General features: G+C 40.4%; 1 protein-coding gene and 1 pseudogene across 2 annotated transcripts; one reads left to right on the top strand and one right to left on the bottom strand.

The window, feature by feature from the left end:
- Nucleotides 1–1,118: 1,118 nt before the first annotated feature.
- Nucleotides 1,119–6,750, bottom strand: LOC118523876 (profilin-1 pseudogene; annotated as a pseudogene).
- Nucleotides 6,751–24,173: 17,423 nt separating this feature from the next.
- On the top strand, nucleotides 24,174–118,038 carry PDCD6IP (programmed cell death 6 interacting protein). Of its 2 annotated transcripts, none has more exons than XM_036073688.2 (18): nucleotides 24,174–24,522; nucleotides 41,803–41,857; nucleotides 43,499–43,568; nucleotides 47,198–47,325; nucleotides 50,638–50,791; nucleotides 52,411–52,511; nucleotides 54,762–54,893; nucleotides 63,374–63,596; nucleotides 64,607–64,730; nucleotides 66,827–67,004; nucleotides 81,683–81,794; nucleotides 83,273–83,442; nucleotides 92,586–92,834; nucleotides 93,195–93,329; nucleotides 95,172–95,266; nucleotides 104,724–104,847; nucleotides 113,331–113,521; nucleotides 114,442–118,038. In XM_036073688.2, the coding sequence occupies exons 1-18, from the start codon at nucleotides 24,314–24,316 to the stop codon at nucleotides 114,614–114,616; spliced, it is 2,625 nt and encodes an 874-aa protein (XP_035929581.1). In that variant the 5' UTR covers nucleotides 24,174–24,313; the 3' UTR covers nucleotides 114,617–118,038. The 2 variants fall into 2 exon arrangements, with proteins under 2 accessions (XP_035929581.1, XP_035929582.1); XM_036073689.2 differs by having other exon boundaries at nucleotides 24,175–24,522; nucleotides 54,777–54,893.
- The last annotated feature ends 26,141 nt before the right edge of the window (nucleotides 118,039–144,179 follow it).

Here is a 144,179-nt window from a genome sequence, read left to right as displayed (position 1 = left end):
GAAGGGGTGCCTACTGTCCATGCGGGAGCTGCGCAGCTCAGAGGAGACAGGCAACTGAAGAGGCCCCTAAATGGAGAGCTCTCAGCAATGAAGAACTTTGCCAGCCTGCGGCTGAGGCCACTGGCTGGGGTATCCTCCAGTGGGAGACATCTGGGAGCTATTATGGCTGGAGGGGTCTGGGGTCTTATCAGGCAGCTAGCCCAGATGGACACTGATTTTTGCCACCTTAGCCTGTGCCTCAGAAATATCCTCCGGCTGTCCAGAGGAAGGCATGCTCAGTGCATAGTGTGACTGCCGAGCTGTGCAGTTCAGAATTCTTGGGGCCCTGGCCACAGTGTCTGGAGAGCATGGATCCCCTGGACAACTGTTGGGGCTACCGGGTGTCTGCCTACTTCAAAGCCTTAACCTACACAAACACGCATCCATGTTTCTTCTAGAAGGTGAAGCTGGCGGACTATGGACTGTGTTACCCAGAAGGGGCCTGTTGGGCTGCATGGGCATTGTCCAATAACAGACACCTGGGAGCCTTGAGGTGGTAAGCGCAGGACCCCATCAGGCAGTTGGTCGAAATAGGGGCTGAGTGGCTTCAGTTTAATGGTGTCACCTCGCAAAGAGCTTTACTTGTTGCTTTGTATGCCCTGCAGCTTAGGCAGGGTGTGCTGGAAGGTTCCTGCCTCTCATGCCTGGACGGCCCCCGCTGCAGTGGCCATGTGCAAGCCGAGTAGCTGTAGGGAGGTCATCGGCGAGGCTTGTGGGGGTCCCTGCCCCTGCCTGCTCCCATGCCTAGCCTAAACAAGCGCACACATTTCCCCCTGAACGCAGGGCTTGAGGCAAATGGACATTTTTGCCAGGTTGGGAGTTGGGAGACTGGCCCATGGCTGGGATGTCATCCAGTAAGAGACACCTGTTTGCCTTGATGGCTGGAGAAGCTGGAGATTCTCCCAGGCAGCTTGTCCACTTGGTATGAGGATTGGCAGTCGCTGTTTAAAATGTCATCCTCAGAAAGGTTTTTTTTTGTGGGAGGTCTCCAACCTTCTTGAAGGTTATTCGGGTGGTTTGGGGTTGCGCCGATACTCCACTGGCCCGGAGGGCTCTCCTGCCCGGCTGCACCCCGCTGGCTAGGCGATGTGCGCACTGTCCACGGATGAGCTGCTCATGTCAGTGGGTCCATGGATCTGAAGCAGGACAGCTGTAGGAGAGGCTGTGTCTGAATGGTGGTTACTGTGAGGATGTGGCATCCTCCTGATTCCAAGCCACAACCCACACTAAGGAGCATATTCTCCCTGAAGGCAGCGGTGTAGGAATTTGGACTGTCCAGCTGGGCGGGTGCCCTTTGGGATGGTTGGGCTCCACTCCAAAAAGAGAAACCTGGGAGGCTTGATTGCTGGAGAAGTCTGGGACCCCATCAGGCAGTCCATCCTGTTGGTTTCCATTTTCAGTGTGGCTCAGAAACGGTTTCCTGGTGGGGGCTCCCTCCACCCTGAGGCCATTCGGGTGCCCTGCTGGGCTGACGGGGTGCATATTGCACGTACGTCAGCTGGGCAGGGGAGTGTCCAGGGACCTGGTACAAGGCCAAGTCTGAGAGTCTGGTTCACAGGATTGGGTAGGTGGGGTGCATGGCATCTGCCTATTTCTAAGCACTCATCTACACGAATGTGCATATTCTCCCTGAAGGCAGAGATGGAGGAATCTGGAAGCTTGCAAGGGCTGATTTGTGCTTGCTGACTGGTTTCCTCTATGAGAGACACCTGGGAGCTTTGATTGCTGCAGAAGCCCGGGACTGCGGCACACAGTAAGTACACATGGGGACTGGCCGCCACCCATTTCAGTGGCTGCCTCAAAAGGAATTTCAGGGGTGGGCCCCTTCCACGCTTGAAGCAATGCAGGTGATTAAGGATGGGCCCCAGCTCCATGGGCAGTTGACAGGCTGTGTCCTGCTCATGTGTGAGCCTCACAGGTCAGGGTAGCCTGGGACAGGGGGCCACATTGGGCAAGGTTGGGTCACAGTAACAGACTCTTGGGGGTACCTGGCGTCTGCCTAAACCCAGCCCTAGAGTGTACAAATGCACATGTTCCCCCTGACATCTGCTTGGTTTTGGGGGGCAAACAATGCTCAGACTGATTATGTCTTTGCCAACATCATCTTTAATGCTGGTTCCCTGTGCAGATTTCTCCAGCCCACAGCATACAGGATCAGGTTTTTAAATTGACCATTACAGAAATAACACAGTTCCATATTAGATCAATCCCATTAATCACACTATTGTCCAGGCAATGGGACAGAGAAGGAATAAAGTTCAAATTAATTTGAAGTGTATTTTTATAAGAGTTGGTAATTGGAGAGACACCTGAGCCAACCAAGATATCACCTCCAGCTGCCAGAGCAGGGGTAAAAGTTCAGGAATGCTAGAGCACATTTCCAGGGAAGGAGGATGCTGGTGTTGATGGGCGAGATGTACTTTGCTGAGGGGCCTTTGCATGGTTTTTACCACTGCCTGGAAAAGTGTCTCCTTTGCTGGGGCAGGAGCTAATTGCTCCAAGGTCTTTGGAAAGATACTTTAGATGAGCCAAGTGGAGCCTCGCCAGTCAGAGCACTCTCAGATAGTCCTTACAGCTCCTAGGATTCATGTTCTAAATGTCCCCTTGTCTGTCTAGTGGCATCTTCCTATGTTTCCACTGATGAACCCCCATGGGGTCCCTCTGCCGCAGAGCTCCTACTGAGTTCTTATGGGTGAGAGACGACATCCTGACGTGACTCACTTCTTTCTTACACCAAAACTTTACTATTAAAAACAACTTTTTTGGGGCCTCTGGGTGGCTCAGTTGGTTGAGCGTCTGCCTTCAACTCGGGTCATGATCCCAATGCCCTGGAATCCAGCCCTGCATCAGGCTCCCTGCTCAGCGGGGCGCCTCCTTCTCCCTCTCCCTCTGCAGCTCCCCCAGCTTGTGCTCTCTCTCTCTCTCACTCTCCCACTCTCTCTCAAATAAATAAATAAAATCCTAAAAAAAACCCAACTTTTTTGTCTTTGCCATAAATGAGTGGATTTAAATTCATATCAGACCACAACAATCCATCCTGTGGTTTCAAGTCACTCACACACTAATGAATGCTAGGGCCTAATGCCCTAACAAATCCAAGCTCACAAAAATATCAGTCCACTCTCTGATTCTACATCACTTGCAATCTTAATCATACACAATTATATTTTGTTCATACTTCTCCTTTGACGCACATTCTTTTACATCATACATTAATCACCAGTATGAGCAACCATATTCCTAATATTATCAACGTAAGCATGAAAAAGGACTCTTCAACATGGGACCATATCCAATCACCAACTGACCAAAAGTTAAGTGCCTTAAACCACCCTGTGCCACTTCCTTGACAATTACATTTCCAAGTAGAGCTCCCAGGATACAAGCTTACACAGCACTATCAAGCATGCATTCCTTTGCCAAAACATCAGAATCCAAGGTTATCATTATTTTAGGGAACGCATGTGTTTTTTTTCTCTTTTCAATTCCTGCAAAGTTATTTTGACTTTATCAGTCTCATCTTTGAAAGTTCTTTTACTTGTTTTCAGGTTTCTAATGTATAATTTACATTTATTAGATTAACTTTCAAAAGTCCAATGTGAAATATTTCTTTGATTATTTGCATAATTCCTTTATCTTCTTTAACCCCAAGCGGCATTTTTTTCCTCCTAATGTCACACTCATTGCCTGTTTTAGTTTTATTTATTTATTTATTTTAAAGATTTTATTTATTTGACAGAGAGAGACACAGCGAGAGAGGGAACACAAGCAGGGGGAGTGGGAGAGGGAGAAGTAGGCTTCCCGCCGAGCAGGGAGCCCAATGAGGGGCTCGATCCCAGGACTCTGGGATCATGACCTGAGCTGAAGGCAGACGCCTAACGACTGAGCCACCCAGGTACGCCCTGTTTTAGTTTTATGTGTTCTATCATGTTGAGTTCCTTGGTTTTTGCTTGACTACAATAGGTTAGTGCGAGGTTGGTGGATGGTGTACTCTTCTGGACCAGTTTCCCATATTATGTATAACTGGTTGAGGAAACATCAAGGCCATGGTCAGAGGTAGTTATACAAGAGGTGTAGCCACAGGGGTAGCAGTAATAAAGGTATTTTGGTTCCCTTCTGCCAACATATCCATAGGAACATGTTTTCCTTCTGTCATGAGATGCCTGTAGGCTCCACTCTCTTTTTTGACATTGGGGAACCACAGAAGTATGGAAACCCAATGTCATATTTCCTCCTTTGGTGCCAGTAATCTAATTCCATAGCTGACCAAGGAATCACAGCCATTAGGATGTGTGGTATCTACTTTACTTCCGGCTGTGTCACCTTAGATAGGTGACCAGGATTGTCCTGAGAATACAGCTGTTCTAAGGCAATCCACATATCAACCAATCTGAACTGAGTCTATGGTTTGAGAAACATCTTTCTTGTGATTTTTTAGTATTAGCATTTTTCTCTTGCTTTATATCGAATTTCCATTGCTCTGTTACTTCTTTTTTTTTTTTTTTTAAGATTTTATTTATTTGACAGAGACACAGTGAGAGAGGGAACACAAGCAGAGGGAGTGGGAGAGGAGAAGCAGGCCTCCCGCGGAGCAGGGAGCCCGATGTGGGGCTCGATCCCAGGACTTTGGGATCATGACCTGAGCCTAAGGCAGACGCCCAACGACTGAGCCACCCAGGCGCCCCGTTTGCTCTGTTACTTCTGTGTGAAAATTATGGTTTGTAATATATTGCCTTTTTTTTTTTTTTAAGACAGGGAGAGAGAGAGGGAGAGGGAGAATCATAAGCAGGCTCCATACCCAGAAGCAGAGCTTGATGTGGGACTGAATCGCACCACCCTGAGATCATGACCCTGAGATCATGAACTGAGCCAAAATCAAGAGTCCAGCGCTTAACTGACTGAGCCACCCAGATGTCGCATGTTGTTTCCTTTTTTAGTGATGAGCTATTTCTACTTCCAGACTTTGAGGGGATACAAAGAAGGGCTTTCAATAATGACAACAAAATAATTATAGCAGTAGCTAGCATTGAGTACTTACTGTGTGCCAAGGAACCTGTCAAGTATTTAACATATTTTATTTAATTTCCACAGTAACCCTTTGGGGTAGGTAGTTTTACTTACCTTTAGATGTGAAGAGTGATACTTGGAGATGTTGAATAAATGGCCCAAAGTCACGCAGATAACACATGTTGAAGTTAGAATTCAAAATTTGTTAGTCAGGTTTTATACTGCATGTTTGAGTTCCCCCACAAGTTCATTTGTTGGAACCAAATTCCCAGTGTGATGGTATTTGGAGGTGGGGCCTTTGGGAAGTAATTAGAGCATGATGGGTTTAGTGCCCTTAAAGAAGAGACAGGAGAGAACTGCTTCTCTGCTTTCTACCATGTGAGGATACGGGAAGGCCATCTGCAAACTAGGAAGAGGGCCCTTACCTCACCAAGTACCAAATCAGCCCACACTTCCATGTTGGACTTTCCAGCCCTCAGAACTGTGAGGAATAAATGTTTGTTGTTTAAGCCACCCAGTTTGTGGTATTTTTGTCATAGAAGTTGGAGTAGACTAAGACATTGGGATTCTAGACATTCTTATCCACTGGATAATACCTCAAGTAAAGAAAATCAACTTAAAACAGTGTGTGTGGTAAAATTCAATTTTTGTTGTTGTTGTTGTTGTTGGCAGAATCTTTTCAAAACAAAACGGGCGACTGGGTGGCTCAGTCGGGTAAGTGTCTGCCTTCAGCTCAGGTCATGATTTCAGGGTTCTGGGATCGAGGATCAGTGGGGAGTCTGCCTCTTCCTGCTTAGTGGGGAGTCTGCCTCTCCCTCTCCCTCTGCCTCTGCCCGCCACTCATGCTCGCTTGCTCTCTCTCTCTCTCAAATAAATAAACAAATCTTAAAAAAAAAAAAAAAACCCAAAATAAAAACTTTTGCAACCACACACAGGAGGGGTATGGGTAGGGGGAAGTGTCTGTCCATCCAGCCCCAGCCCCCAGTCCATATGGTTTTGGCAGCAACAACGGGTGTGGGGTAATAGCCCCCAAAATAAAAATGGTGTGTGTATGGGAAGGGTGCAAAAGCAGTGGGATGTGGTGGGGGGAAAGGGGCAGCCCAGGTCAGTAACTGGGAATGCTGCAGGTGGGAGGCCATTTCATAACATTTCTTACTGATCTCCCCACCGTGGACACCTTCTTTGCCCATCAAAAGGACTAGCGTCTTGGCAGTCATGGTGACAGTAATGTTGAAAGTGGGGGCTCCGCTGGTGCTCTTGGTACGAAGATCCAGGGTAAATGCCCGGTCCTGCAGCAGCGAGTCCCGCTTAACAGAACATTTCCGGCTCCCAAGTGTCAGCCCATTCACGAAAAACTTGACGGGTCTTTGCCAACCTGGACACCAACCTCAGCCGGCGTTATGTTGACGAAGGTTTTCCCGGGAAGGCGGTCAAGACTGAGGGCGAGTCCTTAGAGGGCACCGTGGCCTCGTCCTGACAGGTCCCGCCCGCCAGGAGGTGGTGGATGAGGGCGTTCCCCCCCGGGGGTGGCGACGGGCTGGGCTGGGGGCCTCCGGCCCGCGGGCGAGCGGCCGCGAGAGGCGGAGAACTCCGGGCCGGGTGGACCTCCGGACCGGCCCTGCTAGCTGTGCAGCAGCCCTCCCACCGCCACCGGAATCCCGTTTCTGTATGTCCTAAGCTGCTCAGCAAGGTAGAATTTTGCATTTTTGTTAGTACAGACACTACCATTAAAAAAAAATTTTTTTTTTAAAGATTTTATTTACTTATATGTCAGAGAGAGAGAGAGAGAGAGCGAGCACAAGCAGGGGTTGCTACAGGCAGAGGGAGAAGCAGGCTCCCCGCCGAGCAAGGAGCCTGATGCTAACTCGATCCCAGAGTCCTGGGATCATGACCCAAGCCGAAGGCAGACGCTCAGCCAACTGAGCCACCTAGGCTCCCAGACTACCATTTAAAACTGACAGCTGTTGGGGCGCCGGGGTGGTTCGGTCGGTTAGGCCTCTGCCTTCAGCTCAAGTCATGATCCCAGGGTCCTGGGATCAAGCCCCAGGTCGGACTCCTTCCTCTGCCTCTCCTCTGGCTTGTGCTCTCTCTTCTTTCACTCTCTCAAATAAATAAATAAAATCTTAAAAAAAAATAAGAAAATTGACAGTTGTGGGCCACCTGTTTGGCTCAATAGGAAGAGCATGCAACTCCTGATCTCTGGGTCCTGAGTTCAATCCTTTCTACACTAGCTATAGAGATGACTAGCTAACTAACAGTTGTGTCTCTGTTAGTCGAGCTCCCCCGCTAATCCTTTGTTCTGGAAGAGGGATTCCTTTTAATTAGGTAGGAGTAAGGTAAGCAGGGGAAGGGTGTAACGGGGCACTTTGTTAGGTTCTTTGGGAGAAAGTCAGCAATTTTCCAAAGACTAAGGAGACTTCTGGGAGGTCTCCTGGGAAGAAGGAAGTTCTGAGAAGGAAGTTATTGAGACCCTGGCCACTTTCTTCAGGAGGGTTAGTGTTACTACAGCACCTTTGATGCCCTCAAGTGGCCCCGACCTGAGAGTCGGCAGCAAGACACAAGGGCGTACTGGGGAGAAATTCACCGTAAAGGAGAGGGGAGCTTGGACCTAACATTGCTGGCGGGGAGGACAGGCTTCCAGCTCAGTCTTTATAAATTTCCCCCTTGTGTGTCCTAGGAGAAAGAGCCCTTGGTATTTGTAACGTTGGAACTGCAGACTGTCAAGAGTACTTGTTTCAATAATAGCTCCATTTTGTGAGCGTTGGTGACATAGCCGATTTTCCGTGTTTCAACAGTGACACCTTGTGGGACAGAGGTAGAAGACACTGGGGTCTGTGAGAACTAGAGCAGTTTTCTTTCATTATTTTGTACAAATAAATATACAAATAAATTTGTAATATATTTAAATTGTGCAATGTGATATTTTGATATACATTGTGAAAGAATTCCCACCTCCCATCACTTTTGTGTGCGTGAGAACACTTAAGTTCTCTCTTAGCCAATTTCAATGACTATAGTCACCAGGCTATCATTTAGATCCTCCTATGTTTTTCATCTTATAACTGAAAGTTTGTACCCTTTAACCAACCTGCCCTTATCCCTCCTCCCCAGCCTCTGGCAACCACTATCCTACTATGTTTCTAATGAGTTTGACTTTTTTTGTTGTTGTTTTTTTGTTTTTTTTCCCCTCTGAATCTCCATATAAATGATACAATGCAGTATTTGTCCTCCTCTGTCTGGCTTATTTCACTTAGCATAATGCCCTCCATGTTCATTCATGTTGTTGCAAATGACAGGGTTACCTTCTTTTTATGGCTGAACTTATATATACATAAAATCATATTTTCTGTCAGCAGATACTTAGGTTGTTTCCATACCATGGCTATTGTGAATAGTGCTACAATGAACAGTGGGGTACAGCTTTCTCTTTGGGATAATTATTTTGTTACTTTGGATATATAACCAGAAGTAGGATTGCTGGATCATATGGTAGTTCTATGTTTAATTTCTTGACAAAACTTCATTCTGTTTTCCAGAGTGGCTGTACCAGTTTACATTCCCACCAAATGTACAAGGGTTCCCTTTTCTCCACTTCCTTGCTAGCATTTAATATTTGTCTTTTGATAATAGCTGTTCTAACAGGTGTGAGGTGATAGCTCATTGTAGTTTTGATTTGCATTTCCCTGATGATTAGTGAGCATCTTTTCTTTATAAAGATTTTATTTCTTAGAGAGAGAGAGAGAGAGAGAGCTCGCACAAGCAGGGGGAGTGGCAGAGGGAGAGGGAGAAGCAGGCTCCCCGAAGAGCAGGGGGAGCCTGATGCGGGACTCCATCCCAGGACCCTGTGATCATGACCTGAGCCAAAGGCAGTCGCTTAACCAACTGAGCACCACCTAGTGAGCATCTTTTCATGTACCTGTTGGCCATTTGTATGTCTTCTTTGGAAAAATGTCTATTCAGGTCCTTTGCCTGTTTTTTTTTTTTTTTAATTGGGTTATTTGTTTTGTTTGTTATTGCTTTGAGTTGATGAGTTCCTTATATATTTTGGATATTAACCCCTTATTGGACATATGGTTTGTATTTTCTCTCATTCCATAGGTTGTCTTTTTGCTGTGTTGATGGGTTTTTCTGTTTTGTTTTTTTGCTGTGCTTTTTAGTTTGATGTAGTCCCACTTCTATATTTTTACTTTTGTTGCTTTTGCTCTTGGTGTCAAGTCCAAAAAACCATTGCCAAGACTAATGTCAAGGAGCTTATCTCCTATGTTTTCTTCTAAGAGTTTTTCTTAAATTCAAGTCTTTAATCCATTTTGAGTTGATGTTTGGGTATAGTGTAAGATAGGGGTCCAGTTTTATTCTTTTGCAGGTGGATAGATACACAATTGTTCCAACACCATTTACTGAAGGGACTATCCTTTCCCCATTGTATATTCTTGGCTCCTTCATAAAAAATTAATTGACCAAATATACATGGATTTATTTCTGAGCTCTCTATTCTATTCCATTGATCTATGTATGTTTTTATGCCAATACCACACTGGTTTGATTATTATAGCTTTGTAATATAGCTTGAAAGCAGAAAGAGTGATGCCTCCAGCTTTGTTCTTTCTCCAGATTTTTTTTTTTTTTTTTTTTTGCTATTTGGGGTCTTTTGTAATTTCATATGAATTTTAGGATTGTTTTTCTATTTCCGTAAAAAATGCCATTGGAATTTTGATAGGGATTGCATTCAATCTATGGATGGCTCTGCATAGTATGGACATTTTAACAATACAACTCTTCCAATCCAAGAACACAGGCTAGCTTTACATTCTTGTGTATCTTCTTCAGTTTCTTTCATCAGGGTTTCTAGTTTTGAGTGTATAGATCTTTCCTCTCTTTGGTTAAATTTATTCCTAAGTATTTTATTTTATTTTTTTAAAGATTTTATTTATTTATTTGACAGAGAGAGAGAAAGAGAGAGAGAGTGCACAAGCAGGGGGGAGCAGCAGAGGGAGAGGGAGAAGCAGATTCCCTGCTGAGCAGGGAGACCGACGCGGGGCTTGATCCCAGGACCCTGAGATCATGACCTGAGCCGAAGGCAGAGGCTTAACCTACTGAGCCATCCAGGCACCTCCAACCTGGTGCTTTTAAACTCCATAAATCAAATTTAAAAGCAAAAAACAAACTGGGGAATAAGGTTATTATCCTTATAACTGAAGGTATTCGGGAGGTAGGAGGACCTTGACATTTACCAGACAGAGGAACTGGTCTTAGACCCCTTAGTTGTACTCTGTACCCTGCTCTCACATGTGTATTCCTCTTTGGTGCTCTCATTTCCGTGTGAACACTTGTCATGTTGCTGCTGGTCACCACCTAGAACTTCTGGACATAGTCACCATGATAGGAGGTAGCTGCTTCTTCCTGGGTCAGTAGAGGGTTCCTTCATTCTCCATTTAGTAAGAATTGGGGCAACAACAATAAAAGTGACTATGCTTTTTTCCTTAGTTTAATGGAAAAGTCCTTATGAAATTCAACCCTCACTGTTATACTCCACTTCCTAATTTTTCTCCCCTATTCTTTTCTTTTTTAAAGATTTTATTCATTTATTTGACAGAGAGAGACACAGTGAGAGAGGGAACACAAGCAGGGAGAGTGGGAGAGGGAGAAGCAGGCTTCCCGCAGGGCAGGGAGCCCGATGCGGGGCTCGATGTAGGGCTCGATGTGGGGCTCGATGCAGGGCTCGATGCGGGGCTTGATCCCAGGACCCTGGGACCATGACCTGAGCCGAAGGCAGACGCTTAACGACTGAGCCACCCAGGTGCCCCCTTTTCTCCCCTATTCTTAAGCACCAATCTCTTTAAACAATGGTTCTTTCTCACCTCTCAAAGAAAGTCTTCATTCATTCTTTGGAACAACCCACCCCTTCCAACAGATTGGACTACACTCACAGCAGTATAGTCCTCAAAATTTGGAGCCTGTTCTGAACAGGACATTTCTCCAGAGTGACTCTCACCCTTGATACTATTGACATTGTGGGCTGGATGAGTTTTTGTTGTGGGGCAGTGCATTGTGCATTGTAGGTAGCGTCACTGGCTTCTAACCACTAGATGCCAGGGACATCCCTCCCCCATCATCCTTTGCCCCCTCAAATTGTGAAAAGCAAAAATGTCCCCAGACATTTCTAAATGTCCCCCTCTGGGGGACAGAATTACCTCTCACTGAGAACCACTAGACCAATACCCTGGGGGAAGAGTGTGGTGAGTAAGAGCAGTAAAGTCCCCTCATAGTCCAAGTTTGGGTGGGGAACTTTGACTATCCAGGCCACAGAGAGCAGGTAGATGAGTCACTTTGTTCTGTTAAAGGTGCTGCAGGTTACTGTTGAATCATCAACTCCCAAAGACAAATACTAATGTTCATAGAGTGCAGCCTAACAACAAAGTAAAATATACCTTCTCATCTGCCTTATAATTTGCACGGCCACATCTCTCATAATGAGGTTAGTATTATACATTATTACTTTTAATCTACCTACCTTGCTTCCACATGTATCTTCTTTGGATCATCCCTGAGCAGTGTTTCTTTTAATTCCTTTAGCTACTCATAGACTTGGCCCAAAGATTTGAAATTATTACTTGGAAATTTAATCTTGTAGCTTTTTTGTGATGGCAGTTGTGTTATTTGGTACATGGTACATACATATTTGGTACATGGATTTTAGGTTGTCTGATACAATTATTAAAAACTTTTACTTGTAGTCTTTAGTTACAATTTTTTTTTTTCTGGAAAATTTTATCCTTTAGGATTATGAAGTGTCCTTAATCATATTTAAGTCTTTTTGGCTTGAATTGTCTGATGTCAAGATAACAACCTTTGCATTCTTTTTTTTTTTTTTTTAAGATTTTATTTATTTATTTGACAGAGAGAGAATAAGCACAAGCAGGGGGAGTTGCAGAGGGAGAGGGAGAAGTAGACTCCCCAGTGAGCAGGGAGCCCAACCTGGGGCTCAATCCCAGGACCCTGGGACCATGACCTGAGTTGAAGGCAGACGCTTAACCAGTTGAGCCACCCAGGACCTCAGGATCATGACCTGAGCTGAAGCAGATGCTTAACCAACTGAGCCACCCAGGTGCCCCAACCTTTGCTTTCTTACTGTTTCCATTTGTCTGGTGTATATTTGTCTGTTCCTTTCTATTTACCCTTTCTGAACCACTTACTTTAGGTGTAACGCCTGTATGCACCACAATGGCCATGTGTCAGTTAATGTTTACATAATGAACCATATCGAAACTTAGGGTTTTAGAACAAGAGTCATTTATTTATGATAAATGATTCTGTTCGTTGGCTGGCATACACATGTTGTCTGGGCTGGCTCAGCCAATCTCTGATGGGCTTGCTCATGTGTATGATATCAGCTGGGGTCTGGCTGGTGGCTGGTAAGATAGCCTCACTCACATGTCTGATGATTAGCAGATTGTTGGCTAGGGCTGGGAGAATGATGGGGCCATGTGTCTTTCATAATTCAGCAAGCTAGACTGCACACACACAGGTCACAGGGTTTCAAGTACAGCAAGAGGGGACCAGCCCTGATGAGTGAAGTGTTCACTTGCATCACAATTGCTAATGCCCACTGGCCAAAGCAATTCAAATCAACAACCCAGACTTAAGAGGTGGAGAAAAAGACTCCACCTCTTAATGGAAAGATCTATAATGTCACACTGCAAAGTCAGAGATGAAGGGAGGGGGAGAATTTGTGGCCAATTTTATAATCTATCACATTTGGGTTTTCCTTTGTGAGTCAATTAAAAGTCTTCTCCCTTCAGTGGTTGATTTAAACCCAGTTACATTTATTATATGACTGTTATGTTTGATCTCAATTTCGTCATACCTTTCTGTGCTTTATTTGTTGTTATCATTATTTTTACTGTTTTTCCCCACATGGCCTACTTGCTCTTTTTAATTTTCTTTTGGTGTTTGTGGAGAGTTTATATATATATTTTAATGTTTACCTTTATAGTAATGCTTTTTCTTAATTATTTGGTCTCCCTTTTCCTTACTTCCTTCTGCTATTTATCAGCTTTAACTGACATTTGATGGTATCACTTAAACATCTTTTGATTCTCATCACCATTCACCAAATTACTTATTCTACTTTTCCTTTCTGATGTTTGCAATGTACCCTGAAATATATCCCAGAAGTAAGATAGATTAATGGATAGATGGATAGAGGGATGATTAGATGTGTTTAGATAAAGATAGACACGTGATAATAAAATGTTAATGTTAGAACCTAGGTGGTGGATATGTCGGTGTTCGCTTTAAAATTCTATACTGTGTTTGAAATTTTATTTTATTTTTTTTAAAGATTTTATTTATTTGAGAGAGAGAGACACAGCGAGAGAGGGAACACAAGCAGGGGGAGTGGGGGAAGGAGAAGCAGGCTTCCCGCTGAGCAGGGAGCCCGATGCAGGGCTCAATCCCAGGACCCTGGGATCATGACCGGAGCCAAAGGCAGACGTTAAATGACTGAGCCACCCAGGCACCCCTGAAATTTTATTTTTTTTCACTTCTTAAAAAAAGATTTATTTAAGGGTGCCTGGGTGGCTCAGTTGTTAAGCGGCTGCCTTCAGTTCAGGTCATAATCACGGGGTTTCTGGATTGAGCCTCATGTCGGGCTCCCTGCTCAGTGAGGAGTTTGCTTCTCCTCCCTCTGCCTTTCCCCCTGGCTCATGCTCTACTTTTCTCTCTCTGTCAAATAAATAAAATCTTAAAAAAAAAAAAAGATTATTTATTTGAGAGAGAAAGCGCAAACAGGCAGGGGGAGGGGCAGAGGGAGAGGGAGAGAAGCAGATTCCCTGCTGAGCCCCATGCAGGGCTCAATCCCAGGGTCCTGAAATCATGACCTGAGCTAAACCAAGAGTCTGATGCTCAACAGACTGAGTCAACCAGGCGCCCCTGAAATTTTAAATTCAAATGTTGGGGGTAAAAGAACATAGGAGGGGCGCCTGGGTGACTCAGTCAGTTAAGCGTCTGCCTTGGGCCAAGGTCATGATCCCCAGGTTCTCGGATCAGGGCTCATATTGGGAGCCTGCTTCTCCCTCGCCCTCTGCTGCTCCCCCTACTTGTGCTGTCTCTCAAAGAAATAAATGAAATCTTTAAAAAAAAAAAAAAAAAAGAATGTAGGAACCAGCCTGAAGGTGCTTCCATTGACAAAATAGAGTATCAAAATACATCATGATTGGAGTAGATTATGATCTACTGAATAAAAATCCACGAGTCCACGCTGATATAAATAAATATATAACTGAATGAATAAATAAATGGGAGAAAAAGGAAAACTCTTCCTTACAAAATAATGCCAACTAATATAGGAGGAATGGTGGATAAGAAATATCCATTTTGCAACCATCATAGCAATAATAGGTTCAGGCAAGAATCAAAGCATGAAAAAAAGAGTGGAAAATGTTTAATGAGAAGCAGTATATTTATACAGTCTCACAGGATATTATCACAAATTACTTGTTCATTACAAAGAGAAAATAGTAATTTTTCCAGGAAGAAAACTGGTGGACATGACCTTAAAAAATTAGTGTTTAGGGGCACCTGGCTGCCTCAGTCAGTAGGGCATGCGACTCTTGATCTTAGGGTCGTAAGTTTGAGCCCCATGTTGGGTATAGAGATTACTTAAAAATAAAATCTTAAAAAAATAGTGTTTATATGACTGTATATTTTGTTAATAGCATACTAGGCTATATACTAAGATTTATTTCTTTACTTGCTCAGTCTTTTTTCTTAGAGTATCACTGTCATTCTTTCCTTCTTCCTGAAACCTCCATCATATCAGGAAGTGTATCTAATCCCACCAATCTTTCTTTTTTTTTTTTCTCTTTGGGACCTTCCTTCTGGAGCCCTTCATCCTTTTGCTTTAATCTGGGCTGGCTACTTTTTAGGTCTGTTGCACAGCTGCTGTTTTAGGATTTCCCTTAACTGTTCTCCTAGACCTCTTCCTATGAACTATCTCCCAAACTATCCTCTGTGAGGGTAGAATCAGGACCTCTGTAAGTATACACAATAGATTGGTAGGTTAGTTACAGAATTCTCTTGATTTAAATTTTGGTTGGCATACAGTGGGAACTCAGAGATATTTGCTGAATAACTTAGTATGGTCATCCAAATGTTACTGATGCTTTGTACCATGAAGCTTATAGGGTTTGTTTTTTAGCACAAGGTCATAAATATTAAATAAGCAAAGATAAATGAAATTACACGTACTCTGTGTATATGCATAATTTTCTTACAGAGAAACTCAAGTGTGTTTAATATGAAGAGACACTAATAACACTTACTGACTGCTCCCTGAATCTGAAACAGAGCCAACAGAGCCTCAGGGAACAGACTAAAGACACATTCTTATATAGCTGTAAAAGCAAATTAATAACAAAAGTCACGGTGAGAGGGTGAGGGTGCTCCTCTTTCAACTTGAAATACTTAAACAAATATTGGATTTTACTGAAAATAAGTCTTTTTTTTTTTTTTTTTTTTTTAAGATTTTTTATTTATTTATCTGAGAGAGAGAATGGGAGACAGAGAGCATGAAAGGGGGAGGATCAGAGGGAGAAGCAGACTCCCCGCTGAGCAGGGAGTCCGATGCGGGACTCGATCCCGGGACTCCAGGATCATGACCTGAGCCGAAGGCAGTTGCTTAACCAACTGAGCCACCCAGGCGCCCCTGAAAATAAGTCTTGAAACATGCCCTCAATGTTGAGATGCTCACCAGATAATTTTCAGCTCTCCAGAAATATTTATTTCTATTCTATAAAGCATTTTTTTAATTTTTTTTTATTGTTATGTTAATCCCCATACATTACATATTCTATAAAGCATTTAAAAAATAATTCTGATACTTTATTCTTAGAAGTGACTCATTTAGGAGAGACTCTGGTGGCAAGGGGCAGTAGTTATTTCAATAGCTGTGAATGGTATTAGAGAACTGGCAACTGATGGAAATATGAGCAGTAGTATATAGGATGAGAGTGGGCTTACCTAGGGAGTAATTCTAGATAAAAGGCTTAATGGTTTCCCTATTTCTCTCTCTTTTTTTTTAAGATTTTATTTATTTATTTGACAGAGAGAGACACAGCGAAAGAGGGAACACAAGCAGAGGGAGTGGGAGTGGGAGAAGCAGGCTTCCCGCGGAGCAGGGAGCCAATGCGGGGCTCAATCCCAGGACCCTGGGATCATGACCTGAGCCGAAGGCAGATGCTTAACGACTGAGCCACTCAGGCGCCCCTCCCCATTTCTCTTTAAAAATTTTGGTGCTATAATAACGAGACAGAAGAAAGAGAAATTAGGGAGTCGATCCCATTTACAATTGCACCAAAACCCGTAAGATACCTAGGAATAAACCTAACGAAAGAGGCAAAGTATCTGTAGTCATAAAACTATAGAATACTCATGAAAGAAATTGCAGAAGACACAAATAAATGGAAAAAGATTCCATGCTCATGGACTGGAAGAATAAATATTGTTAAAATGTCCATGCTACCTACAGCAATCTACACATTCAATGCAATCCCTTTCAAAATACCATCAACTTTTCAAAGAGCTGGAACAAATAATCCTAAAATTTGTATGGAACCAGAAAAGACCCCGAATAGCCAAAGGAATGTTGAAAAAGAAAACCGGGCACCTGGGTGGCTCAGTGGTTAAGCGGCTGCCTTCGGCTCAGGTCATGATCCCAGAGTCCTGGGATCGAGTCCCACATCGGGCTCCCTGCTCAGCGGGAAGCCTGCTTCTCCCTCTCCCACTCCCCCTACTTGTGTTCCTGCTCTTGCTGTCTCTGTCTCTGTCAAATAAATAAATAAAATCTTTAAAAAAAAAAAAAAGAAAGAAAAAGAAAACCAAAACTGGTGGCATCACAATTCCGGACTTCAAGCTGTATTACAAAGCTGTAATCACCAAGATAGTATGGTACTGGCACAAAAACAGAAACATAGGCCAGTGGAACAGAATAGAGACTACAGAAATGGACCCTAAACTCTATGGTTAACTAATCTTTGCAGAGCAGGAACGGATATCCAATGGAAAAAAGACAGTCTCTTCAACAAATGGTGTTGGGAAAATTGGACAGCCACATGCAGAAGAATGAAACTGGACCATTCTCTTACACCATACACAAATACAGACTCAAAATGGATAAAAGACCTAAATGTGAGACAGGAGTCCATCAAAATCCTAGAGGAGAACACAGGCAGCAACTCCTGTGACCTTGGCCACAGCAACTTCTTCCTAGACACGTCTCTAGAGGCAAGGGAAACAAAGGCAAAAATGAACCTTTGGAACTTCATCAAGATAAAAAGCTTTTGCACAGCAAAGGAAACAGTCGACAAAACCAAAAGACAACCAACTGAATGGGATAAGGTATTTGCAAATGTCTGATCAGATAAAGGGTTAATATCCAAAATCTATAAAGAACTTATCAAATTCAGCACCCAAAGTATAATCCAATCAAGAAATGGGCAGAAGACACGAACAGACATTTCTGCAAGGAAGACATACAAATGGCCAACAGACATGAAAAAATGCTCCACATCACTGGGCATCAGGGAAATACAAATGAAAACCACAAAGAGATACCACTCACACCTGTCAAAATGGCTAAAATTAACAAGTCAGGAAACGACAGATGTTGGCGAGGATGTGGAGAATGGGGAACCCTCTTACACTGTTGGTAGAAATGCGAGCTGGTATAGCCACTCCAGAAAACAGTATGGAGGTTCCTCAAAAAGTTGAAAATAGAGCACTCTATGACCCAAAAATTGCACCACTGGGTATTTACCCCAAAGATACAAATGTAGTGATCCGAAGGGGGCAATTGCACCCCAATGTTTATAGCAGCAATGTCCACAATAGCCAAACTATGGAAGGAGCCAAGCTGTCCATCAACAGATGAATGGATAAAGAAGATGTGGTGTATATATATATATATAATGGAATATTAGCCATCAAAAAAAAAAGAGATCTTGGCATTTGCAATGACGTGGATGGAACTAGAGGGTATTATGCTAAGGGAAATAAGTCAATCAGAGAAAGGCAATTATCATATGATCTCACTCATATGTGGAATTTAAGAAACAAAACAGAAATCATAGGGCAAGGGAGGGAAAAATAAAACAACACAAAACCAGAGAGGGATACAAACCATAAGAGACTCTTTTTTTTTTTTTTAAAGATTTTATTTTTTTGACAGAGAGAGACACAGCAAGAGAGGGAACACAAGCACGGGGAGTGGGAGAGGGAGAAGCAGGCTTCCCACTGAGCAGGAAGCCCGATGTGGGGCTCGATCCCAGGACCCTGGGATCATGACCTGAGCCGAACGCAGACGCTTAATGACTGAGCCACCCAGGTGCCCCCATAAAAGACTCTTAATCATAGGAAACAAACTGAGGGTTGCTGGAGGGAAAGGAAAGGAGGATGGAGTAACTGGGTACTGGACATTAAGGAGGGCAAGTGATGTAATGAGCACTGGGTATTATATAAGACTGATGAATCACTGAACTCTATCTCTAAAACTAATAATATACTGTATGTTCATTGAATTTAAATAAAAAAATTTTGGTGCCATGTGGACAAAATTTACACACCCATATGTGAAAAATGACTTTCTTTTTTTGCATACATTTTTTACTTTTTTGGAAATTAAATATGTAAAAAGATTAAAGAGACAAATAGTTCTCTATTGCATGTTGCAAAAAACCCAGTGTCCCTGCCCCACACCATTCCCCGCTTTCCATTCCTTACACAGGATGTGTCTCCCCAGGAGACATGGGGGTACCATTCTTGCTGTTCTTGATTATATTGTCTCTTTGTTTCTACTCATCTCCTTCGCTTGAGGCCCTCCCCTGTACCCTATCTATCTACCCAACACTATAGAGTGTGGAGTAAGGAAGTGAGGACACCTCATTTACCTTCTGCCCTTCACACTCTCTCAGACCCTTCCTTCTCAGCACCCAAAGGCCTTTCTATTTCTTATATTGCAGGAACTTTCCTTCCATCAAACCCTTGTCCTATTTACTCTCTCATTCATTTAAAAAACTCTGTATTGTGGTCTTCTGGGCTTGGATTTTATAAGCCTCTTTCCTCAACAAAGCTTGACTCCAGGGGCGCCTGGGTGGCTCAGTCGGTTAAGTGTCCCACTCTTGATTTCAGCTCAGGTCAGGTTCCTGGGATTGAGCCCATCAGGGAGTCTCCTCTCCCTCTCCCTCTGCCCCTCCCCCTGCTCACTCTCTTTGTCTCTCAAATAAATAAATAAATAAATCTTAAAAAACAAGAACAACAGCAGCAACAACAACAACAACAAAGCTTGACTCCTCCAAAAATCACAAGTGCTTACTTTCAGGCTGTTGTCTCAATATGGACTTCAAAAACTCTGTTTTGAAACTTACCCATTTTCAGCGGGGTTCTATCCGTCCAAAGAGGCATTTATTTCCATTGATTCAATCAGTGGGGGTAATGATGGGCCTACCATAACTACGGATTATCAGGGAGGAAAATCTACTGATTTAATATCTCCCCAAACATTACACTGAGATTACTATACTCTAAGAATGTATTTTATGGAGTTTGATTACACAGATAGAAAATCAATGTTACCACTAAGTCAGTCTGGAAGCAGTGAAACTCATCCTTGGAATGCATCACTGGTGCGCCTTATTATCCAGCCCACCCCTTCTTCCTGGGCACGAAGATCACCCTTCCCAGTCCTACTGTAGGGGCCAAGTGAGAGGTTCTAGCCAGTGGAATGCAAGTGGAAGTGAAGGCTGAGGCAGTGAATAGCTGCTGCATGATGCCATAGATTTCCTGTTCCCCTTTGAAAGTGGCATCTCATGTTGAGATAATTAGCTGCCTGTCTTATATAAGACTTTGTGTGCATAAGGGACAAATGTTTACTATGTTAAGATACTGAGATTTTGAAATTGTTTATTATCAGAACACAAAGCTAGCTTATCCTAATATGCCATCCTTCTTTGGCCACTGACCTATTGCCTAGTTATTATTACTATTTTTTAAAAGATTTTATTTATTTATTTATTTGACAGAAGAGAGACACAGTGAGAGAGGGAACACAAGCAGGGGGAATGAGAGAGGGAGAAGCAGGCTTCCTGCTGAGCAGGGAGCCCGATGCGGGGCTCGACCCCAGAACCCTGGGATCATGACCTGAGCCGAAGGTGATGCCTAACGACTGAGCCACCCAGGCGCCGCCAGTACTGCCTAATTAATGATTAGTGCCTAATTAACTATACTGGCTTATTGCCAAATTAATGAGGGTATCTGTTATTGAGAAAGGTGTGTTACTTTGACAGTAGAAATCTAAAATTTTTTTTTACAAGCAATGAAACCCATTTACTCATTTAAAAATATTTACTGAGTGCCTATCATGCTGGATATAACAGTATTTAAAAAAACACAATTTTGCCCTTATAGAGCTTATATTCTAGTGCGGAAGTCAGACAAAAATTCAATCAACAACCACAAAAATCCTTGCTAGTTAGGATAAGTGTTTGGAAGGCAATAAACAATGGCTGAGTTAGACATTAACAAGGGGGGAATCTAAATGGTATGATGGGGAGGAAACATTTCAACTTATATATGAAGAAAGTGAGGGGGGAAGTATTCTAAGTCACATGTGGAAAGAAAGATCTTAGTGAATTCGAGAAACTGAAATAAGACCAATGTGACTTAGAGAACAAGTGGCAGACTATGAAGTCGAAGAGATATGCAGGAACAGATCATGCTATGGTAAGGGGTTTGGATTTTATTTTAAGTTCCATCAGACAGGATCACCTTAATCTTCCCTTGACCAATGCCATACAGTTAGCCACATCTATGTTCATTCCCCATCTGCTTCAACAAATGATTTATTCTACATCTTTTTGACAGTTAATTCCTCCCTTCTACCGTCCCAGTTATGGTTACCCTTTCCTCTCCTCTTTTTATGTGCTTTGCTCCTCAGGATCTTCTGAATCTTCATTCTCTCTCCAGTACACCAGTTCTGTCAACCAACCTAGAAGATACTCCATCATCTTCTGCCTTAAAAATACACCTAATCTGATCCTATCTTTTTTTTTTTTTTAAAGATTTTATTTACTTATCTGAGAGAGAGAATGGGAGACAGAGAGCATGAGAGGGGAAGGGTCAGAGGGAGAAGCAGACCCCCCGCTGAGCAGGGAGCCCGATGTGGGACTCGATTCCGGGACTCCAGAATCATGACCTGAGCCGAAGGCAGTTGCTTAACCAACTGAGCCACCCAGGAGCCCCTAATCTGATCCTATCTTATCTAATTGATAGCTTCTGATCTATTTCTATTTCTTTGTGTTCCTTTATAGTCTCAGGTTTAAAAATAATTTGCACGCTCACTGCTGATTCCCAAACAAGACCTCTCTCTGAAGCTCTAATCCCATAAACCCAATTGTCAATTTATTGACTTCACTTGAATAGCTGGATACAAACACTCCCCACCCCCTGCCCGCATCAGTGGATGATACATCAGTTTTCTTCGTATCAGTAAGTGATTCTACTGGCCATTCAGAAGTTCAGGCACCCAAACCAGTAGCCTCCTTGATCACTCCCTTCTCTTCACCTTCCTATCCTGATTATCAGTAAATTCTTCAATTTGTAACTCAAAAACACATCAACTTAGCTCACTCCTGCTAATGTTAGCTTTCATGATTTCTTGCCTGGATTTCTGACATGATCTCATGACTTGCCTCCTTACTTCCACCTTGCCTTTCTTTAATGCATTCTCTACATAGCAGCTAAGTGGCTATTTTATTTTAACCTAGAATCTTTTATTAAAAAATTAAAATTTGGTAAAATAAACTTTTATAACAAAAGTAGTATATGCGCTGTAAAAAAATTACACAGAAAAGATAGGCAAAACCCATAAATACAGAGAACTGATGGTTGTCAGGGGAGGGGTGTGGGGGATGGGCAAAATCGGGGAAGGGGAGTGGGAGACAGGCTTCCAGTTATGGAATGAGTAAGTCACGGGGATAAAAGGTACAACCTAGGGGATAGTGTCAATGGTATTGTAACAGCACTGTGTGGTGACAGATGGTAGCTACACTTGTGGTGAGCATAGCATAATTTTTTTTTTTTTAAAGATTTTATTTATTTGACAGAGAGAGACACAGCGAGAGAGGGAACACAAGCAGGGGGAGTGGGAGAGGGAGAAGCAGGCTTCCCGCAGAGCAGGGAGCCCAATGCGGGACTCGATCCCAGGACCTTGGGATCATGACCTGAGCCGAAGGCAGATGCTTAACGACTGAGCCACCCAGGCGCCCCAAGCATAGCATAATTTGCAGACTTGTCAAATCATTATATTGTACACCTGCACCTAATGTAATATTGTGTTTAAGCTATACTTCAATAAAAAATTAATTAAAAAAACTAAGCAAAATTCAACGATTATTAAAAAAAAGGTAGGCAAAAATAAAGAAAAAAAATATATTTCCACTTCCAAAGATTACAACTGCTAACACCCTTATGGTATAATCCTAGATTTTTTTTTTTGTAGTACACAAATACACATATTTTGCATCTGTAACCAAAGTGAGATACTGTAACATATATACTGTGCTGTGACTTGCTCTTTTCAGTTAATAATCTCCATTTTTCAATGGCAATACATTTTTATCTTACACTCAATCTATATTGAAATTTCTTTAACTGTCCTGAAAATGCATTTTATAAGGTGGTCTGTTCATACCAGGATTCAATCCACTCTTGGTATACCTTAAAGTTCTTTTCATACTAGCAGTGGCTTTTTTCATAACAATGCATTGTTGAAGAGATGGGGCCAGTTATTCTGCAGAATGTTCTACCTCCTGGATGTTTGGTTGCTTCCTATGGATCATTTAATTGGCTCCTTTATCCCCTGTATTTCTTCTTCTTTTTTTTAAACATTTTATTTATTTATTTGACAGAGAGTGGGAGAGCGAGCGAGAGAGTGAGAGAGAGGGAGAGTACAAGCAGGTAGAGCAGCAGGGAGAGGGAGAAGCAGGTTCCCTGTGGAGCAGGGAGCCCGAGTTGGGGCTTCATTCCAGGACCCTGGGATCATGACCAGAGCCGAAGGCAGATGCTTAAGTGACTAAGCCACCTGTATTCTAATAAATTGTGTTGGATGCAAAGGTTTGATAGACTCAAGTTAAACATTTTTGCTTGGGATACATAATAGATGATATTGTATACTTCATACTACATCCCATCAAGAGATACAATATCAGATTGATGCGCAGGGTGGCCTTTTAAAAATGTAAATTCTATCATGTCAATATTGCTTAAATCCCATTTATCGCTTCCTTTGCATTTATTCTATAATACAAATTCTCTAACTTGGTCTATAAGGTTCTTAATGATTAATGCCTGCTTACTCCTCCAACTTTATTTCATTTCATTCCCCGTGTGGTTTTTAAGTTCTTGCCATGGTTTGCTTCAACTCCCAGAACAAGGGAAGTGCTTGCCTCCTAGGGCCTTTGCACTTGCACTCCCTCGGTCTGGGAAGCCCTCCCTTGCCACTCTTCTTCTAACGTCAAGTACTTCTCAAACTGCAGGTCATTTTAAGTTAACCTTCTCAGAGACGCCTTCTCTATTTACCTTGTTTAAATCAGGTTCTTCCATGGGACCCTAATATCCTACATTCCAAGCACCCTGTTGTTTGCATGCTTTGTCCACCTTAACATCTGTGTCCTTACCTGACTGTAAGCTGCACAATGGCAGGGACTTTGCCTACAAGACTCACTGTAGACTCAGTCCTCGTATATAGCAATCCGTTGAATGAACTACCATAGGTCACAATAACCCTGAGGCTGCAAGGTCTTGGGACAGGTCGCGGAAAACTCTCCTAGATGGCAGTAACAGTACTTCACCAGTTGTTCGGACGGAGGAATAGTTACTTTTAGTGAGAGCGCTCGGTCCACCCACTACGGCAGTGAGCAGGAAAGGGAGAATTCCACTTGCGAAAAAAGCCAACTCCTTACCACGCAGCCCAAGCGGATCTGGGCCCAGGCGAGCTGCACTGGCGCCGCCGCCCCCCACCCCCGCCGACTGCCTCACGTGACTTCAGGCGGCGCGCCGAGTGCGCCTGCGCGGGAGCTCCCGGAAGTGGCCGGATCCAAAGCACCGGCGGACGGCTCGTCGGTCCGCCGGTCCGCCAGCCGGGTAATCCGCGCGCTTCGACTCTCGTCGCCGTCCCGCGGTCTGTTTGGCCCGAACGGCGGCCGAGGTCCTCGCCATGGCGACGTTTATCTCGGTACAGCTGAAAAAGACCTCGGAGGTGGACCTGGCCAAGCCGCTGGTGAAGTTCATCCAGCAGACGTACCCGAGCGGCGGGGAGGAGCAGGCCCAGTACTGCCGCGCGGCGGAGGAGCTCAGCAAGCTGCGCCGCGCCGCCCTCGGCCGCCCGCTGGACAAGCACGAGGGCGCTCTCGAGACGCTCCTGAGGTGGGCCCGGGGGCGACCGATGGGGAGGTGGTCTGCGGCCTGCCGCCCCCGCTTCTTCCTCCGCCTTTCCTGCGTCCCTCCCTCGCACCCACGGCCGGAGCCGGGCCACCCCGCCCTGGCTTGGCCGGGCGCGTAGGTGTGGTCTGCATTCCTTCCTGGTGAGCAGGAGCGGCCCCGCAGGCCACCACTCACCCTGCCCACTCGTCCTGCCGGCCCGCCCCAGCCCTTGGTCCGCTGGGACTCAGTCCCTCGTATACCTGCGAGGAGCGGTCTTGCCACATTTTCCCAGAAGTAATTTTCTTCACTTTTTTGGGGTCTCTGAGACTCCACCCTTCCCCCATTTTTGCATCACCGCAAAACTTTCTTGGCCAGGTTTAGATTTCATAATGGTAGTTGCTTGAGGGAAGTGAGAGAATTGGGCCACTGGAACAAACGTCACTTGAAATTGTCACTTGAAATGAGCTATCTTCTTAAGTTCATCATAATCAAATGACGGAGAATTCCAAAGGTTCGGAGATTATTTGAAATTAAGCTTCAGTGACAGAACGTTCAAGATAGGTTACTTAAAATCAGTTTGTTCACAAGCAGGTATGCACATAAGGGAGTGAATTTGTTATCTTGCAAATGCTTAATGAGCTCATGCTGTATTTAATGAGGGTTCCGTTTGTGGTACTTTTCGGATAGGATGACAACATTTTTATAGTACTTTATCGTTAAAAATTTTCTTTTGCCTACTTGGTACCTATGAGGAACGTAACTCTCCTTGTTTCAGAGAAGCCTAGATTAAACTAGTTTGTTCTGGTGTCCGAAAAGTCTAGGAATATTGCTTCTTTAGCTTTAAACATCACTGGAGATCATCTTGTGTTGGTGATGATTCCCTTAATTTAGGTGAGCTTTGTTCCTGTATTGGGAGACATGGTCCCCCGCAGCTCTACTGTGATTACAGTGGTCCGTAATACTCAGGATCTTAAATGAGAGAGTGCTTTTCTCCTTATCTCTGGTGAAAGTCCTTGGGAGGTCTCTGATTGGGTTGGCTTGTGCCCATTTATGATAGTGGGAAATAGGGGAAATAGGCTAATTTAATTGTCCTTGTCTGAGTCATTCTGGTTTAACTTTTCCATCCCACATGGATTGGGGAAGGGCTGGTTCCCCAAAAGGAGTATACTGAATAGATTGCTCAGAGAGATTATGACCCTTTGGTGTCATTTTTAAAGATATGACTATTGGGTTGCAAAGATCATTAGTTTGATAACTTAGTATGAGCATTTTGTTAAGGTAACCTAGGAATTCTTAGTCATTTTTTAGAACTAACATACTTTAAAAAAAACTCCAAAGTGATTTTTATGTAGACAGGAATAGTATTCAGTGAGGATTTTCCATTAGTAATATTAGGAAAGCATGGATGTGGTGTAACGAACACTATGGTAACAGTCTTGTTAAGTAGGTTAAATTTGGTCCCAACCCTTAAGGAGCTTGGAGTGTTCAGAGACAATTGGTGCATAGTTTTAAGACTAACAGAAAAGAGGGAATAGTGGATGGTGGTTGTGATAGGGTTCTGCTGTGAACTTTTAAAACTTCATTCATTTGTTCAATCCTTTATTCTTTTCTCAGGCATCAATGTGAGAACTATTCCTAGGTACTAGGGCTGTCCCGGACATAGTCTCTTTGAAAGTAACCATGTTTCATCAGTCACTTCTATATTATCGTCTTTTAGTCCATTCATTGAACAGCTATATATATTTTTTTCACTTCTTGCCCTTCTAGTGTGTTAGGATAAGCTAACAGGTATACTATAGTCTATTAAATTTTAACATGGAGGTGTATATAAAAGTTCCTTGGGTATGTAAAAATCAAACAGTTGTGAGACGTTCATTCAATCAAGCAAGCAGAATATCTTCCTTAATTTTTTAAAAATTTTATTATTTTTTAAAAGTAGGCTCCACACCCAATGTGGGGCTCGAACTCATGACCCTGAGATCAGAGTTGCATGCTTTACCAGCTGAGCCAGCCAGGTGTCCCTGGAATATCTGCTTTAATAATCATGTTTGGGTAATTGTGTAAACTGAACATTAATTTACATGTTTTTACTGTAGGGAACTTTTGTTTTTTTAAAAAGGGTTTATTTATTTATTAGAGCACACGCAAGTGTGAGCTGGGGGAAGGGGAGAGGGAGTGGGAGAGAATGTCTAGCAGACTCTCCCGCTGAGCCAGCTGAGCTCGGAGGCAGATGCAGGGCTCATCCCATGACCCTGAGATCGTGATCTGAAATCAAGAGTTGGACGCTTAGCTGACTGAACCACCCAGGTGCTCCTAACTTAATGAACTTTTTTTTTTTTTTAAAGATTTTGCCCATTTATTTGAAAAAGAGAAAGGGAGAGAGAGAGCACAAGCAGGGGGGAGCGGCAGGGAGAGGGAGAAGCAGGCTCCCCGCTGAGCAGAGAGCTCTACTCGGGGCTTGATCCCAGGACTCCGGGATCATGACCTGAGCCGAAGGTGGATGCCCACCTGACTGAGCCACCCAGGTGCCCCACTTAATGAACTTTTAAATAAAAATTTTGAATCAGAAGGTTGGAGCTAACTTCTAAAGAATGGAAGCTTGGTAAGTACTAGTACACAGCACCATGTAGAGGTCCAGCGATGGACTTGCTTTTGTATCATTACTAACTCATAGAGCTCTATTAAAATTTCCTAAAATATACATTTATGAGTATCATTGAGAATGAACATCATCCATTACAAAGTGGCTTTAACTAAAAATTGATGAGAAGAGCTTTGGTAAACTTTAGGGTGATCAGAGAGGAACCATGCTTTTTGGGAAGGAAACTTCAGATATCAGTGTCTGTGTCTTTTGTGGCAATTAGGTTTTTTTAGAGAGGAAGCTTCCAGTCTCCTTCCATGAAAAAGCCTGGTTGTCAGCTTTTTGAAATTTGATCAAGGGGAATAGAGGTTGGGGATTTCAGCCATCATACATGCAGTCTTTTATATTATCTGGTTTAGTGTGACACCTGTATTAGGGTTGGATTTAGCTGCATGTACGAGATCTTAAATTATCAGTGAGTTATATTATGATTGTATTCCTATGTAAAAAGTTGGTGGATAGGTAGTTCTGGTCGTCTGGGGCTGGTATAGTGGGTCTGTGAAGTTCATCAGGCTCGGGTGTCTTCCAGCTATCTGCTCTGTGAAACCTAGAGTCGTCATTCTCAAGGCCCAGATAGTAGTCATACCTAGGTTTCAGATAATAGGAAAGAAGAAGGGAGAAAGGAGGCAGAGGGCTCAGTTTCCAGAATATTTCCTGGAAACTGCCCCACAACACCCTGCTCATATGTTATTGGCTCTTAACATATATCCACATCTCCTAGAAGGGTGGGATAGAAAACGGAATTTTTATTAAGGGCAGCCATATACCCACCTGAAATCTGGGGTTCCATTAGTAAGGAAGAAGGAGAGAGAATGATGCAGGCAATTAGCACTCCCAGCCATAGCCTCTCAGTCCGCATCTTCCTCCCCACTTAGTTGTGCTTGATCCCCACCTTAGCTGTGCTTGATATCCCTAACATTTTTCTCAGAGTAGAGGAGGTGGGAGCCTGAAGGTTTCTTCCAAAGATTTTCAACCATACCTTCTCTTCCCGGACACACACTAAATTCCTTTCTTGAGTGGTACCTTATGTTTCTTAATTCAGATCCTTTCTGGCTTCTCTGGGATGATTTGGCTTACATTTTGTTAGTTCCTCCCCTTTAGGCCGTCAGATTTTCAGCTTTCTCTCTCTGCTTCATTCATCCACTTCTCATCTTTTAGAAAATTTCTGAAACCTCTTGTATGCTATTGTGTTGTTTCCCATTGTTTTTCTCCTTGTGCATTTTCATCTTTTAAATTTGTATTCCTTTTTTTTAGTGGAATTTTGGGAGGAAACAGAAGGATGTTTGTTTAGATCTCTGGTTAACTGGAAGAGAGTTACTTGTATTTTTGGCTCTTCATAGTGGTTTTATCAATTTATATTCCCATCAACAGGTATATGTGAGTTTTTTATTCCTCCACATCCTTGCGGATACTTGCTAGTTAATTTAAATTACTGCTTTTTGCGAAATGATGGATGAGCGATGGTATCTTGTTTTCAGCTGCATTGTCCGGATTTCTCTGAGGTAGAGCATCTTATATTTATTTACTGGTCACTTAGTTTCTTTTTCTGTGAATGGCCTGTTCTTTTTCTTTGCCCATTTTCTGGGTTGCTTGTTTTTTTTTTTTCTTACTGATTTTTAGCAGTTTTTTAAAATATTTTCTGGTTATTTATCCTTTTTCCCATTATGTATATTGGAAATATTCACACCTGTGTATTGTTTCTTAATTGTGTTTATGATACCATTTGTCATACAGAAGTCCTTCCAAAATATTTTATTTTCATAATTGGTAATTGTAATTTTTTCTTATTCCTTTTTTTTTTTTTTTAAGATTTTATTTATTTATTTGACAGAGAGAGACACAGTGAAAGAGGGAACACAAGCAGGGGGAGTGGGAGAGGGGGAAGCAGGCTCGATGTGGGGCTCGATGTGGGGCTCGATCCCAGGACCCTGGGATCGTGACCTGAGCCGAAGGCAGACGCTTCACGACTGAGCCACCCAGGCTCCCCAATTTTTTCTTATTCCTAATGTGCATCTGTTACATGTGATTTTCTCCCTCGATCAGATCTGCTAAGGTTTTGGAGCTACCTTTTTTTTTAAAGCAAGTCAAGGGGCGCCTGGGTGGCTCAGTCGGTTAAGTGTCTGACTTCGGCTCAGGTTATGATCTCAGGGTCCTGCGATGGAGCCCAGAGTTGGGCTCCCTGCTCAGCCTGGAGTCTACTTATCCCTCTTGCCACCACCCCCGCCATGCGTGCGCGCGCTCTCTCTCTCTCTCTCAAATAAATAAATAAAAATCTTAAGTGTATGTTTTTTGGCTTGTTTTCTGCCTTTGCCATTCACTTTTCCTTTTCCTCTTTTTGTATTGAATGATTAGCTTTCCCCCTCTTTTGTTTTTCTAATACATTTATTTTAGGACTGTATGCTTTTTCTCAGTCTGCTTTTGGCTACATCCATTGGTTTTGATATTAGTATTTTCATTGACATTTATTTTTTTAATAGTTTGTAATTTTAGTTTTGTATTAACTTGAGTCATTTATATAGGTCTTGTAAAAATTCTAAATTTGTTATTCTCTTGTGAGTTAATGTTTAGTTTGTTGTGTTATGGTAGTATCGTTTTCATTTGTAAAATGTATAGTTGATGGAACTAGTCTTGTAATTTCTGAATTCTTTTTTCAAACACCAGTGTTTTATAGATCAGGAAAGAAAATACTGCTGTTCCATTTTACTTCACAACTGTTGTTTACGTTCTGATTGTTAATTTGGAGGTGAAGATATTAAGATAATTTTAGCTAATGACATTATTACATATTTGTTACTCAAACCGTGTGGAGGAAATAAAGATATGTAATAGTTGGCCCTTGGTCTCAAAAAGTATCTGTACTTGGCTCAGTAATTTTATTCTGCATAGATAAATAAACATAATTTCTTTCTTTTTAAGATTTTATTTTTTGAGAGAGAGCATGCACACGTGTGTACTTGTGCACAGATGAAGGGAAGGGAGAGAATCTCAAAACAGACTCTGCGCTGAGTGTGGAGCCCCACTTGGGGCTCCGTCCAATGACCCTGAGATCATGACCTGAGCTGAAACCAAGAGTCTGAAGCTTAACCAACTGAGCCAGCCAGGCTCCCTTGAATAGACATAATTTAAAGGAAGATTTCAAATCTGATTTTTCTGTGTTCTATTTCTAATAAAAAAGCTTGTTAGGACTGTTTTCATTCTGTGTAACCTTAAAGGAGAATCTTTGCCCACAGGAGGTTTAAGGCCATACAGTAGACTTTGTGGCAGAATTAGACTAAGATCTTGACCTCTTGACTCCCTGACTAGTTACTTTTTACTATACTCTGCTGCAGAATGCTTCATTAATGATTCTTCATGTGATAAATTGGGTGAAGAAAGAAGTGTGAAAATAAGGTTGCAGAAGGCTCTATTAACTCTGACCAATAAATGGTCCAGCTCTTTCGATTCTCTTGTTTCTCTCTGGTTGGTGGTCAGGAGTTGCACAGCCCTAAGTAGTGACTGCAGCTATATAGGTTATGTGAATTTGCATTACAGTGTCGCTTTGGCTAGTGTGGATTGGTGGTTCTCAATCTCCACATATTCCCCCTAAACTTTAAAACTAGAATTTCTTTCTCTCTCTCTTTTTAAAAGATTTCTTTATTTATTTTAGGGAGAGGGGGAGAGAGAGAGAGAAAGAACAGGTGCATGCACATTAGTCAAGAAAGGGGCAGAGGGAGAGACTTCAAGCAGTCTCTCTGCAGGGAGCCTAATATGGGGCTTGATCCCATCACCCATGAGATCACAACCTGAGCCTAAACCAAGAGTTGAATGCTCAGCTAACTGAGCCATCTAGGTGCCCCTGAAACTAGAACTTCTTTTTTTTCCTTTAAACTTTTGAAAAAAGCTTTATCTTTTTTTTTCAAGATTCCATTTATTTATTTGTCAGAGAGAGAGCAAGCGCACAAGCAGGGGGAGCGGCAGGCAGAGGGAGAAGCAGACTCGCCGCCAAGCAAGGAGCCCGATTCAGAACACGATCCCAGGGCCTCAGGATCATGACCTGAGCCGAAGGCAGATGCTTAACCGACTGAGCTACTCAGGTGTCCCTAAAACTAGAATTTCTGATGGGAGTTTATCCTATACCTGTCTTTTGTATATTCAAAGAAATGAATTCATTTCCTAGGGTTCCTTCCCCCCCCCCACCGTGAACTTTTAAGAATTGAGCTGTTGGATATTTGCTCTAAGGTGACTGAGTTTTATAAAATTACTGGAGAACATATAAAGGCACTTCTGAATAGTTGCAAATAATAATCTGTAGCTACCATTTATGTTACGTGTACTATATATCGACACTATTTTAAGTATTTAGTATGTATTGTATCATCTTTTTCCTCATGCTTAAATGAGACATCACCTCACATTAGGAAGGGTTTGGAGAGGTTATTTATAACTTGCACTCAGTCACACAGCTTTGAGTTGGTGGAGTTGGGATTCAAACTAAGGGTTGTCTGACTTGCAAGCCTGAGCTATTGCCCACTGTGACATTGTACCTCTTAAGCATGATTAGGGTTTTATAATTGACTAAAAAATTACTTATTTCTAAAATATTAAAGGTACATACAGATTCTTTGTAGTAGTATTTCCCATAATCATAATGCATTTTTTTTTTTTTTTTTTTTTGGCCAACTCTGGTATAGGACACTGGCTTTCTTTCTTCCTACTTGTGGAAAACTTGCAGTGTAGGTCTACTTTGTTAGAGGTATAGCCTAAGCTGGAATCTGCTCATCTAGTAAATCATATTTAAATGATAGGTGGGTAGATTCTCTTGTTTCTGCTCTTGTTTCCTCTCTAGGAATTTTGAGACCTGAGATTTAGGCTGAATTACAAGGGATGGTATGATGGAAATATATCGAAGGAGTAATTCATTGTACTTGGTTCTGTAGGAACAGCATTTTAACTGCAGTTAGCAATGGCTGCTTTCCTTGAAAAGCATTAGTTGGTCTCTCTTGAGTTTACTCCATGTGAATCAGATGTTGTTGATTTCCAATGACTGCCCTCCCATAGTACTTATTTTAAATTACATAACCTGTCCTGAGACAGCTATTTTTGGGGATTCCATCATATAGCTTCTAGTCATTTAAATATAGGCTATAAATGCACTGTTTCCCCACACAATTTAAGTTTTGAGAGTTGACCCCAAAAACTTTGAATAGAGTAGGTATAAAAAATTTAGGACATTCTGTTTAGCCTTTTTTTTTTTCCTGATCCGTTTGCAGAGGAAGTAGCTTTATCTCCTACTACTTCCTTTCCTGCTTGCTTTAGAGCAGAAGTCAGCAGACTAAGGCCTGCCCAGCTGCCTATTTTTGTGTTGTCCATAGCCACCGTCTAGTGGATTAGGGCTGTGAGCCTTGGAGACCTCGCTGGAGTGTTCCCCTCTGCCCCATCATCCCCTTTATTCCCAGCGCCTGCCTCCCTGGCCATTGGCTGCACCTCGCTGCTGCCCAGGGTTTGCTCTGGTGCCACCTACACTTTGCAGTGAATGTAGAATCTCAGACTGGGGATTGGTGACTCAGCAAATTGCCTCGTCTCTAGCAGCTGAGCCAGCTGCCCAAGTTGAGATGGCTGGGCTCTCTGGGAGAAGAGAAGGGCGTGCTGGAATTTGGGTGTCACTGGGGCAGAGAGTGAAGCTGATTGTGTTGAGTACAATCTACCCTCCCTCCCCCCATGGCGCCCTCTCCACCAGACTGGATACTGGATACTCTTCCTTTGGAAATGGCTCCAGCTAATGACCTTGTACCTAGTGTGCTCACCATCTGAGAGGGCCTGACTTAGGTAAAAAGGATATAGGTTAGGCAGGACTTTTCTTTCTTGTTATATAAGGACCTACATTTTATCCTTGATTTTGCCTTTTGCTTGGCAAAGCCTACAATAGCCCTTCTCAGAAAAAGTTTGTAAATCCCCACTCCATAGCCATATGAGCCTTCTTGCTGGCCATGAACACCCTCAGGCACACTGTTGCCTTCTGTTGCCTCAGGCCCTTGGTACTTGCTATTCTGTCGTTATGGGCATGTTCTTTAGTAGCTCCTGTTCATTATCAAAACAGAGAATCTTGGGTTTTACTTTTCAGAGATAAGAAAAAAAGTTACTTTTTTTAAAAAAGATTATATTTATTTGACAGAGTGAGAGAGGGAACACATGCAGGGGGAGTGGGAGAGGGAGGAGCAGGCTTCCTGCTGAGCAGGGAGCCCAATGCGGGGCTCCCTGGATCATGACCTGAGCTGAAGGTAGACGCTTAATGACTGAGCCACCCAGGCGCCCCCAAAAAAAGTTACTTTTAAAAAACTTTATTTGGGGCGCCTGGGTGGCTCAGTCGTTGGGCGTCTGCCTTGGGCTCGGGTCGTGGTCCCAGGGTCCTGGGATCGAGCCCCGCATCAGGCTCCCTGCTCTGCGGGGGGCCTGCTTCTCTCTGTCCTACTCCCCCTGCTTGTGTTCCCTCTCTTGCTGTGTCTCTCTCTGTCAAATAAAGAAATAAAATCTTTTAAAAAAAAAAAAAACCTTTGCATTTTACTGATTGATTTGTTTGAGGTAGCAGTAAAATAGCAAACAGACCGAGTCTCTGCTCTCAGGGAGCTTAGAATCCTTTCAGAGAAAAGACGTTAAACATAATTCCACACTGTGCTAAGTTCTATGAAGGAAGAGTTCAGAGATCTAAGAGATTGTAAAGGGAGAGGGGAACTAATTTAAAACAAGAGTTAGACTGCCTGTATCACTTCTTTTTTTTTTTTCTATATATTTTTAAAGATTTTATCGTATTTATTTTTTAAGATTTGTTTGAGAGTGAGAGGGTGTGCGTGCACATGAGTGGGGGGAGGGGCAGTGGGAGAGAATCTTTTAAGCAGGCTCCATGATGAGCAGGAAGCCCAATGCAGGGCTTGGTCCCATGACCCATGAGATCATGACCCATGAGATCATGACCTGACTGAAACCAAGAGTTGGAGGCTTAACCGACTGAGCCACCCAAGCACCCCTGCTCCACTTCTGCCACCCATGTGGAACGACGTGGTCCATGCTACCGTCATCTCTTGACTGGATTACAGTAATAGCTTCCTGACTGGTTCCTCTTCTGCTTTTGCACAAATGCAAGTCCGTTTTCCACTCAGCAGCCATGGATGGTGACTCTGTGAAAATAGGTTAGCTCATGTTACTCCTTTGTCCAAACTCTCTGATGGGTCCCCTTCCTACTCTATATAGTAGAAGCCAAAAGTCTTACAGTTGTACTCAGGGCATCATTACTACTTTGATTTCACCTCCTTCTGTTTTGTCCTGTGCTTGTTCTGTGACCTTATTGGCCTCCTTGCCATGTCAGGATATTTTAGGCATACTCTTGTCCCAGCTTCTTGGCACTTGATCTTCCCTTGACTGGTAATGCTTTTATCTCACTTATCTGCTTGCCTCAGCACATCACCTCCTTCATGCCTTCTCTATTATTCATGATGTTTTAAATTATTAAATTTTTTATTTCTATATATAGTCAAGTGGCCACATGTAGTGATTTAAGACTACAGTCTTCTCACATCACCCTGTATAACACCTTGTCTTTCTTCTTTTTCTCCATAGCACTTACTATCTATTATACTATATTTTTCCTTTTTTTTTTTTAGATTTTATTTGTTAGAGAGAGAGCACGAGCAGGGGAAGGGGCAGAAGGAGAGGGAGAAGCAGACTCCCCACTGAGCAGGGAACGCGACGACATGGGGCTTGGTCTCAGGACCCTGGAATCATGACCTGAGCTGTAGGCAGATGCTTAACGGACTGAGCCACCCAGGCACCACCCTTATGCTATATTTTTCTTAGCTATCTTGTCTCCCCCTCTAAAAGTAAGCTTTACAAGGGCTCAAAATTTTAAATGTTTATTTACTGCTGAATTTCTATGTCTTAGAACTGTGTTTGGTGCATAGTAAATTCTTAGTATATATTTGTTGAATGGATGAGTGAATGAATGAATGAGGGAAGACTTTTTCAAAGATTTATTCATTCATTTGAGAGAGAGCGTGCCTGAGCTGGGTGGGGGAGGGGCAGAGGGAAAGAATCTCAAGCGGACTCCCTGCTCAGTGGGGAGCCCTAAGTGTACCTTGATCTCATGACCCTGAGATCATGACCTGAGCTGAAATCAAGAGTTGGACGCTTAACCAACTGAGCCACCGAGTCGCTCCGAGGGAAGACTTTTTTGATGACGTATCAGCCTGGATAAGGAAAGTGGAGAATTGTGATGGGAAAAGTTTCCAGAGAAAAAAAATTTCCAGGGGGAAAAATACGTGAAGTCCCTAAGCCAGGGGAGAGCATAGACTAATGACTAAAATGTGTAGTGAATATTCTCAGATGAGGCTGGAGAGTTAAATGATGGCTAGATAATGCCAGAACTTGTCAAAAATTTTGTATGTAATTTTAAGTATAATAGGAATCCATTAAAGGGTTTAAGCGTTTAATACTTCAGAGTTCTTTTTTTTTTTTTAAAGATTTTATTTATTTATCTGACAGAGGGAGAGACACAGCTAGAGAGGGAACACAAGCAGGGGGAGTGGGAGAGGGAGAAGCAGGTTTCCCGCAGAGCAGGGATCCCGATGTGGGGCTCTATCCCAGGACCCTGGGATCATGACCTGAGCCGAAGGCAGATGCTTAATGACTGAGCCACCCAGGCGCCCCCTCAGAGTTCATTTTTTAAGTACAAGAATACTCTCCTACATAACCACAGTACAACTTTCAAAATCAGGACATTAACATTGAATATTATCATTTAATCCATAAAACACATTCAAATTTTGCCGATTCTCCCAATAATGTTGTTAGGCACTGAGTAATGTACAGATTTGGGATCTAGTCCATGATCCTGCGTTGCATTCAGTTGGCTCTTTAGTGTCCTTTAGTCTGGAACAGTTCTTCCATTTCTCCTTGTTTTTCACAACCTTGACGTTTTTAAAGGGTACAGGCTAGTTTCTTTGTAGACTGTCCCTCAGTTAGGGTTTGTCTTATATTTTCTTGTGATTTATGCATTTTTGGGCAGTACTACCACCGAAGTACAGCTGTTTTGTGTGTGTGTGTGTGTGAGCGTGAGCGTGAGCGCATGTCAGGAAGAACTTGAAGTTGATTTGTCCTATGCCGTTAACGTGTAACCTTTATCACGTGGTCAAGGTGATGTCTGCCAGTTTTCTTGACCTTACAGTTAATAAGTACATTGAACTAAATAATTAGGAAGTACTTTGTAGGGAGATACTTTGAGTCTTTGTAATATTCTGTTTCCATCAAACTTCTTTGCTTTAGCATCCATTGATGTATCTTACCTGAAATAGATACTATATTCAGAAAGGTGCCAAATGCTGATTTTTCTAACTCTGTTTTATATTCTAGTGTTATTAGTTGGCATTGTACAGTAGGGTAGTCTTTCCCTGTTCACCCATTTATTTATTTATTTAGTTATTTATTATTTTTTTAAAGATTTTTATTTATTTATTGAAAGAGAATGATAGAGAGCATGAGAGGGAGGAGGGTCAGAGGGAGAAGCAGACTCCCTGCTGAGCAGGGAACCCGATGCGGGACTCGATCCCGGGACTCCAGGATCATGACCTTAGCCAAAGGCAGCCGCCCAACCAACTGAGCCACCCAGGCGCCCCCACCCATTTATTTTATGTGCTTCAGATTGGGGTTCTTATTTTCCTCAATGGGTTATAATTTATTATTTTATTTAAATTTTTTTGGACTTGGCTAGCAGGAGCCCCTTAAAGCTAGTTCTTGTGTCTTTGACAAGTTCTTATTTTTTGAGTACTTCCTTAACTATCTGACATAGCAAGATGTTTTAGGCTTAAATTTTGAATTTTCTTGGTCTCAGCCAGAGCGTTATTCATCTGGGCTCTAGGTGTGCTTATTGCTACCGAGGTATTATTGCTTCTAGGCCCTCTCAGTATATACAGTTAGGAAATACACTCACACACATTTATATCTGTTTTTGTGTTTCTCCACTATATTAAAAAATAAGTTCACACTGATACCTCCAATTCCAGGCAGAAGCCACAGAATTTATTCTAGCCATCTTTCTTCCCGTATTTGTAACTCCTTTCTCTGATAGTTAGAAACTTAGCCTACATTCTCTTCAGTGTATTTCACTTAATTGTTTAATTCTTTCTGTTTATAACCAAACTCATGGCCACCTCAGCCAAAAACTTTGTCTCAGATGTGTTGCCCCTCCCCCTGAAAAATTTGCCTTAGAAACAGTTACTGGAATGATAGCCCTGAGGAGGGTTGGGGTGGAGGGAGGAGATAATAGGGGAAGGAGGGAAGATTACAGGCCAGTTAGAAGGCTTGGCCTTGGATACTCCCAACCCTCCTTGCTAGCTCAAAGGTCAGCCTGATGAGGGAGAAGACTGCTTCATGTTTGATGATTGTTCTGGCTGCTGTGTGGAGAATAGATTGAAAAGAATGAGAAAGGGCACCTGGGTGGCTCAGTTGGTTAAGTGTCTGCCTTGGGCTCAGGTCATGATCCTGGGGTCCAGGGATCAAGCCCTGCATTGGGCTCCTTGCTCAGAGGGGAGTGTGCTTCTCTCTCTCCCTCTGCCCCACACCCAGCCCCCCCATATGCTTTCTCTCTCAAATAAATAAAATTAAAAAAAAAAAGAGGAAGGACTCAAGGAGACAGGGAGGTTGGCTAGCAGACTTTCTGATTAGTCCACTTTAAAGGGAGGGTAGAAGGTTTTTTTTTGGTTTTTAGGTTTTTTTTTTGGCTTAAAGATTTTATTTATTTGAGAGAGAGGGACAGAGTGAGTGTGAGCAGGGGAGGGGGAGGGGCAGAGGGAGAGGGAGAAGCAGAGTCCCTGCTCAGCAGGGAACTCACTGTGGGGCTCCCCCAGGACCCTGAGATCATGACCTGAGCTGAAGGCAGACACTTAACCGACTGAGCCACCCAGGCACCCCGTTAATTAATTCCAGTATAGTTAACATACAGTGTTGTGTTAGTTTCAAGTATACAATATAGTGATTCGACATTTCTGTACATTACTCAGTGCTCATCAAGATAAGTGTACTCTTAATGGGGAAAAACTGAGAGCTTCTCCCCCAAGGTCAGGAACATGGCAAGGATGGCCACTCTCACCACTTTTATTCAACATAGTACCGGAAGTCCTAGCCACAGTAGCCTACAACAAAAAGATATAAAAGGCATCCAAATCAGTAAGGAGGAAGTAAAACTTTTAACTATTTGCAGGTGACGTGATACCATATATAGAAAACCTGGAAGACTCCACCAAAAACCTGCTTATAACTGATAAACAAATTCAGTAAAATCACAGGATACAAAATCAATGTACAGAAATCTGTTGCATTTCTGTACGCCAATAATGAAGCAGAAGAAAGAGAAATTAAGAAAACAATCCTATTTACATTTGCACCAAAAATAATAAGATACCCAGGAATAAACCTAACCAAAAAGGTGCAAGACCTGTACTCTGAAAACTGATGAAAGAAATTGAAGACGACACAAAGAAATGGGAAAAAATTCCATGTTCATGGATTGGAAGAACAAATATTGTTAAAATGTCTATACTACCCAAAGCAATCTACACATTTATTGTAATTCCTACCAAAATACCAACAGCAGTTTTCACAGAACTGGAACAAACAATCCTAAAATTTGTATGGAACCACAAAAGACCGCAAATAGCCAAGGCGATTTTGAAAAAACAAAGCAAAGCTGGAGGCATCACAATTCTGGACTTAAAGTTATATTACAAAGCGGTAATGAAGCAGTATGGTACTGGCACAAAGTAGATACATAGATCAATAGAACAGAATAGAAAATTCAGAAATGAACCCACAATTATATAGTCAATCTTCGACAAGGCAGGAAAGAATATCAAATGGGAAAAAGTCTCTTCAACAGATGATGTTGGGAAAACTGGACCACTTTCTTACACCATACACAAAAATAAATTCAAAATGGATTTAAGGGGGGGGGTGCCTGGGTGGTGCAGTCGATTAAGCATCCGACTCTTGGTTTCAGCTTGGTGGTGATCTTGGGGGCTCTGCGCTCAGCTTGGAGTCTGCTTGGGATTGTCTCTTCCCCTGCCCCTCCCCTCCATGTTCTCTCTCTCTCTCTCTCTCGCACTCTCTAAAATGGGTAAATAAATCTTTAAAAAAATGGATTAAGGACCTAAATGTGGATGTGAAACCAAAAGATCCTAGAAGAGAGCTCAGGCAGTAACTTTTCTGACATTAGCCATAGCAACTTTTCTAGATGTCTCCTGGGGCAAGGGAAGCAAAAGCAAAAATAAATGATTGGGATTAATCAAACTAAAAAGGTTCTGCCCAGTGAAGGAAACCGTCAACAAAGCTAAACGATAATCGATGGATTGGGAGAAGATACTTGCAAATGACATATCCAATGAAGGGTTAGTATGCAAAATGTATAAAGAATTCTTAACACCCCAAAAACAATCCAGTTAAAAAATGGGCAGAAGATATGGTGGTCAACAGACACATGAAAAGATACTCAACATCACACATCAAGGAAATGCAAATCAAAACTATGAGTGGGGCCTGGGTGGCTCTGTTGGTTGAGCGTCCCACTCTTGATTTTGGCTCGGGTCATGATCTTGGCGTCCTGGGATCGAGCCCTGTGACTGGCTCCCTGCTCAGTGGGAAGTTTGCTTTTCTCCTCCCTCTGCCCCTCCCCTGCTTGTGTTTGGCACGTGTACGCACACTCTCTCTCAAATAATCTTTAGAAAGAAAAACTATGATGAGATACCACCTCACACCTGTTAGGATGGCTAAGATAAAAAACAAGAAACAACAAGTGTTGGTGAGGATGTGAAGAAAAAGGAACGCTTGTTTACTGTTGGTGCAAACTGGTGCAACCACTGTGGAAGACAGTATGGAGGTTCCTCAAAAAATTAAAAATAGGGGTGCTTGGGTGACTCGGTTAAGCGTCCCACTCTTGATTTTGGCTCAGGTCATGAGATCAAGCCCCTTGTTGGCTCTGCACTGGGCATGGAGCCTGCTTAAGATTCTCTCTCCTGGGGCACCTGGGTGGCTCAGTCTTTAAGCGTCTGCCTTCGGCTCAGGTCATGATCCTGGGGTCCTCGGATCGAGCCCTGCATCTGGCTCCCTGCTCCGTGGGAAGCCTGCCTCTCCCTCTCCCACTCCTCCTGCTTGTGTTCCCTCTCTTCGCTTTGTCTCTCTCTGTCAAATAAATAAATAAAATCTTAAAAAAAAAAAAAAGATTCTCTCTCCCTCTGCTTCTAACCCCCTCACTGAAAAGAAAAAAAAAAAAGACCTGTCTTAATGATGCAGTAATTCCACTACTGGTTATTTACCCAAAGAATATGAAAACACTAAAACGTTATTTACAGTAGCCAAATTATGGAAGCAGCCCAACTGTTCATCGATAGATGAATGGATAAAGAAGATATATATACACACACACACACACACACAATGGAATATTGTTCAGCCATAAAAAAGAATGAAATCTTGCCATTTGCAACAACATGGATGGATCTAGAGGGTATAATGGTAAGCAAAATAAGTCAGATAAACACAAATACCATATGATTTCACTCGTATGTGGAATTTGAGAATAAACGAAGAAAAAGAGACAAACCAAAAAGCAGACTTTTAACTGTAGAGAACAAACTGATGGTTACCAGAAGGTAGGTAGGTGGAGAAATGCGTGAAGTAGGTGAAGGGGATAGAGTATACTTACCTTTTTCTTTAAAGTTTTTAATTCCAGTTAACATACAGTGTTAGTTTCAGGTGTACAATACAGTGATTCAGCAATTCCATACATCACCCTGTGGTTATCACGACAAGTGCACTCCTTAATCCCCATCACCTTTGTCACCTGTCCCCCCCATCCTCCCCCAAGAAGGTGATCCAGTTTTATTCTTTTTGCATAGTTTGCAAAACTATCCAGTTTTCCTGACACCATTTGTTGAAGAAATTCTTTTTTTTTTTTTTTTAAGATTTTATTTATTTGAGATAACGAGAGAGAGCGAGCACAAGTAGGGGGAGGGGGAGCGGGAGAAGCAGGGAGCCTGATACATAATCAAAGCATATCTGAAAGTTAGTAAACCTGTTTTTAAACAGTTTAGGGGCACGTGGGTGGCTCGGTTGGGCATCCAACTGTTGATTTTGGCTCGGGTCATGATTTCAGGGTCACAGGATCAGGCCCTGCTTTGGGCTCTGGGCTCAGTGAGGAGTCTGCCTCCCCCTCCTCCCCCCCAGCTCACATGCACTCTCTGGAATAAATAAATCTTTAAAAAAATATCTTTTTACCAGATGTTAATTTGCCCAATGGGTATAAACAGTTACCTTAATAAGAAATAGTATTTTAAGAAATACATTGGTCCTGGCAGATGTTAGTTTGTTTTTAAACAATAATACTCGATAAGTATTTTTCTTTGGTGGTGAGTATGAGTCTTTTGTTCACAGTTTTTTTATTGCATGCATTTTAGATTCTGATTTATGCATTGAAAGGTTATGTTTATTAACTTTAAAATGAATTTGATTTGTGGGCCACTCAAAGTAAGTGTGAATAATTTTTGTGTACTCTTAAACCAGTTGTATATATATAAATGTGTATAATATTTAGCTCTGGTAATTATAAATTTTCTTCTGTTTTTTAGATATTATGATCAGATTTGTTCCATTGAACCCAAATTCCCATTCTCTGAAAATCAAGTAAGTCATTAATTTTAATTTGTTTTAAAGTTGTATAATAATGGTAAACTTTCCTCCCATACATGGTATCACTTTACTATTTTTATATTTTTATGAGACCTTTTGATACAAATTAGAAGCTTGTAAGCCCATCTGATAAAAATCAGATTGTCTTTTTGAAAAGCGTCTTGGAATTCTATTGCTGTCATTGTTAGTCACTTCTGGGTTTATGTAGAGCATTGGGCTGCATTTTTTTTCCCCTGCATTTTATGTCAGTATGATCTATTGACTGATTAACATAATCTATGATGTCCTTCTCTTTGGGTTTTACAGAATTAAGAAGGAAACTATAATTGAAGTATTAGTCTCAGTTTATGTGTGTTAAAATTTGACACAAATTATATTTGCATATGAAGTTGCAAGTGCTGATATGATTAGGTATTACACTATAAGAATGTCTGCTTTCTCTTAAAGGCTAGATATTGGAAATGCTGACGATTTCTTACAGTTTTGTTTGAGAGACTTGTTAAGATTTTAGTTTGTGTGACATTTCTGAGTTTTAAAATACGTCGTTTATGAAAAATACTTTAAACATTCTTGTACTAAAGTTTTACAGGTGATGTAATATGTTGAAATTTGCTTTAAAATACTCGAGGAAAAAAAAGTATATGTTTGGGGGTTAAGGGTGGGGGCAGGGAAAGTGGGGGTAGGTGAACCAAGAAGGACAAAAGGCTAAAGCTGGTGATGGCTATATGGGGTTCATTAAGTTATTCTCTCTAGTTTTGTGTCTATAGAAAATTTCTCTAATCCTGAGTTGCAAAATTTTTGTATGGGATTCCAATACATAATATAAAAGATGGTAAGTTTTTTTTAACCTTTATGTGTGGAATATTTTATTTTATTTTTTTTAAAGATTTTTATTTATTTATTTAACAGAGATAGAGAGCACAAGTAGGCAGAGCGGCAGACAGAGGTAGAGGGAGAGCCTGATGAGGGGCTCGATCCCAGGACGCTGGGATCATGACCTGAGCCGAAGGCAGCTGCTTAACCGACTGAGCCACCCAGGCGCCCCTATGTGTGGAATATTTTAGAAGCAGAGTGAGATGCAGTTTTTTTAATTAAGTGAACTTTTTATTTATGTATAGCATACATACAAAAGTGAATATATCTTGAATCTTTACAAAGTGAATATACATGTATGAGCACAACCCAAATCAAGAAATAACATTATTTCATCTCATTCCCCCAAAAGTAACCCTTCTCCTACTTTGTCATCATGGACTCGTTTTTGATCTTATCTTCTGGGAAACCTGTAGTACTTTATTGCCTTTGCCTCTCTTGGCTTATTTGACAATCATTTAAGTGCCTGTTCTGTTCAAGTTATTGTATGTTGTAAAGATGAGTAAGATAGTGTTTTCTGGAGAGGATAGTATATGTATAATTACTGAGGCAGAATGACCATTGGAAATATCTTAGTGCTAGTATTTTAAGAAATAAAATTTTATGGTCCAGGAAAAGGGAAAGGAGTTAGTTGGGTAGATAGGATAATGTTTTGACAAGCTTTGGTCCTTTTCCTCATTATGGATTTTTCTTCAAAAGAGACAATATTTAATAAGATCCAAGAAGGTAAGATAATTTTCTGTTTTCTCTCTTTCTATGAAGATCTGTTTGACATTTACCTGGAAGGATGCTTTTGATAAAGGTTCACTTTTTGGAGGATCTGTAAAACTGGGTATGTAATTATTTTTATAAAAATGGTAAGAAACTTAGTCTAAACACTTTGTATTATTTTAGGTTCTTAAAATTGCTCTCCTAACAACTCTTCATAAATAATAAAAATTTTTACATTTCATTTTCTTTTTAACTTCAGATTTTAATGTCATTTCCAAATATTTGTAGAGAGCCTACCTACGCCTTGCCAGGCACTGTCCTAGTTATAAAAATGAATAAGACAGTTATATTCAGTCTGGCTAGGAAGACAGCTGATCGTTCTAAAATATAGTGGGTAGTATATGGGTATATGAACAAAGTTGTGGGAGCATAGATGAAGAAGACATAAATTCTGCTTGTTGAAAGAAAGCAATGTTCACGTTAGGCTCTGAAGGATGAATTTGGTTTTCCCACCTAGAAAATCACGTTACAGGTAGAACATTATAACCAAAGGTCAGAAGAATGAAGGTTTTTTTGATCTACCAGCTTGGCAGGTTAACCTCTCTGTGCATTAATTTTCTCATCTTTGAAGTGGGGAATAAATAGTACTGCGAAATACTGTTTATCTCATTGGGTTCTTTTGTGGATTAAATGAGTGAATACATGCGAAGTCCTTAGAAGAGTATGCAATAAGTATTAGCTGAGATGAATAATAGTAACATGTTTTATTATAAATAATTACATGTAATGTATTATTTATAGAATGTATGCATTATAGAGTGTATATTATATATAATAACATACAGTATAAATTATATGTAATGCATATTAATACAATTATTGTTAAGTCTCGAAAGCATAGGTTGAATGGAGGATTATGGAGGGTGAAGACATTGGAAAGTAGATTATGAAGAGTTGGAAATATACTCTGTATTCTTCTCTCTTATATGTTAATAACTCAGGTTTATTGAGTATTTATTACACCTAGGCACTGTGGAAGGGGCTTCACACATATTATCTTACTGAATTCCCCAAAAGCCCAGTGAAGAAAGGCACTATTATTACCAGTTGAACACACTGGTTTAGAAAGATTAAGTGACTTTCTAAGGTCATAAAGCAAGGATTTAATGAAGTGGGATGTGATCCCTGAAAGCCTAACTCTAGAGATTAAAGGAGACAGACCAGTGAAGAGACTGGTGAGGGTGATGAGATTAGACAAGGGGTGGTATATGTGGGTCAGAGGAGAAGGAGTGGGTGTGAGTGACATTTCAGAGTGGAAACTAACTGGATCTGCTGACTCTCAGAAAAGAGTAGTAGTTGAGGGTTGACTCTCAGATTTATAACTTGGTTTGACTTGTTGGATATTTATTCCTTCCAATAGACAAGTTGAGTTTGACTTTCCTGTGTTATGTCTGGGGAGACATTTTTTTTTTGCATTTGGAAACTGGATTTAAAACTCAAAAGTGGTAGAGACATAGATTTGGGAACAATTATCATTAAATGATGATAAATCTATCTCCTCTGGTAGTCTGTAGATTGGGAAAAGTGTGAAAGCCAGAGGTAGGGAATATAACATTCCAGGGAAACAGGGGAAAAGGTTCCTGGGAATGAGAATGAGACAAAGCTTTCAGATCTCAGAGGAACCAGGGGAAAAAAGACACGGAATTGAGTGCCAGGAGGGTTTCAGAGATCACATAGTCCAGTGGTTCCTGAACCTGGCTGCACATTAGAATTACCTGGGGAAAATGTGAAAGGTACAGGTGTAAAGATACAGAATGTCAGATGTGATAGGACGAATTTTCAGGGTGGGCCACTGGAATTAGTATCTTTGAAAATACCTCCAGATGACTCTCATATTCATTCAGGTTGGAACATCATTGACAGAGTTACTGTGGCAGAGGTCAAGTCATGTAAAGTTGGAGAAGTCACTGGATTCAGCAATGAAAGAAGTTTCATTAGGGGCATGCTGAAGGAGCCAAATTGCATTGGGTTGAGGGGTGGACCAGAAGTGAGGAAATGGAAACAGCAAATATGGGTTGCTCATTTCAGAAAATTTGCAGTAAAGATTTAAGGACAAGGGAGCATTATGCAGAGAGGGAGACCAGGTCAAGAAAAAGGATTTTTAATGCCATTGATAGGTTGAGAATTAAGGAGCAGATGGCAGAACTAGGAGATATTAAGTGAGATAGATTAAGTGACAAACCAAGTTCCTGGAAGAAGTGGGAAGCAAAAAACTTAGCATAAATAAAGGAGGAGCTGGTTCACCAAGGCACTTCTAGTAGCAAATACTGGGAATTAAGTGTCCTTCAGTAACGTCTTATTTAAATAAAGCATGGGCTACCTACTCATTCGAATATTGTGTAATTTTAGGATTCTAAGAATGAGAGTGCAAATATATTTTTGTTCACATGTAATGCTTTGTTCTGTTTCTCAGTGCATGTAAAAGTTTTGTTTATACTATTATTTTAAGTGTGCAATAGCATTATGTCTAAAAAAACACTGTATATAACTTAATTTAAAACTTTGTTGCTAAAAAATGTTAACCATCATTTGAGCTTTCAGTGACTTGTAATCACTGATCACAGATCACCCTAGTAAATATAATAATAATCATGATGAAAAAATTTGAAATATTGTGAGAATTACCAAAATGTGACACAGAGCTACTAAATGAGCAAATGCTGTTGGAAAAATGGCACTGATGTACTTGCTTGATGCCACTAATTCTGAATTTGTAAAAGAAATGCAATTATCTGCAAAGCCCAATAAAGTGAAGCACGATAAAATGAGGTATGCCTGTAAGTTTGCTTTTTGTGATCAGCATACTTCACTTAGCATAATGTCCTGAAGGTTCATCCATTGTGTAGCACGTGACGGGATTTCCTTCATTTTTAAGGCTGAATGATACTCCATTATATGTATATACCACATTTTGTTTATCTTTTCATCCATCAGTGGACACTTAGGTTTCTTCTACCTTTTGGCTATGATCATGGGTGTATAAATATCTTTTTGTGACTGTTCTCAGTTCTTTGGGTATATACCCAGAAGTGGAATTTTTGGATCATATGGGAATTTTATTTCTAATTTTTTGAGGAACTGCCATACTGTTTTTCACAGCAGCTGCAATGTTTTACAGTCCCACCAACAGTTCCAGTTTTTCCACATGTCTGCCAACAATTGTTATTTTGTGTTGTTGCTGTTCTTGATGGTAGCTATCCGAGTGGATGTGAAGTGTGTAGTTTTTTGACCAGAGTTGTATTTTAACCACTTTATCTGCTAGTCTTCTGAGAGATGTATTAGCATAAGGAAGTGAGACTTGGAGGTGCTTGCATTGGGTTAGGTTTGTAGTAGTGAAGAACTGGCTTGAATGTGGTGAGAAGATACAATTTTGAGAGAGGTGATGAGAAAACGGAAATAATTTATTTGAATTTAAGTGAGAATTGACACGAGAATGACTTTTCATTTGGAACCTGACTAACAGCATTGTGGACATAAAGGGAAGGAAAGAATAATGATCTTTTGAATTTTAGATGATGGGAATATTGCTGTGGAAATAAATGCCTGGCAGGGCAGCATTAGAAATAATGGGCACTATTTTGGGTGAGAAAATAGGTTTGGAAACTTGTTTTTGTGAGAGCCAATCTCTGAAACGTTCATTTTCTTTAGAAAAATAAACTGATAAAATTTTTCCTTCTTAATTTTTTACAGCTCTTGCAAGCTTAGGATATGAAAAGAGCTGTGTGTTGTTCAATTGTGCAGCCTTAGCTAGCCAGATTGCAGCAGAACAGAACCTGGATAATGATGAAGGATTGAAAATCGCTGCTAAGCATTACCAGGTAACCACATAATGATCAACGCTCAGTTGGATTAAATTGAAAATAATTTGTATTTAGGTTTATAGATGTTTTTTTTATACACAGATGTTTTCTTGAAAAGTACTTTTTAATGAATTGATTAATACTTTTGAATTTTGATAAACTTCGTACCTGTAGACCAGCACTGTTTTTCCTCACCATTGTATACCCAGCACCTAGCACAGTGCCTGGCACATAATAAAGTCTCAATAAATGTTGGGAGAACAAATGATTGAATGTTTGAGGTGAAGTTCTTCGTAAATCACTTTTAAATAATTGACCTCATTTAAAAATTTTGTACAGTTGACCCTTGAACAGTGTGGGGGTTAGGGATGTTAACCCCCTGCGCAGTTGAAAATATACTGTAACTTTTGACTCCCCTAGAACTTAGCTACTTATAGCCTACTGTTGACCAGAAGCCTTACCCATAAAATAAATAACACATATTTTGTATGTTACATGTATTTTATATTGGACTCTTAAAGTAAGCTAGAGAAAAGAAATGGTATTAAGAAGTACGTAAGAGAAAATACATTTACAGTACCGTATTGTATTTATTGAAAAAAAATCCCGTGTAAGTGGATCTGCGTACTTCCAACCTCTGTTGTTCAAGGGTCAAATGTACATTATTTTAATATATTTTTTTCTTAGAGTGAGACACATCTAAAATTTCACCATTGTCACAAAAATTAAGACCTAAGAAAATTTTAACTCTGAATCTTGGAGAGGTCATATTTAAATGTGGTCAGATATGTAATGTTCTTAAGTTGGCTACATTTAGATTTTAGATATTATCATTTATTAATATGGCATATTTGTGGCAGTATATTATTTACTTTTTGTTTTAACTTAAAGAATAAACGATTGCTGCTAAGGTGATATATATATATTTTCATGTTTTATATTATGTTGTAATTTACAAAGTGTGCTCATGTACATGATTTTACTCTCATATAAGCCTGTAATGCATGTTACATAATGTCATTCTCATTTTATACACAAGGAGACTAAAAGGTCAGAGTGTTAATAACTGGTCCATTGGGGTTTCAGGTGTTCTGATTCCAAATTTTAATGGAATTCCAAATGGTGCTTCCAGTGTCTTCCTTGGTTCTGGAATTTGCTTGTCCTAGAGGTGGAGTCTGATTTTTTTCCCATTGTTTAAGTTTATGAGTGAGGTGAAGAATGCTCTTCTAAGAAAGTGAGGGGAAAATACATATTAAGCGAACAAGGTGCTCCAAATTGTGGCTTGCCATGCAGTTTTGAATGGGCATGGATGACAAACGTGATGTACATCCCTTTTCTTTTTGAGGCTATAGAGGGCCAATATTTTAAAATGTGAAAATGAAGTAAATTTATTTACTTTTATATTAACTGTAACTCATTCAATTGGCATGTGGTATCTTAGAGGGCATTCTTAGTTACTGAGAACATTCCATTTTGTGAGTCCCTTCTGCGATTCACAGCAGGTCACCTAGTGTGATGGAAAGGGAGGGGTGATAGGCTGTTTGCCACCAAGAGGTTGTGTGCCCTTGGCTATGTTCTTTAATAGCCTCTGTGGGCCTCCAGTTCCAAGATTTGTGAGAGAGACTGGATCCTTTGCTCTCCTAATCTGTGATTCTCTTAGTATGTTGAGCAAGGTCAGGTCATCACCTCTTGCAGCTGCTCTAATTTTACGATACTTCCTGATTGCAGAAAACATGATTTTCTTTTCTTTTTTTTTAAGATTTTATTTATTTGACAGAGACACAGCGAGAGAGGGAACACAAGCAGGGCGAGTGAGAGAGGGAGAAGCAGGCTTCCTGCGGAGCAGGGAGCCTGATGTGGGGCTTGATCCCAGGACCCTGGGATCATGACCTGAGCCGAAGGCAGACGCTTAACGACTGAGCCACCCAGGCGCCCCCCCCCCACTTTTTTAGAAGATTTTATTTATTTAGTGATTTTCACTTTCAATACAGTTAACCTTGAGTTATCTCTGCAGAGCATCTCTGTATAACCCACACCTTTTAATCCCAGACTGATGTCTTTCTTTTTCCCAGGATCATTTGTTTCATAAAAGCAGTTATTTTTTTAAATTAACATATAATGTATTATTTGTTTGAGGGGTACAGGTCTGTGATTCATCAGTCTTACACAATTCACAGCGCTCTCCATAGCACATACCCTCCCCAATGTCCATCACCCAGCCACCACATCCCTCCCACCCCCCACCACTCCAGCAACCTTCAGTTTGTTTCCTGAGATTAAGAGTCTCTTATGGTTTGTCTCCCTGTCTGGTTTCATCTTGTTTCATTTTTCCCTCCCTTCCCCTATGATCCTCTGTCTTGTTTCTCAAATTCCTCATATCAGTGAGATCATATGATACATGTCTGACTTCTCTGATTGACTTATTTTGCTTAGCATAATACCCTCTAGTTCCATCTATGTCACTGCAAATGGCAAGATTTCGTTTTTTTATGGCTGCATAATATTCCGTTGTATATATATATATACACCACATCTTCTTTATTAAAAGCAGTTATTTTTGTGTTAACTTCAGCAAAATATAATTGGGAGTAAAAAATTTGGTGGGGAACATTTCACCAGGGACTTTTGAAAGCCAAATAGAAATCATTAGCAGTGGATAGTAATGCTGTTCTTCAGAGGACTAGGTACCTGTACTATTTGAGGTTTTCCCTAAGTACAGCATGTTTAATTATTTGACAGATGAATTTGTTTGGGACCAAAGTAAAATCATTTTAGTACTAAATGCATTTTAATAATATTTTATCCCTGCCTTTATTCTTATGTTAGTCTTGAGGAAGTATATCTAAAAATAGTTTAACCAATTTGTTCTCTAAAGTTACTGTATTTTTGCTGTAGTGTACTTTTTTTTTTTTTTTAAGATTTTATTTATTTGACAGAGACACAGCGAGAGAGAGAACACAAGCAGGGGGAGTGGGAGAGGGAGAAGCAGGCTTCCCGCGGAGCAGGGAGCCCGATGCGGGGCTCCATCCCAGGACCCTGGGATCATGACCTGAGCTGAAGGCAGACGCTCAACGACTGAGCCACCCAGGCGCCCCTGCTGTAGTGTACTTTTAATCTTTATTAAATCTTCTGTTAACTGTATAGCATTTTAGAAAAATACCCTTATTGTCTGTAGGTCAGATGGTTTTAGAACTGTAACAGTACAAAAATTTAAAAATAGTAACTGTTCAACTAAATTAACATTTGAAATGATTTGTGTGTAACAGTAGAAAATTAAGTCTTGGCTGAGTTCTGTAGATTTTAAAGAAGTACTTTTTTTCCTCCCTCTAGTTTGCTAGTGGTGCCTTTTTACATATTAAAGAGACAGTTTTATCTGCCTTAAATCGAGAGCCTACTGTGGACATATCTCCAGATACTGTTGGGACCCTCAGTCTTATTATGTTGGCACAGGCCCAAGAAGTATTTTTTTTAAAAGCCACAAGAGGTAATTCTAATTTTTCCTCCATTTTGTTGCATGTAAAAAGAAGTAATAAGCTTTTAAATAGGAAGGTGATTAGAATATAATATATTCAATGTAGAGCTTTCCTCTTTGAACTTGACACATGGGTTACTGAAAATTTTCTGCTTTCCTTTTCTGAAATTAAGGTGGTACAAATAAACATTTATGAACGTAGACTGTGTTTGAAGCATTTTATGAAATAGCTATTGTCTTAAAACACTAAACTCTGGAATAGTATTTATGTAGGTTTGTAATGGGTCAAAAATTCATTCATTCACCATATGTTTATTGGGTACCTACTGTGTGCCAGTCACTGCTCTGGGCTCTAGATAGAGGTTGCAGACAAGCAAGATTCTTACTTTCAGCAAGCTTACATTTTTAGGGTGGGGAAGATGATAAGCAAGAAATTAAGTAGCCAAGGTGATTTTATTTTTTTATTTTTATTTATTTTTTTAACGATTTTATTTATTTGATAGCACAATTAGGCAGAGTGACAGGCAGAGGGAGAGGGAGAAGCAGGTTCTCCGCTGAGCAGGGAGCCCAATGCGGGGCTCGATCCCAGGACCCTGGGATCATGACCTGAGCCGAAGGCAGACACTTAACCGACTGAGCCACTCAGGCGCCCCGCCAAGGTGATTTTAAAGAGAGGTAATTGGTATAAAGAGAATAAGAGAGATTATGTGATAATGCCTGGTGGCCTGGCTCTGGGTAAGGATATAGGGGGAGTCATGCTAATTTTAGATTCATTAGTCAAGAAGAGTTTTCTTTGAAGAGATCTCCTCTAAACTAGATGTAATTAATAAGAAGGAGAATCTAGGCAGAGTCTCTGGCCCTGTGAATGAGGCAATAAAAACAATTCTTAGAAGGCATGTAAGTTGGTATGAGAGATTGGGATATGGTCTGAATATGAAAGTGCAGAGAAATTGAAAATAAGAGAGCATTCATCTTGTGGAAGCAAAATGAACTGGAATAGTTTTTTTTTTTCTTTTAAAATAACAGCTTATAATAAGATAGAATTCATATGTAATAAAATTTACCCTTTTGAAATTTACAATTCTTTGTTTTTTAGTATATTCAGAGTTTTGAAACCATCAGCACTATCCCTTATTTTATTTTATTTACTTATTTATTTTTTTAAAGATTTATTTGACAGAGAGAGACACGCGAGAGAGGGAACACAAGCAGGGGGAGTGGGAGAGGGAGAAGCAGGCTTCCTGCTGAGCAGGGAGCCCGATGTGGGGCTCGATCCCAGGACCCTGGGATCATGACCTGAGCTGAAGGCAGACGCTTAACGACTGAGCCACCCAGGCGCCCCCGCACTATCCCTTATTTTAGAACATTATCGTCACCCCAAAAACAAACTCCAAACCCCCTCACCATTCCCCTTTTTTCCCAGCCCCTGGCAACCACTAATCTATTTTCTGACTCTGGATTTGCCTATGAATTGGTTAAATTTTATGTGGAAGAATTGAATTCATCAATAAGGATTTTTTTTAGACAAATGTACAAACTTGTGATGTCAGTGTTTATACTAAGTTATCATGATATATTAGATTATTTTATATTTATTTTAATTATAGTGGTCGTTTAATATTTTATTCCAGATAAAATGAAAGATGCCATCATAGCTAAATTGGCTAATCAGGCTGCAGATTACTTTGGTGATGCTTTTAAACAGTGTCAGTACAAAGATACTCTTCCCAAGGTCAGTTATTGTTTTTGTAAACACTTGGTTATTTTGCATGTGGAAATACTTGGATGTTTTTGTGTATTAAGAAGGTGCGTTGAAAATTATGTTTCATAAAAAAACTTGAAATTTTAGGAGAGGCATTTGGAGAATATGTAGAAATTTTTTTATTTAAGATGCATGAAAAATTCTTTTATATTTAGGGGATGCCTTTGTCTCTACTCTTTACTAAATTTGTTTTCCCAAGCTAAAACTCTTTCTGGAAATTTTTGAACCTCTGTTTCCAGTAATTTTACCACATGAAGGCATTGTGTAGTTCTAATTCATTGGTGATTGGTACAAGCATGAATAGTTGAGCATGTTGATTAGTCACACTTTTAATTATTGTCCTGTTTTCTTAAAGATGAGTCTTAAAGCACAAAAACACATAAAGACAAAAGGAAAAGAAAACATTCATCTAATATTTTGATTAGAATTAAGTTTTGCCAACAGGGATAGAAAATTGGGCTGCTATTGTACAGCTAAGGAAAACAGCCATCTTAAACCACACATCACAGGAAGTATTATTTTAATGTAAACTTCTCCGAAGTGGCATTTGAAAAGACTAGTCAGTGATGATCATTTGTAAATGACAAAGCAGATGATTAGGCTAACAAGTAAACTCAGAATGGTAAAAAAAGGGAGTTTACAGATTGAGTGAAATGTTGTATGTTTCAACTACTCTTTCAGAAATGTTCAGGTAATTAGTTTTATCTGTATAATAGCATATGGTTTTTTTTACATGATCTTTTTGTAGGAGAATTTATTGACTTATAAGTCATTCCGGAATCTTTGTAAATTATGAAATTGCAGACAATTTTGTAGTGAAGTAAAAAAGCATGTAAATATGTCAACAGCACAAATTAGTCGGAGAATTAGGAATTCATGTGAAGGAATTCCTGGAGATTTAAAATACACCAAGAGATCAGTAGAAATTTGCCCAGGACTCTTGGATGTTAATGCTGTTACTCCTGAAAAGAGCCTTGGGATCGTCTCTCACCTTTTTTTCATCTAAAAGACCTCATGTTCAGCTGCACAGTGTACCGTTACATCCTGTTGGGCCATTAGTTCAGTCGTGTCACGGAGAGAAGAATGTCACCTTCAAAGACTTGGAAACTACCTCTGCAGCATTTCTGGTATTCCTTGAAAATCTCCTGTTTAAATACCAAGTTGCTCCAGCCTTACCTTGAGAACTGAACTGGCATGAGTACAGTTTGAGATTTAGATGTCTTTTTTGCCTTTTAATTAATAAAGCTCATAAGGTATTTTCATATTCTAGTTATAAAACTGGAATATCTGCAAGTAGTGATCCAGGAAGCTAGGAAATTATTCACTGGGAGACAGGAAGGCATATCAGGTAGTACTTGAGTTTTTGATTGTCTTATTTTTTTTGTCTAGACCGTGATTGCCTAGTAAATTTCTTGGATTTCATATGTCATGTACTTCCTAAAAATAGCGAGGTTGCAGGCTAGGATTTGACATTTTGGAAGACCATCTACTGATATAAGTGCTTCTCTGGTTCATGTGTTTGGATCTTTTAAAACTAATTTTGATGGAATTTTCTTCAAAACAAATTAGGGCAAAAATAACACTTTATCATGTTAAATATTAACTTAGTGCATTTGTCTGTTTGCTATGTGTTTTTGAGTATATGATCTGAATGTTAGTGTTTATACTAAATTTTTATATGGCTAGAAATCATCTTTATTAAAAAGTCTCTTAGGATTTAAATGTAAGTGGGAACTTAATTTACTGTCTTTTGTCTTTTAAACATGAGGAAACAGTCAGCTATAGAGCATTTTCATTAGTATATGTGAGTAATGGTGGTTTAGTTAACTCTTAAGGGCTGGGTAAGGACTCATAAGAAAGCTTCTAAAGCCCTGTGCCTGGTATTCCTCTGTGAATGTCTGTTTTCCTTCTCTTTCTAATACATGCTTTCCTTTCTTCTTTGTAAACAAAATGTTGACTTCATGGCTCAATTGAAGACAAATTTAAATTGGCTTCACTTAACAGTTCAAAAAAAACCCCTTAATTTTAAGTGGAAGAAAAAATTGAATTCATCGAATTCAGTTCCTGCAAAATCATGTGGTCTTCTCTGTTTACACCTAATGACTAACCTATCTCTAAACCATTAATGGGGTGATTCTAATTTCCGTCTCCTTTTCCTTTTTCTTCCTGCATCCCATGTTGTTTGTGGTGGTTTGTGTGGTTGGACTCTCCCCTGGTCAGTATTTTTATTTCCAGGAGGTGTTCCCTGTCTTGGCTGCAAAGCACTGTATCATGCAGGCCAATGCTGAGTACCACCAGTCTATCCTGGCAAAACAGCAGAAGAAATTTGGAGAAGAGATTGCAAGGTTACAGGTGAGTCTCTTGGAAATAAATATTTAAGTAACTTGGCTCTCTGTTTTTTTCCTTAGTGAGATTCCCAAGTTTGCTCATAAAAACCTTTCCCACTCATTGCCCCTATCAAGAGAAAAGTGATTCTTTTTATCTTTAGGGTTTACCTGCTGGGTGCTTTTTGAAGATTTTACTTATTCATTTGAGAGAGAGCATGAGTGGGGGAGAGGGGCAGAGGGAGGGGGAGAAACAGACTCCCCACCGAGCAGGGATCCAGAGATCATGACCTGAGCTGAAGGCAGACACTTAATGGATTGAGCCACCCAGGTGCCCCACCATGTTTTTTTTTCTTTTTTCTTTTTTAGACTTTATTTATTTATTTATTTATTTTAGAGAGGGGGAGAGTGTGAGGGGGAGGGAGGGGGAGGGAGAGAATCTCAAGCAGACTCCTCACTGATTGTGGAGCCCAATGCAGGACTCGATCCCACGACCCCAAGATCATGACTTGAGCCGAGACCAAGAGTTGGACACTCAACTGACTGAGCCACCCAGGCCCCCCATTCATGTTTGTTTTAATATAAAATAATCTAAATTACCATCCTTCAGAATGGTTGTGCAGTGCTTAACTTGTGGCCTGACCTTTGAATTGGGACATACAGTTCCACAGCTTGAGAAGGACAGTGGTAATACAGTTGACCCTTCAACAACACAGGTTTAAACTGTGTGGGTCCATTTAAACACAGATATTTTATAGTACTGTAAGTGTATTGTCTCTTCTCTGTGATTTTTTTTTTTTAAGATTTATTTATTTATTTTGGGGGGCAGAGGGAGAGACAGAGACAGAATCTCCAGCAGACTTCCCGCTGAGTGTGGAGCCCAGATGTGGGGCTCCATCTCCAACCCTGAGATCATGACCTTAGCCAAAGTCAAGAGTCAGAGGCTTAACTGACTGGGACACTCAGGGGCCCCTCTGTGATTTTGTTAGTAACGTTTTCTTTTCTCTAGCTTACTTTATTGTAAGAGTACAATATAAAATACATGTGACATACAAAATATGTGTTATTTATTTTATGGGTAAGGCTTCTGGTCAACCGTAGGCTATTAGTAGTTAAGCTCTTGGGGAGTCAAAAGTTATAGCGGATTTTTGACTGTGTTGCAGGGTATTTGCCACTGACCCCTGTGATGTACAGGGTCAACTGTATATATAAATAGATTTTGTATACAGCAGAGTATCTTCTGTGCAGTTGTCCATACTGTCAGCATTGGGGCTGTTAGAAACTTGTGACATCTGGGTCAGTTTCACAGCAGAGGCAAAATACAAACAACTCATATAAACAGGCAAGGGCTGTTTATATGAGTTGTTTGTATTTTGAGTATTGGTGAACAGAGGGTAGGAAGAAGACTGTTAGGGAACTTTAAATATGGACTGGATATTAGAAGATATTCTGCACATATCATTTGGGAAGTTCAGATTAGTCTTTTCATGGGGCAAGAAACCCAAGTCTTTTTTTTCTTTTTTAAAGATTTTATTTATTTATTTGAGAGAGAGAGAGTGCACTAGAGTGAGAGAGCAAGCATGAGTGTGGGTCAGAGGGAGAGGGAGAAGCAGGCTCCTTGCTGAGCAGGGCTCAGTCCCAGGACCCTGAGATTATGGCCTGAGCCAAAGGCAGACGCTTAACTGACAGAGCCACCCAGGTGCCCTGAAACCGAAGTAATAAAAAAGAAAATGTATGCTTATTCTTCACACGGACAAAGTCAGAGAGAGGTATACTTCCTAATAAAATACAGATATTCAAACATAATCTCATTTGTCCAGAGTTTACTTTGATTACAGTAACTTATATTTTTACATAAAAATGCTTTTTTTTAAAAAAAATATTTATTTATTTGACAGAGAGAGAGACAGCAAGAGAGGGAACACAAGCAGGGGGAGTGGGAGAGGGAGAAGCAGGCCTCCCGCGGAGCAGGGAGCCCGATGCGGGGCTCGATCCCAGGACCCCGGGATCATGTCCTGAGCCGAAGGCAGACGCTTAACGACTGAGCCACCCAGGCGCCCCACATAAAAATGCTTCTTGAAAAAGTGGTTTCTATGGGAAGGATTTTTTTCAGGCTAACATATTTAAAGTATTAGAAGTTTAGTTACATTATTTTCTGGGAATTCCAGGACTATTAGTTTCAAGTAAGGTCTTATTTAATGTCTATAAACCAGTCACATAAGAGTTCTTTTTGAAATTTTAATATTTAAAATCCCCTCTGGAAAAAGGAAACTGTTTCAAACTTGAACAGTGAGAGGTAAAGACTTTTTTCAGTTACAGACACATAAGAGTTTGTGACTTCAGTTTTAGCTTTAGTCATAGGTCAAAAGTTAACATGGAGTATGAACACTAATTCATATCTCAAAGGGCTGTTCCTCTTGCCGTGTGTGAGATTTTTTTTTTTTACTTGATTTGAGCTCAGAAATAGGTAAACAGAACAAATAGAAAAAGATGACCAATGAGTCATATTCTCTGAAGTCTATGGCTCAGAGTACCCCATGAACCTGATAGAGATCATTAGATGGTCACCCCATGAAACTAGCTTTTCAGTCATTGCTGTCAGCAATGGGGAAAAGAAACATTGGTCATGAGCAAACAAGAAACAAAATCAAAATCCACAGAGTCAGGAAAATCAAAACAATAGATAAAATAGCAGTGAAGGTAAGACTGTTGCTTGGGATTTACTTTTGGGGCAAGAGAAATTGTACCTGGGCTCATAGGGCTTATGAGCTGTCCTTCCTGGACGGTGCCCTTTATTTGGCTCCAGAAGGCTGTACACTTGATTATCTTGGTGGAATCTCTAGTGCAGAGAAAGTATAGTTTTCAAAAAGACATAAAAATAGTTACAAAAATGTGACTCTGTAGAATGAATGTGTATTAGATATACTTCATTAATGAGGGAGCTAGTAAAACTGATTCTGTGAAAGTATTGTTTGTTATTAGTTGTGATAGTAGTTTGTAGATATTAAGGAGATTGTTCTTACCAGATGTATGCTTATGTATTTATGGATGTACTTAGTTTCAAATGATCCTGCAAAAAAAAAAAAAGTACATGTAAGTGTATATATGGGAAAGAGTGATAAGAGCAAATATGGCAAATTGAGAACTCTTGTTGAACCTAAGTATGGGTCTATTGTTACTCTTTGTTCTGTTTTTTCAGTTTTTCTGTGGGCTTGAAATTTTTTGAAATAAAAATTGGGAAAATTAGGTACATATAAAGGTGTACACTTCACCCTTTCTGTTTCCCAACTGTCCTGTTCCCTCTGTCCTTTTCTCCCACTGCCCCAGTGGTTATTTTCCATTAGATTCTCATTTAATCCTTTCAGTATTTTTTGTCTTTGAAATACAAGCAAATACATATACATGCATACACAATACGCACAATGCATGTTCTTAACTCTCCCCATTCTTACATATGAGGTACTATGTGTCTTGCTTTAATCATGTAACAGCGTATCCTAAAGATCTCCCCATTTTATTTTATTTTATTTTATTTTATTTTATTTTATTATTTGTTTTTAAAGATTTTATTTATTTATTTGAGAGAGAGAGTGAGAGAAAGAGAGAGCACAAGAGGGGGGAGCGGGAGAGGGAGAAGCAGACTCCCTGCTGAGCAGGGAGCCTGATGCGGGACTTGATCCTGGGACTCCAGGATCATGACCTGAGCCGAAGGCAATCGCTTAACCAACGGAGCCACCCAGGCGCCCTCTCCCCATTTTAATATAGCAATAGAGTGCTCGCTTCGGCAGCATGCATGATAATAATATAGCAATAGAGACACCTTCCTTATTTTTCTTTAGAGCTGAGGTGTACTTCATTGTATAAACAGCAGTTTATTGCTGTCCCCTATTGCTGGATACTTGTGTATTTCCAAGATTTGCTGCAAGTAATACTGCAGTGAATAATTATGTACACATGGCATTTTGTTATTTCAGCAGGTGTCTTGGCTCTGGCTTCCATAATCATAGACTGAGGGTTTGAACAACAGAAATTTATTTTCTCATAGTTGTGGAGGCTGGAAGTCTGAGACCAGGGTGTCAGTGTGGTTAGGTTCTGGTGAGAGCTCTCTTCTTGGCTTGCAGACTGTTGGCCATCTTCTCTCTGTGTCCTTCCATCGAATGTGGGGGGGGGGGCAGAGCACGTTCTCTGGTTCATCCTCTGAAAGGGCACTAATCCCATCATGAGGGCTTTGCCCGCATGGCCTCATCTAAACATAATCTTCCAAAAGTCCCATCTCCAAGTACCATTACTTTGAGGGTTAGAGCGTCAGCATATGAATTTTGAGGGCAGGGTGAAGAGTTTAGTCCATAGCAACAGGTATACCTTAAATTTCTAGAAATAAAAGGATTGCTGATATAAAAGGATAATACATCTATAATTTGTTATATATTATACTTGGATCTTTGATCCACTTCGAATTTATCCTGATATGTGAAGTATAGATCTAGTTTTTCTTTTTCCAAATGACTTATCCCCAAACCATTTATTACAGTAACTTTCTTATTCCACTGATTTGAGATTCTGGCTTTATCACACACTAAATGTGTCATATATATTTGGGTCTGTTTCTAAACTTTTTATTCTGTTTCACTGGCTTATCTGTTCATGTTCCAGTTCCATACCATTTTAGTCATGGACTCTTTAGAGTGTTTTAATGCCTGATAGGTATCATCATCTCTCATTTTTAAATTTTCCTGATTGTTCTTTTTGTTTATGCTTCTATTTGAATTTTCTTTTATTTAAATATTTATTATGGAAAATTTGAAAAAAATATATAAAGTAATGAGTCATTAAATATCCATTGCCCAGCTCCAGTGATTATCAGTATTTTGCTATTTGTGTTTCATTTATTTCCCTTACCCTCTTATTTTTTTGGAGTATTTCACATATTTCATCCTTAAGTACTTTACTATGTATCTCTAATAGATAAGTCTTAAAAATCAAAACGAAACCCTAAAGCTACAATGTCATCCCACCCAGCAAAATTAATACTGATTAATAATTAATACTAGTAATGTAATATTTTTTTTTAAAGATTTTATTTATGTATTTGACAGAGAGAGACACAACGAGAGAGGGAACACAAGCAGGGGGAGTGGGAGAGGGAGAAGCAGGCTTCCCGCTGAGCAGGGAGCCAGATGCGGGGCTGGATCCCAGGACCCCTGGATCATGACCTGAGCCGAAGGCAGACTCTTAACGCCTGAGCCACCCAGGCGCCCCACTAGTAATGTGATATTATCCAAACCTAGTATAGTTTTCCCGGATTTTTTCTATACTGTTTTTTCACAGTTGGTCTGTGCAAATCTCATAGAAGGTCTTCACATTGCATTTGGTTGATGTGTCTTACAAATCTTTAATTTGTAAATGGCTTCCCTCTCTCTGACTGCCATATTGAATTTCCCTCACTTTCTTGTTTTGTATGTTTCTTAAACGATGTCTGTGATGTCTGTTATCCCTTTTTTGTTACTTGTGTAAATATTTCAGTTTTTTCAAAAATGATTTTGAGTTTTTCTTCATTTTCTTGCCTGAGTTCTGTTCTGTTCCTGTTCCACATTCTCTTGCTATCTGCTATTCACCCACTGTTGTCTCAGCCATCTGGTCCTCTGTTCATATTTTGTGTTCTTTTTTTTTTATTAAAGATTTTTATTTATTCATTTGAGACACAGAGATACAGAGAGAGAGAGCATGAGCAGGGGGAGAGGCAGAGGGAGAAGGAGAAGCAGGCTCCCCGCTGAGCCAGGAGCCCGATGTGGGGCTCGATCCCAGGACCCTGGGATCATGACCTGAGCCGAAGGCAGATGCTTAGCCATCTGAGCCACCCAGGTGCCCCATATTTTGTGTTCTTTTGATACTCTGATTATACTGTTAAGTTTTTTTAGTTTATTTTAGTTTTTTCAGCATGCTGTTTTCATCTGTTTTGTGACAACATTTCTTTGGTGAATGTTCATTACCTTTTGAAAAGTTAGTTATATGCTCATTTTCATCCTTTTCCTCTTGGTTTCTTTGTGTTGAGGCAGATGGGATGCCGTATCAGATACTTGTATTTGAATGAGATTGATTTTAATAGAAGAATAGCAAGAGGCTCCTGAGTGGGGGAATGGTGCCTGATAGTGTTCCAAGCCTCTTTGTGTAAGCGCGCCCTCCTTAGCTTCGCTTCTTTGGCTCTCAAAGCCTAGTCTGGTTGAGGAAGGACTCTTACCTCGGGATCTGTGTTTCGCTGAATTCCTCACAGCCTTTGCTTTGCAGGGTGGTGGCGTCTGCTTTGAGAGTTTATTTTGTTGGCCCTTTCTGAGTGCTCACCCCCTTTCTTCTTTCTCCCCGCTTTTCACTCCTCTTGTCTGCTCCTCCAGCCTCTCTGCCTTTGATTAATCTGCCTCTTGCTCTCAGCAGTTCCCTCTTGGGATGAGGCCCCTCAGCGCTTCGGGTTTTTCCTGTGACCCCCTGGTGGCTGACATGGGCCATTTGGCTTTACCTTTATCACCTGTTGGCACTTTACCTCATTCCATTTTCATCGTTTTCAGATTTGCTTAAAGTCGGTTCCACTCATTGGCGGGGGGGCCTTAGCAGTCCCTTTTTATTCCAGTGTGTTCATTCTGTCTTATGGCTCTAGTACTGACTTTGCTATTTGGCCACGTATTTACAAATAAAATGTGAAAAGTGATTTAAATTTGTACATTTCTGTCTCCTAGTTTACATTGAAGATGTAGCTTTTGTTTTGCTCTATTGATTTTGCATCTAAGCTTCCTCTGTCATTATTTACAATAGTTTAGTTGACTTTTTTTAGGTTTTCCTGGTATACAAATACATCACCTGTAAATGATCATTTTTTCTGTTTTCTAAATTTTATATGTCTGATTTCATTTTTTTATCTAGTTGTTTTGACATATTCTACGATTGTTGATACTGTTTTATTTTGACTCTAGGAATGTTTCTTATATTTTTCTGCTAAGTATGTTAGCTTTGGGGGTTAAAACTTTTATCATGTTAAGGAATTGGATATCTATATTGATTTTACTAAGATTTTCAAAAATATCAGTGGTGCATATTGAATATTATCAAATGCTTTTTCAGCATCTATGGAGATAATCTGATTTTTTAAAATTTAAATTTATTATTTGGAGAATTATATAAGTAGGTATTCTTGAACCATTCTTGTATTTCTATAATTTTGGTGTTTCATACTTGCTTTATCTCCTGTGGCTACTATATATACATGTTCTCTGTATGTCTGAGGATATTATATATTCTCTAATTGTGGAGTCCAAGGTTCTCAGTGTCTGGTAAATCAAACTCATTAATTGTGTTTTTCAAATCTTCTATAATCTTATAATTTTTTTTGTTTACTTGGTCTGTCATGTTGAGACAGGAGTGTTAAAATCTTCCACTCTAATGAGGGGTAGATTTATCAGTTTCTCATTATAATTGTTTATATACATAGAGACTTATTAAATGTAAAATATAAGAAGTTTTATGTCTTTCTGGCAAATTGGCAGATGGTAAGCATTGAGTACTGAATTTATCCCTAATGATGCTTTTGGCTTTATCGCCTATTTTATCTGATGTTACTAATGATGAAACCACCTAAGTAATGCAATTTGAACCCTAAATTTATGTGAGGCATATGCTCATCTTATGAATTATGAGGGTAGACCTTTTTAAAAAAAAAATTCCTATCGATGCTGAGATAACATGCTTCGTTGTGTGTGTGTGTGTGTGATTTATTTATTTGAGAGAGAGAGAGAGAAATAGTGCATGCACAAGCTGGGAGAGGGGCAGAAGGGGAGGGAGAGGAAGAGAGGGTGAGAAGCAGTTTTCCCTGCTGCGCGTGGAGCCTGATGCGGGGCTCAGTCCCACCACTGTGAGATCACCACCTGAGCTGAAAACAGGATTCGGATGCTTAACTTACTGGGCCACCCAGGCACCCCACTTTTATTTAAATTTTTTTATTTTTTTTAAAGATTTTATTTATTTATTTGACAGAGAGACAGACACACCAAGAGAGGGAGCACAGGCAGGGGGAGTGGGAGAAGCAGGCTTCCCATGGAGCAGGGAGCCCGATGTGGGGCTCGATCCCAGGACCCTGGGATCATGACCTGAGCCAAAGGCAGACGCTTAACGACTGAGCCACCCAGGTGCCCCCAGGCACTCCACTTTTAATGTGTTTTAATTGCTAGTCCTTTGAGTTACAGAAATATTTGACAGCCAGCCTCCCTCAGTGTCAGTTTATACTTACTGGCCCATGGATTTCTTTAACTTTCTTGGTAATTCACTTACGTGTTTAGAGGGATGCCTGCTAGGTTTATTCTTTATTTTTGATATTTTGGTATTCTGTGATGGGATAATTTCTAGGTTATTCTGTTGACCACAATCCTGGAAATGCAAGTCCTCAAAGATTGTTTTGAAAAACCAATGCTTAGGTCCTTGGTTGAGAAAAAGAAAAAAAAATTTTTTTTAACATTTTCTCTTTAGCATGCAGCAGAATTGATTAAAACAGTGGCATCTCGCTATGATGAATATGTCAATGTGAAAGATTTTTCTGACAAAATCGGCCGTGCCCTTACTGCAGCAAGGAAGGATAATGACTTCATTTATCATGATCGAGTTCCAGACCTTAAAGATCTAGACCCTATTGGCAAAGCCACACTTGTGAAATCTACCCCAGTCAGTGTACCCATCAGCCAGAAATTCACTGGTATGTCAAGTATTCAGATACACTTTAATCTTACTCATCTTTTCCCCAGTTTAATCTGTTTTTTTTTTTGTAGCTAAAATCGTATAACTGCTGTTGTATGCTTTAAATATGATTTGCATTCATGTTAATGAATATGAGAATAAATATGAAGTGTTTTATCTATAGTGAAATTTCAAGATGGAAAGTAAATGGTAATGAAGTATATGCATACAGCAGAGTCAGAGAATTTGAAACTATGAGTAATGATAGACTTTAAGCATTTGTCATTTTGTTCACATTTATATTATTTAAGATTCTGCCATTAAAAATGAACATTCATAAATATGACTTTAAACTTACGAAGTTACGGTATGAGATAAACGTTATCCTTGGATATTGTAGATATATTCAATGTATAGTAGTCTCTAGCTGAGATCCCAAGAATAATACTCTGATTTATTGGGAAAGGGTGATTATCTTACATATTTCTATTTAGCAAACAAGATGTATTTACCATGTGCCAGGGACTCTTTTAAGTACAGGCAGTAGCTCAGAATCCATATTCTTACAATAGTCCCATGAGATAGGTACTATTGTTATCCCCATTTGACTGATGAGGTTATTGATGCACAGAGTGCTTAAGTAATTTGCCCAATGTTGCAGAGCTAGAAAGTGGTGGAAGGAACTAGAAATCAAACCATGGCACTCTAGGCTTAATCAGTTTAATGAACAAATGAACAGTGTATTTTCTTATGCCTAAGTCTTCTTTACCAAAGATCTTTTTATGTTAATGACAAACACATCTTAAAAAGTTAAGAAAATTAAGTTCAAAGAAAAAGCTTTCATTGTCATTGTCCTTGAATATAGTGATGTAAAAATTCTCTTCATTATTGTACTTTTAATAGTGATTTGGTTTTGATTTTTAAATATTTGTAGACTTTTTATGTGAATATTGGAAAGGGAATATGAGCATTCACTCTACAGATGGAGTTTTGTCTTGAAATTTTGTCAATTTTCATTCTTCATTTTAGATTTGTTTGAGAACATGGTTCCTGTGTCAGTGCAGCAGTCATTGGCTGCCTATAATCAGAGGAAAGCCGACTTGGTTAACAGATCAATTGCTCAAATGAGAGAAGCCACCACTTTGGCAAATGGGTAGGTAGAGCTTAACTTTCATAAATGTATCTTTAAAGTTCTAATGTTTTCTGTTTGATTGTTCTATAACTAAATAGTTTATGAACACTTTAGTTTTCTGAGTCGGAGCTGAATGTCAAGAATATGTGAAATAGCAAATACACACACATATGTACTTCTTGTGGATATTATATTTATTAAGCCCTAGCAAATGTATTTGGGATAAGTTTGATTACTGAAACAAAGTGCGAATTTTTGACTACTAATTTGCATTTTTGGGGATATTTATTTGAGGGAAACGAGAAGTAGAAATGAACTTGTAAGGTAAGATACATGGTATATTCAGTATTCTGAACCAATTTTTGTTTCTGGTGGATTAAGGCTAAAAAAATAATTCGTTGGTTTTTAAAATATCTTAAGTATAATTTTCAATAAAATGCAACAGAATACACCTATTTTAAGTGTATAGTTCAGTTCTTTCTGATAAATGTTCATACCCATGTAACCACCACCACCATGATCAAGATAGAGAACATTTCCATCACCCTAAAAAATTGATTCCTCTTTCACTTTAGTCCTTCTTCCCCTGGCCCTTAGCCACTGTTGTCTGCTCCCTGCCACTCTAGGTTGGTTTTACTTTTTATACAGTTCAATATAAATGTAATTATTATAGCATGTGTATTACATTATATGTACATTACTGTATATAGTACATTGTAGTATTGCTACAGTATATATAGTACGCAGCACAGTACATACAGCACAGTATATAGTCAGAATGTGTTGGACTTCTTTCACTTAGCATGTTTTTGAGATTCATCTATGTTGTATCAGTTTGATCCTTTTTATTACTGAGCAGTATTTCATTTTATGGTTAAATAGCAGTTTGTTAGCCCACTGTTGGTGGACATTTCAGTTGCTCTGAGCATGATGCACAAATCCTTGTGTGGACATGTTTTATTTCTCTTGGGTAAATACCTAGGCTTAGAATTGCTGAGTTGTGTGTTTGGTGTATGCTTAACTTCATGCAGAATAGCCAGATTGTTTTCCAAAGTGGTTATTCCAGTTCATATTCCCACCCATGCTTTTTGGGGACTCTGTACCCTCAGCAGCACTTAGTATTGTCAGTCTTTTCGCTTTTATTCATTTTAGTGTGTGTGTAGCAGTATCACATTGTGGCTTAATTTACATTCCTGTGATTACTACTGGTGTTGAGTAACTAACTCTTCATGTGCTTATTAGCCATTTATATATCCTATGTGAAGTGTCCGTTGAAATTTTTTGCTCATTTTTTTAAATTGAGTTTTTCATGTTCTTTATGTATTTTAGAGCAAGTCCTTTGTTAGATATATGTCATTGAGATTTTTCTTTTTTTTTTTTTTTAAGATTTTATTTATTTATTGCTCAGCAGGGAGAGAGAAAGAGAGCAAGCAAGAGCGGGGGGGGGGGAGGGGTTGCAGAGGGAGAAGGGCAGAGGGAGAAGCAGGCTCCCTGCTGAGCAAGGAGCCTGATGCAAGACAGACACTTAACTGACTGAGCCACCCACAATTCACCCCTGAATTTTGACTTTTAATTACTTAGACTGAGAGAAGTTAAGTTTGAGCTGTGAGCGCAAGGTAGCTAGTATTTTTTAATGTATATTTCTTACTTTTTTTTTTTTTAAAGATTTTATTTATTCATTTGACAGAGAGAGACACAGTGAGAAAGGGAACACAAGCAGGGGGAGTGGGAGAGGGAGAAGCAGGCTTCCCGGCGAGCAGGGAGCCCGACATGGGGCTCAATCCCAGGACCCTGGGATCATGACCTGAGCGGAAGACAGACGCATAACGATTGAGCCACCCAGGCGCCTCACTTTTTTGGTTTTTAATTCTGAACTGTGAACTTAATTTTTTAATAGTTTTGTTTTAATTTTATCAATCACCGATTTTCTGGGGTTTTTTTTGTTGTTTTGTTTTGTTTCTTTTTTTTCCCCCTTTATCTTTGTTCTGTTTTTCCATTGATGAGGGTAATCACTTTTTTGGAGTGCTAACTCCATTGCTATTGATTAGGATATATAGGAGATTAATGTTTTAAAGATGACTTAGACCTCTAGATGACACAGTATCTCATTTTTTCAGGGTGTTAGCTTCCCTTAATCTTCCAGCAGCAATTGAAGATATATCTGGAGATACTGTACCTCAGTCTATATTGACTAAGTCCACGTCTGTGATTGAACAGGGAGGCATCCAGACTGTTGATCAGTTGATCAAAGAGCTACCTGAACTGCTACAGAGAAATAGAGAAATCCTAGATGAGGTATGTTTTAAGAGATTTGTTTTTTCAAGTAAAAACTGTTTTACCCCTTGGTGTCCAGCAGAGATTAGGACTGGATGCTTTCTTCTGTTGGGTTTTGTAGGGTAATACTCACCATCCTGATGAACTTAATGTGGCCCAGAGCTGCCTTTCAGCTTCAAGAGGAATTCTGATTGAATGAGAATAGGTTCATACATGTCTTAAGGGTATATAAATGCACATTAATGAAACTCATGTGACCATGATGTACTATTGATATACCATGAGAAATTACTATCATACAAACTGTTCAGAGCCTTCATAACTAATGATTTCTTTTCTATGAAAGATTAGATTTCTTGGTAAACGTGGAATCAGACTAAGGAAGTTAGGCCATCAAATATTTTGTAAGCCCACTGCTTCCATTTTCTAGTAGAGAGGGCATTTTATCAATAGGAATGGAACACTAAAGTTTTCTGGCTAAAGTCAACTGTTTGACAGTGTTATTTTTTATTGTGCCTTCACCTCTTTCCCCTCATTAATTCATTTCTTCCTGTAATGATAAATATATTCAAAATGGGTTATATTGACTTTTGCCAGTTTAGGAGTCATGTCTTTTAGGTAACTTCTGTTGTCAGTGCTTTAATCTATGATATTTTAATTTTTCAGTTAATTTTCAGGGGATATTATATTTACATCATTTCCAAGTACTTTGGGACAGGGGTAGAGTACTTAAGTACTCTATGCAGTCAGAAAGCTGAGTATAACTTTTGATTCCCCCAAACATAACTACTCATAGCCTACTGTTGACTTTGGAAGCCTCACTGGTAACATAAACAGTTGATTAACACATATTTTGTATGTTATATATATTATATACTGTATTCTTAGAGTAAAGTAAGCTAGGAGAAGGAAATGTTACTAAAATCAAAGAAAATCATAAAAATCATAGATTTATAATACTGTACTATAAAAAAATCCACTTGTAGGTGGACCTACAAAGTTCAGACCTGTATTATTCAAGGGTCATCTGTATTTAAGACAGTGTGAACCTTGGGGATGAGAATATTTACTTCCTGGGTTTTTTTTTTTAAAAAGGATCACCCTTTAAAAGGATCATTGCGATTATACTAAATGATACGGTGATGGTGGTGGTGGCATATTGGCTATTGAAAAAGGTCAGGAAACTTAAATGAAAACTTACTGCAGTATTGGCCTGGGGAATCTGATTCATGAGGGGTTCTACATTAAGTACACCATCAGTGTTACCAACCTCATCTATGTAGATGTCGTCAATAATCAGAAAATTGAAAGCAAATAGAATTGCTGTTATATATCAGTACCAAAGCCTTGCTGTGCTGAGCTTGCTAGACAAGCAGAATCTCAGACCCCATCTCAGACCTTCTGAATCAGGAGTTGCATTTAACAAGATCCCAGGGTGATTTGTGTGCCCATTAATATTTGACCGACACTGCTCTTAAGGTCATAGACTTTATTCAAGAGAATGCTTTATAGTCCTTTAAAATTTGTTGATTATTGGGTCAAGCAAGCTTGTTATCTGGTGTTGCACTTGAAAGGATGTTAGAATAGTAGATAGACAAAGGGAGAAAAAAGTGGAGAGTGTTGTTTAAGATCACATGTACATGAAAGCAGCAAGAAGTAATTGTCTTGATAGGGAGAAGACAAACCCTGGAAAATGCAGTATGTATAGCAAGTCAGATAGCAGTCTGGGGCATTTAGAAGTTACAATAATGAACCATTATTGAATATTGGAGTTATATTTGAACTTGATCCCCAGTTTTCTTAGCTGTGGCCCTGGGCAGATTACGTAACATCTTCATGTTTCAGTTTACTTATCGAAAAAAACGGGTAATAGTCTTTATCATATAAGATAGCTGTGAAGCGAGATCAGGCATGTGCCTGCTAGTAGTAGTTATTTAAATATTACTATATTTCCTTGATTTTAAGATGTAATTGATTAGAAGATGCATATTTGATTTTGAAACACGTTTTATGGAAAAAGAACATTGCCTACTGAAATACTATATATCAGTTGTGAGGAGCATCTTCATTAGAAATATTAATGTGTAAAAAGCTTATCTTATAATTAAAAATTGGCATTATTAGTGTGTATGGTATATGTCTGTTGTCTGCCTATCTTAATATGAGGTACTTTTGCTTATCTTCTTTGATGTTTCTAACAGCCTTTTGAAGTAGTCACTATTACTCTGTCAACTGTACTTGGAGAGTCTCATTTTAAGTAAGTTGTGAGTTGAGAGAAGTAAGGTTGTGAAGCTGGTCCTCTTTTTGAGTGTTCATTTCTCTCTGGTAGCTTTTAGAAATTAGGCTTGATTTTCAGAAATTTTGAAGTATCCACTAATTTATTTTTTAAATAATAAATTTATCTTTGCTAGGGACCTGTCAGGCCCTTTAACCTTTGATCCCTGCCCGTGGATTCTGTTTCTTTAGTTACTTCTTTTTCTCTGCCCTCTCCTAATGAATTTCTGTCAGATGGTTGGTGGTTCTTTTGATGATGATCAATTGTCATATCATTCAACATTTCTTCTGCCTTTTCTCTTTGTGCTCTCATTCTTTCGGGGAGACTGCCTCAGGCCGGCCTTCCAGCTCAGTAATTGGTTAGTTAGTGTGCTTTTCGTGCTTTTCAGCCACCCTATAGAGTTGTTTTGTTTTTTATTTTATTGATACCTCTTGTTTTCAACATACCTAATTGTTTTAAAAAATCCCCTGTATTTTTATTTTACAACTGCATGTCTATTTGTTTGTTTTTGAGGTAAAATTTGCATAACATAAAATTCATCATTTTAACCTCTTTACAGTATACACGACAGTGGCTCTTAGTATGTTTGCGGTGTTGTGCAATCACCAACACTGTCTAATTTCAGAGTCTTTCCATCACCCCCAAGGAAACTCCATTCTCATTAGCAGTCAGTCTTCATTCCCCCTTGACCCTGCTCAGCCACTACTCTGATTCTGTCTCTGTGGATTTGCTTATTTTGGACATTTCATATAAATGGAATCATAAACAGTATGTGCACTCTCACCTTCTGTCACTTAGAATAATGTCTCCAGGTTCCTCCATGTTGTAGCACCAGCACTTCATTTCTTCTTGCGGCTAACACTTCATTGTGTGGAGGTATCACATTTTGTTTATATATTCATCAGTAATAGATATTGGGATGTTTTGCTTTTTTTGGTTATTAATAATGCTATTTGTGAACAAGTTTTTTTTTTATTAAGCACCTGTTTTAAATTCTCTTGCGTATATACAGATGAGTGGAGTTTTTGAGTCATACAGGAATTTAATGTTCAACTATTTGAGGAACTACCAAACTGTTTTCCAGAGCAGTGGCACCATTTTACATTCTTAGCAGCAGTGTGTAAAGGTTCCAGTTTCTTTATATCCTTTCTGACCCTTAAATTGTTCTTTTTTTTTTTTTAATTTTATTTATTTGTCAGAGAAAGAGGGCACACAAGCAGCAGGCAGAGGGAGAGGGAAAAACAGGCTCCCCACTGAGCAGGGAGCCTGATGTGGGGCTCCCTCCCAGGACCCTGGGATCATGACCTGAGCTGAAGGCAGACACTTAACCGACTGAGCCACCCAGGCGCCCCTAATGGTTCTGTTTTTTAATTATAGCCATCCTTGTGGGTATGAAGTGGTATCTCATTGTGCTTTTGATGTAACCTTTATATATGGAAATTCCTAAATTTAATAGTTTGATAGTGATTGGACTGAAAGTTTAGACCAACCTGGGGAGTATTGCCAATCTTTACAATATTAAATCTTCCAATCCATGAATATGGACAGAATGTCTTTCCATTTAGTTAGGTCTTCTTTAATTCCTTTCATCAGTGTTTTGTAGCTTTTTTTTTTTTTAATTTTATTTTAAGTCACCATTACCTCATTAGTTTTTGATGTAGTGTTCCATGATTCATTGTTTGCATATAACACCCAGTGCTCCATACAATACGTGCCCTCCTTAATACCCATCACCGGGCTAACCCATCCTCCCACCCCCTCTCCCCTCTAAAACCCACAGTTTGTTTCTCAGAATCCATAGTCTCTCATGGTTCGTCTCTCCCTCCGATTTCCCCCCCTTCATTTTTCCCTTCCTACTTTTTTTTTTAAACATATAATGTATTATTTGTTTCAGAGGTACAGGTCTGTGATTCATCAGTCTTAACACAATTCACAGCGCTCACCATAGCACATACTCTCCCCAGTGTCCATCACCCAGCCACCCCATCCCTCCCACCCCCCACCACTCCAGCAACCCTCAGATTGTTTCCTGAGATTAAGAGTGTCTTATGGTTTGTCTCCCTCTCTGGTTTCATCTTGTTTCATTTTTTCCTCCCTTCCCCTATGATCCTCTGTCTTGTTTCTCAAATTCCTCATATCAGTGAGATCATATGATAATTGTTTTTCTCTGATTGACTTATTTTGCTTAGCATAATACCCTCTGGTTCCATCCATGTTGTTGCAAATGGCAAGATTTCTTTTTTTTTTTTATGGCTGCTTAATATTCCCTTGTATATATATACATCTTCTTTATCCATTCATCTGTTGATGGACTTCTTGGCTCTTTCCATAGTTTGGTTATTGTGGACATTGCTGCTATAAACATTGGGGTGCATGTACCCCTTCGGATCACTAAATTTGTATCTTTGTGGTAAATACCCAGTAGTGCAATTGCTGGGTCGTAGGGGAGCTCTATTTTCGAGTTTTTGAGGAACCTCCATACTGTTTTCCAGAGTGGCTGCACCAGCTTGCATTCCCACCAACAGTGTAGAAAGGTTCCCCTTTCTCTGCATCCTCACCAACATCTGTCGTTTCCTGACTTATTAATTTTAGCCATTCCGACTGGTGTGAGGTGGTATCTCACTGAGGTTTTGATTTGGATTTCCCTGATGCTGAGCGTTGTGGAGCACTTTTTCATGTGTCTGTTGGCCATTTGGATGTCTTTGCAAAAATGTCTGTTCATGTCTTCTGCCCGTTTCTTGACTGGATTATTTGTTCTTTGGGTGTTGAGTTTTATAAGTTCTTTTTAGATTTTGGATACTAGCCCTTTATCTGACATGTCATTTGCAAATATCTTCTCCCATTCTATCGGTTGTCTTTTGGTTTTGTTGACTGTTTCCTTTGCTGTGCAAAAGCTTTTTATCTTGGTGAAGTCCCAATAGTTCATTTTTGCCCTTGCTTCGCTTGCCTTTGGCAATGTGTCTAGGAAGAAGTTGCTGCGGCTGAGGTCGAAGAGGTTGCTGCCTGTGTTGTCTAGGATTTTGATGGATTCCTGTCTCACATTTAGGTCTTTCATCCATTTTGAGTCTATTTTTGTGTGTGGTGTAAGGAAATGGTCCAGTTTCATTCTTCTGCATGTGGCTGTCCAATTCTCCCAACACCATTTGTTGAAGAGACTGCCTTTTTTCCATTGGACATTCTTTCTTGCTTTGTTGAAGGTTAGTTGGCCATAGAGTTGAGGGTCCATGTCTGGGCTCTCTGTTCTGTTCCATTGATCTATGTGTCTGTTTTTGTGCCAGTACCATACTGTCTTGATGATGACAGCTTTGTAATAGAGCTGGAAGTCTGGAACTGTGATGCCATCAGCTTTGCTTTTCTTTTTCAACATTCCTCTGGCTATTCGGGGTCTTTTCTGGTTCCATACAAATTTTAAGATGATTTGTTCCATCTCTTTGAAAAAAGTGGATGGTATTTTGATAGGGATTGCATTAAATGTATAGATTGCTCTAGGTAGGATTGACATCTTCACAATATTTGTTCTTCCAATCCCTGAGCACGGAACGTTTTTCCATTTCTTTGTGTCTTCCTCAGTTTCTTTCATGAGTATTCTATAGTTTTCTGAGTACAGATCCTTTGCCTCTTTGGTTAGATTTATTCCTAGGTATCTTATGGTTTTGGGTGCAATTGTAAATGGGATCGACTCCTTAATTGCTCTTTCTTCTGTTTTGTTGTTGGTGTATAGAAATGCCACTGATTTCCGTGTATTGATTTTATATCCTGCCACTTGACTGAATTCCTGTATGAGTTCTAGCAGTTTTGGGGTGGAGTCTTTTGGGTTTTCCACATAAAGTATCGTATCATCTGCAAAGAGTGAGAGTTTGACTTCTTCTCTGCTGATTCGGATGCCTTTTATTTCTTCTTCTTGTCTGATTGCTGTGGCTAGGACTTCTAGTACTGTGTGGAATAGCAGTAGTGATAGTGGACATCCCTGCCATGTTCCTGACCTTAGGGGAAAAGCTCTCAGTTTTTACCCATTGAGAATGATACTCGCTGTGGGTTTTTCATAGATGGCTCTTATGATATTGAGGTATGTACCCTCTATCCCTACACTATGAAGAGTTTTAATCAAGAAAGGATGCTGTACTTTGTCAAATGCTTTTTCTGCGTCTATTGAGAGGATCATATGGTTCTTGTTCTTTCTTTTATTAATGTATTGTATCACATTGATTGATTTGCGGATGTTGAACCAGCCTTGCAGCCCAGGAATAAATCATGCACTTGGTCGTGATGAATAATACTTTTAATGTACTGTTGAATCCTATTGGCTAGTATTTTGGTGAGAATTTTTGCACCCATGTTCATCAGGGATATTGGTCTGTAGTTCTCCTTTTTGATGGGGTCTTTGGTTTTGGGATCAAGGTAATGCTGGCCTCATAAAATGAGTTTGGAAGTTTTCCTTCCATTTCTATTTTTTGGAACAGTTTCAGAAGCATAGGTATTAATTCTTCTTTAAATGTTTGGTAGAATTCCCCTGGGAAGCCATCTGGGCCTGGGCTCTTGTTTGTTGGGAGATTTTTGATGACTGCTTCCATTTCCTTACTGGTGATGGGTCTGTTCAGGTTTTCTATTTCTTCCTGGTTCAGTTTTGGTAGTTTATAGGTCTCTAGGAATGCATCCATTTCTTCCAGATTGTCTAATTTGTTGGCATATAGTTGCTCATGATATGTTCTTATAGTTGTTTATATTTCTTTGGTGTTGGTTGTGATCTCTCCTCTTTCATGCATGATTTTATTTATTTGGGTGGTTTCTCTTTTCTTTTTGCTAAGTCTGGCCAGGGGTTTATCAATCTTATAAATTCTTTCAAAGAACCAGCTTCTAGTTTCGTTGATCTGTTCTACTGTTCTTTTGGTATCTATTTCATTGATTTGTGCTCTGCTCTTTATTATTTCTCTTCTCCTGCTGGGCTTAGGCTTTATTTGCTGTTCTTTCTCCAGCTCCTTTAGGTGTAGAGTTAGGTTGTGTATTTGAAACCTTTCTTTTGTCTTGAGAAAGGCTTGTATTGCTATATACTTTCCTCTTAGGACCGCCTTTGCTGCATCCCAAAGATTTTGAACAGTTGTGTTTTCATTTTCATTGGTTTCCATGAATTTTTTTAATTCTTCTTTAATTTCCTGGTTGACCCATTCATTCTTTAGTAGGATGCTCTTCAGCCTCCACGTAATTCTTTCCAACTTTCCTCTTGTGATTGAGTTCTAGTTTCAAAGCATTGTGGTCCGAAAATATGCAGGGAATGATCCCAGTCTTTTGGTGCCGGTTGAGACCTGATTTGTGACCTAGAATGTGATCTATTCTGGACAATGTTCCATGGGCACTAGAGAAGAATGTGTATTCTGTTGTTTTGGGATGGAATGTTCTGAATATGTCTGTGAAGTCCCATCTGGTCCAGTGTGTCATTTAAAGCCTTTATTTCCTTGTTGATCTTTTGCTTAGATGATCTGTCCGTTTCCATGAAGGGGGTGTTAAAGTCCCCTACTATTATTGTGTTGTTGTCGATGTGTTTCTTTGATTTTGTTATTAATTGGCTTATATGACTGGCTGCTCCCATGTTAGGGGCATAGATATTTACAATTGTTAGACCTTCTTGTTGGATAGACCCTTTAAGTAGGATATAGTGCCCTTCCTCTTTTCTTATTACAGTCTTTGGTTTAAAGTCTAATTTGTCTGACATAAGGATTGCCACCCCAGCTTTCTTTTGGTGTCCATTAGCATGGTAAATGGTCTTCCACCCCCTCACTTTCAATCTGGGGGTGTCTTTGGGTCTAAAATGAGTCTCTTGCAGACAGCATATCATGGATCTTGTTTTTTTATCCAGTCGGATACCCCGTGTCTTTTGATTGGGGCATTTAGCCCATTACATTCAGGGTAACTATTGAAAGATAGGAATTTAGTGCCATTGTATTGCCTGTAAGGTGACTGTTACTGTATATTGTCTGTGTTCCTTTCTCGTCTATGTTACTTTTAGGCTCCCTCTCTATGCTTAGAGGACCCCTTTCAATATTTCTTGTAGGGCTGGTTTCGTGTTTGCAAATTCCTTTAGTTTCTGTTTGTCCTAGAAGCTTTTTAACTCTCCTTCTATTTTCAATGACAGCCTAGCTGGATATAGTATTCTTGGCTGCATATTTTTCTCATTTAGTGCTCTGAATATATCTTGCCAGTCCTTTCTGGCCTGCCAGGTCTCTCTGGATAGGTCTGCTGCCAATCTCATGTTTCTACTGTTGTAGGTTATAGACCTCTTGTCCCGAGCTGCTTTCAGGATTTTCTCTTTGTCTCTGAGACTTGTAAGTTTTACTATTAGAAGTCAGGGTGTTGACCTATTTTTATTGATTGCGAGGGGGGTATTCTCTGTGCCTCCTGGATTTTGATGCCTGTTTCCTTCCCCAGATTAGGGAAGTTCTCCTCTATAATTTGCTCCACTATACCTTGTGCACCGCTCTCTCTTTCTTCTTCTTCTGGGATCCCAGTTATTCTAATATTGTTTCGTCTTATGGTATCATTTACCTCTCGAATTCTGCCTTCGTGATCCAGTATTTGTTTATCTCTCTTTTCTCAGGTTCTTTATTCTCCATCATTTGGTCTTCTATATCACTGATTCTCTCTTCTGCCTCATTATTCTAGTAGTTAGAGCTTCCATTTTTGATTGCAGCTCAGTAGCCTTTTTGATTTCAACTTGGTTAGATTTTAGTTCTTTTATTTCTCCAGAAAGGGTTTCCCTAGTATCTTCCATGCTTTTTTCAAGTCCAGCTAGTATCTTTATAATCATCATTCTGAACTCTAGTTCCAGCATCTTACTAATGTCCGTATTGATAGGGTCCCTGACAGTTGGTACTGCCTCTTGTTCTTTTTTTTTTGAGGTGAGTTTTTCCATCTTGTCATTTTGTCCCAAGAGGAGAATAGATGAATGAGAACAAAATGCTAAGAGTGTAACAACGACCCCAGAAACATATGCACTAAACAAATCAGAAGAGACCCAAAACCGGGGGGTGGGGGGGAAGAAAGGGAAAGAAAGAAAGGAAAAAAAAAAAGAATATGATCAGGCTGGTGAATAGATCAGAGCCACCACACACTAGATATTGGGTGTATTTTGGTCTTTTAGAAGAAACTGCCTCCCAAAATTTCAGGAAAGAAAAACTTATATATGTACAAAAATAAGGGTAAATACGATGAAGGGATGGAATATGACTGTAGAGATGGAAATTATAAAAGATTTTATAAAAGGAATTGATAAGTTGGTTGAATAAAGAAAGAAGAAAAATTAAAAAAAAAACAAAAATAAAAAAGGGGAGAGAATGTGATCAGGCAGGAGACTAGAACATAGCCATACACTAGAGATTTAAGGTATATTTTGGTCTGTTAGGAGAAACTGTATCCCAAAATTTTAAAGAGAGAACAACTTATATATATACAGAAAATAAGGTTAACTACAGTGAAGGGATAGACTGACTCTAAAAATGAAAATATAAAAAAATTAAAAAGAAAGGAATTGATAAGATGTTGGTTAAAAATGGGAAAAAGAAAAATTAAAAAAAATAGAAAAAAAATTAAGAAAATTTAAAAAATTAACTTTGAAAGACTAAAGAATCATGGGGAAAAAAGCTATGAATTCTATGTGCTGTATTCCCCTAGTGCTGGCGTTCTCCCATTCTCACTGATCGGTAAACTTGGTCTTGGCTGGCTGTTCTAGCTGATCTGGGGGAGAGGCCTGTCACAGTGGTTCCCAAATGTCTTTGCTGGAGGTGGAATTGCCCTGCCCTTGCTGGGTCCGGGCTAAGTAATCTGCTCAGGTTTGCTCCCAGGAGCTTTTGTTCCCTGCAAGCTTTCCGTACAGCTTTGGAGGACGAGAGTGAAATAGCGGCCTCCCAATCTCCGCCCCGGAGGAGCCGAGAACTCGGGCCCCACTCCTCAGTGAGCCCCCAGAGAAGAGCAGTCAATCACTCCCGTCTCCCCAGTCTCCGGCTGCACTCTGTGCTCACCCGGCCTGTGACTGAGCATTTCGTCTCTGGCACACGACCCTGTGTGGAGTCTCCAACCCAGTAGAGTCCTGCGGTGCGCTCCCGCGCCGCTTCTCCTGGGGGAGGAAGGGGACTCTCCCCGGATCTGCCGCTTGTTGGGTCCCTGCTGGAGGAGCAGTGGCCCGACTGTGCCTCAGATCATGGTTTATGGCAACCCCGATCTGAGAGCCCACTCCTCGGTTCCGTCTCTGCAGCCGGCTTCCCCGCTCCGATCCCTGGGAGCTCTGCCGCACTCAGGCACCCCCGGTCTTTCTGTGACCCCGAGGGTCCTGAGACCACACTGTCCTAGCGAGGGTTCCACCCCTCGCTTGGCCACTGGAGCGACGTCACTCAGCGGAGCTGACTTCTAAAAGTTCCGATTTTGTGCTCCGCTGCTCTATTACTTGCCAGTAGCGGCTGACGGAGGCTCCCTCCCCAGCTGCCTGTCTTCCTGAATATCACCTCAGATTCACTTCTCTGCTCGTTCTACCTTCCAGAAAGTGGTCGCTTTTCTGTTCATAGAGTTGCTGCTCTTCTTTCGTTCGATTTCCTGTTGAGTTTGTAGGTGTTCAGAATGGTTTGATCCCTATAGCTGAATTCCTGGGACCAGACGAAATTTAGGTCTCCTACTCCTCTGCCGTTGTGCCCCTCCCAGTGTTTTTTAGCTTTTAATGTACAAGTCTTGCACCTCCTTGGTTAAATTTATTACTAAATATTTTATTCTTTTTGATGCTATTGTAGATGGAATTGTCTTAATTTCCTTTTTGCAGTGTTTGTTGCTAGAGTATAGAGTATAGATTTTGTATGTTGATTTTGTATTCTGTAACTTTACTAAATTTGTTTATTATCTCTAATGGTTATTTTGTGAATTCCTTAGGATTTTCTTTATATAAGGTCATGTAATCTGCAAGTGGAGATAGTTTTACTTCTTCCTTTTTGGACGCCTTTTTATTTTTCTAGCTTAATTGCCCTGGCCAGTACAGGGTTGAATAGAAGTGGTGAGAACAGATGTTCTTGTCTTATCCCTGATCTTAGGGGAAGGCTTCCTGACTTTAGCTGTGTGATGGTAGCTGTGGGTTTTTCATTGATGTCCTTTATGAGGTTGAGGAAGTTCTTTTCTATTCCTAGTTTGTTGAGTTTCTTTTTTTTTTAAATCATAAAAGGGCATTGGATTTTGTCAAATATTTTTTCTGCATCTTGACATGGTCTTATATTTTTTTCCTTCCTTTTGCTAATACAGAATAGTACATTAATTGGTTTTTTGATGTGAACCATCCTTGCATTCTTAGGATATTCTACTTGGTCATGATATATAATCCTTTTTTTTTTTTTAAGAGAGAGAGCACTTACGTGTGCAAGTGGGGTGGGGAGGGGCAGGAGGTAAGGGAGAGAGAGAGAATCTTAGGCAGGCTCCATGCCCAGTGCAGAGCCTGATGCTGGGCCTCGATCTCACGACCCTGAGATCATGACCTGAGCTGAAATCAAGAGTTGGACGCTTCACTGACTGAGCAACCCAGGTGCCCTGGTTTATAATCCTTTTCATTTGTTGCTAGATTTGTTTTGGTAGTAGTTTCTTGAGCATTTTGCACGTGTATTTATATATTTGGTCTGTAGTTTTCTTGTAATGTTTTTGACTTTCAACTTGTGTACCGTTATGGCTGTGTCTTTTGTAAATAGCATGTAGCAAAAGTTCTCTTCTTAATTTTGTTTGACATCCTTTATCTGTGTCTGTGGAGGGTTAAGTCCATTTATATTAACTGATTATTCATATTATTCATTTTCTACTATATTTTGTAATTTCCACTTGTCTCCTTTTCTTTCCTTATATTTCCTTCTCTTTTTTCTGCCCCACCCCCATCTCCACTTTTTCCTGGCTTTATTTAGTAGTTCCTCTCTTTCTTTCTTTCTTTTTTCTAAACTCGCATGGAAGTTGTTTACTCTTAATTTTCTTCTTTAATGTTTATTATGTTGTGTCTGGGTATGGATTTTCTTTCATTTAAATTGCTTGATACTGATACTTTATTGGAGCCAGTGATTTTGAGGAATTGTAATCTTTCATCCATCCTGGAAAATTCTTAGTTTTCATTTTCTGGAATATTTCTTTTTCCCTATTGTCATTAAGTAACTCTTCTGGGTTGCTGATTATATTTAAGTTGACTCTTCTTAACTTTCTTTCCTTTTTCTTTTTTCCTTTTTTTTAAAAAGATTTTATTTATTTGAGAGAGAGAGAGTGAGTGGGGAGGGGCAGAGGGAGAAACACACTCCCCTCTGAGCACAGAGTCCGAAACGGGGCTGGATCCCGGGACCCTGAGACCATGACCTGAGCTGAAATCAAGAGCTGGATTCTTAACCGACTGAGCCACCCAGGCGCCCCTAACTTTATTTTCCATGTCTCTTAAGCCTTCTTATTTTCTGTTGCTCTGTGCTTTATTGTGTGTAGTTTCTTCCGATCTATTTTCCAGTTCACTGATCCTTTCCTTAGCAGCTTTTAAGTAGTCATTAGCTTTCTAATTTTAGAAATTCTCATTTAGTCCTTTTTTCAGTTGTTCCTGTTCTCTTTCTCCTGTGTCATATTTCTTATTTTTCTCTTATTCTAAAAACATATTAAATATATTTTATATTCTTTATCTTAGAATTCCAGTATCTCTGGTCTTCATGGTTTGGTTCTGTGATTTGTTCCTTTTGCTGACTCTTGCTCATAATGGTTTGTTTCCTCTTGAGTTTGGTGGTTTTTTTGTATGTGTTTGTTCTTGTTTTTAAATTTTAAAACTTTTAATTTTGAATAATTTTAGACTTAACAAAAACGTTGCAGATTTGGTGCAAAGTTCTTTACCAAGATTTCCTTAAAGTTAAAATCTTATGTAGCCATGGTGCTTTTGTTAAAACTAAGAAATTAACATTGGTACAGTATTATATTACTCAGATTTCAGTGTCCTTCTATTTCAAGATCCAGTCCCAAATACCTCCATTGCATTTAATGATTCCATGATTTTTTTTTTTTATTATGAATTCACATTTCCTGGAACTTTATATTTGGGAATTCTTTGAGGTTTGGGCTTTAAAGTGAATTCTTCTAGTGAATTTTTATTTTTTATTTTATTTATTTTTTTGTAGTTAACCTTTTTGTCAGAAGTACATCTTAGGGCTTTGTGTCACACCGGTAGTATGATTTCCAGGCCTAAGTACAGGCTTTTGATTAGGAATCTTTTTTTTTTTTAAAGATTTTTTATTTATTTGACAGAGACACAGCGAGAGAGGGAACACGAGCAGGGGGTAGTGGGAGAGGGAGAAGCAGGCCTCCCGCGGAGCAGAGAGCCTGATGCGGGGCTCGATCCCAGGACCCTGGGATCATGACCCGAGCTGAAGGCAGCTGCTTAACGACTGAGCCACCCAGGCGCCCCTTGATTAGGAATCTTAGGTGATACTTCTTTTCTTTTCAAATTTAGAGCCAACACAAGTAAGTTTCCTTTGTCAGGCAGTCTTCCTTTTTAAAAATTCATCCAGTGAGTGTCACCCATTTGGAAGTATCCCAGTCTAAGGAGGGTAGTGCTTTTGATGTGACCTCTGCTCATAGCAGCCCCACCTGTGTTTCCTTGTGTCCTGCTCCTGATCCCTCACATCCACACTCTAAGCCAGTACTGAGCTGTATAGTTGGTGAACTATGGACAGTGGACCAATTCTGGCTTGTGACCTATTTCCATATGACTCGCTAGTTGAAGATGATTTTTATCTTTTTTTTAGAGGGTTGTAAAAAAAAAATGTGAGATGGTCCACAAAGGCCCAGAAAACCTAAAATATTTACTCTAGTGTTGACAGAAAAGTTTGCAGACCTCTGCTCTAAGATGCCAGGTACCAGTGCTCTAGCACTTGTTTCTACTGGTAGATTATTAGCACTTTCTTGTGTTTCTGGCCCCCTATTGTTCTGTCTTCCCAGATATACATTCCAAGGTCATTTTGTGTGTGTTACTATTTTGTTGTACTGAGATAGAAGTCTAAATCTTTGATTTTCATGTGGATAAATTAATGTCTTTCTCTTTGTTTTGTTTATGGCATCTAAGGTCTAAAGGCTTTCTATTTATTTTAATCTTAAAAAGAATCTTTCTTTACAGTAGTCTTGGTGTATGGATATACATAATCTCTTAGTTTTTCTTCCTTTTTAATTTACTGAGTAAGGTAATGGCTAACCTAGCCTTAAATTTTATAAGACTTTGTTAAATATGTTATAACTTGGATTTGTGCAAGAAAAATTGTTATACCATTTTATATTCCAGCCAGTAAAGTAGGGGTATTCCCATCCATTAATTCTCACCTGTATTGAGTCTGATCACTTAAAAAATGTTTTAATTTTTTTATACCAGAAATGATATTTCATTGTTACTTTGCTTCCTTTTTAAAAGTCATTAAGATTGTTGGATGAAGAAGAAGCAACTGACAATGATTTAAGAGCAAAATTCAAGGAACGCTGGCAAAGGACACCATCTAATGAACTCTATAAGCCTTTAAGAGCAGGTAAAAATGTGTATAAATGGCTTTCACTTGAATAAATTACCAATTTTTTTTTTAAGATTTTATTTTTAAGTAATCTTTATACTGAACTCACAATCCTGAGATCATGTTTCATGCTCCACTGACTGAGTCATCCAGGTGCCCATATAAATTCCCAATTTGGATCCACAATTTTGCTTGATTAAATTAGGGTCAGTTGTAAACTTGTTTTTACTGAAACTGCTATTGTGAAAACATAGGTGTTTTTCCTCAGTTCAGTGTAAGATAAAAAATAACAGAGGTAATTCATGTTCATTATAAGAAGTTCAAACTCTTAAAAACTCTAAAAAATTGTTTTTTTTAAAAAGATTTAGCTCATGGTAGGGGTGTGTATGCAGAGGGAGAGGGAGAGAATCTCAAGCAGACTCCTGATGAGCACAGAGCCTGACCTGGGGCTCAGTCTCATGACTGAGATCATGACCCGATCCGAAATCAAGAGTCGGACATCCAACTGGCTGAGCCACCCAAGTTGCCCCCAGAATTCTTAAAAATAATAAAGTAAAAATGAAAATGATTCTGTAACTCTCTTTTCCTAGTCCAAGTCTTTTTTTTTAGAGCATCTATATAACCACTGGATATCACGGGTTCCAGGAACTGCTATTAAGCTGTATGCATAAATAAATGAGATCAGTTTTTTTAAAGATTTTATTTATTAGAGAGAGAGGAAGTGAGAGAATGTGCAAGCTGGGGAAGGGTAGAGAGAATCTCAAGAAGATTCCCCACTGAACGTGGTGTGTGATATAGGGCTCGAGCTCACGACCTTGAGATCGTAACCTGAGCCGAAACCAAGAGTTGGACACTCAACTGACTGAGCCACTCAGGCACCCCTAAATGAGATCATATTATATATATATATATATATATATATGGTTTTATAATTTCATTTCACTTAGTAGTGGATGGTCAAAGGTGAGTGTTCCAGTTAAATTGAAGTCAGATTATTATTTTTTAAGACTTTAATTATTAAGATTTGTGTTTGCTAAGATAAGTGTGTTTATGGTAGCTAGACTATTTATTATTTATTTATTATTATATAATTAATACTATTGACATTTTTTCTAAAAATGTATCTGTTGTTCTTTGAAGTCAAATTGAAGCAGTGATCCTTTGAGAAGGGAATACTTTTTGAGTAAGTTGTAACAATTTTTGGAGTGAATGATTTCTTTCTATATTAGTGAATTGTAGGAAATGATTAGACTAATGTCAATTAGCTTTTATTTGGTGGATAGTAACCACAAATGTATTTTAAGGTATACCTGTGCTTTGCCAGAAACAAAAATGCCAAGAGTGACAGGAGCTCAATTTCTGTTATATAATGAATCAGGGCCCATAGAAGAGGGGAAAAAAGTAAAGTTGGAGAGCAGAACTAAAAGTATAACCAGCCTATAAATGTTACTGTGAAAGTCATTGCTGTACTCTGGTAATATTTTTTTCCCCCACAGAGGGAACCAACTTCAGAGCAGTTTTGGATAAAGCTGTGCAAGCAGATGGGCAAGTGAAAGAGCGTTATCAGTCTCACCGTGACACCATTGCACTTCTCTGTAAGCCGGAGCCTGAGCTGAATGCTGCAATCCCTTCTGCTAACCCAGCAAAGACCATGCAGGGTAGTGAGGTAAGCAGATGCATTTTGATGTGGGTTGATCTGCTTATGAAAACTATGTTCAAGCCATTATGAACACAATTAATTGCCAATTTCTTACTGCCATCTTTTCAAAAATGCAGACGTAAATTGAGGTTGTTACATTTGGAGTAGCATGATATATACACTGTGTAATAGGTAATTACATTAGTTAAAATATTACTATCTTGTAATAATAATTTCTATTTATTGAATGTTTCCTGAGCTTGGTACTATATTCTAGGTACTTTATAAGTTCAGTATTTAATTCAGGCTTTATAAAAGGGAGAGGCTTGGAAGCTTAGAAACTTCCCTGAAGTGGAAGGACTGGATTTGACCAGATGCTCTTCTGACCATAAATTCTTTGTTGTTTGTTACATCATTCTCTACCACCATCCACTGTATTCCACTGGAACTATCTCTAAAGGGAAAATCAACCAGCTGTGCATGTTAATAAGTGGGTAACGTCATTATAGCATTTCTATTTGTGATAGGAAGGGGAAAATCAATAGTGGGGCATGTGAGTCAGAAAGTCCAAAGGTGCAAATACGCTTTAGTGGCTGATCACTGTAGTAGATGTAATGGAATAAGAGATCCTGAATGAAGTGCATAGGAAAATAAGCCAAAGGGCAAGCTATGTTTGCTGAAAACTTCTTGAAAAAGGTGAATTTCCTGGGATAGTAGGTCTCAAAAGTTATCAGTGTTGTGTCTTGTCTTTCTACAGAAACATTTCATATATTTATTCAACCAAGACTTTGGATACCTACTCTGTAAGGCATTATGCTAGGTACTTTGAAAAATCAACAAATGAACCATACACAGCCTTTACCCTCAATTTATGGTCCAGTGTGGGAAGATTAGACCTATACAAGGAGACCTGTAATACAGGGTAGACAAGTGTTGTGACTATAGAAGTAGGCTGTGAGGATTTAGATGATGAAGCACTTAAATTCCAGTATTTTGGAGCTTCTCTCTTAAGAGGCTTCTTAAGAGATTGGCACAGGATGAGAACAGAGTAGACAGGCAAAGTGAACACATACAAAATCTGAGTAGGATCAAGTGAGCTACCAGAGGTTCAGTGGAAAAGAGCCCCCGCAGTGAAGACTGCATAGCTGAATGGGCACAGAATCCAGATCTCTAAAGGTAAGGGGAACCTGATGGAACAAAGAATATCAGTTAGATGCTTTAAAGAAATGGGGGGAAGGGAGAAGGAAGGTGATTAGATTAATTTGTGAGGAACAGAGACTGCAGACCCACAGAACAGCAACAGTCTGGCCCTAAAAAAATCCCTGCTTAGTATCCTCTTCTCTCTCTCATTTTTAAAAAAGTAGTCTTGGGGCGCCTGGGTGGCTCAGTCGTTAAGCATCTGCCTTCGGCTCAGGTCATGATCCCAGGGTCCTGGGATCGAGCCCTGCATCGGGCTCCCTGCTCTGCGGGAAGCCTGCTTCTCTCTCTCCCACTCCCCCTGCTTGTGTTCCCTCTCTCGCTGTGTCTCTCTCTGTCAAATAAATAAATAAAATCTTAAAAAAAAAAAAAAAAAGTAGTCTTGGGGCGCCTGGATGGCTCAGTCGTTGAGCATCTGCCTTCGGCTCAGGTCATGATCCCGGGGTCCTGGGATCGAGCCCCACATCGGGCTCCCTGCTTGGCGGGAAGCCTGCTTCTCCCTCTCCCACCTCCCCCTGCTTGTGTTCCCTCTCTCGCTGTCTCTCTCTGTGAAATAAATAAAATCTTTAAAAAAATAAAAAAATAAAAATAAAAAAGTAGTCTCAAAAAAAAAAAAGTAGTCTCTATACCCAACATGGGGCTTGAACTTACAACCCCTAGATCAAGAGTCACATGCTCTACTGATTAAGCTAGCCAGTCACCCCCTCTCCTTTTTCTTTTTGGCGTCTTGTACGTGACTCAGAACTTACATGGCTTTTGTCCTTTGATTCGCCTGCTTTCAGTAGAAAAGCAAAAATGGTTTCTGCTGAGCAAAATCAGAATTAGCATTCACTACTTTGTTACTTTATACAGTTGTAGTACAGCTGCTTTTGTTAATTCATAATGGTATTACATAGGGGAAGAAAACATTTATAGTCAATATGAAGTTATTTTACTGAAGCTAGATTTTCTAGATAGAAGCAACCAAAAAATTTTCAGTGCTCTATATATTCATTCATCATGTGTCTATCAAAAGACTAATTAATATCATATATTTATTAAAGCTGTTTCAGGTAATTGTCATAGTTGTTGATGACACATTTTAGCCAGAGTTTTTTTATGATAAAAGCATAGTCATTTGAATTCTGATTATTAAAGTGAATACAAAGTACATGTTTTATTAAGAAGTCCGATCTTAATGGTAGGGCTCTTTTTTTTTGAATTGTGAAGGGGCCTACTATTTATCTTTGGTCTCTTTGGGAATCTGTTTTTACATATTGAGATATTCTGAAAAATGTTGCAAGTATGGATAATTTGTATTTAAAGATCCTTTTTTAAATACTTAGGACCATTGCTTGTGATTGTACACCTCTGATCAGCAGGGTTATGGAATCTAGTCTACACTTGGCCAGACAAGCCTTGGCCCTAGTGTAGGGCTGAGTCTGCCCACAGGAAGGGGCATCTTTTTTTTTTTTTTTTTTGGTACAAAAGTGATACCCATTTATACTCATAGTATTGCATCTGTCTGGGGAGATGAAGGGGGAGGGGGTCCCTTTGGGAAAAAATCTCCATCTCCTCAGAGATAGTGCATAACATAGTACTGTCCAAAGCTGTGTGCCTTTTTAGGCCTTGCTTTTTTCTGGTTCACACAAAGTCATCTTCTAGACTAGTGGGTGATCTGCAAATGCGGCTTCTACTCTTTGTTTTTCATAACAGGAAGCGTCTAGACAGGAGTCAAGGTTGACTGGCATCTCTTCATTCATTTGTTCACCAAACATTTGTTGAAGGCCTACTGTATGCCAGGAACTATGGCACCATGGTCCCTAACAGAGAGGTGGAAAACTCTAGGTTAGCTTTAGTGTAGGGTAAGTGTGGTCAGGTTCCCACTCTTCTGTTGTTGAGATATTCTCATGTCTGCCTTTTCTGAAAATAAAATAGCAGGGACTGAAAAGTAAAGCTGAAAATCTCATTGAGAGTATTTGTTCTGTGCCTAATTGTGTTTGGTGCTGTTAGATGCTACAGAGAGCTTTATCATCTAAATGGGGCTGGCAAATGATGGCCTGTGGGCTAAATCCAGCCTGCCTCCTGTTTTTGTATGGCCTATGAGCCAAGAATGCCTTTTACATTTTTAAATGGTTGAAAAAAGTCAAAGTAATAATGTTTTATGACATGTGAACATTATATGAAATTCAGATTTTAGTATCCATAAATAAACTTCTGTTGGAGCATAGTTACACTCCTTTACATTTCGTCTATGGCTGCTTTCACACTAGAAAGGCAGAGTTGAATAGTTGCAACAGAGACTGGCTCACAAAGCCAAAAATATTTTCTGTCTGTTGTTTTTTCTTTCCCCTTCTGTTTGGTTCTTTACAGGAAAAGTTTGTAGCTCTTGGTCTTAAAGGTGAAGTACAGACAGCAGAGGTGATCTCATTCCTGCCTTTCTGTTTGACCTCATCTCCCTCCCTTCTGTCTTTTTTTACTGTGTTTCTGCCACACTAGCCCCCCTTTTTTTTTTTTTTCCTTTTCCCTTTGAACATGGGAAGCTTGTTCCTGCCTTAGGACTTTTAACATTTGCTTTCCTTCTGTTGGGGTCTTTCTTCCAAGGCTACTGCTTCTTTTTTCATTAAAGCCCCAGATGTCACCCTTTCCCTTTTTTTTGTCATTGGCTACTGTATTGCTCTGTTTTTTGTGTGTGTTTAATTTTCCCCTCCCTTCCCCTGTCCCCCACATGAAGGACTCTGCTTCTGTTAATAGTTGTATTTTGGAGCTAGAGCAGTACCCAGCATGTAAGGATTCAAAAAATGTTGATGGAATGATAACTACTGGCAGCCTAACTTAATAAAGGGATGCAGTTAATTGCAGTTGAAAGCTAATTGGAGCTGTTTTTATTTATTTTTATTTATTTATTTTTAAGATTTTATTAATTTATTTGACAGAGAGAGACACAGCGAGAGAAGGAACACAAGCAGGGGAAGTGGGAGAGGGAGAAGCAGGCTTCCCACTGAGCAGGGAGCCCGATGTGGGGCTCGATCCCAGAACCCTGGGATCATGACCTGAGCCGAAGGCAGACGCTTAACGACTGAGCCACCCAGGAGCCCCTTGGAGCTCTTTTTAAAACATAGAAACAAACACCACAGGATTCTAATTATTATTTAAAAAAAATTTTTTTTTTTAAGATTTTATTTATTTATTTGACAGAGAGAGACCAGCGAGAGAGGGAACACAAGCAGGGGGAGGGGGAGAGGGAGAAGCAGGCTCCCCACAGAGCAGGGAGCCCGATGCGGGGCTCGATCCCAGGACCCTGGGATCGTGACCTGAGCCGAAGGCAGATGCTTAACGACTGAGCCACCCAGGCGCCCTTATTTTTAAAATTTTTTAATTGAGGTATAATTGACATACAACATTTTATTAGTTTCAGGTGTGCAACATAATGATTCAGTATTTGTATATATTGTGAAATGATCACAATAAATCTAATTAATATCAGTTATCACATGTAGTTACAGAATTTGTTTTCTTGTGATGAGAACTTTTAAGATTTTACTCTTAGTGGGGCGCCTGGGTGGCTCAGTCGTTAAGCATCTGCCTTCAGCTCAGGTCATGATCCCAGAGTCCTGGGATCGAGCCCCACATCGGGCTCCCTGCTCCGTGGGAAGCCTGCTTCTCCCTCTCCCACTCCCCCTGCTTGGTTCCCTCTCTGGCTGTGTCTCTTTCTGTCAAATAAATAAATAATTAAAAAAAAAAAAAAAAAGATTTTACTCTTAGCGACTTTCAAATATGCAATGTATTATTATTATTATTTTTTAGAGGATTTCATTTATTTGAGAGAGAGAGAGGGAGCACAAGCGGGGGCAGGGGGAGAGGGAGAGGGAGAAGCAGACTCCCTGTTGGGCAGGGAGCCTGACATGGGGCTTGATCCCAGGGCCCTGGGATCATGACCTGAGCTGGAGGTAGACACTTAACCTAAGCTGCCCAGGCGCCCCACAGTATAGTATTATTAAGTATAGTTACCATGCTGTACATTATATCCTCATGACTTAATGTATTTAATTAATCGAAGTTTGTACCTTTGGACTACCTTCATCTATTTCGCCCACCTACATCCCCTACCTCAGGCAGCCATCAGTCTGTTGTCTGTATCTGTGCGCTTGGTTTTCTTTTAGATTCCACATATAAATGAGATCATACAGTATTTGTCTTTCTCTGTCTGACTTATTTCATTTATCATAACGCCCTCAAGGTGCATTCATGTCACAAATGGCAAAACTTCATTCTTTTTTTATAGTTGAATATTCCTCTGTGTGTGTGTGTGTGTGTGTGTGTGTGTATACCACATCTTCTTTATTCATTTATCCATTGATGGACATTTAGGTTTCCATATCTTGGCTGTTGTAAATAATGCTGCAGTGAACATGGGGGTGCAGAGGGATTCTAATTATTTCTATACTTTAACTTGATAACACATTAAGCCTCAAACTTGAGTGGATAAGAAACTGTAGGCATTGGCTTACTTTTCTTACTATTTTGGTCATTCATTTGAGGAAGCAGTTTAATTCATTTTCTGCTGTAGTCACTCTGTTAAAATAAGGCTAGTATCATGCAATCTAAAATATGGTTAAACTAGTATATATGACAGTTTGAAAAAAAAAAAAAAGGATGCTTGTCATACAAGGACTCTTTGTGTGGTGGTCTAAAAGTTCATTTATAAATTGGTTGTTTCAAATGGCATTATTTTTCCAGAGACTTAGAATCATTGCATTTTGGAATAGAATAGGACTTATTAAATACGTATTTGGTCCTTTTTTTTTTTAATCACTGATTAGAAAACTGACTATCATAAAAGTTAGGAAGTTAGCTTTTCTACATGGTGGAGCTGGTATTAGAACTTGTGGTTCTACAAATTCTGTTGGGGTTCTCTTCCCACGTTACTCTGCTGCCCTGTGTGTGGTTAGTTCTTCACTGAAGAGGAGGTTTTATTCTTGTGAACCATGTCTGTCTTCTCATATTACTTATTAGCTAATTTGGGGTACTGTCACCACAATTTTGACCCATCATTTGATGAGAGGATCTTAGTTGCTATACTCTGGAAGAAGCATCCAATCTGTTTCTAGATAGTAGTGTTATAGTGTCCCTGACTTTCAGCTTTGTTTAGTAGACTAGTTTTTTTTTTTTTTTAAACCAGTTCTGCATATTCCTGTTTCTCCCCCAGTTTTCTTTTACTTGACTATTTTATGTTTTTCTTTCTAGCCTTTTTTGGGACATAACTGAGAGAAAGATAAAAGGTAGCATTTTTCTTATAGCTAAACAACCTTCACATAGAGTCACAGTCATGGTTGAGGTTCCATTATCAGTTTAAATATGACAAAAGATAATATTATCACAACCTTTTAAAATTATATCATGTTGCACCCAACCTACAAAATGTGTGACATAATTACAGAAATAGTTATCATTCAGAACAAATAATTACAGTTTAGCAATCTGCTCCTCATTGTTCCTCTCTTTTTGTCTTAATGCTTAGATGCCTAAGCCTCTTCCGTGTATAGTGTACCCAAAGTATAGAGTTAAACCATAAAACCTAACTACCAATTAATAATAATGACTATTACTGATTGAGTGCTTACCCTGTGTTAGAAGTTATATTGAGCACTTGGTATGAATTATTTCAGGCTTCACAACAGTTCTGGGATAGGTACTATTACTCTTGTTTTGCAGATAATGAAATTGAGTTTTCCAGGTAGTAAAGTATCCTTGGTTACACAGTAACTAAGTCTTAATATGTCCATTAAGGGAATATAGTTAGGGATGAAATATTTTTTTGTACGTAATTATGTTTTACTTTGATGGATAACTAGGTACTTGTATTTATTTATTCAAGTTTTGATTTAATTTTGTGTTTTGAATATGTAAAAAATATTCATGATTCAAAAGGTGCATGCAGAGAAATCTCATCTCTGTTCTTTCCACATTGTTCCTATGCACTTTCTATAAGCAACCTTATTTATTAGTTTCTGGTTTGTCCTTAGTGCTTTTGTTTTTATAAAAAAATACATATGCCCACATACATACATAATATATTATGTGTGTATGTCTATTTCTGATTTCCCTTCTCTCTTACTCGGAATGCAATATGTTGTACCTATGCTTTTGCGCCTTTTATTTTCACTTAACAATATGTCCTGGAAGTCATTTGGAAACAAGATTTTTAGGCACATTGTTGAACTCAGATTCCACTAAATCCCTGAAACAGACTTGCCGTCTCCCTCCAGGTGTGATTTTTTTTCTCTTCTTCCTTCCATTGGAAGTGTTTGGGGCTTGAGGCTTCTTGGACCTCTAGGAGTCACATTTCTTTCCACTACTGTGAATGTTAAAAGACGCTGAATTTAAGATAGGACACTTAACAGATATGGGTGGTAAACAGAGGCCAAATATAGAAGAAATTTTAGACTTTTCCTTGGGTCTTTAGTCTTCCCAAAGGAAGGTAATTCTGGACACTTGTCAAGGAGTTAGCTAGGGCTGTGGCATGAAAAGTAGGACAGAAATGCTTAGAAACAGGCAGTAGGTGGGGAGATCCATTGGATTTGGAAATGCCATGGTAAGATGAAAGACAGGGATGTAGATGGGGTTTATGGGTGTCCCCTTCTTCCTTTGTCTTTCCCCCAGCTTACTTTCTCTGAGCATCATGGGGGCAAGCACAGTAGGGGGATTGGGGCTGGTGCTCTCCTGGGTGGTCCTAGCAAGAGTGCAAAGAGATGTGAGTGAAAGGGGGCAGCTTGTAAGTGGCATCAGAGGGCACTTGGGCTCTGTGACACTGTTACTCTGTAGGGATGTTTGTGAATCATGTGGGTGTTAGAGAATGCCTGGGCTGAATCCAATGCAAAACTTTTTTTTTTTAAGGATTTTATTTATTTGTCAGAGAGAGAGAGGGAGAGAGAGAGCATGCACAAGCAGGGGAGTGGCAAGTAGAGGGAGAAACAGGCTCCCTGCTGAGCAGGGAACCCCATGTGGGACTCGGTCCCAGGACCCTGGGATCATGACCTGAGCCAAAAGCGGACGCTTAACCGGCTGAGCCACCCAGGCATCCCTTTTTTTAAAGATTTTATTTATTTATTAGAGCACAAGCAGGGGGAAGGGCAAAGGGAGAGGGAGAAGCAGATGCAGGGAGCCAGATGCGGGGCTCAATCCCAGGACCCTGGGATCATGACCTGAGCTGAAGGCAGATGCTTAACTGCCTGAGCCACCCAGGCACGCCCTGATGGAAAACTCTTAATGATATGAACAGATGTACAAGATCCCTCTCTTCTCTCTCTCTCTCCTAGTATATAAAATAAACACATGGTTTATAGCTTTTTATCTGTATCTCTGGGTCTCTTTCTTTATCTAAGATGCTCTCTCCATATATATATATCTGTGTCTCTGTTCTATTTACATGTCTGTCTATATCTCTCTCTCTATCTCTCAATCTCTCTATGTCAGCAAAATAGGGTATCTCTTTGGCAAAAACATACCTTCCTCTACCTTGGAGCCATGACAGGGACAGGGTATATAGTATAGAGTAGTTAAGAGATTGATTTTGGAGTTAGGCAGACTTAGGTCTCAAATTTTACGTTACTTAATTTTTTAGGTTACTTAATTTTTCTGAGACTCAGTTCCTGCAACTGTGGAATAGAAGTAATAAATATATACCCAATGGGATTTTGGAAGGATTACATTAAATTATATTTGTGAGGTGTTTAGGACAGTCCCTGGCACATAGTAAATGTTCAGTAAATCATTGTGCTCACTACTGTTACCATTATTGCTGCCTCCTCTAATAAGCTGAGTCCACTAAAGGTACAGTATCTCTAAGTAAACCTGATGTACAATTGATGCTTGGCTGTCTGAGAAATCAACCAACTCTGAGTGAACCTTTGTATATAATTCCCTTCTAGAAATTGGCTTCTGGGTTTTTTTTGCATTAAACGAAGGGGTTTTGTTTTGTTTTAATTGTTTAGGTTGTAAATGTCTTAAAATCCTTATTGTCAAATCTTGATGAAGTAAAGAAGGAAAGAGAAGGGCTTGAGAATGACCTGAAATCAGTGAATTTTGACATGACAAGCAAATTTTTGACTGCTTTGGCTCAAGATGGTGTCATAAATGAAGAAGCTCTTTCTGTTACTGAACTGGATCGAATCTATGGAGGTCTTACGACTAAAGTCCAAGATTCTCTAAAGAAACAGGAAGAACTTCTTAGAAATATTCAGGTAAAGTTTATATGCTTTCGTAAGATTTATGTTTAAAGAAAATCACAGAAAGGATAAACCTGGACTAAATCTGTATCTGTTTAGTAGGATTGTGTTTTTTGCAAGTGCTACATATTAATAGAAATCTGTAATCATTATTGGTTATGTTTTGATAACCCACTGAATTTGTGGTATTTTTACTTTAAGATTTAAAGTACTGTGTTATCACAAAAGAAATATTATATTAGGTAAATTTCTAGGAATTCCGGCATGTAATCATATATGATTTTCATATGTAGTTGGCAAAGTAGCAATAAAAATGTTACAAGCTATATTAATTTGATAAATAAGTGTAAATACATAAATCTTTCTTTTAACAAGGTCTCACACCAGGAGTTTTCAAAAATGAAGCAATCTAATAATGAAGCTAATTTAAGAGAAGAAGTTTTGAAGAATTTAGCTACTGCATATGACAACTTTGTTGAACTTGTAGCTAATTTGAAGGAGGGCACAAAGGTATGATGTACAAAAGAAATAATAGTTCACCAGTACAGATGTGAAACTATAGTTTGAGAAGTTAATTGTGTTTCCAGTTGTACCAAATTATTCTTGAACTTCCTAGCTTTAGTGACTTTTTACTGAGAGGCTTGTTGTAAGCGAGAGAAAGCTTAAAGGTGGCGATACTTCATGGGACTGTTGAAGAATGAATTGTATATTTCACCAGGCAGAAAGAGGGTGTAGGACTTTCAGGTAAAAGAAATTAGCACAGAGATGTCAAAAGCTAGTGATGCTTTTTGGGGAGAAAGAAAAGAAAGTAAGTTGACTAAAAAAAAAATTTTTTTTTTAAAGATTTTATTTATTTATTTGAGAGAGAGGAAAAGAGAGCTTGCTCAAAGTGGAGCAGTGGGGAAGGGTTGAAGGGGAGGGAGAGGGACAAGCAGACTCCGTGCTGAGCATGGAGCCCAACATGGGGGGGGCTCAGTCTCACGACCCTGAGATCATGACCGGAGCTGAAATCAAGAGTTGGATGCTTAACTGACTGAACCATCCAGGTGCCCCGAAAGTTGACTAATTTGAGTGAATTATGAGGGAACAGGATTAGTCGAAGCTGATCTGTGGTGGGAAAGGGAGGAGAGGGTATGGCTTTTATATTCTGTGCTGATGGTGCTGATGGATAATGATAGATTTGTGATCTGCCTGAGTCTCAGGGTGCTTACTAAATATATTATTTTTTTGCTTTTCCTTTAAATAGCTTAGGGAAATGATTATATTTGTTTTTACCGATGACTTTCCTTTTGAGGGAACAAGTGATTTTTAAGTTTTTCAGGTACATGTTACCTTGTGGTGTTCTAACTCCATAATGATCATTGAATAAAGTTATCTTGATACAAATACAGTGGATATAATGTAAAACCCTCTGAAGGAGGGGGTAGAAATACTACAAAGCCTTGGAAATAGAAGAGTAAGACACCATTTTTTTTTTTTTTTTTAAAGATTTTATTTATTTATTTGAGACAGAATGAGAGAGAGAGAGAGAGCACATGAGATGGGGGAGGGTCAGAGGGAGAAGCAGGCTCCCTGCCGAGCAGGGAGCCCGATGCGGGACTCGATCCAGGGACTCCAGGATCATGACCTGAGCCGAAGGCAGTCGCTTAACCAACTGAGCCACCCAGGCGCCCAGTAAGACACCATTTTAATTTGATTTAAAATGCTCTTTTGAAATAGATAAGCTGAGAAAACTCAGAGAGCCTTTGGAGACACTTCTAAGGGTTTCTGAAGTGATGCCTATATTTCTGAAGTGAATGTGCAAATCTAATCCTTCCATTTAAATAGGTTTCATACGTTTATTAAGTAACTGACTTTGCTCTAGGAATTGGGAACATACTCGTGATCATGAAACTTATGACTTGTTCCATTTAATTTTTGATGGCAAGTGTTCTATAAAAATGATTTTGTTATTTTTATTTTCTCTAGTTAGGTCATATTTAGTATAATTAAGTTGTTGAACCTCAGTGGTATGACTGTCTCGGGCAGAGGATTTTAGTTCTTTAGCTTTAACGATGATTGACAAATGAGCTTTAGATTGTGTTCCTCTTTAGATTAAAAATTTCATTCTGGGGGCGCCTGGGTGGCTCAGTCGTTAAGCGTCTGCCTTCGGCTCAGGTCATGATCTCAGGGTCCTGGGATCGAGCCCCGCATCAGGCTTCGTGCTCTGCAGGAAGCCTGCTTCTCCCTCTCCCACTCCCCCTGCTTGTGTTCCCTCTCTCGCTGTGTCTCTCTCTGTCAAATAAATAAAATCTTTAAAAAAAAAATTTTTTTCATTCTGGTTTATTACTTGTATTTCTTCTTTGCTTACAGTTTTACAATGAGCTGACTGAAATCTTGGTCAGGTTCCAGAACAAATGCAGTGATATAGTGTTTGCACGGAAGACAGAAAGAGATGAACTCTTAAAGTAAGTTTATTTTGTGTATCAAATTGTATTTTTCTTTTGAAAAGTTGTATGTGGAGACTTTGGGGTGAACTTGGCAGTATGAGATAGCACTTTCCTTCCTTTCCTCTTGGACATTTACAAAGCAATAAGCAAGCTGCATGATCTGAGAATAAAAGATGAAAAGGAGCAGAAACTCCAGGTGTCAGAAGCACAGTGATGTTACTGAAATGCTAACACAACAGTTCAGGGTGGCATATCTCAGAAATGCTAATAAACATAAGTAGTTTACCTTGAAATGACAAATAGGTTCCTTCCATGTAAAACTAGAGGTACAGAATATGGGGAAGATAGGGTGAATAGCTTAGAAAACATCAGCTATTGCCCTTCTGAAGGAGCCTGCTGAGAAAGCTGGACCAGTAGCATAGGACTCATTCTATGCTGAGTGACCGGTAGAGTTGACATAGCATTGGTACAAAGATACAGTGTTTATTAAAAATGGTGAAAAAAAGAACAAAATTTAATAAAACCTATTAGATGGAGAATATTCACCAGAATAATATTGTCACAGAACAGATGAAAATTCTGAATGAACACTTCATTATGAATTAAGAAAAAAAAAAAGAAAAGGGTTAGGAAGCAATAACCCTGAGGAACACCATACACAGAAATGCCAGAACTCAAGGAAGATGGTGAGAAGACAGGACATGATAAAATGTGAGGTTTTAGGATTCCAGGAAACAAGTAGAAGAGAGAACAAAACCATCACAGAAACCATATGAAACGGGAAGGAGTAAAAAGGAGAATAGACAGTGAAGAAGACACAGGAGCACAGAGTAGAAAAGAGGAAATCAAAGAAAATGAAACCAAAGTAAAAAAAGAATTAAAAAGGATAGAGAAATGGGCAAAGAAGATCCAAATATGCAAAATTGAATTCCCCTGAAAGAAGAGAAACCAAAACCATGAACAGAACAAATTTTTCCTAAAATAAGTGAAAGCTTGTTGAAAAGGTATATCTTATGGTCAGGAAAAATGAACAAGAACTGTCAACACCAAGGCATATAAATTATTAGCTTTAAAAGGCAATTGGGCAAAAAGATCCAGTCCATTTATAAAAAGGTGAAAAAGTTTAGCTCATAGCACTGCATGCTAGAAGAGAGAACTCAAGGAAGGCAAATATGAGCCAAGGATTTTATATCCAAACTGTCCTTGAGGTATATACAGGAGCATATATTCATTAGTAATGAACATAAAGAACTCAGAGACTATTAATAGTCATGAGTCTTTCTTGAACCCTTCAGCCAAACCGACCATTTTTCACTCCCCTGTTCACATTTAAACTGTTTTTCATAGAAGTTGTTGGAGAAGTTATCAAAGAGCTGCCTCCCTCCACCTCCCAAGAAAGAGCAATGTTGTTTTTACAGTTTTTCTACTAAACCTTTAAAAAGCAAATAAAGTACTTTTAAAATGGTTTTAGAGATTAAAAAAAAAAACCCTCCAAATTAGTTTTACTGATAAGAACATCTGACAAAGATTAAGACAAACCAGTCTTCAGACCAGTTTCATTTATGAATATGGATGCAAAAGTCCTGAATAAAATACTTACCATTGATACTAGTATGTTAGAAAAAGAACCGTGAACAAGGAGGACAGGGTGGTTATTCCAGTAATGCAATGATTGGTAAGGGGAAGAAGATTCTTTTCATAAGTGAGGAAAAAGCAATTGAGAAAGTAAGTCTTCCATTGTGGTTCATATACACAATGGAATATTATTCAGCCATCAGAAAAGCTACTGTTTACATCGACATGGATGAAACTGGAGGGTATTATGCTAAGTGAAATAAGTCAGTCAGATAAAGACAATTATCATATGGTTTCAGTCTATGTGGAATATAAGAAATAATGCAGAGGGTCATAGGGGAAGGGAGGGAAAACTGACTGGGAAGAAATCAGAGAGGGAGACAAACCATGAGAGACTCTTGACTCTGGGAAACAAATTGCGGATAGGGAGGTGAGTGGGGGGATGGGGTAACTGGGTGATGGACATTTAGGAGGGCATGTGATGTGATATGATGTGATGAGCACTGGGTGTTACACACTAATGAATTACTGAACATTATATCAAAAACTAATATGTTGTTAGCTAATTGAATTTAAATAAATAAAAAAAAGAAAATAAGTCTTTTGGTATTCAGTAAAATAGGAGTAGGTGGATACTTCTATAACACTGTGTGTGTGTGTGTACCGATCTGTTTATATCTGCACAAAACTTTAACATCATGGTTAATGGAGAAACAATGTAAACATTCTTTCTAAAAGCAAGGACAAAATGCCCACTATCAACACTATTATCTAATACCATATTGGCAGTACCAGCCAGCACAATTAGACAAAAGAATAAAATTAGAAATATAAAAATTGAAAAGAAGTTAAAATTTTCACTATTTATAAGACTTTATGATTGTACAACTTGAAAATCCAAGAGAATCAACCCCAAAACTCTACAAATAGTAGAATTATTACTGAAGACAATGGATTGTAAAGATAATTTATAGAAATCGGTAGCTTTCATATAAATAAATATGGGAGATATAATGGAGGAAAAGACGTCACTTGCAGTAGCAACTAAAACCATAAAATATATAGGAATAAATTTGCCGTCTCTGAGACCTGTATGTAGAAAACTTTGAAACGCTGTTCAAGGGCACAGAGGAGGACTCGAATTTGAAATATGTGTCATGTTTTTGGGTAGGATGACTCAACTTCATAAAGATGTCACTTCTTACACATTCAACATAATTTGATTTCAAATAAATAAATAGATTTTAATTTTAAAACTAGACAGGTTGATTCTAAAGCTCAGCTAGAAAAACTGTCAAATTATTAGCCAGGAAAACAGAATAGAAAGAACAGTAAGGGAAACTAATTCTGTCAGATATTAACATATGTAATATTGTGTTTAATCAAAACACAGTGGTACTGGTACATGATTAGTGGTACTGGTACATAATTAGATAGACCAAAGACCAAATAGAAAATAGAAATAGACTCTAATACATTATGAATTTAGTGTAAAAAAGATCCTAAGCCAATCAGAAGATGTTAGAGACAACTGCCTCGTCATTTAGAAAACAAAGTTTTTATACCAGATGGATCCAGGTGGATCAAACTTGAAATGTGTAGGATAAAATGTAATGTTTAAAATAGAATATGAGAGAATTCCTTTTTATAAAGCTGAAATGGGAAGAGTCTTTCTTACTCTGACTTAAAATCTAGAAGCCATATTTATAAAAGGAAAAGTTCATCATAACATAAGCTGAGTCTTTATGTAATAAACTGGGGGAAAATATTTGAAGCCTACTCACAAAGGTGAAAGGCAAATTTATTCGTTTATGAGGAACTCCTAGATATTACTGAGGAAGAGAAAAACTCAATGGAAAAGTTGGCAAAGGCTGTGAACAGAAATTTTGCAGATGAAGAAATTTAAGTGGTTCTTAAGCATTTATGAAAAAATACCTGTCTGGGAGACACCTGGCTGGCTCAGTAGGTAGAGCACACAACTTTTGATCTTGGGGTTGTGAGTTCAAGCCCCACTTGGCCTAGAGCTTACCTAAAAAAAATAAATAAATAAACTAGAAACCTGTCCTCATTCAATAAAATGTAAATACAAATTAAATCTACTCTGAAATAACATTTCTCAGGTTGGCAAAAATCTGGAAGTTTGAAAAGATGCTTTGTTGGCACATGTAGGGGAACAGGTCTCATTGTGTGGCTATGAATGCGTGTTGGTGCAATCCTTGTGTGGGGCAGTTTTGCTCCAAAGGTCTGGATTACAAATCCACACATCTTTTAATCCAGCTAGTGTGGTTTTGAGATTTCATTCAGAGTATGTGTTAGCATATGCTAGAAATGACATATTTATGAACTAATTCATTTCTGAGTTGCTTGTAGCAGTAAAAGAAACAAATCAAATATCCAGGGCTGGTGAAATAAATAAAGCTGCATCTGTACAGCTTTTTTTTAATTTTTTTTTTAAAGAGCAGCTATTAAAGGATGTTTTCTATTTATTGATATGGAGAGATTTTGAAGATAGTTATGGTAAGGAAAAAAGGTACAGAACAGTGTAAAGTATGCTTTTTGTGTAAAAAGGGAGAAAATAAAATGTAGATTTGAATTGGTTTATGTGTCAGGAGATTCTGGACAGGTTCATAAGAATAGTGTATATCTGGGTGTGAGTGGTGGAGAGGGAACTTGCAGATAGGGATCTTTCACTCACTTTTTAGTTTTTGAAGCAAGTGAACACATTACCTTTTCAGAAAGTTATGTGAAATTAATTAATGGGACTTCATATGTTTTTATAGCCACATCCCAATAGTCTGATTTTTATTTTTCAGACTGTACAGCTGGCTTTTCAGATTCATTCCCTACTGCCCACTTTTTTTTTTTTTTGAGCTGCAGAACCCTGTGCTCAAGCTTAGTCTTACAGAGAAGCCTGGTTTGTAAAACAAAGATGGATCTGGCTCAGAGGCAAGCGGGGAGGGGCTTGGAGCAGGACCTTTTCCACCTCCTCCCTTTTCTTCATCTAAGCAAGCAGCTGCCATTGAGACGACTGTGCAGGACCCTTAAATTCTGTAGCTCAGGACCAAGTGAGAGCCAAAAAAGGTTTCTTTTCTTTCTTTTTTCTTTTAAATTTTATTTATTTGACACAGAGGGAGAGAACAAGTGGGAGAGCACAAGCAGGGGGAGTGGTAGGCAGAGGGAGAGGGAGAAACAGTCTCCCTGCCAAGCAGAGAGCCCAATGCGGCACTCGATCCCAGGACCCTGGAATCATGACCCGAGCTGAAGGCAGCCGCCCAACCAACTGAGCCACCCGGGCACCCCCCAAAAAAGGTTTCTAAGTTTAAATTGGAGGTTGGCGAACTGAGTGCCCAGGTTAAGTTGAGCCTGCTGCTTAATTTTGTAAAGTCAAGTTTTACCGGAACACAGCCATGTTCTTGTTGTATGTATTATCTGTGGCTGGCTTTGCACTAAAAACAGCAGTCTTGAGTGTTTGTGACAGAGACCTTATATCCTGCAAAGCCTAAAATATTTGCTATCTGGCTCTTTACACAAAAAATTTTGCCAACCCCTAGTTGAAATCATTTTGTTGCCCGTGATAATTTACTTTCTAGTTGTATGTACTGTTTTTCCACTTAAATCTTTAGTGTAAAATAGGTTAACATAACTATTTTTAGAATTGTGTAGTATAATACAGGCTCATGGCTTAGGAAGAAATTTGGGGATATTCTTGTTTTCAGATATTTCATATTTCAAATCTCTAGCTTGAAAATTAGGTTTATTACTATTTGCATGTGTATTTCTATATTTATACTATAAACAAAATCAGTTCTGAGACATTCATCAACTTGTCAAGTGGTTTTAGTTTGGTGATTAAAAGGTACATGAAGGATGGAAAGGTAGGCCAGATAGACATACATTAGCTTTTAAAAATCTGAGGGTTTACTTTGTTAAAATCACTCTTAATACCAAGGGCCTAAATTCCTTAAAACATGTTTACTGACCATAAAATAAAAACAAAACAAATGTATACATAAGGGGCGCCTGGGTGGCTCAGTGGGTTGAGCGTCTGCCTTCCGCTCAGGTTGTGATTCCAGGGTCTTGGGATCGAGCCCCAGGTCAGCTCCCTGCTCAGTGGGTCATCTACTTCTCTCTCTCCCTCTGCCGCTCCCCCTGCTTATGCTCTCTCTCGCTCCCTCTCTCTCTCAAATAAAATCTTTAAGAAAATATACATAAGTGTACATCTTATTGAATTTTCACAAACTGAATACAGTCATACATTGAACAGTTGGGTCAGTTCACAGAACATTCTCAGCACCACAGAAGGATCATCCATGCATCTACTCAGTCATTAACCGCTTTCCCCAGGGCAACCATTATCCTTACTGTGAGAGTGTGGACTAGGTTCTCCTGTTTTGCACTGTATATCCGTGGAATCACATGTACTCTTTTGTAACTGGTTTACAGTCAGCATTGTATTTGTGAGGCTCATCCATACAGTTGTGTGTAGTTGTAGATCTTTAATTTTCATATTTGGGTATATTTCATTGTGTGAATATGTTATGTATGTATTCTTCTGTTCTTGAGTATTTGAGTAGTGTGTAGTTTTGGCCACTATATTATGACTAGTGTGAGCATGAATGTTCTAAAACATAATTCTGCAGTTTGCTGGTAGCAGTAAAAGAATAGAAACAAACCAAATGTCCAGGGCTGGTGAAATAAAGCTTCGTCCGTATGGTGAAAGTACTATGCAGCCACATATGCAATTTAAAATATCTAGTAGCCACATTTTAAAAGTTAAATTTTCAAAAATATATTTTGTTGGGGCACGTCTGTAGCTCAGTTGGGTAAACATCCGCCTTGGGCTCAGGTCATGATCCCGGGGTCCTGGGATCGAGTCCCACATCGGGTTCCCTGATCGGCGGGGAGCCTGCTTCTCCCTCTTCCTCTGCCTGCTGCTCCCCCTGCTGTGTGCACTCTCTCTCAGTTTCTCTCTCTGTCAAATAAATAAATAAAATCTGAAGAAAAAAAAAAACCCAAAAACAAAAATATATTTTGTTTAGGCTGGTAGATCCAAAGTATTATAATTTAAACATATAATCATAAAAGTTATGTATGACATATTTTACTTTTTTTCAGAGTAGTCTTAGAAATTTGGTGTGTAATTTCCGCTTACAGCACATCTCAGATCACACTAGTCAGATTTCAGGTGTTTAATAGCCATATGGGCTAGTTCTAGATCCTGCTTTTGGTGAGCAGATATATGCAGTGCTGTTGGATATGTACCTAATAGTGAAATTGCTTGGTGAGAGGGTATATGTATATTGAGCTTTAGTTGAAACTGTCGGTTTTCCAAAGTGGTTGTACTAATTTATATTTCTACTACCAGTGTATGAGAGTTGGTTGCTCTGTATTTTTGCCATTAGCTGTTCTGGTGGATATGTAGTGTTATTTCATTGTGGTTTTAATTTTCATTTTCCTCATGACTAGTATGTCTTCTTTATATTAAGTGTGCAAAAAGAATAAATATTTTACTCTGAAGTTTACCTTCTTTTCACTAATGATTTAAAACTAAAGTCAGTAATGATGGTTGTTGGCATTGAAATACTGGTGGGATTTTATTTATGTTTTTGCTTTATGTTATTAGTCTCATGATTTAATAGCTTTGAGTTATATAATTACTAGTAAGTGGCTAGGAAATTCTTAGTTGTCCTGTAAGTGTGTTATTTATTGCAACCATCTCTGGAGTTTATCAAAGATAAAAAAAGTATTATGTTAAGGCTTTATAATATAATTACATATGTTTAGCTATTGCATTTGTAATATACTCAAATATCTAATTAATTGTAATTATATAAACCATTATAATAAATGAAGTATTAAATATTAAATATAATTAAATATACTTAGTATATATGAAATATACACATAAATATTTAAAAATATCTGACCTTTTTGGATTTTAATGTTGATTAAAAACTTCTAATTTATGTTGTAAGCAGTTATTACAAACTTACAAACACTAAGAAGTTTTTTTTTTTTTTTAAAGATTTTATTTATTTACTAGAGAGAGAGAGAGATCACAGAGGGAGAGGGAGGTGGGGTGGGGGGAGAAACAGACTCGCCACTGAGTGGAGAGCCTGATGCGGGGCTCAATCCCATGACCCTGGGATCATGACCTGAGCTGAAGGCAGACGTTTAACCGACTGAGCCATCCAGGTGCCCCATATTTTTGGTTTCTTGATGAATGTGTATTAGATTTCTTTATATAGAGAGTGACTAATTTATCTTCCAACTGGGACCCTTTTTTGAGAATGAAAGTGTGGTCGGGGTGACTCTGGGAGTTGCAGTTGTTACGTCAGGACAACAGGTGCTGTTGCAAACATGCTGGGGCTTGCCATATTTACTTCTCTGTGTATATGACTTGGTGCAGGTAGAAGTTGATCAATACCATGTGTTTCATAGAGTGCATTTTACGTTAGGGTTTTGGTGAGTTGAGATTTTGGGATGGATTCCAATTTACTGTTGGAGAAGACCTTAAATTATTTTCCTAAATTTTAATACTTATATTTTAATAGTCCTTTCAACAATCTATCATGCATTTATCTTATAGATTTCGAGGTATCTTTTAACATAAAATATCTCAGTGCTGCATTTCTTTGAATATCTTCCGAAAATTTTCATCAAGAAATTTGCATAATGGTTTGAATAGGTTAGCTTTCTCACCTATTGTTTTCTATAAACACCGGTATGAAACAGCTAGCTGACTGTGAGCAGTTGTGGTTACGAGTTTCCCATCTAGGGGATGACTTCTTAATAGAGAGTCTTATAGGACTGCCTGCCCAGTTTGACATGTTCCTTACTCTAGCTATAACTGTGATCTCTGATCTTTTCCTAGTCTTCAGAAATAGAAAAAGAGCTAACTTCATTTCATTAAATAGTAGAAAAAAAGATTTAAGTTAGTTCTAGTTAAGAACAAAAATGTATATTTTAAAATACCATCATTGTTCTGAGTTTATTTTCTGTTTCATATATGAAGAGAAGAAAAATTTTAAAAAGACCTGGTATTCACCTCATACCAGTCAGAATGGCTAAAATTAACAAGTCAGGAAATGACAGATGTTGGTGAGGATGCAGAGAAAGGGGGAACCCTCTTACACTGTTGGTGGGAATGCAACCTGGTACAGCCTGGAAATGCAACCTGGTACAGCCACTCCGGAAAACAGTATGGAGGTTCCTCAAAACGTTGAAAATAGAGCTATCCTATGACCCAGCAATTGTACTACTAGGTATTTATCCTAGATACAAATGTAGTGATCTGAAGGGGCACCAGCACCCCAGTGTTTATAGCAGCAGTGCCCACAATAGCCAGACTATGGAAAGAGCCCAGATGTCTATCGACGGATGAATGGATAAAGAAGATGTGGTATATATATACAATGGAATATTATGCAGCCATCAAAAAATGAAATCTTGGCATTTGCAATGACATGGATGGAACTACAGGGTATTATGCTAAGTGAAATAAGTCAATCAGAGAAAGACAATTATATCTCACTCATGTGGAATTTAAACAAAACAGGATCATAGGGGAAGGGAGGGAAAAATAAAACAAGATGAAATCAGAGAGGGAGGCAAACCATAAGGGACTCGTAATCATAGGAAACAAACTGAGGGTTACTGGCAGGGGCGGGGTGGGGTAACTTGGGTGATGGACACTACAGAGGGCACATGACGTAATGAGCACTGGGTATTATACGAGACTGATGAATCATTGCACTCTACCCCTGATACTAATAATATACTATATGTTAATTAATTGAATTTAAATAAAAAAAATAAACTATGAAAAAAAAGACTTGTTATTTTATATGTGTTGTTATTTTAAGTTATGTTAATTCCTAACATTTTTGTCTTTAAAAAGGGACTTGCAGCAAAGCATTGCCAGGGAACCTAGTGCTCCTTCAATTCCTACACCTGCATATCAATCTTCTCCAGCTGGGGGACATGCGCCAGCCCCTCCAACGCCAGCACCAAGAACCATGCCGGTCAGTAAGCAACCATGTTTTTTTTTTTTAAATATTTTATTTATTTATTTGACAGAGAAACAGCGAGAGAGGGAACACAAGCAGGGGGAATGGGAGAAGGAGAAACAGGCTTCCCACTGAGCAGGGAGCCCAATGCGGGGCTCAATCCCAGGACCCTGGGACCATGACCTGAGCCGAAGGCAGCTGCTTAACGACTGAGCCACCCAGGCGCCCCGCAACCACGATTTTTAAATGGAAGTTTTACATTAGTGACTGCTTGCTTGTCGTAAAGGATAAAACAGTCTTTACATTGTAAAGATCTGGTGGTTACCAGTTTTCACCAGGTGACCACCCTTTTGATGTTTTACAATACAAAGAATTCAGCATCACTCATGAATTCTTGCCAGAAAAGGTTTAACTCGAATCTAATCAAGTCGTAGAACCAACTCTCAGTTTATAGCAAATACAGTGTTATAAAACAAGAAAATAAATTGTGCCATTAGGAAACAATTGGACAAATCCAGAACTGGAACATTCTGTGAGACACTTTGTCTTTTCTAAAAGTGAATGTCATAGAAAGAAAAAAAAGTAGGTGTGGAGCATTCTGGTTTAAAAGAGAGGAAAGGGGAAGAGGAGCAAGATGGCGGAGGAGTAGGAGACCTAAATTTTGTCTGGTCCCAGAAATTCAGCTACTCAATAGGAGATCGAAGAAAAGAATAGCAGCAGCTCTCTGAACAGAAAAGCGACCACTTTCTGGAAGGTAGGACGTGCAGAGAAGTGAATCCGAGGCGATATTCGGGAGGATAGACGGCGGAGGAGGGGGCCTCCGTCGGCCGCTTCTGGCAAGTGATAGAGCCGCGGAGCACAAAATTGGAACTTTTAGAAGTCAGCTCCGCTGAGGGACGTTGCTCCAGTGGCTAAGCGGGGGGTGGAACCCTTGTGGGACAATGTGGTCTCAGGACCCTCGGGGTCACAAAGACCGGGGGTGCCTGAGTGTGGCAGAGCTCCCAGGTATCGGAGCGGGGAAGCTGGCTGCAGAGACAGAGCCGAGGCGTGGGCTCTTAGCTCGGGGTTGCCATAAACCGTGATCCGCAGCACAGTCGGGCCACTGCTCCTCCAGCAGGGACCCAACAAGCGGCAGATCTGGGGAGACTCCCCTTCCTCCCCCAGGAGGAGTGGCGCGGGAGCCCACTGCAGGGATCTGCTGGGTTTGGAGACTCCACACAGGGTCGGGTGCCAGAGATAGAAATGCTCGGTGACAGGCTGGGTGAGCACGGAGTGCGGCCGGAGACCGGGGAGACGGGAGTGATTGACTGCTTTTCTCTGGGGGCTCACTGAGGAGTGGGGCCCCAAGTTCGTGGCTCCTCCAGGGTGGAGATTGGGAGGCCGCCATTTTCACTCTCGTCCTTCAAAGCTGTACGGAAAGCTTGCAGAGAACAAAAGCTCCCCAGAGCAAACCCGAGCAGATTACTTAGCCCAGACCAGGCAAGGGTGGGGCAATGCCGCCTCCAGCAAAGACATTTGGGAACCATGGCAACAGGCCTCTTCCCCCCCCCCCCCCCGGGAAGATCAGCAAGAACAGCCAGCCAAGACAAAGTTTACTGATCAATGAGAACAGCAGAACACCAGCGCTAGGGGAATACTGCACACAGAATTCATGGCTTTTTTACCATGATTCTTCAGTCTTTCAAAGTTAATTTTTTAAATTTTCTTTATTTTTTTTTCTATTTTTTTAAAAATTTTTCTTTTTCCCTTTTTTAACCAACATCTTATCAATTCCTTTTTTTAAAATTTTTAAAAAATTTTATTTTTAGATTCATAGTCTATCCCTTCATTGTAGTTTACCTTATTTTTTGTATATATATAAGTTCTCTCTTTAAAATTTTGGGATACAGTGTCTTCTAACAGACCAAAATATACCTTAAATCTCTGGTGTATGGCTATGTTCTAGTCTCCTGCCTGATCACATTCTCTCCCCTTTTTTATTTTTTTTGTTTTTTAAAAATTTTTCTTCTTTCTTTATTCAACCAACTTCTTATCAATTCTTTTTATAAAATCTTTTATCATTTCCATCTTTACAGTCATATTCCATCCCTTCATCGTATTTACCCTTATTTTTGTACATATATAAGTTTTTCTTTCCTTAAAATTTTGGGAGGCAGTTTCTTCTAAAAGACCAAAATACACCCAATATCTAGTGTGTGGTGGCTCTGATCTATTCACCAGCCTGATCATATTCTTTTTTTTTTTTCCTTTCTCCCCCCCCCCCCCCCCGCCTGCCCCCCCGGTTTTGGGTCTCTTCTGTTTAGTGTATATTTTTCTGGGGTCATTGTTACACTCTTAGCATTTTGTTCTCTCATTCATCTATTCTTCTCTGGACCAAATGACAAGACAGAAAAACTGACCTCAAAAAAAAGAACAAGAGGCAGTACCGACTGCCAGGGACCTTATCAATACGGACATTAGTAAGATGTTGGAACTAGAGTTCAGAATGATTATAAAGATACTAGCTGGGCTTGAAAAAAGCATGGAAGATACTAGGGATAGTATGGAAAAAAGCATGGAAGATACTAGGGATACCCTTTCTGGAGAAATAAAAGAACTAAAATCTAACCAAGTTGAAATCAAAAAGGCTACTGAGCTGCAATCAAAAATGGAGGCTCTAACTGCTAGGATAAATGAGGCAGAAGAGGGAATTAGTGATATAGAAGACCAAATGATGGAGAATAAAGAACCTGAGAAAAGAGAGATAACTACTGGATCACGAGGGCAGAATTCGAGAGGTAAGTGATACCATAAGACGAAACAGTATTAGAATAATTGGGATCCCAGAAGAAGAAAGAGAGGGGCAGAAGGTATATTGGAGCAAATTATAATGGAGAACTTCCCTAATTTGGGGAAGGAAACAGGCATCAAAATCTAGGAGGCACAGGGAACCCCCCTCAAAATCAGTACAAATAGGTCAACACCCGACATCTAATAGTAAAACTTACGAGTCTCAGAGACAAAGAGAAAATCCTGAAAGCAGCTCTGGAGAAGAGATCTGTAACCTACAATGGTAGAAGCATTAGATTGGCAACAGACCTATCCACAGAGACCTGGCAGGCCAGAAAGGACTGGCAAGATATATTCAGAGCACTAAATGAGAAAAATATGCAGCCAAGAATACTATATCCAGCTAGGCTGTCATTGAAAATAGAAGGAGAGTTAAAAAGCTTCTAGGACAAACAGAAACTAAAGGAATTTGCAAACACGAAACCAGCCCTACAAGAAATATTGAAAGGGGTCCTCTAAGCAAAGAGAGAGCCTAAAAGTAACATAGACCAGAAAGGAACACAGACAATATACAGTAACAGTCCACCTTACAGGCAATACAATGGCACTAAATTCCTATCTTTCAATAGTTACCCTGAATGTAATGGGTTAAATGCCCCAATCAAAAGACACGGGGTATCCGATTGGATAAAAAAACAAGACCCATTGATATGCTGTCTGCAAGAGACTCATTTTAGACCCAAAGACACCCCCAGATTGAAAGTGAGGGGGTGGAAGACTATTTACCATGCTAATGGACACCAAAAGAAAGCTGGGGTGGCAATCCTTATATGAGACAAATTAGATTTTAAACCAAAGACTATAATAAGAAAAGAGGAAGGGCACTATATCCTACTTAAAGGGTCTATCCAACAAGAAGATCTAACAATTGTAAATATCTATGCCTCTAACACGGGAGCAGCCAGTCATATAAGCCAATTAATAACAAAATCAAAGAAACACATCGACAACAATACAATAATAGTAGGGGACTTTAACACCCCCTTCATGGAAACGGACAGATCATCTAAGCAAAAGATCAACAAGGAAATAAAGGCTTTAAATGACACACTGGACCAGATGGGACTTCACAGACATATTCAGAACATTCCATCCCAAAGCAACAGAATACACATTCTTCTCTAGTGCCCATAGAACATTGTCCAGAATAGATCACATCCTAGGTCACAAATCAGGTCTCAACCGGCACCAAAAGACTGGGATCATTCCCTGCATATTTTCGGACCACAATGCTTTGAAACTAGAACTCAATCACAAGAGGAAAGTTGGAAAGAATTACGTGGAGGCTGAAGAGCATCCTACTAAAGAGTGAATGGGTCAACCAGGAAATTAAAGAAGAATTAAAAAAATTCATGGAAACCAATGAAAATGAAAACACAACTGTTCAAAATCTTTGGGATGCAGCAAAGGCGGTCCTAAGAGGAAAGTATATAGCAATACAAGCCTTTCTCAAGACAAAAGAAAGGTTTCAAATACACAACCTAACCCTACACCTAAAGGAGCTGGAGAAAGAACAGCAAATAAAGCTTAAGCCCAGCAGGAGAAGAGAAATAATAAAGAGCAGAGCACAAATCAATGAAATAGATACCAAAAGAACAGTAGAACAGATCAACGAAACTAGAAGCTGGTTCTTTGAAAGAATTAATAAGATTGATAAACCCCTGGCCAGACTTAGCAAAAAGAAAAGAGAAACCACCCAAATAAATAAAATCATGCATGAAAGAGGAGAGATCACAACCAACACCAAAGAAATATAAACAACTATAAGAACATATCATGAGCAACTATATGCCAACAAATTAGACAATCTGGAAGAAATGGATGCATTCCTAGAGACCTATAAACTACCAAAACTGAACCAGGAAGAAATAGAAAACCTGAACAGACCCATCACCAGTAAGGAAATGGAAGCAGTCATCAAAAATCTCCCAACAAACAAGAGCCCAGGCCCAGATGGCTTCCCAGGGGAATTCTACCAAACATTTAAAGAAGAATTAATACCTATGCTTCTGAAACTGTTCCAAAAAATAGAAATGGAAGGAAAACTTCCAAACTCATTTTATGAGGCCAGCATTACCTTGATCCCAAAACCAAAGACCCCATCAAAAAGGAGAACTACAGACCAATATCCCTGATGAACATGGGTGCAAAAATTCTCACCAAAATACTAGCCAATAGGATCCAACAGTACATTAAAAGTATTATTCATCACGACCAAGTGCACGATTTATTCCTGGGCTGCAAGGCTGGTTCAACATCCGCAAATCAATCAATGTGATACAATACATTAATAAAAGAAAGAACAAGAACCATATGATCCTCTCAATAGACGCAGAAAAAGCATTTGACAAAGTACAGCATCCTTTCTTGATTAAAACTCTTCATAGTGTAGGGATAGAGGGTACATACCTCAATATCATAAAAGCCATCTATGAAAAACCCACAGTGAGTATCATTCTCAGTGGGTAAGAACTGAGAGCTTTTCCCCTAAGGTCAGGAACATGGCAGGGATGTCCACTATCACTACTGCTATTCCACACAGTATTAGAAGTCCTAGCCACAGCAATCAGACAACAAAAAGAAATAAAAGGCATCCGAATCGGCAGAGAAGAAGTCAAACTCTCACTCTTTGCAGATCATATGATACTTTATGTGGAAAACCCAAAAGACTCCACCCCAAAACTGCTAGAACTCATACAGGAATTCAGTCAAGTGGCAGGATATAAAATCAATCCACAGAAATCAGTGGCATTTCTATACACCAACAACAAAACAGAAGAAAGAGCAATTAAGGAGTCGATCCCATTTACAATTGCACCCAAAACCATAAGATACCTAGGAATAAATCTAACCAAAGAGGCAAAGGATCTGTACTCAGAAAACTATAGAATACTCATGAAAGAAATTGAGGAAGACACAAAGAAATGGAAAAACGTTCCGTGCTCATGGATTGGAAGAACAAATATTGTGAAAATGTCTATGCTGCCTAGAGCAATCTACACATTTAATGCAATCCCTATCAGAATACCATCAACTTTTTTCGAAGAGATGGAACAAATCATCCTAAAATTTGTATGGAACCAGAAAAGACCCCGAATAGCCAGAGGAATGTTGAAAAAGAAAAGCAAAGCTGATGGCATCACAGTTCCGGACTTCCAGCTCTATTACAAAGCTGTCATCATCAAGACAGTATGGTACTGGCACAAAAACAGACACATAGATCAATGGAACAGAATAGAGAGCCCAGAAATGGACCCTCAACTCTATGGTGAACTAATCTTTGACAAAGCAGGAAAGAATGTCCAATGGAAAAAAGGCAGTCTCTTCAACAAATGGTGTTGGGAAAATTGGACAGCCACATGTAGAAGAATGAAACTGGACCATTTCATTACACCACACACAAAAGTAGACTCAAAGTGGATGAAAGACCTAAATGTGAGACAGGAATCCATCAAAATCGTAGAGGAGAACACAGGCAGCAACCTCTTCGACCTCAGCCACAGCAACTTCTTCCTAGAAACATTGCCAAAGGCAAGGGAAATAAGGGCAAAAATGAACTATTGGGACTTCATCAAGATAAAAAGCTTTTGCACAGCAAAGGAAACAGTCAACAAAACCAAAAGACAACCGACAGAATGGGAGAAGATATTTGCAAATGACATATCAGATAAAGGGCTAGTATCCAAAATTTATAAAGAACTTATCAAACTGCACACCCAAAGAACAAATGATCCAGTCATGAAATGAGCGGAAGACATGAACAGACATTTTTCCAAAGACTTCCAAATGGCCAACAGACACATGAAAAAGTGCTCCACATCGCTCGGCATCAGGGAAATCCAAATCTAAACCTCAGTGAGATACCACCTCACACCAGTCGGAATGGCTAAAATTAATAAGTCAGGAAACGACAGATGTTGGTGAGGATGCAGAGAAAGGGGAACCTTTCTACACTGTTGGTGGGAATGCAAGCTGGTGCAGCCACTCTGGAAAACAGTATGGAGGTTCCTCAAAAAGTTGAAAATAGAGCTCCCCTACGACCCAGCAATTGCACTACTGGGTATTTACCACAAAGATACAAATTTAGTGATCTGAAGGGGTATGTGCACCCCATTGTTTATAGCAGCAATGTCCACAATAGCCAAATAATGGAAAGAGCCACGAAGTCCATCAACAGATGAATGGATAAAGAAGATGTGGGGTGTGTGTATATATATATATATATATATATATATATATATATATATATATATATGGCAATATTATGCAGCCATAAAAAAACACAAAATCTTGCCATTTGCAATGACGTGGATGGAACCTAGAGGGTATTATGCTAAGCGAAATAGGTCAGTCAGAGAAAGACAATTATCATATGATCTCACTGATATGAGGAATTTGAGAAACAAGACAGAGGATCATAGGGGAAGGGAGGAAAAAATGAAACAAGATGAAACCAGATAGGGAGTCAAAGCATAAGACACTCTTAATCAGTAAACAAACTGAGGGTTGCTGGATGTGGTGGCTGGGTGATGGACATTGGGGAGGGTATGTGCTACGGTGAGCGCTGTGAATTGTGTTAAGAGTGATGAATCACAGACCTGTACCTCTGAAACAAATAATACATTATATGTTTTTAAAAAAAAAAGTAGGAAGGGAAAAATGAAGGGGGGGAAATCGGAGGGGGAGACAAACCATGAGAGACTGTGGACTCTGAGAAACAAACTGAGGGTTCTAGAGGGGAGGGTGTGTGGGGGGATGGGTTTGCCCGGTGATGGGTATTAAGGAGGGCACGTATTGCATGGAGCACTGGGTGTTACACAGAAACAATGAATCATGGAACACTACATCAAAAACTAATGTTGTAATGTATGGTGGCTAACAGAACATAATAAAATAAAATTAGAAAAATAAAAGAGAGGAAAGATTCATAATAATAATGCAATACATGAACCTCGATTGGATCTTGGTTCATAAAAACTCCTTTAAGGGCTTTTTTTGGTGATAAATAGGGAAACTTGAATATGGAGTGGATACTCAATGACATTAGGAAATAATTGTTTATTTCCTTAGGGTGAAGTGGTATTGTGATTATGTAGGAGAGTATTAGGACTTGTATGCTACAGTCTTTCGGGCTGGTGTCATGAAGTTTGCAATTGCCTCTCACATGGTTCTGCAAATATTTAGATAGATAAATATATGGATATAGCTATATAGATAAAGCAGATATGGTCAAATGTTAATAAATACTGAATTTAATTGGTAAATATGTGCTTGTTTATTATACTATTCTCATAAGTTTTCAGGTATTTGGAAATGTTTGCATAAAATGTGTTGTGGCCAGGAGAGATCACAGTAGTAAACTGTACCTGACTTGCTCCTTCCTCCCTTCTCAAATGTCTAACCATTGATGGGAGCAGTAATGAGCTACAGTAAATGATTAAGTATTAGGCGTCAGGAATAGAGCAGTAGCTGTGCAGTTTCCATGAATTGGAGAATTATTCCTCAACTATGATACATTTCTAGAGCAATAAGTCAGCATTTAAAAATGGAAATTAGAAATATATTTGGTTGAATTGTAGAGTTTCTCATATGCCCTCATTTATTTTAACTGACAGTAATTTGACAGAAACACGAAACATTTTGTAGTCAATGTTGACTTTTTCTTACAGCCTGCTAAGCCCCAACCCCCAGCCCGGCCTCCACCTCCTGTGCTTCCAGCAAATCGAGCTCCTTCTGCTACTGCTCCAGCTGCCGTGGGGACTGGCACCGCCCCGCCTGCTCCGTCACACGCTCCTGGTTCAGCAGTGCCCCCCCCCCAGGCCCAGGGACCCCCATATCCTACCTATCCAGGATATCCCGGGTAAGGCTGCAACTGAATATCTGAATGAATTGGCTAATGTTTCTAGCTCCGGTTATCCTTTTAAAAACAGGGTCACCCTTTCTCTGAATGGAGGTGTCATGAATGAATAAGCTACATTGTCAGCTTACACAGAAATGAAAATAATGTTATAGGTACTTATTTGAGCAATTGAATGGCTATTTCCCGGCTTATTTATGTTTTTAGTTTTTGATGCTGGGTTCATCTTAAATAGATCTCGTCTGTATGGAATGTAGAGTGTGTTTCCTTGGTCTTCTTTATTTTGGTGATAAACGGATAGGCATTTTTCTGAACTTAGCAAGACTGATAAGGCCTTGTTTATGTACCTGTACTTTGAAATATTGGCATTCTGACAGACTGTTGAACACGACTCTAATTATGGCATGTGCTTTCTTAAAGAACAGCTTTCTTTGTGATAATTTTTAATCTTAAAAATCGAGACATTTGACTACCTCTTAAGATGTGCTCCAAAGTTTGCTTTGTAAGTACATTCCATTTTCCAAATATTAAAACTTCGTTAACGGTGAATTTATGTGCGTTAACAGTGAGTATTGAATCTTGTGAATTAGGAATGTACTTAGTACATTAAAATGAAAGGTCTCCATTTTTATTCCTTGTTAATAGTTGAATATTTAGTCTTATTTCTGTCAACAGTATTATTTTCTGGATAGTATTAAACACTCAATATTCTTTTATCTCAAATATTAACAGGATAGGAACACTTTTTTCTAATAAGTACCTGGAAATAGCTGTTTTTTCCTCTCTACTGTTCTCTGCTAGACTGAGAAAGAGAGAAAAATGACTTTCTTGAAAAAACTTGGTTTTAGAATAATTGTTACGTTTCATTTTCCAGTATTTGACTTACCAATGCTTTTTTTGTTTGTTTGTTTTCTTTTCATCAGGTATTGCCAAATGCCCATGCCCATGGGCTATAATCCTTACGCATACGGCCAGTATAATATGCCATATCCGCCAGTGTATCACCAGAGCCCTGGACAGGCTCCATACCCAGGACCCCAGCAGCCTTCATACCCCTTCCCTCAGCCCCCACAGCAGTCTTACTATCCACAGCAGTAATATGTCAGCTCAGAAGCTCAGCTGGTTCAGTTCAAAGGGAAAGAAGTACCAACCCTGCAATAAGTGTACTAAACTCTATGCTCTGGTTAATATAACGTACTCTGTTGTACTGAACACAGTGTATAATTTCTGTCTGTGGCTGAAAGCTAAAAACTGTGCCCCAGTTCTACATTTGATTGCACACTGAGAGATGCTGCTGTTGCAGTATAAACACTATAATAGGTATACTAGGATTTGAAATAAATTACATTTCAGTTCATAAAAGTTGAAAATGAGAAATTAAACCCACAAGTGAAACGTTTGAAATTATTATACTTATGTCTACATAAGACGTGGTTGGGATATCAGATAATTATAATGATGGTTTAAGTACTGATATTCAAGAAAACTAAGTTTTCTTTCTCTTTTGGTTTATCAGTTTGGTTTAATTTCCATTATACTATTTTGCATAATCAAAGCATTGTAAATCTTATAATTTAAAAATAAATTACTTAAGAACAGTTGTCATTGTTATGTTTTGTCATTGATTCTCATTACTGTCTAATTTCTTTCTGGTATTAGTCTCTCATTTTATATGTACGTAAGTTAAACAGATAACTGTGTTTAAGTGCATGATTAGTGCAAGTTTTAATAGGTTTTTAGGAAAACCAAAAGAATAGTACCGTAATTTATCTTTCATATGCTGATTAGTAAATTAATTTTGACATTTATTTTGAAAAGTCCTATAATGTGGAAGAAACACAATTGCTACCAAAGATTCTTCAAATAAATATACAAATAAATATGTATATTTAAAGTTTTATTATTAGCCTCTCCAAGAAATTGATACAAATTCTGATAATCCCTTTTTTTCATAAACTGGTTAAAATAAATACGTATCATTGATAGTACTGTCTAATGTAATGGAATCGTTTAAAGAAAATTTACTGTACCCTTCTATTCCTTTTTTCCACCTTACTGTCTTAACTTAGTAACATTTAATGCACAATGTATATGAATAGATCTAAGCCCTTTCATTTTTATGCTCCTAAAAAATTAGACTATTTTATAATTCAGGGAGCATACAAAACAGTTGTTGGGAGCATATGCCAATTCTGGAGTAGGCTGTATATTTAATATTAAGCTCTGCTGTTAGGATAATTAATCACTGTATAAACCTCAGTAAAAAGAGTGAGACATGCGTCATGGAGTGAGTAAATGAGAAAGGAATGAGTTGTCTAATAGTGGGATCTGTTTTGTGTGAGGTTCATTTCTGAACACATCAGGCATATGAGCAGATTTCCAATGAATCTGTTTATATTTATTTTTTAAGTTTTGATGCTCACCTTTTCTTGCATTATTGTTACATTTAAATGATACTGTCATTTGGTCCACTGTTCTTTTCATTGACAGTTTGGGTTTATATTTTAAATGTTGGACTGAAGGTGTGAATGTAAAAGGGAGTGCATTGGTTAAAAAAATACATGTACATTAAAAAAATCTTACTCTGTTGTTGTATGTAGAAAACATGAAGGCATGTTACTTTAATATAAATGACCTTTCCATGGAATATTGAAATTGGTTTAAAGTCCAATAGTTAAAAAAACCTTGGCAAAAGTAGTTTTTCACATATCATAACTAAATTTTATTAATGTGGAATCATCAAAATATGACATAGGCTTGTTTGACTCTTATGTAAAAGGCATTAAAGTTCTACATTCTTATTATTCATGGTATCCTATACTAACATGAGGTACGCAGTGAGAGTTAAGGGTATTCCACATTGCTAGTTTATTCTTAATGCAGAAAAAAAAAACAACAAATTGGCCTGAATATTCTCTTGGGGAAAGAAGGCACTAAGAAGAGTAAGAGCATCACAGGGGCAAAAGAGGTTACAAGGCCACTTAGCCCACTCCCTGTGCTAAGCTAGGCCTGCTCCCAGAGAGCCACAGGAAAATTGTTCAGAAACTGTTAGAAAGGAGGCTCCAAAGCCCCAAGTGGCAGCCTCTTCCAGCAAGCCTGACTCGCTCAAAGCCTTTTTTTATGCAGTAATGCAGACCCATTCCTTTGGTCAGTTCACTCATCCTTTGGGTAATTGAGGATGCTCTTTTTGGTCGCCCGTGTCTGGGTACAGATGACCAAATTTCTGCAGCCCTTCATTGCTGGGGCTGTCTTCATAGTCTTTCTAATTTCATTAGGGTAGCTCATGAAAAGAAGTTTCTGTTACATCTATTTTGCATTCTAACAAACAAGGAAGCCCCACTGGGATTATTTTTGTTACCAAACTTTTTTGTCCTTCGCTTAACTTCCTGTATTCCACAAAATACCCTAAAAAGTTGTTTTGGACAATGCTATTTTTCTAGAGGTAGGAAAGTGTCAACTCTGGTTCAGGTATGTTGTTACCTATGTTTATAATTGGGCTTTTTGATTATTTTCCTAAACTAAAGAAACCATTCCCAGACCATTTATGTTTGGGTTTGGAATACTGTTTTTAAATGGACTGCAAGTAATGAAGCTCTGCATGGAGGAGCTAGTCAGAAGTGGGGAAAAGCCTCACTTCTCTTATTTCTTGTTCCTAATTGGAGACAAATGGCTTGACTTCTCAGTCTGGTGTAAAGTATTGGTCTACTCCTATGTCCTTTGGTCTTTATTCTCAGTTAAGAAAAACAGTCCTATGTCACTGCAAACCAGTCAATCTTTAGTGAGACATTCCTGTACCCATACCCCCAGCTTCTTTGCAATTTATAATCTCTCATTCCCCAAATGTAAGTAGTTACCAGAAAAAAAGAACAAGATTTCACAGAACCTTCTGTCCCTGACATTCTGTCCCAGTCAGCACCCTTTCTAGTTAAAACAGATTTTAAAAATGTTTTCCATTAGAGCTTTACAAAGTTTGCAAAAGTGCTTTATACACATTTTCTAATTTCATAAACATGATAAAATGCAGTTTGTTAAGTAGGTTTCAGTTTGCTAATGGGGACTTTTTTTCTTTTAATGATCAGTATATCTTGAAGAATCTTGCTACAACCTAGTGGCATCTCTTTCTCTTTGTAAACACTTCTGCAATTATTAGTTGATTCACAGTACAGTAGAACAGGATACAAAGTAGGGAAAAACTGCTATAGTGTTGCAATTACTAGTTTAAAAATAGACTGTAGAACTAAATGGTTGATTATAAGATTTACATGGAAGCGCTAAGAAGGAAAAATTATATTTTTAAAGAAAAAGAGAATATTCAGGCTTTATTTCTGGTATGAAGTTTATATTTTTAAAAAAAATCCTATATTATCACACCAGAGATTTTAGATTCTTTTCTGGTTACAGACATTGCTGGTAGTTGGATTATATTTTTATTGTATTCATTTCTCTTAGGGGGAAAATTGTAAAGCAACAAAAAGGTTCCAGATGAATGTATCCTAGAAATAAAAGTTGAAAGATTCTTACTTCCTTGGAGTATGAATTCTTATTTGAAGTGTTTATCCTTCAGCTTTATAGTTTCTGCAGTTTATTTGATAAATGGTGGTTTGGGAAATAAGAAAATACCACTTTGACTAAATGCATGAGACAGTGTTTAAATGTTTTCTTACAGCAGTCAGCCCCATACTTGATCATGGACGGACCATGTTTTTCATTACTTGTGATTTGCCCCAGTTCTTTAAGATGAGGAATCTTTTCAAGTAATTTTTTTTTGGGGGGTTAGTTTTTGGAAGTGTGTGGTGTGTTAGTTGGTTAGGAAAGGGGAGATGGTGAAATGTGTTCATCCTTTAAAACATGTATTTTCTTTCTCCTTCCATGTTTTAAGGTCAGATGCAACTGTTTTATTATGTAGCTCACAATGTACAATTTATCAAAAAATGAGTCAATGCTGTATGTCTTCCAAATTTGTTGAAGCTGAACAAGCTGGCTTCAAGAGTCGATCAATATAGTCTGGATCCCTATTATATAAATTTTAAATATATCAGTTGGGCATAGTTAAATCTCACTTTTGTTTTCACTTATCTGGCATATGGGTTGGAGAGCACAGAGTTCACACTAGGGGCTTGGACACCTAGATGTCTGCAGTGAGAGGCCAGTGGGGGGTCTCAGGGCCCCTGCCTGGTTTTGGGTTGTGCTGCAGCCTAAAGGGAAAGGAGCAGCTCCATGTGCTTGGGCGGCTTTAGCATTTACTACAGCATGGCACGTGGGGCTGGCTTAGGAACTGCGGGAAGCAGGCGGGTTCAACTTGCCCAGAGCCTGTGCACCGGAGAGCCTCAGGCCACTGCCAACCAATGTCCCCATTGGCTGACAGGCTTGCCTTTGTAGATAATCAGTCCAGGCACATCTAGGTGTCTGCCTTAGCATCTTGCCTACAAGGGACCCTGGCTTCTGTCAGTTCTGTGGCTCCCGATATTCTTCCTTCTTCTTGTTTAAAAGTTGCTTAGTCCCTTTCAACTAACGAACACCCAAGTGGTACAGGTGATTAGGCTCATGTCTGTTACCGTTTTATTTCTTCTTGAGTTTTCCTGTATTTTTAACTTTCTTTACATATTTTGAAGTCATGTGATTCATATTCATGTTAATTATGTCTATTGTGAACATGAAATGACTGTTCCTTTTCCACTTTGTAATATATTTTATATTTTGTTATTAAAATTGCCACCATGGTTTTCTTTTTGGATGCATTAGCAAAATTTCTGAATTGTGTGTACTTGCCTTAGTTTTAGGTGTTTAGATTTAGTTATTGAACCCAATCAGATTTTTTTTTTTTTTTGGATAATCTAATAGGAAAGTTTTATTTTCAACTTTGTTAAAATTACAATTATATGATCTTTTGATCATTTTGTGTGGTATATTTTGTCTTCTCTGTTTCCTTTTCTTGTCTTCCATTGCTTGGATTTGTTTTCTCTCTTCTAGTTATTTGGAACATTAATACTTTTATTTTTTTACCCCCCCATCCTTAGCCGAATAGTGTCTTTTTTAAAAAAGAAATATTTTTGTAAACAGGGTTTAGACTTATATTATTGTTAATGCACTATTATTCTTACCGTAGGCATCCTCTCTGGATTATAATAATTGGCCTTTGCTTGCAGTTTGTTTTTGTTTCTCTTCAGTTTTATATTACTCAATTGACAAAATATATAAACATGGAAGAGCTGGGTCTCCTCCCTTTTTCCTTCTTGGGGTGGCCTTTGAGCATTCAGGATGTGTGGTCTTGGCTCTCTTATGTCAAATCCCCTGGTGCCTCCAGTCTTGTGGCTTCTCTGATACCAGTTAAGCACCAGTGATCCCAGACAAGGGACCCCCCTGAAGGGCCAATGCCTTCTTTTTGTACCAGAACCTGGAAGAAGGAATAAAGAAGAACCTTCACCCCTTCAACCTTTACCACCCACCACAATAGACTGGGCTGCACAATGTGTTCTTTTAAAATTCAGTATACTTTTTGAATAAGTATACACACGTGTTATAAATTACAAAAGGTAAGAAAAGTCATCATGTGATAAAAAAGTGTCTCTTATCCAATTCCCTTCCTCGGAGACAGTCTCTGCTACCAGCATGCACAGAGTTCATTCAGATTGTCTTTAGGTTTATCAAGTCCCAGCAGCAGATGTGATGTGACCTTCTGTGGAAGGGATGCAGTGAACTGTGACAGTTGGATCTAAAACCAAAATCTGCCCTGGCTTTCCTTCTTTCATAAAGACCAAAGACTGCATTTTTAGCCGGAAATGTCACAGACTTCATTCGAAGTGCAGGTACACCTGGCATTATTTGCACTAATGACATGTGTTGAATGATCACTAATCTCTAATCCCACTATGCTTTATGAGTTTTCATAATTACCCAGAGTAGGTCTCGTAATTTTTGACAATATTTACATTTCAGACTGATACTTAGTTTTTCAGCAAGAAAACTTTTTAACATTGGATCACAGAAAATAAACTGCACCTAAGAGAGAGAACAGAGCATAAGCACATTTAATTTTACATCGTGGTAGGCAGAATAATGGCCTCTCAAACACGTCTTTGTCTTATTCCCCGGGACCCATGAGTGTATTAGGCTGCATAGCAGGAGAATTAGGGTTGTAGGTTGAAGGTTGCTACTCTGCTGACCTTAAAATAGGTAGTTTATCCTAAATTACTGGTGGTGGGTCCAGCGTCATCACAGGTTGCCTTAAAAGTGGGAGAGGGACACAGACAAGGGAGAAACGGACGGCAGCCTGAGAAGAACTCGGCTCCATTAACACCGCTGGCTTTGGAAATGGAGCCACGGGACCATGAGCCCAGGACAGCAGCGCCTCTAGAAATAGAGAAAGGGGCGGAAACAGACTCTCCCCTGGAGCCAGCAAAGGGAACACTGTTCCGCCAGCACCCCGCTTGTAGCTCAGTGGGACTTATTTTGGACTTCTGATCTCCAGAACTGTAAGATTATTAGTTTGTGTTGTTTTAAGTCACTAAATTTGTGGTCGTTCATTACAGCAGCAACATAAGGGGAATTATCCTCAGTTTGGTTTATTAACAGGTCGTTTCCTCGTCGGGCTCCCTGGGTTATACTGAATATATGACGTGCCCTAGCTCCTCTCGTGAGCAGAAAGGTGGAGACTTACAACACAGGACCTACAGGTCCAAGTGTCAAACGCCAAAAACAAAACGAACAACCTGGGTTTCTCACTTGCCTTTTAGCACACCTTGCAGTTGTTTGTTGAAAGGCAGACATGCTGTGTTGGGTAAGAGAAGCTGAGGTAAATAGACCTGTAGTGAGAGGGTTTATATTTTTCTGGCGAGGAGTTAGATTGTGTTTACTGCTTTCTGTAGGTTTGTAAGCTTCAGTTCCCTCTAATGTCCTTGTTTTTTGTTTCTTTTACTGTCTTGTGTTTCCCTAGGAACTCCTTCAGTAGAATCTGGGCCTCCCAGTCCTTCCGACTGTAGTCCTCTAATTATCCGGGGGCCGTGCAGCTGGGGTGGTCAGGCTGCAGGCAGAAGTGGGGGCTCTAACTCTTACCAGTGCCTCCCAGCGCCCCCCCACGCCTTACGAGACAGGAAGGCCAGAGGACACAGAACGGGGTATTGCCCGTTCCCCCAGCTGGTTCGGCTCTGATGAAGTGGCTCCCCCTGAGGGCAGGCAGAGAACAGCACAGTCCTTTGGTTCCTCTCCTTTTCCCCTGCTGGAAGTCAGGAGATTTTCTCCATCTTCCCCATGGAAACCTGGTGGGGCTCCTGGAGCCAAAACTCATGAAAGAGGGGGTCCATCCATCTAAGCCTGGACCCCCAGAAGTTTTTAACTCTTGCGCTAGTCCGCGCTCTGTTTCAGTGTTTCGTCCATTCCTGTTTATTTTCCTCCCAGATCCTGGGAAGCGGTGATTTCCAGCCTTTGCCTGTGTCTCCAGTTTGGGGCATGTCTGGGTGCCCTGTGACCTCAGTGCTCTGATGGCTCTAAAAAGAATGGTCAGTTTTCAGTTTGTTTGGCCTTTTTCTTGTGCGTGTGGAGTGGTCACATGTCAGAGCAGAAACCGGAGATCAAATGAACTTTTTGATATAAACTCAAGCCTGGGGTGCCTGGGTGCCTCAGTCGGTGAAGAGGCTGGTTCCTGATTTTGGCTCCGGTCATGATTTCAGGGTTCTGAGATTGAGCTTTGCATAGGGCTCTGCGCTCAGTAGATTGAGATCCTCTCCCTCTCCCTCTGCCTCTCCTCCCACTCGGGTGTGTGTGTGTGTGTGTGTGTGTGTGCGGGCGCACTCTTAAAAAAAAGAAAACTCAAGCCTTTCTTAAACTTAGAGAATGATCTCTCTTCCTTGTGCTTTTTGATTGCCCTCTGGAATTCCCCCCCTTCCCCCCTTATGTTTTCTGTGTACCTACCATATATTCAATAATATTAGCCATTATTTTTTTTTTTACCCATTATTTTAATCTTCAAACTATTTCTTTCTCAATTCTGGGAGACTTTCTTGAAATGGTTTTCCCTCCCTCCCCTCTATTTAGACTTTTGAAATTCCCTCCCTCCCCTCTATTTTTAAAGTAGGCTTCATACCCAGTGTGGAGCCCAATGGGGCTGGAACCATAATTGTGAGATTAAGACCTGAGCTGAGATCAAGAGTCGAACTCCCCTAGTTTTTTTTTTTTAAGATTTTATTTATTTATTAGAGAGAGCATGAGCAGGGGGAGGGGCAGAGGAAGAAAGAGGAGCAGATTCTCTGCTGAGCAGGGAGCCCATCGCAGGACTCGATCCCAGGACCCTGAGATCATGACCTGAGCCGAAGGCAGATGCTTAACTGAGTAAGCCACCCAGGTGACCCCGAAATGTTTTTTGTATTAGTCATAAGGAATTGGCTCATATATTTATGGAGGCCGAGCAGTTCCAAGATCTGTGGTCTCCAGTCCTGAGAACCAGGAAAGCTAATGATACGAATTCCAGTTCAGGAGAAGACATGCCTGACTCTGAGAACATCAGGCAGAGAGCAGATTCTCTCTGGCTCAGCCTTTTGTTCTCTTCAGGCTTTCAGTGGATTCCATGAAGCCTGCCCACATTTGGGAGGGCAGTCTGCTGATTCAAGTGTTAACGTCACCCAGAAACACCCTCACAGGCACACCCAGAATAATGTTCAATTCAATCTGGGCAACCCCTGGCCCAGTCTGGTCGACAGGTAACATTAGCTGTCACAGACTTCTGAATTAGAAGTTATCGGAATTCATTTTTCTGCAGCATTTACTCTTCCACACACCATCTCCAAAGCATCTTTAATTTGGCTGCCGCAGATACATTTTGTTGCTGTTTTTACCAATCTCACATTGCCCTTCACAGCCAGCCACTGCTGTGTTTCACTGCTGTCACGGTGGTTACCGTTTCCTGTAGTGGTGCCTTGCTCGCCATCGACTCCACACTTCAAGTTCTAGGCGCTCTGCTGCGTCTTTAAATAATAATGCGTTACGCTTCCTAAGAACCCTATGAAAATGATATTATTTTGATTCACACTCCAAACGGAGGAGTCACTGGTTGTAGCTAAGTTGAGGCGCTTGCCCGCGGTCACCTGGCTGCCTCGTAGGTGAGCTGGGGCTCGGGTCTCTCTCACTGCTTGGCCTCTGACGACAGGCATCACTTCCTCTTCTGTGTTGCTGTTGCCACAGCTGCCAAAAATAGCTAACGTTTACTGAGTGTCCGTCATGTTCCAGGTCCTCTTCTAGACATTCAAAATCCACTAACTTACCTGAGCGGCCACTTAGGAGGTGGCCACTGGCTGCCCCTGGTTTGCAGGAGGGGCGGAGACAAGGCTCAGAGAGACTGAGTCCCGGGGGGCTGGCACGTCATGGAGCTGAGCCCTCATCGAGGTGAGAAGTTAAGGAGTTTCTACGGTCACCCCTGTTGCTCGGAGTGTATGTTTTATAAGAGGGCACGCGCTCCCGTTTCTTACATGCGTCTCTCTCTTTACCCATTCATTTTCTTCTCCCTAGTAAGTCAACGTTATATGTTGAGAGACTACTTATTGTTCTAGGTCCTGGGATGCAACTGTGCCCCTAAGGAATTTCTATTCCCGGAGAGAGCGAGTTGACCTGGGAACAATGGTGGGTTTGAGGTGGGTGTTACATTAAGGTGTGAATTTGTGTGAGGGTGCTCTCCATGTTTTGCTCCCTGTTTTCAGCTCCAGCCAGGTAGCCAAGCCCTTTATTCCTGCCACAGGGATTGTATGCTGTGTGGGGTGCAGACTCCCCCTGGCGTCTCTGGGAGCAGGAGTTGAAGGAAGTGGCAAAATCTCGGGGAGGATAGCTCTTTGGTGTAGAGGGATCGCAGCCTTCCCGGAAGGGGTCTCGCTCTACATGAAGTGGGGCCTCCATGAGGCTGGGCAGCATGGCGTGGGGACCCCGGACCTGGCACCACCTTGGGCATTTGTATGGGGAGCCAGTAATGGCTGAGACTGAATTTCTCATCCGCCTGTGGGATCGGCTTCACTGAATAATGGATGTTTCTTGTGCACCTGGAACGGTGAGCTGCAGTTCATAGCCACCTACTACAGCATCTGGGCCATCCCTGGGGTAGCGAAGAAAGTTATGCTGTGCACGCCCGCACTCATGGTCTGATGACAGCACTGCATTCGTTTTGATGGTTTGGCTGAGATCCCGCTGGAGAATTGGCAAGCAGAAATGAGGGGTCTCTCAGAGTCTCTGTTGGGTACCGGGTGAGACTGAGTTCAAAAGACTAAATGGTTTTGTGCACTGGTTAGATATGGGGTCTGGGAGAGTGGAGAGGAGGTAAATCGCATATGTGGCAAGGTTGAAGAGATTGATTTTTCTCATCCCCAGCAGGCAGTGCCCTGTGCCTGGAAGGTAGGAACCTGGATCCTAACATGGCCCTAGCCTGGTCATACCATTAAGGCCTAAGGCCAAGCAGTTGCCCATATTGCGGGGATACCTATTTTGCTGTGGTAGAAATGAGTCCGCTAGAAACCATGGGTGTTTTGGGGAGATAAAAGCCCTGACTTGGTCCCAGGAGAACAGTCTTTGAGCCTTACGGGGCCCATTTCCGAGGTGCCGCAGATGGGTGGCTGAGAGACCGAAATCCCAAGGGGGAGATCCTCAGGCCTCCAGGGCTCTTGGAGCAAAGGTTCAGTTGCTGAGCCCTGCTCCTTAGAGCCAGAGCAGGCTTTCAGGGGGCTGCAACCCTCAAGAGCATACGCTGGCTGTTGAAAGGGGCCTCACCCGCAGGTGAGGAGAGAGGGGGTAGAAGGCCTTTCCTTGGAGAGTTCTGGACTTTACAAGAAAGGCCTGTACATTCACAGTAGGTGTTGACAGACTTGTGTGGCATATCCCATCCCAAGTTCTACCTGACAGACCCTCACCTCATACCTCCCAGCCCCTGATGCCATAAAGACTGGGTACTAGTGGGTGAAGGGAACCAGTCAAAGAGGCTGGTTTTGGTGGCTCCAAAGCAGGTCCTGATAGAGTAGGCCAACAAATGGGGATGTGCTTCAGCCTCCTGGGAAATGGGTTGTGGAGCCTGAATCCTGGGTGAGGGTGACCCTCAGTCTGCCATTGGTGGGATGGCCTGGATGCTCTGGGGAGAGACCTGCTCAGGAGGGACGGTGAGGTGAGCCAGGTGGATCCGTCCTCAGAAAAGGTGGTCCTGAAGAGGCACTGCATGCCCATATGGGGTATTTCACAGGGTTTTCAGCCATAGAGAGAAATTGTAGTTAGCGAAGTGGCTGAGGAGGACTTGGAGTGGGATTCAGCGTAGGTGTACTGTAGCCAGTCGGATACCACTGGTGTTCCTTCCAATGCTGTCTCGATGAGTGAGAGAGACTTCCCCTCACTCGTGTGTGTGTGTGTGTGTGTGTGTGGGCGGGGGCGGGGGGGAGGTGGTGGTGCTGGTTGGGAGACAAAGGCAATGTGTGGGAAGTTCCAGAGGTGAGAAAGGGCAGCAGGTGAGAGACCTCACCTCGCAATAAAAGGCCCCAAGAGGGTTGTAGGCAGAGGAGTGATGTGGTCAGAAGAAGTTTAGACAATCCAGTGGGGAGAAGGGACACGTGTAGACTTGCTGTGGAATTGCTTGGTAGATTAGAGGCTTGTGGAAAGTGGGTCGGGTGCTCTAGCCAGGAGGTCCCTGGTTGCCATGTTGTGTGGGTCATTCTCCTTGGCCATGGGGCCCTCCACTGACCTAAGTCCTGCTCCCATGTTGCCTTTCCCAGAAGCATGGATGGGACTGAGGTTTGCCCTGTGTACTGGCTTCCCTTTCAATTTATCATTCCAAGTAGTAGCTATCATGGGGGTCCTTTTGTCAGGGGTCCTTCCCACTGAGGCAGCTGTTGAGGCAACAAATCAGTTATACCGGCCCCCTCCCTCTGAGAGAGGGTTCTAAATAGGCCTTGGCGTGTGGACACCACAGCTGGCCTAACCCAAGCTTTCCCCTGTCGCCATGCAAACCAGGCCTGCCACCATTGTGGGGTTAAAGAAGCTGAGTCCCATCTATGGATACCCTCACTGATTATACAGTGATTAGGGGTCACATTTAGAAGGTCAGGACGTGCAAGATTGGACAAAAGAACATGACATTGAATGGAGTTGCATCTCCCCTGGAACCCACAAGCAGCAGGGTTGGTAGAAGGGAAAAAATGGACTATTAAAGCAGCAGATTAAATTACTAACAGGCAGAATCACCTTGGCCGGGTGGACTAAAGTCCAGTTTCAAGCTTTAATACATTTGAATGGTCAACCAGTAGGGCCTTGTGCCCCATATGCCGACCCCTGCTGAGGCGACCAACACCGTGAAGGTATGGAAGTTGAGGGAGACAGCCATTGCCCTGACTCTCACCGAGGATGCTGTGCTGCTGAGAACACCCATTCTGACTGGGAAAGGTCTTATCTCCTGGAATGTGCAAGGGGATGTCCCGCCAGGATGGGTGAGGTACTTTGCACACTTGGGAGAGAGGGAACTGCTCCGTCTCCACTGAGATCCTGTTGTCTTACTGTAGCCAGATCTGTTGAAACCCACTATACGTGGAATGCACCACGCACCATTACAGAAGGGAGAGGGTGGGGGTCCCAGTCTGGCATATCCTGCCCCGGCCCACCTCCTCAGGCCTGACAGGGCTGCCTCTCTGGCCAACATGGATGGTATGCACAACCTGGTCGAATTTCCAAAGCTGCCAACCTCCTTCTCCTGCAGGAAAGATGGGTGTTCTGTTTTCCACCGATAACAATCGTTTGGCCGCTGTCTTTGTTGCCTCCATTGGCCTAGAAGCCTTTATAGCACAAATAGAAGCCCTTGCTAAATTCACCCAGTAAGTCTTAAATGAAAGCCAACAAAACCTCTCTCTCTCTTTTTTTTTCATTCTCTTTATTCATGTTGGAATTTATTTCAAAGCACACTTTAATTCTGATCCCCAGGAACATGAAGATGTTGGAACTCCAGAGATTAAATTTAACTTTTTTCATAGTACTCTACCCCTTGCTTCAAGGTTTTGGCTCATCTGGCCAAGATAAACTACTGGTTAAACTCCAGACATGAAACAAGATTGCTGCTTTCAGGCTGGTCCTAAGTGAGCAGCACCACGGTGCGATCCACTGGCACTCTCATTATTTTTTTTTTATCCTGAAAAAAAGATTTGTACAAGATTTTTCTCAGTAATGAAAAAGAACCAAGAGAGCGCTAACTATTGATGAAATTTTTTTCCTCTAGCACGACTCACTATTTCTGGATCTTTATTATGAAAAGAGTGTTCCTTCAAATAAGAGAAGGGTCCACCCTACTCCAGTTTGACCTCATCTAAGTGATTACATATGCAGAGACCCTGTTTCCAAATAAGATCATACCCTGAGGTTCCAGGAAGCGCATCTTTAAGGGGGGGCTGGGTGGGGGAGGGGGGACACAATTCAGCCTACCACAAGAAAACCTCTCTTTACTGAACACTGAAATGTCTTTAACAAGAAAAGCTGTCTCCAAAATAGGACGGCCTTGGACATTATTGCTGCCTCGCAAGAAGGCACCTGTGCCGTTAGCCCAACAGAATGTTGTGTTCATACCTGATGAGTCTGCTCATATTTTCTTTACTAAATTACATGAGGACACAAGTGAATGCCCTGAGGGATCGGACTCCCCCCACCCCCCACCCTTAAACTTAGGGGACTTAATAAATCAGTGGTTTGGATCATAGAGCTCTTGATGGAAAGAACTGTTCCTTGTTTGGGGGAATCATTATTTTACTCTGTGTTTTCTTACATGTGCCTATATTGTTGCTATGGTATCTGCCTACACTGTAGCCCAAGGGCCACCAAACCAGCCATTTCCACGCTAATGAAACTCCTTGCAACCACTCAGGGCCCATTGTGGAGTAAGGGGGATTGTGGGATTGGAAGAGCGGGTCACGAGAGGTAAAATTTTGGAGGAGGTCATCCAGTTGACCCATGAACTGGACAGGGCAATCAGAAGCTCCTCACCCCCTCCTCTGTCCTTGAAATGTACATTCCGCCCACTTTTCTGACCATGGGAGCCATTTTCAAGGATGCAGCCTTGAGAGGGCAGTGTGTTTTTGAGACCCTCTGGATGGTATATGTGGCTGACCTGTTAAGGTCTCTCTATAAACCTTAAGATTCTGGCAGTGGGTGTGGAGATCCACTCATCTTGCAGCTGCCCAAGACAAGCCTCGTAAATTCCCTTGCTTGTTACACCTGCCACCTGCCAATCTGGAGTGGCTGCCGGCCTCTTTGGTCTCTCCCTGCCCTCTGAGTACAGGGGGCCGGTTTCAGATTTCACCCAGGAAGCTCCTGACTTTACAAACCAACAGGGATTGAAGACTTGGTAGTAAGAACTGGACTGACCTGGGCTCCAGTCCTGGCCTTACCACTAACCAGCTGTGTAATTCTGAGCAAGACACTTCTGCTGTCAACCTCCATTTCCTCGGTGAAACAGGTAATAATCCCTTCCTCAGAATGGCAGAATGCCTGAAAGACTGGCCCCGGTAGATGCTCCAACACTTGGCTGTTTTAATTATTACTAGTGTTAGGAGTTAGTTGGACAGTTAGGTAGTCAGGGCCAGGGTCCCCAACAAGAAAATATGGAGTCAGGACAGCTAAAATAAAACAGCACTAACATCCTGTTTTGCAGCTTAGACAGAAGCGCACTAGCATTCTGCTTTGCTGCCTTTGCAGAAATGACTTCTGCAAAACATCCTAAAATAAGGCAATAACCCACAAAGCGTTTGTCGCTATCACGGGCAAGGGGCAGTTAACACATAAGCCCCCAGATGTCAGCAAAAAAAAAATCAGCATGATGACATTAACCTAATAGGTAGATAATGTGACCAAAGTCCTGACTGGCACGACTCCCCACACCCTGGTTGCTTAAGGTATTTCCGCAAAAGAGCTCATAAAAACTCCTAAACTTGCAAACTCCGGGGGCAACCAACTCGGGCCCCCCTCCCACTCCGGGAGCTTTGCTCTGCTGCCCACCACTCTTCTTCGTCTGGCCTACTCTTCTTTCTTCCAAGCGGCGTGATGAAGAACCGCAGAAACCCTGCATCACCTGCACAGGCAAACTTCCCCTAACTGGGGAGAACTGGGCGGGATCGCTGGCCTTGCTACGACTCCTGGCTTACCTCTACTTTATCTTGCTTCTTTTCCCTGCACGTTTAGGCCAGGATGGGTCAGAAGCTCGTGTTCCTGGCTTTAAGATCAGTGTCGTTTCTGGTACGTTAAAGGTGTTGGATTGGCCCCTTTATTCAGATCCCCGAGTTCTCACACACCCTGGAGATAACAATAGCATTTTTGCCCCCGAGGAACACTACAAATTGGTAACCTTGCGTCCTGTGGAGAAGCTGCTCACTGAATAGATTAAGCTAGGTTAGAATAGCTGGGCTCACCGACCCCAAGGGGTCTGTGGATGGGTTCAGGAGACCCATGTACTAGAATGGGGGAACGATTGGAGCTTGACCTCTAACTGAAATACAGAATTTCCTTCAATTATAAATGGCAGTAGAAGGTCAAATACTGACCTTTGTCGTAGTATCAGAACCCGTGACTTTGTCACTTCTGGAAATCCTTGCTGTCTGTGTATCGCATCACAGTTGTCCCTGATACCTCAAAATGTCATTTGTTCTCATCACTATTTTTTATTTATGGTAATAAGGCTTTGTTATTTATTGTGTTAAAAAAGCAAGTATATTTATATAGCCCCCATTTATTTAATAATTGGGCGGATAAATCTAGATATAATTGGTTTTCCTTATAATTCTATGTATTTTACCTATGAATTTGGGAAAAGGTCCCTTGGCTTTACCTGCCAGTATGGTTTATGGCACAGAAGCTTTACTGAATTTCAAGCAGTGAAAAACTTTCTGGGTAAGAGCAGCGGTTTCCAGTTGCACCACAAGAGGGAAATATTTCCCCACTAATGGTTTAAAAGAGCACAGCAGGGAATTTTCTGTATTCCTTTTTAACTCTTATTCTAAAATTGGTTCAAGTTTTCTTCTTTACTGTTAGCAGTGTAACTGGGGCCCTGTCATGAGGCTCTGTAGCTGACAGCTTGCCAAGAGCTGAAGCATTCTTGTTCTGTGAATCCAGGCAGATGTGCTATGAACAAGCGAGTCTCCCAGGCCTGGATGAGAACTGAAGTTTAATGCCCACTCGCGTTGGCTGTCTTCCCAGCACTCCCCCTCACCCGCGCAAGCCCCCAGCTTGTTAAGCAGACCGTGTACTCGGTTTGTTACTCTAGTAGGTACAGAGCCTCTATCAGAAACGGGGCATAAAGTTTGCCACGCAATCAACGGCTGTTAGGAGAAGGTGTTGCGTTTGTGCGGGAGGGAGGAGGCGACAGACCTTAACAGGCAGAGAAAGACCATGATCCTATAACACAAATCTGAGGCCCCCGCCAGGCCGGCCACTCGCTTATGCAGCGGCTGCCCCCAGGGCTGATTTTAATGGGAACGATTTCACACGCTCCTTGTCCTTTGGCCACATCAGCCCATAGGTCACTGCGTATATTCAAGGGCTCAGGGTGGAGATCTAGAGTATCTAATTGCAAAGGGCAGCAGCCCCTTTCGCAAGTCAGCATCGAACCAAGGAACAGCTCTGCAAACCCTCACCCGCGCGAACTGCGTCCCTGTGGGTGGGGCTGGTTGCCGCTCTGCGGTTAGCTCTGGATCCCACCTCCCGCGGTGACTCTAAAAGTAACATTTGCGGCAAGACCTGCTTCTCTGACCTTTGAGGATTGTTGGCCTTTGCGTTTGCAGTTTTAATTACGGGCAGTACTGTTTCATTCCCTCATTCATGCGTGCATGCGCGCATTCATCCACTGAGACGCCATCTCCTGAAAGCGGCCCTTACAGGCGCTGTCCTGGGTGCTGGGGCCACAGGCGAGGTTCCCCTCCCCCACACGCGGTGTCTCTGTAGTGCGCCCCGGGGCGCTTGGCGCATGTAGGGGAAATGCGACCATTCTGATACGGGTCTTTCTTTTCTTTTCTTTTTTTAAAAGATTTTATTTATTTGTCAGAGAAAGAGAGAGCGCACAAGCTGGGGGAGAAGCAGGCTTCCCGCTGAGCAGGGGGCCCGATGCGAGGCTCCATCCAGGACCCTGGGATCATGACCTGAGCCGAAGGCAGACGCTTAACGACTGAGCCACCTGAATAGGGGCTTTTCATACATGTCTGCTGCATGACCAGCAGGCAAGATGTTGATCTGCTCTGAGCCTCAGTTTCCTCAAATATAAAATGAGAGTAATACTATCTACCTCATGAGAGTATTGTGAGAATTAAGAAAACAAAGCGAGTACAGTTAGCCCTGTGCCTGGCTGTTGTTACTAAGGATCAGAGCTCTGTTCTCAGAGCCTGTGATGTTCCCTGGGCGAGTATGAACAGCCAAGAGTGGGGGCTGTGGCAGTATTCTGCTTTGTTTATGACATGGTACCTCCAATAAGCTAGGGAACTTAATGAATGCTTTTCATGAAAGTGCCATAGGTTTATTTTGTGCAGTGACAGTGTGACAAAGTGGTCAAGAGCGTGGGCTCTGGAGCTGGGTGGCCTGGGCTAAGTCCCAGGGCTGACACTTATTAGCTGCAAGACTTGAGCGAGTAACTGAGCCCCTCTGTGCATGGGTTTCCCCATGATTACAGTAGGACTAGTGGCGAATTTGCACATGAAAAGCGCTTAGAGTGGTCCCTGGAAGCATTCACAATGATGAGCTATTATTATTTTGGTATTGCCCAAGGCAACTTGTTAAATGTATTCTGATGACAAAGTTAAAGGGTTGTGAAATCTACAACACAGTCGAGACTAGTGGTCTCATGTCCCTGGACCCTGTATCCTTGATATTCTATGGTGAGTGGTAGCAGTGGATGAGCAATGGTGGGGTGGTGTTGCATAAGGTCATGGAGAGGACGTGACCATGGGTTGGCGGGCGAGCTGCCCGTGGGCGATCAGAGACTCCTCACCCCTCCCTGTCCTTGGAGTATACCATCAGCCCACCTTGTCCACGGCGGGGGCTGTTTTCAAGGACGTAGCCCTGACAGAGCACTGTATTTTTGAGACCTTCTGGATGGTATACATGGCTGAGCCCCGTTAAGGCCTCTCTAGAAACCTTAAGCTTCTGGTCGCAGGTGTGAGGGTCTGCTCATCCCCTGGCTGCCCAAGACAAGCCTCATAAGTTTCCTTGCTTGCCAGACTTGCCACCTGCCAATCTGGAGTGGCTGGCCTCTTTGTTCAGTCTCTCCCTGCTTTGTATGCAGGGGTGGACTGCAAGCCATCATGTGGGGGTGAGGGTGGCGGGTGATGATGGATGGGTGTTGTGGGGAGTGATGGTGAGTAGTTGCTGGTAGTCGAGGTGAGGGGGTGATGATGGAACAATTGGGGCAGTGGTAGGGGGGCACTAGGAGGACTAGGTGGTGAGGTAGGAGGACAGACCCTTCTCTGACTCCTTGGAGGCCGTCCATGCATGGCTGACATCAGGAACTAGCTGTGTCCCTGACTATGCTCCCAGAGGGACCCATCCTGGGTGTGTTCGAAGCACAAGCAGCAAGATCAATGCTGGCATGTGATGTAAGAACTTGTTTAATTCATTTTTGGATGCTTTATTTTATAGTCTCACTTCCTCCACCATTTTTTCCCCCTGAGAACCACAAGCATTTTAAAGATATTGTATAAATGTTTCTTATAATATCCCTTTGATTTTGGGGTCAAATAAAAGAACTCCCCTTTGGGGTGACAGGTCACATGTTTCTTAAACTATTGAGAAGTGGCATCTGGTTTACAAGTCTTCTTGTGGCTGGCAGAATTAATTTGTGTTGAAAAAATGGCACCATGTTGTTACATTCCAACCTCCCCTCAACTATGGAAAAAGAGAGAAGAAAATATCTTTCTTTCCTTTGATTTCAGAGTCCTGCTGGGCACCTTGTCTCCTGTGTATTTGTCTGTGAGCCCAATTCCTTCCTGATGAGAGCAGGGTCCTGGGATGGGAGCTGAGGCTGCAGCAGGAGTGAGGACATGGGGGTCCTGGGATGGGGCTGGGGATGCTGAGGCTGCAGCAGGAGTGAGGACACGGGGTTAGAGGCGAAGTTTTCATTTGAAACCTGGGTGAGTGAATGGTACGTGCACTGCCCTTGCCAACTAAGGAACCATTTTGGACAGAAAAGAAAACAATGGGGACACCTGGGTGGCTCAGTAGGTTGGGTGTCTGCCTTTGGCTCAGGTCATGATCCCGGGCTCCTGGGATCGAGCCCCGTATCGGGCTCCCTGCTCAGCGGTGGGGAGCCTGCTTCTCCCTCTCCCTCTGCCCCTCCCCCTGCTCGTGCTCTCTCTCTCATAAATAAATAAAATCTTGAAAAAAAAAACCTTAAAAAAAAAGAACACAACCATAACAACCAAACCTGATATTTTCGACCACTTAAAAAAATTTGCTCCCAACTCCCAATAAAGCTGGGAATCATGACATTTTCCCTGGAAAGAGCAGCCGCCATTTCTCGCAGAGTGCCTGTGGCCTGTGGCACGGGGGGGGGGGGGGGGGGGGTGTGGGGGGGGGGCGGGGGTGGGGGGTGGCGCACGTGCGGACAGGAGGTGCCCGGAGGTGCAAACTCGGCTTGCCTCCAGGCTGCTGTGTTCCAGCTCAAGAAGAAACAAAAGGGGACACTTCAGGACACGCTTATCTCCACAAAGCCTGCTTCTGCAAACTGCTAATTGTGCATGTTAAACAGGAACCAGAGGCTCCGGGCAACCTCTCCGACTCCTCTTTGCAGATGTTTTATGGAGGTGATTTAAACCTTAGGACTCTTCGTTTCCTCCCTCTGGTGAAGGATCTGGGTGTTATCAACTCATTAACTCGTGTTCCCGTTATTTGCCTGCCGTTGCAGTCCTTGCTTTCAATAAAGTGGCATAGCACCGTCAGGAGATGCTAAAGTCACAGAGGTGGCCTCGATGGATGATCAACAGTGATGGCAACTTGGCCAATTTAAGAACAGCACGGAAGGCAAAAATGAGAAGCAGTAGGTGAAGTGCTGATGAAGAGCGAGTTTCTCATTGTCCCATCCTGTGGCTCCACGTGAGACGGGGGCTGAGAAGGACGAGGGGTTAGGAGCAATTTGGTGCTTGGTACGGAGTTTCTCAGGGGCTTATCTGTGCCGCTCTGGGGTGTGGAGTCTCGGGATATTTATTCGATCGCCATCCCAGTGGCCTGCTCAGGGAATAAACAGTCTTATGGGAGAGATAGAGGGACAGTTACAGCAAGAAGGGCAACACAGGAAGAAATGTCGCAACAGGGTGTTGTTCTGAATAGGGTTGGCGGATGCTGGAAGTCTACACAGGTAACACAGAAATACATGAGGGATACGTTTTGTTCTGCTGGATTGGAGAAGGTCAGAGAGGAAAGGATGGTCAATGGCCACCTGCCAGGAACACATGTGTAGTTAAAGTTGGGTTCGTAATTTGCTACACAAAAGGAGAACACACATGACGGACAAGCATGGAGTGTCTGGGTAAGAGGGGGCTCAGAGGGACCCAATAGAGGATCTGGGCTTGTGTTTGGTGATTTGAGTACAAGGAAACGAGGGATGTTTTCTGGAATGGTGGTGTTAGAAAGCAGGGCAACTTGGTAACTGCGCATCTTAATACTTTTGATCTAGGAAGTGGGAGGAATGGAATGGGGTTAGAGATATCACTGGAAAAGAAGCAATAGAGATTCATGTTGGGGTGCCTGCATGGCTCAGTTGATTAAGCATGTGCCTTCGGCTCAGGTCACGATCCCACGCTCCTGGGATTGAGTCCTGCATCAGGCTCCCTGCTCAGCAGGGAATCTGCTTTTCTCTCTCCCTCTGCCCCTTCCCCTGCTCATGCTCATACTCTCTCTCTCAAATAAAATCTTAAAAAAAATAGAGACTCATATTAGCCTAGCAAGGGGATGTTTGGTCATTCTTGTGGTTGCACAGTGTCTTCGTTTATCTCTGCTCAGGGATGATTAGAGAGTGGTATTGTTTTTGTCTTGTTGGAGTTCTCCACTGATGTTGATATTCTGTGAAATTGCTTTTTCATCAGGGGAACATCACAGCCTAGTTGGTAAAACTAAGCCAACTACTGGATAACATCTCTCAGGGCTGCTTTTCTCAAAATGCTTGATTTGGGCACTGAAGGATGAATAGGAGTTTCCCAGATCAAAAAGGGAAGGTATCGTTGGCAGAGGGGGTATAGCTGGAGAAGGGAGAGGGAGGCATTGAATATCACAAGAGGCTGAGGACACTGTGAGTAGCTCAGGATGCTGGAAGTGAGGGTGTGTGTGGAGAACCAGAGAGAGGAATGCCGAAGAAGAGTCAGACAAGGCCAGATGTGGAAGACCTGTGGGTCTGGCTAAGGAGCTCAGACTATATCCTTTGGCCATCTTAATCTGAGTGCTCAACTCAGAGCAGCTGGCCAAGAGATGTTTGTTGAATTGGGGTGGACTTGATTTTCCTTGTGCACACTCTTCTCTCTCCCACACCATTTATTACCATCAGAGCCAAAAAGAAGCTACCTGAAGAAGGGATATCCTTCTAGGAGTACGGATACCCTTTTCTTACAGTAACTCGTAGAATACTATCATCACAGAGCTGGAAGCACTCTCCTTTTGCAAAGGGGGACCTGAAGCCTGACGTGGTAAAATACTTGCTAAAGGTTCCACAGCAAACCATGAAAGAATGAGGATTTGAACTCACATCTCCTGCTTCCTTGTCTCTGGCTCTTGTCAGTACAGCAACCCATGCCTCAGTCAGGCAGAACTTTCCTAAATTAATGCTTACACAACTCTAATAAGTCTTGGGGCTCCCCATGGCTCAGTCACTGCAGAGACCCTCCCTTCCCCCAATACACAAGAGCAAAATCCAGCAGCCAGAAGTAATTAAGAAGGAATTCCATTCATTACGTGACTCTGTTAAAGAACTTGAAGGAGACATGATTCATGAGCTATAGTAACACTTCTCAAAGGCTCTTTCCTCCACTCTGCTCAGCTTCTCCAGATGTTCTCTTGTGCCAACACCCAAACTACTTCTCTAACCACAGTCTGGAGCTGCATCTTTTCTGGCTCCTTCCTTCTTCTTGTCTAGTTCTCTATTAAATCAATGGCCTGGCCTCTCTGCCCATAGCCTTCTTGCCTTCTTCCTGTCTCTCAGGACCCATCCCTCCTCTGACATCAGTCAGGGCTGTGTCTGGTTGCATGTTGCAGAAACCTCATTACAGTGGTTAAAACAAGTAAGAGGTATGTTTTTTCTCCCCAGGCAAGAAGTCCATAGGAAGGTGCTCCATGGCTGGTTCAGCAACTCCTTCTGCTTTTTTGCTCTGCCATTTATGATATATAGCTTTCTTCTTCCTTCTCCTAGATGCATGCTCTATCTTTAGGCATCATATTTACATTTAAGGCCAGACAAGGAAGAATAGCCAAAGGCAAAAGACATGTGCCTGCTGAATACTTCTTTTTATCAGGAAAACAGTTGATTGATTTCCCAGAAGCCACATCCTGTAGATTTCTACTTCCATCTCATTGGCCAGAAATGGTCACATGGTCATCACTAGCTGCAAGGGTACCCGGGAAGGTAAGTATAATTGGTCACCTTGCAACACTGAAACAATAATCAAGGTCATGTTAATAAAAAAGGGAAGAATAGACATTGGGTAAGAGGCTGGCAATGTCTGGCATACTCATCTTTTAGATTTTGCATCACAAAAGGCTTGGGGGCTGATCTGACAAAAACAGAGCTCTTCTCCATGTTGGGAAGGGAGTAAGAAGCTGATGAGGCAAAGTTATTCACAAGTGAATTAATATTTGCTTAAATGAGTATGATCCATTCCAGAGTGCATTGATTTGTTTTCATTTTGCAAATTTTTAACCTGTAAAAATAAGTTGGAAATCTAAATAAACATTTATGAAAATTTGTCTATAGGCAATTTTTTTTCTTAATGCATTATACACAACATTTGGCTTTACTCTGAGAGATCTCAATTCCGAAAAGCCAAGTTTCCAAATACAGTCTACAAGTTTCCAAAAACAACAAATATAGTTGTTTTTCTCTTATTATGCACTAAAATAAAATAATTACAGAGAATAAAATCACCAAGCTCTTGGAACTGTAATTTCAATTCTCATCTTTGTCGGGGTACAAATAGGCATTTAAGTTTATTACAGTGGGTATATTCCATTTGGTAGTGATCTGTTCTTTTCTATTGAACATTATTTTATAAACATGATTTTATGGCTGACAGTTCAACATAGTTATTTTAGCAAAAATATAATATGCAGATATGCTATAGATGACTTAGGCATTCCCCTTTGGTCAGAAACATTTTTTAAAATATTTAACAACTGATATGTCATTAACATTAAGCAATCAGAATAGACCAGTCTATAGAAGCAGAGCAAGTCCTGGAGGCCCCTGCTGGACCAAGCATCAACTCTTTTGTTGTTGGAATGTAGAGCAGTCCAGGGGTCCATTTGTTAATGGTGGGGGATTAGTTAGTGAATATTTACTAACTGATACAGAAGAACTCTAACAATTTAATAACAAGTCTTATCAGTTAGCTTATGCTGTGTAACAAACTTAAAAAAAATGCATTTAGCTCATTCTGTGCATTGGTAATTTGTGATGGGGTCAGGTGAGTGATTTTTCTGGTCTTGACTAGGTCAATCATGTGTCATCTGTGGTCTCCTGCTGGACAGTTAGATAATCTGTTCTGGGTGTTGCAGGGTTACCTGGCATGATGGGGGTGACTTGGACATGTATATTTTATCCTCCAAAAGGCTAGCCTGGGTTTTTCACATGGCTGGATGGAGTTCTAAGAAAACAAGCAACTTTTTGATTTGGATTTTGTTTTTGATTTTCCATTTTGTGCTATCTCTGTCTCTTTTCAAAAAATAGTTTATTTGAGCCAAAAACAAAGCAAAAACAATTCACCTGTTGCCCCTCCCCCCACCTCTGGCAATCACCAATTGTTCTCTGTATCTATGAGCTAGGTTATATATATATTTAGCTTCCACATATAAGAGAGATCATATGGTATTTTTCTTTCTCTGTCTGACATATTTCACTTAGTTTAGTGTCTTTAAGTTCTATCCACATGGTCACAAATGGCAAGATTTCATTTTTAATGGTTGAATAATATTCCATTGTGTGTATATGTGTATATGTGATATACATATCACATCTTCTTTATCTATTCATCCACTGATGGACACTTAAGTAGTTTCCATATGCTGGCTATTGTAAATAATGCTGCAATGAACATGGAAGCGCATATGTCTTTTTTTTTTTTTTAAAGATTTTATTTAATTTTTTTTAAAAGATTTTATTTATTTATTTGATAGAGAGAGACACAGCGAGAGAGGGAACACTAGCAGAAGGAGTGGGAGAAGGAGAAGCAGGCTTCCCGCTGAGTGGGGAGCCTGATGTGGGACTTGATCCCAGGACCCTGGGATCATGACCTGAGCCGAAGGCAGACGCTTAACGACTGAGCCACCCAGGTGCCCAGATTTTATTTATTTATTTGACAGAGAGAGACACAGCGAGAGAGGGAACACAAGCAGGGGGCGTGGGAGAGGGAGAAGCAGGGTTTCCTCTGAGCAGAGAGCCCAATGTGGGGCTCGATCCCAGGACCCTGGGATCATGACCTGAGCCGAAGGCAGACGCTTAATAACTGAAGCACCCAGGTGCCCCTGCATATGTCTTTTTGAATTAGTGTTTTTGTTTTCTTTGGATAAATATCCAGAGGTAGAGTTGCTGGATCATATATGATAGTTCTATTTTTAATTTTTTGAGGAACTTTCATACTATTTTCCATACTGGCTATACCAATCTACTTTCCCACCAACTGTGCACAAGGGTTCCCTTTTCCCACATCCTTGCCAACACTTGTTATTTCTAGCTTTTTTGATAAAAGCTCTTCCAACAGGTATGAGGTGGTATCTCATTGTGGTTTTGCATTTCCCTGATGATTAATGATGTAGGCATCTTTTCACATACCTGTTGGCCATCTGTTTGTCTTCTTTGGAAAAATGTCTATTCAGATCTTCTGCCAATTTTTATCTTTTTTATTTTTAAAATTTTTAAAAAAGATTTTATTTATTTATTTGAGAGAAAGAGAGAGAGAGAGAGCATGAGCAGGGGGAGGGGCAGAGGGAGAGGGAGAAGCATTCCCTCTGAGTGTGGAGCCCAACACGGGGCTCCATCTCAGAACCCTGAGATCATGACCTGAGCCTAAGGCAGATGCTTAACTGACTGAGACACCCAGGCACCCTTGTATCTGCAACTTTAATAAAGTTTGTTATCAGTTCTAACAGTTTTCTGATGGACTCTTTAGGGTTCTCTATATATCATCTGCAAATAGTAACAGTGTTCCTTCTTCCTTCCCAATTTGGATGCTTTGCATTTCTTTTTTCTTTTTCTTTTTTTATTTTATTTTTAAAAGATTTTATTTATTTATTTGACAGAGAGAGACATAGCGAGAAAGGGAACACAAGCAGGGGGAGTGGGAGAGGAGAGAAGCAGGCTTCCCGCCGAGCAGAAAGCCCGATGCAGGGCTCAATCCCAGGATCCTGGGATCATGACCTGAGCCAAAGGCAGACGCTTAACAACTGAGCCACCCAGGAGCCCCGTATTTCTCTTTTCTTATTCAATTTTTATGGCTGGGATTTCCAATATTATCTTGAATAAGAGTGTGAGAATGGGCATCCTTGTCTTGTTCCTCATCTTAAAGAGGAAACGTTTTTAGCTTTTCCCCATTGAGTATGATGTTAGCTGTGGGCTTGTCATAAACAGGCTTTATTATGTTGATGTACGTTCCCTCTATACCTGCTTTATTGAGAGTTTTTGTCATAAATGGTTGTTGAATTTTGTCAAAGGCTTTAACTGCATCTATTGAGTTGATGATGTAATTTTTGTTTTTCATATTACATTGACTGCTTTGCTGAGGTTGAGACACAATGAAGAGCTGAGGCAATGTTGGGCAAGATTTACCTACACAAAGCCATTCCTTCAAGATTAGGAGAGGTGTTTGTTTCATCTATTGTATAAAAACCAACACAGAGAGTCAAGCAAAATGAAGAAACAGAGGAATATGTTCCAATGAAAGAACAAGGTAAAACCTCAGAAAAAAAAGCATAAATGTAATAGAGATAAGTAATTTACCAGAGAAAAGTTCAAAGTAATGTCATAAGATGCTCACCACATGGGAAGGAAGAATGGATGAACACAATAAGAGTTTCAACGAAGAGATAGAAAATATAGGAAAGTACCAAAAAGAAGTCAGATGGTTGAAGGATATAGTAACTGAATTGAAAAAATACACTAGAGTGTTTAACAGCAGACTGGATGAAGCAGAAGAAAGGATCAGTCAACTCAAAGACAAGACAGTGGAAGTCACCCAACCACAGGAGCAAAAAGAAAAAAGGGTGAAAAAAGTGAAGATAAGCTTAAAAGACTTATAGCACAACAACAAATGGAATAATATTCCCATCAAAGGGCTCCCAGATCAGCTCTTGTCGAAGCAGCCTATTATATTTTTAATAGCTCCCAGTAGCTAAGGATGTGCTACAACATTGTTTTATTTATTTATTTATTTATTTATTTATTTATTTATTTATTTATTTATTATTTTTTTTAATAAATACTTTTTTTAAAAGATTTTATTTATTTATTTGAGAGAGAATGAGATAGAGAGAGAGCATGGGGGTGGAGGGTCAGAGGGAGAAGCAGACTCCCTGCTGAGCAGGGAGCCCGATATGGGACTTGATCCTGGGACTCCAGGATCATGACCTGAGCGGAAGGCAGTCGCTTTATCAACTGAGCCACCCAGGTGCCCCAACATTGTTTTATTAAAAAAAAAAAAAAGCCTACCCCTCAAGCCACGGTCATAATGATTAGCTAATAGGTATTCTTCACAGATGGTCTGAACCCCTGACTCTGTTGCCCTGGGGGTGGAAGCTATTTAAACAATCTTTCTTCACTGGTTACAGTCCTGTGAGGCCTGCAGGTATAAGCCCCACTGGCCACTAAAGCCACACAATATAGAGGTGTCTCCAGATGGCAGTTGCAAAAATCAGGGTGCCAGACAGGGGTATGACCTCCTTTCTGGGTGACACCAATCATTACAGTTTTATGTAATGGAATCCAAACTCCCTTGGCCTTCAGAGCCAGGCAATCAGGAGGTGTCCCCTAGGTTGGAGCTGTAAAAATCAGGGCACCAGCTGCATGTAAAAGCTCTCTTCTGGGAGATACTGGTTCTGTAACATGTCAAAGGGAGCATGAAGATAGTACTTGCCAGTCTCCATTTCTGGAGAGTATTCCAGCAGGCTCCTGTGTATGTCTTAAAAGTTGAGATGCTCAACATGGGATTTGAACCCTTTGCTCCTCTGGGAGAAGCTCTGGGGTTTTGAGTTTCCTCCCAGTTGTAAGATACTGTGTCAGGGGTGGAGTTTATGGTGAGATTGTGTTCCAGCTTCCATTTCCACTTCCTTGTGGTTTTCTTTTTTGCCCAATGTGTATTTGTCACTCAGCCAAACTTCAGTGTTTTTTTTTTTTTCTTAAAGGAAATTGCATCAGGGATGCCTGGGTGACTTAGTCGTTAAGCGTCTGCCTTTGGCTCAGGTCATGATCTCAGGGTCCTGGGATCGAGCCCCACACTGGGCTCCCTGCTCAGCAGGAAGCCTGCTTCTCCCTCTCACATTCCCCCTGTTTGTGTTCTCTCTCTCGCTGTCTCTCTTAAAAAAAAAAAAAAAAAGGAAATTGCATCATATGGAGTTGCAGACTCAGTGTGTTGGTGGGAGGACATGAGTTCAGGGTCTTCGTACATCGCCATCTTGAATGGAAACAAAAATATTACAAGGAATAATAAAATGTCAGGACAACCATATTTTCAGAAGTAAAAGCAAACCTCAGAACCAAACTCTGATATGACATACATGTTTGAACTACTACAGAGGGGATTAATAGCAATGCTTAATATTAAAGTTAAAGATGTTAAAGTCTTTAATGTAAAATGCAGACAACATGCAAGATCAGAGAGGTAATTTTGGCAGTTATAAAAATAATAAGAAAGACACTTAGAAATCAAAAGTACAGAAATATAAAACAGAATGCCTTCAACAGGCTCATCACCAAGCCTGACACAGTTGAAGAAAGAAATAGAGCTTGAACTGGCTAATGCAAATCAAAGTGAGATGCAGAGAAATATGTGAAAAAAAATAGCACAATTTCCAGGAGGTGGCGTAACAACCAACACCATAACATTCGCATAATTGGAATCCCAGAAGAAGTAAAAGGGAAGGAGGCAGAAGAAATAATGGGTGAGAATTTTTCAAAATAGTGGTAGATGTTACCCAAATGATCAATGAATCACATAAAATGTTTAGCAAGCTAAATACACACACACATACATACACACACACAGACATTTCATATACAAACTGCAGAAACTAAGACAAAGTTAGGAATGAAGCCAGAGGGAGGTAAAAAAAAAATCATGTTACCTAGAGAAGAAAAAGACTAAGAATTACAGCAATCTTTTCCCCAAAACCATACAAGCAAAAAGAAAAGGGAGTAAAATGGAGTGACACATCTAAATTGTTGAAAAGAAAAAAAAGTAAAGCCAGAATTCTATTTCTAGCAAAAATATCTGTTGTATTAGTCAATGTTCTCCAGAGAAGCAGAACCAACAGGTATGTGTGCATGTGTGTGTGTGCATGCACACAGACATACATAGCACAGGATAGTCTCTTAAATAAATGGTGCTGGGAAAACTGGACAGCCACATGCAAAGGAATGAAACTGGACCACTATTTTACACCATACACAAAATCAACTCAAAATGGATTAATTAGTTGAATGTAAGACCTGAAGCCATAAAACTTCTAGAAGAAAACATGGGCAGCAAGCTCCTTGACATCAGTCTTGGTGATGAGTTTTTGGATTGGACACCAGAAGCAAAGGCAATAAAAGCAAAAATAAACAAGTGGGACTGTATCAGACTAAAAAGATCTGCACAACAAAGGAAACCATTCACAAATGAAAAGGCAACCTACAGAATGGGTGAAAATATTTGCAAATTATACATTTGATAAAGGCTTAATATCCAAAATATATGAAGAACTCATACAACTCAATAGCAAAAGCAAACAAATGAACAAACAATCTGATTAAAAAATAGGCAGAGGAACTGAATAGAAAAATTTCCAAAGACATACAAATGGCCAACAAGTACATGAAAAGGTGCTCAACATCACTAATCACTAGGGAAATGCAAATCAAAACCACAGTGAGATATCACCTCACACCTGTTAGAATGGCTATTCATCCAAAAGATAAGAGGTAACAAGTGTTGAGGATGTGGAGAAAAGGAAACCCCTGTGCACTGGTGGTGGGAATGTAAACTGGTACCACTATGGGAAACAGTATGGAGACTTCTCAAAAAAATTCAAAATAGAGTTACCATATGATCCAGCAATCCCATCTCTAGGTACATATTGAAAGGAGAGGAAAAGAGGATCTGGAAGAGATCACTGCATTTTTATGCTCATTGCAGCATTATTCATAATAGTCTAGATATGGAAACAACCCAAGTTGCTATCAATGAATGAATGGATAAGGAAGATGTGGTATATATCTACAATGGAATATTGCTCAGCCTTGAGAAAG

Source organism: Halichoerus grypus, chromosome 1, assembly GCF_964656455.1.
Source record: "Halichoerus grypus chromosome 1, mHalGry1.hap1.1, whole genome shotgun sequence".
NCBI classification, from domain to species: Eukaryota; Metazoa; Chordata; class Mammalia; order Carnivora; family Phocidae; genus Halichoerus; species Halichoerus grypus.
This window is presented reverse-complemented; position numbering and strand designations above follow the sequence as displayed.

Excerpts from the sequence above, each read along its gene's own strand:
- PDCD6IP (XM_036073688.2), top strand. The coding sequence starts at position 24,314 with ATGGCGACGTTTATCTCGGTACAGCTGAAAAAGACCTCGGAGGTGGAC. Across the intron at positions 64,731-66,826 it reads GCCACCACTTTGGCAAATGG|GGTGTTAGCTTCCCTTAATC; the intron begins GTAGGTAGAGCT and ends TCATTTTTTCAG. Across the intron at positions 83,443-92,585 it reads AGACCATGCAGGGTAGTGAG|GTTGTAAATGTCTTAAAATC; the intron begins GTAAGCAGATGC and ends TTAATTGTTTAG.